The 114,744-nt window shown below is 37.0% G+C and overlaps 3 protein-coding genes across 4 annotated transcripts in view; 2 read left to right on the forward strand and 1 right to left on the reverse strand.

Moving 5' to 3' along the window:
• Positions 1 to 15,304: 15,304 nt before the first annotated feature.
• On the forward strand, positions 15,305 to 68,131 carry Smp_170930 (putative intermediate filament proteins; the record flags this gene model as incomplete). The annotated part of the gene is made up of 12 exons (XM_018795319.1): positions 15,305 to 15,478; positions 35,510 to 35,718; positions 38,431 to 38,617; positions 44,401 to 44,658; positions 49,038 to 49,163; positions 51,314 to 51,702; positions 52,620 to 52,699; positions 56,534 to 56,566; positions 59,028 to 59,143; positions 65,402 to 65,509; positions 67,480 to 67,596; positions 68,099 to 68,131. The coding sequence occupies 12 exons, from the start codon at positions 15,305 to 15,307 to the stop codon at positions 68,129 to 68,131; spliced, it is 1,830 nt and encodes a 609-aa protein (XP_018649644.1).
• A 4,301-nt stretch (positions 68,132 to 72,432) lies between these two features.
• Smp_170940 (hypothetical protein) lies at positions 72,433 to 89,536 on the reverse strand (the record flags this gene model as incomplete). The annotated part of the gene is made up of 6 exons (XM_018795321.1): positions 72,433 to 72,810; positions 74,827 to 75,108; positions 78,553 to 78,753; positions 87,361 to 87,564; positions 89,370 to 89,429; positions 89,477 to 89,536. 6 exons carry the CDS (start codon positions 89,534 to 89,536, stop codon positions 72,781 to 72,783), a joined length of 837 nt encoding a protein of 278 aa, XP_018649645.1. The 3' UTR covers positions 72,433 to 72,780.
• A 13,085-nt stretch (positions 89,537 to 102,621) lies between these two features.
• The window catches only part of Smp_089460.1 (family C2 unassigned peptidase (C02 family)), a gene marked incomplete at both ends in the record, with an annotated part of 77,421 nt that continues 65,298 nt past the window's right edge, over positions 102,622 to 114,744 (forward strand). The window contains 2 exons of one of the 2 annotated variants that reach the window (XM_018795323.1): positions 102,622 to 102,763; positions 105,227 to 105,559. In XM_018795323.1, the coding sequence (XP_018649646.1) occupies positions 102,647 to 102,763; positions 105,227 to 105,559 (450 nt within the window). The remainder of the gene's footprint in view (positions 102,764 to 105,226; positions 105,560 to 114,744) is intronic. The other variant, XM_018795322.1, reaches the window with a different exon arrangement.

Genomic DNA, 114,744 nt, shown 5'->3' on the forward strand with positions numbered 1-114,744 from the left:
GTTATGATTGTCAGGTCCTACTTAGTTTTGATTGAATTCAATCGATCAAGTTACGATGTAGCTCCTAGTTTAAGTTACTCGATATCGTGTACACTATATTGAAATGTTAAGCAGTTAGTGAAAGATTCAATAAGTGTTCTATTAGGTTTCTCAGGAATTTAGTCTATATCTAATCTGACATAATATGTTTTGGAACGCTATTTCTTTTTAGATAATTCAAGCCACTAATTGTTTGGGGCCTTTGTGTATAGTCTCAAATGTTTCATGTTTTCTAATGTAGTCTGTTTAATGAGATTAATACAGTCTCCATCATTGTAAGCAAAGATGGGTAGTGGCTAGCATTGGAATCCAGTTTGACGCGCGTTTCGTCCTATTTGCGACTTGTCAGCTGGATGTACCTGCATCTGAGAGTTGATATTCACTCTGGGACTCGAACCCAGTATCTTTCCCTTCAAACGCCATCACGTTATCCACTCGGCCACTGAGTCCTGGCTATATCGAGGCAATACGCACAGTATGCACATATAGCAATTAGAGACTGACCAGTTGCAGTCCTAACACATCGATGGGAAGATTCAAACAAACAATATTAAATGAATTTAGTCTCCATCGTTGTTTAATAAAAATAAATCATGTTTGTTTAAAAGTTTACGCCAAAAGATAACAAAGCCTGTGCTTATTAAAACCAAAGTCTAAATAGAGAGAGAGAGGACTACAAAAACTAACTTGCAAGGTTACCTTCAGTTGACTAGTCTCAAACAAAACAAAACCCTTTACTTTGATTCCACTGCTAGCCACAACTGAAGTGTACTTAAGACTACAAGAAAACATGCAATCTTATCTCTCCTGGCCGTTCTTTTTACTTAATTTGATTATAGTTAGATAAATCAAGCATGGTTGTGTAATGAGGAAATCATACATAATTCTATGTCATTAAATATTAAACTTTTGCTTATAGTGTTATACTACTTATTAAGGAAGTTTAAGTAGCTTAAAAGAAGAAGCAAAAATTAGGTATTTGGAGTTTTTTTTAGCTAATGATTGTTCACCATAGGACTATGATATAGCTACGAATATGAATTTTACACAGTTAATACAGACGTCTTTTTAGGTCGACGAGGCAAAAGATAAGAAAGAACAAACACTTTGGAATAAGTTAGAATGGAGGTAATGGGGTATCTTTGGCTTACCATGTCATGATTAAATTTACATCATTTTCATTCTAAATGCTCAAGTTAGGGTTGAGTCTAATTACAACAACAACTTCAACAGAATGTAGTGAAACTATCCTATCTTGCTTATGAATTATTCTGAAAGACATGAAAAAGAATTCAATGACGCAAATGATATAAATCACAAATCATACCATTAGACTGGTTCCAGGATAACTTTTTATACGACAGTGGGCTATGGGTATCAATATCAGTGTACTGGAGAACTAAATACACACAATTACTCTTCCAGAGCCATTAACTTTATTGAGGAATAATGTATTTGGTTGTTTGGACCATTAAAAAGTTGAATGAATGTTTAAATCATTATCAGAAGGGGTTTTTGTGGAGATTTAGTATTTTCATAGTTGAAAGCGTAAGTCAATTGAAGCTAGACCACCAGGAAAAACCTGAAAGCGCTAGACAACCGTTTCGTCCTATTATGGGACTCCTCAGCTGTGCACATCCACGACCTCGCCTCGCGAGATTAGAATTAAATGTAGTCAACCAAAAATGTTGCTAAAATCACTCTGGTTTTAAAATTAATCAGTCCTCTAAAATATACTTAATGTAATATTAATACGACTACTAGAAGGGCGCCCAAATGCTCTAGTATGGCCGAGGGTGGGGAATGTAAGCTCTATCTCTCCAAATTCTCTCATATACTCACGTATATACAGCCATTGTCACACAAGTCCTACTCACTGCTTTTTCAAGGCATTACTGTGGTTTAAAAAATTGAGAGGATGAAAAGCAAATGTCTGGTGCTTTAACCGGGTCAGTGGACAAGGGGGGTCCACTCAGAGGAGTTGGAAAGCTCTGATTCCAAACCAGTGGTGCACAAGAGTTTCAGGATCCTGACGGAACAAATGGCATGTGAACCTATTGTTGCTCACCGGCCACCATTTGACTGTATCTCCTGACGTTGCTTCACTGCCTTGTGGATTAGACCTTTAGGTTAAAGGCTGGGGAGTGACGCCCTGAAAAAACTATCTGTTTTGGTCTGGGCACAAGGGAAGTATCCCAGCCCACACACAAATCAAATGACTTGTATGGTGCATATTTATTCGATGCCCCTTTATACCAATATTTATTTGTTCAAATAATAATATTAATACTAGAAGAGTATCTACTTCTCATCATGTTCCACCTATTATGACCTTAATAGGCTTTTTTTTAAACCAGTTATTGTTTAGTTGTATATGACCTTATGACAATGAATAATTGTCTGAATCCCAATTACGTTTCTTTAAAAGGAAGATTTCAACTTATAAGATTAATAGAAAATAGGTGAAAGAAATGCGGTTTAAGGTGAACAAAGGTTTACAGAATCTAGTGATTATGTTGTGAAGGAGAACACAAATGAGGACAATCGGATGTATTTGAATACCACAAATACACATCTTAGTGAAATCTGAGAACCATACAGTAAATAGAGATGGATAGTGGCTAGCAGTGGAATCCAGGACGCGCGTTTCGTCCTATTTAAGACTCGTCAGCTGGATGTACCTGCATCTCAGAGTTGATGTTCACTCTGGGACCATGCTTGTGAATTAAGGTATATCGAGGCAATACGCACAGTATGCACATATGCCAATTAGAGACTGACCAGTTGCAGTCCTAAACACATCGATGGGAAGATCCAAACAAACAATACTAAGTGAATTCATACAGTAAATAGTTCATTTGCAAAATGTCAATCAATCGTTCCAGACTTCATTGTTCCTTCATTTCCACGGCAGTCATTTTTTGTCCTCGTTCTCTTTCCTTCGATCTTCTTAACCTCCTGTCGCCAGACATTTCACTTTCGATTGATGTAACATACTACGACTTATATCTGTCGACATCAGTAGCACACACCACAACTGAAGCATAACATACGTTTAGAGTATTCGCCTCATATTTTCTCGCAAAATATAGGGGAGAGACAATTGCCTAAAATGATGTATCCAGTCCTTTGCATGATTACTGATAAATTTAAATTCTCTTTTAATAGTTGAGATCATAAGTCAATTGAATCCAGACCACCATAGAAACTCCGAAAACACTGGACGGTTGTTTCGTCCTATTATGGGGCTCTTCAGCAGTGGGCATACACGATTCCGCCTCGCGAGATTCTTACCCAGGACCTACCGGTCTCGCGGTTAATCTTTAGACCACTGAGATGGCCGGCATCCAACGGTATTGATTTCTAATTTCAATCAATCCACCAAATTGAACAACCATCCACCATTGTCTTCAGTGAATTACTATCTCACAACAGACACAGTTGAACTCCATTGGTTACTGTTTCTCACTAGAACTCCAGGAAATACCTCTTGAAGTCAGTCACTAGTATTGGTCTAACTTCAATTTACTCATGATCTCAACTATTAAAAATTTTCTCCTTTTTTTCATTCATTGTAACATTGTATACTTCTATCAAAAATGAATTTACACATTAACACCGTTGGATGCTGGCCTACTCAGTGGTCTATCAGTTAAGTGCTCTGGCGTGAGACTGGTAGGTCCAGGGTTCGAATCTCGCGAGTGCGGGATCGTGAATGCGCACTACCACTGAGGAGTCCCATAATAGGATGAAACGGCCGTCTAGTGCTTCCAGGTTTTCCATGGTAATCTACCTTCAATTGACTCATGATTTCAACTATGAAAAATGAATTTCTTCAATGCTCTCTCAACTTGTTTTAAAAGTATGTATGATTTAACTGAATGAACGATTCATCATAGAATCTATCCATTTTCTATGGTTAGTTTTAAGGTTATGATCAAAGTTAGATAGAGATTCATGATCATTAGATTGAACACTATGCTTTAAAAAACTACTTTACTATAGAATTTAATTAATTAATTAATGACCTTATACTGATTATGTAATACAACTACGCGTTACTATTTAACATTCTAATGACATCATCTTATTGTAACCTTAATTTTTTCTAATGAGTTGCCATGGTTACTTTAATCATTAAAAATATTCCCTAGATCATATAACTTACTTAGTTAAGATTTTTTTCTGTTCAGCGTGTTTGTTTTAGCGAGTTAGTTTTCTATGGGATACGGTCGCTAACCTTATGCTCAACCCCCCCCTTTATCTGAGCTTGGGACCGGTAGTTATATTATTTATTTATTTGAACACATAAACATTGGTACAAAGAGGCACCAGATATATATGCGCCTCACAAATATCATTTGATTAGTGTGAGAGATATGATACTGACCAAGGGCCCAAACCGAAACAGGTGGTTTTCTTAGGGGGCCACAACCAGAGCCTTTGATCTAACCCACAAGGTAGTGGAGCATCGTGAGGAGATGCAGTCTCATGATAGCCGGTGATCAATGATTGATTCATACGCCAATTGTCCCCTCAAGATACCGAAGCCTATGTGCACCATTGGTTTGAAATAAGGGTTTTCTAACTCCCCTAGGTGGACTAGCCGTGCCCACCTACCTGGTCAAAGCGCCGGATATTCGGTTTTCATCCTCTTAATTTCGTAAAAAACAGTAATGCTACGAGAAGGCAGTGAGTAGGACTTGTGTGGCAGAAGCTATATACACGTTGCCATATGAGAGCCTTTGGAGTGGGAGAGCGGACTCTCTCCACTCTCAGCCGTACCAGGGCATTTGGGGGCCCGAAACCGATAGTAGCCCCCGGAGGAGCTACAGGCGGAGTTTAGATCATATAAACCCTATCTTAATTATTTGACAAAACTATGTAGTTAATTTTAGGCACATAAATGATCATATTAATAAATTCACTTGGTATTGTTTGTTTGAATCTTCCTTATTGATGTTTAGGACTGCAATCGATCAATCTCTTATTGGTATATGTGCATCCTGTGCGTATTACCTCGATATAGCCTGAATTCACAAGCAAATAGGAGGAAACTGGATTCCATTGATAGCCACTATCCATCTTTGCTTACCATGCTTGTGAATTAAGACTATATCCAGGCCATATGCACAGTATGCACATATGGCTAATAAGAGACTGATCAATTACAGTCTTAAACATCAATGGGATGATTCAAATAAACAACACAAAGTGAATTTCAACTCCACATCATTGCACAAGCAAGTGACTATCAGGACTCAGTTGTTGAGTGGATGGCGCGATAATGTTTGAAGCGAACGGTACTGGATTTGAGTCCCAGAGTGAACATCAACTCTAAGATGTAGGTACATCGAGTTGACGAGTACCAAATAGGATGAAACGCTCGTCAAACTGGATTCCACTGCTAGCCAATATCCATCTTTGCCTATGATCATATTAATAGTTTTATAGATGTATAAATTTCTAGTATATTTATTATGTAACCATCAGTAGAATACAGGAAGCGCATTTGTTTCTACATAAAACTTATCAAGTGTTTGTAATCAGCAATACAAGTCATAAATTCACCCTAAAACATACAGATTATATCTTCAATGTTAGTATAACATTAGTATTTTAATCTTGTAAAGGAACTAATTAAAAATGAATGTTTTGATTGACATGTTGTGTTTGCTACTTATATCGACAGATATAAGTAGTATATAACACGGATTAGAAATGGAATAACTGGCAACAAAAGGTCGTGGATTGGTTGAGGTTAGACATTAACATAGTTGGATGCCGGCCGGCTCAGTGGTCTATCGGTTAAGTGCTCTGGCACGAGACTGGTAGGTCGTGGGTTCGAATCGTTCGAGGCGGGATCGTTTATGCGCACTGCCACTGAGGAGTCCTACAATAGGACGAAACGGTCATCCAGTGCCTCCAGGTTTTCGATAGTAGTCTAGCTTCAATTGACTCATGATCTCAACTATATCAATGGAAGAGAATAGGAAATTAAACAGAAAGTAATTATAATAATAACAGGAATGAAGGAATGATGAAGCATGCAAGAGACAGTTGATGGACGATGTGCAAATAAAGTATTTAATGTATGGTTTTCACATTTTACCAAAGTACACTGTAAATCGGTTATCACTGTCAGTCGATGGAATGCTGTCCGAATGGAAGCCGGTCAAAAGTGATTTAACCCAAGGCACAATCGTGGGCCCTTTACTTTTCCTTCTGTATGTTAATGAATTACCCCTATCACTTAAGTCGTCGACATTATTGTTTGCGGATGCTGTCAAAATCTGGAGAACAATAAGAATTGAGGCTGATCGTTGTCATCTCCAAGCTGACTTAGATGAATTAGTTAGATGGGCCCATGATTGGGGCTTGGAAGTTAATTCCAGGAAGAGCGTGCTCATGCACATCGGGCACGGTAATAGTTACCATTACACCATTGATGGTACATCTCTTCCATGCGATCAAGAGCATAAAGACTTAGGAGTAATAATAAGTCACGACTTAAAAACAACTACGCACTGCAACGCGGCTGCTTCTAAAGGTTATCGTGTGTTATGGTCACTTCGGCGAGCATTTGAATGCTTTGACGAGGAGATGTTTCGAATTTATATCTCACCTATGTAAGGCCACACTTAGAGTACTGTATCCAAGCAGCTACCCGATATCTGATAAAGGATACTAACTCACTTGAGCGTGTCCAGCGTGTGGGGACAAAATTAGTGAAGGGTCTTTCTAAACCCCCTTACGATGAGCATTTGAAACGTCTAAACCTTTTCCCTTGTCTTATCGTAGGACGCGAGGTGACTTTATACTGGCATTTCGTATCTTTAATTATGATTTTGGTGTTAATATTTCCTATCTTTTTGCTCCCTCTAGCACTGATAATCTCCGAGGTCATTACAAGAAGGTTCACAAACCGCGATCTAATAAACTAAAGGTGGTGTCTCGTTTTTGTCATCGAGTGGTCAATGACTGGAACGCATTACCTGAACAAGTGGTATCAGTCCCATCAGTGAACATTTTCAAGAAGAAGCTGGACCTTCACTGGAAGACAATCTGTCAGGATTAACACAGGTTCATCAACCTACTATCCTTATTACTGAAGATTGAAGACTGTCAAACCCTTAATCACTTGATCATATCGCAAGTCACAATTATAGGAATGTGTAAAGTCTATTCTATGGATAATATGTATTTCAAAAAAATACCAAAAAAACTCAGATCACCATGGTAACTTGAAGGGGACGCTTTATTGGGAAGTATTTATTACTTCTTGTTTCTCATCAATCTGATCAATAAGAATAATAATGCCGATTATCGATTTCTCTAGGTGATCCAAACCAGTTGAGTACACCTAATCAATCTTCAATCTCTAGTAAAGAATATACTACTAATCAAGCAATTTAGTTTCTATGTTTGATTGAAATTAATTAAGAAATCACTGAAAATCAGAAGGCAATGAATAGTTAAACTGTTCTATCTTGAAAATCTTTGGCAACCTGTGGTGTGGTCTACTTATATCCATATAAGTAGTATATGGTGAGGGTCAGATATAGAATGTATTTTAGCAGAAGATCGATAAGGAATGAACAGGAATGAAGCGCAATCGGTACGAAAATGCATGAACAATGAGATCAGAGAAGACGGACTGATGTTTGCAGAAGGAATGGTCAAGATTGAGACACTTGATCGATAGTTTGCAAATTAACTATTTGCTGTATGGTTGTCAGATTTTAGTGAGATGGTCTCTAATTGTCGTGTCAAATACATTCGATTGTCCCCACTCGTAATCTTGTTCACTACAAGCCGATAATCATAGTATCACATGGCAACAAGTTTAAAGTATTTAGGTCTAAAGATAAGTATTATGTCTCTGAAATTCAAAGTTAAAGTGAACGAGAATACATGTGGAGACAATCGAATGTATCTCAATACGAAGTTACAGAATCTCTTAGTAAAATCTGAGAACCATACAGTAAATACTCCATTTGAAAAATGTCAATCAATCGTCGCAGACTTCATTGTCCTTTCGTTTCTACACCAATCATTCACTGTTCTCGTTCTCTTTTCTTTGATCTTCTTAACCTTCTTCTGCCACCATGTCTTTCACATTCGATTGATGATATATACTACTTATATTTGTTGACATCAGTAGCATACACCATAATACCATGGTTAATATTTGTCTGACTCTCAATTCATTAATCAATGTTTCACATAAGAATATTGAGAATTTATCTTAAAACGAATCATTAATAGTTCATTATAGAATGGACTTTTTTTACAATTGTATTATGGTAAAGATGGATAGTGGCTAGCATTGGAATCAAGGACGCTCATTTCTTCCTATTTGGGACTCGTCAACTGGATGTAACTGCATCTCAGTGTTGATGTTCACTCTGAGACTCAAACCCAGTACCGTTCTCTTCAAACGCCATCTCGTTATCCACTCAGTTACTGAGTCCTGATAGCTACTTTCTTGTGTAATGGGATGAAGTTTAAATTGACTTGGTATTGTTGATTTGAATCTTCCCATTGATGTTTAAGACTGCAATTGATAAGTCTCTTATTGGCCATATGTGCTTAATGCTAGCCACTATCCATCTTTGCTCATAATGCTTGTGAATCGAGGCTATATCTAGATAGCAGGAACAAGTCGTCCAGGTATTCAAACAGGCCCCGTTATATGTCAATATTGGCTATGAAGTTGAAATATTCCACTTTGATTAGTCTTGTTTTCTTTTCTTCCAATAAACTGTTCATCATTTATCAAAAAAAGGTTTTATGGAGATTTTAGTAATTTTATAGTTGAAATCATGAGTCAATTGAAGCTAGACCACTTTGGAAAACCTGGAATCACTGGACGACCGTTTCATCCTATTGTGGGATTCCTCAGTGGCAGTGCACATCCACAATCCCTCTTTGCAAGATTCCAACCCACGACCTATCAGTTTCGCGCACGAACTCTTGACCTCTAGACTACTGCGTCGACTGACATTCAACGATGTTAATGTTTATCTTCTGTAAATTATTATTATTATTCATTGAATCAATTTTGTTATCTTCATTGAATCTGAACTTTCAGACAGGCGTATTCAATCATCATCATCATCCCTTTTTTTGTTTAAATTATTTATGACTCATTATCATTATTGTCCTGAAATTTTATTCAATTAATAAACAAAAATTTTCTTTTTAAAGAAAATGAAATACGCCCAAATTTAACCAAGTTTCCCGGGTTTTTTGGTTAATACATAAAAACACAAACATAAGCTGTATAGGCCCACATCAGATATGGTCAACATGTTCCATATTTTCATAGTTGAAATCATGAGTCAATTGAAGCTAGACCACCATGGAAAACCTGGAATCACTGGACGGCCGTTTCATTCTATTATGGGACTCCTTAGTGTCAATGCGCATCCACGATCCCGCCCTCGCGAGATTTGAACGGTTGCTCAAACATCGTGGATTGGTTGAGGTTAAACATTAACACCGTTGGATGCCGGCTCAGTGGTCTATTGGTTAAATGCTCTGGTGCAAAAACTGGTAGATCCTGGGTTCGAACATACAATTGGACGAAACAGTCATCCAGTACTTCCAGGTTCCTCATGGTGGTCTAGCTTCAATCGACTAATGATTTCAACTATGAAAATACTGAAATATCTACAAAAAAACCCTTCTGTTCAATATTTATTGTATTACTACTATAATCAGAAGGGGTTTTTGTGGAGATCTTAACAATTTCATAGTTGAATTCATGAGTCGATTGAAGGTAGACTACCATAGAAAACCTGGAAGTACTGGACGACCGTTTCGTCCCATTATGGGATTCCTCAGTAGTGAGCATCCGTGATCCTGCCTCGTTAGATTCGAACCCAGGACCTATCAATTGACTCATAAATTCAACTATAAAATTACTTTGAGATAGTCGAGAAGATTTGTAGCTCAGGTGGATGATTCTGATGGACTTTTGTTCTCTGAGCTGGATGGTTTGGTCGTGGAGCTTTCATTGTCCTTCTGAACGACATCGTCAGCACAAACTTCGGGTAGAATTGAAATGTTCGAATTTCTCGACATTTGGTTCACAGCTTGTCCTATGCACCTCGATGTTGATTGGTTCTTGTTGACTTTAAATCTGTCATTGTTTACTTCTTTGTTTTGGTTGTATCTCCCATTGGTTTGATTTTTGTTCCTATGCTTCTGAATTATTTTCCTGATTTGTTGATAAATTGGATTGATTTCAATGTGCTTGTTTATTGCTGATTGATCTGAGTGCCAAGCTTCCTAAAATTTCTCTGGTATTTTTGGAGTTGGCTCTATCCAAGATCTACACAATTTTCCAGTCGATTGTGTGTCCTCAGTTGTCCAGGCGCATTGATATGAATGAAGATATGTCATGGCGTTTGACTGCTAACTGATGTTCATGCAAGCGAAGATGAAGGGGGCGTCCGCTTTGTCCGATGTAGTGTTTGTCACAGTTGGCACAATTTATTTTGTAAATGATGTTTGGTTTTTCTTCTTTTTCCATTTCATCCTCTGGTTTACTTACTTACTTACTTACGCCTGTTACTCCCAATGGAGCATAGGCCGCCGACCAGCTTTCTCCAACCCACTCTGTCCTGGGCCTTCTTTTCTAGTTCTTTCCAGTTCTTGTTCATTCTTCTCATGTCTGTCTCTATTTCTCGGCGTAATGTGTTCTTTGGTCTTCCTCTTCTCCTTCGACCTTCAGGATTCCATGTGAGGGCTTGTCTTGTGACACAATTGGGTGATTTCCTCAAAGTGTGCCCAATCCACTTCCAGTGCTTCTTCCTGATTTCTTCCTCCACTGGAATCTGGTTTGTTGTCTCCCACAGTAACTTGCTGCTGATAGTGTCTGGCCATCGGATCCGAAGTATCTTGCGTAGACAGCTGTTAATAAACACTTGTATCTTCTGGATAATGGCTTTCGTAGTTCTCCACGTCTCCGCCCCATACAGAAGAACTCTCTTGACATTTGTATTGAAAATTCTAACCTTGGTGTTGGTTGACAATTGTTTTGAGCTCCAGATGTTTTTCAGCTGTAGGTATGCTGCTCTTGCTTTGCCGATCCGCGCCCTCACATCTGCATCTGATCCACCGTGTTCATCAATGATGCTGCCCAGATATGTAAAGATTTCCACATCCTCCAAAGCTTCTCCGTCAAGTGTAATTGGATTGGTGCATATTGTATTGTATCGGAGAGTCTTGCTTTTCCCTTTGTTTATATTGAGACCTACTGCTGCTGAGGCTGCTGCTACACTGGTCGTTTTCTCCTGCATTTGTTGTTGCGTTTGTGATAGAAGAGCCAGATCATCCGCGAAGTCTAAATCGTCAAGCTGCATCCTGCCTGTCCACTGTATCCCGTGCATTCCTCCAGATGTTGACGTCTTCACGATCCAGTCGATCACCAGGAGAAAGAGAAAGGGTGAGAGTAGGCAACCTTGCCTAACACCGGTCTTTACCTCGAACGAGTCGGTGAGTTGTCCTCCGTGGACGATTTGGCAGTTTAGTCCATCATAGGAGTTCCGTATGATGTTGACTATCTTCTCAGGCACGCCGTAGTGTCGAAGAAGCTTCCATAGTGTCGTCCTGTCCACGCTATCAAATGCCTTCTCGTAGTCGATGAAGTTGATGTAGAGTGATGAATTCCATTCGATTGATTGTTCCACAATGATACGTAGAGTTGCGATTTGATCTGTGCACGATCTATCCTTACGAAATCCAGCTTGTTGATCTCGAAGTTGAGCGTCCACGGAATCCTTCATCCTGTTTAACAATACTCTGTTGAAGACTTTTCCTGGTATTGAGAGGAGAGTGATGCCCCTGTAGCTGTCGCACTTGCTCAGATCGCCTTTCTTTGGTATCTTGATGAGAAGTCCTTCTTTCCAGTCTGTTGGTACATGTTCTTCGTCCCAAATCTTACTGAAGAGGATGTGGAGTATCTTGGCAGTTGCTGTTACATTTGCTTTCAGTGCCTCCGCCGGGATGTTGTCTGGTCCCGCTGCTTTGCCACTCTTGATTTGTCTAATGGCCATGCTGATCTCTTCAATTGTTGGTGGGCCAATATCGATTGGGAGGTCTGTGGGTGCTGCTTCGATGTTGGGTGGGTTCAGTGGAGCTGGTCGATTCAAGAGTTCTTTGAAGTGTTCTACCCACCTGTTTCGTTGTTCTTCAATATCGTTGATTACTTTGCCTTCCTTGTTTTTCACTGGTCTTTCTGGCTTACGGTAATTTCCAGCAAGTTTCTTTGTTGTATCATACAGTTGTCTCATGTTTCCCTCTCTTGCAGCCTTTTCCGCTGTCATCGCTAAATCTTCCACATATTTACGTTTGTCGGTCCTGATGCTCCTCTTCACTTGCTTGTTTGCCTCTGTGTATTCGGCTTGTGCCTTGGCTTTTTCTGCTCTTGTTCGGCTGATATTGATTGCTGCCTTCTTGTTCCTCCTTGCTTCAATTTTATCCAGTGTACCAACAGTGATCCATTCCTTGTGATGGTGCTTCTTTTGGCCCAGAACCTCCTGACATGTTGAAACGATTGCCTCCTTGATACCTTTCCAGCTGCTCTCTATGGTGGTTCCCTCTCCATTGAGTAGGTCATGAAAGGCCTCGAACCTGTTGCTGAGGGCTATGTTAAATTCGTTGAGTTTGTCAGCATCCCGAAGAAAGGCCGTGTTAAACTTTTGTGATGTTGTCCGCGCCATTGTCCAGTGCTTCTTGAGTTTTAGTTTCATCTTGGCGACCAGCAAATGGTGATCGGATGCTATATCAGCTCCTCTTCTGGTTCTCACATCCTCCATCGTCCTCCTGAACTTTTTGTTGATGCAGACATGGTCGATTTGATTTTGTGTAGTGTGATCCGGTGAAATCCAAGTGGCTTTGTGTATGTTTTTGTGTGGGAATATGGTGCCACCTATGACCAGTTTATTGAAGGCACATAGGTTTGCAAATCTTTCACCGTTTTCGTTCCTTCCTCCCAGTCCATGTTGTCCCATGACGTCTTCGTATCCAGTGTTGTCCTTTCCAACCTTGGCATTGAAATCTCCCATTAGAATGGTCAGGTCCTTGGTTGGGCACTTCTCGAAGATTGACTGCAGCCTATCGTAGAATTGGTTTTTAGCGTCTTCATCGTAGTCGTTGGTCGGCGCATAGCATTGGATGATGTTCATTGTAATGCCCTCTCTCTTTGTTTTGAAGGAGGCTTTGATGATCCTCGGTCCATGAGATTCCCATCCTATAAGTGCATTTTGTGCTTTTCTAGACAGCATCAGTGCCACTCCTTGTGTATGTGGGGCATTTTCTTCTTCATGACCGGAGTATAACAGAAGTTCCCCTGAAGACAGTCGTTGTTGTCCAACCTGCGTCCAATGTGTTTCACTGATTCCAAGCACTTCCAGGTTGTATTTCCTCATTTCCGCAGAAATTTGGAAGACTCTGCCGGTCTCCCACATTGTCCGGACATTCCATGTACCTATAAAAATTGTCGCTCTGGTTGTAAGAAGGTGCATCGGCCTCATGACTTCCGAAGGAACTCGGCTTTCATCATGAGACGTCATTTTTCCTTCTACTCCCAGGGCAGAGTTTGAATGGTTTGAATGATTTTTTCTGGTTAGCGTTTTTTTAGCGAGTTGATTTTCTACGGGATGGGGTCGCTAACCCCATGCCCAACCCTCCTCCTTTACCCGGGCTTGGGACCGGCAGTAGCCCCTGGAGGAGCTACAGGCGGAGTTATCCTCTGGTTTGCATAAGATTAAATAGAGGGATTTTGTTGGTTTGTGAGCAACACCTATTTCGAAGTTTTTCAGCAGTCTCTTTGTCGTTTCCGATATACCTTTTATGTGTGGTAAGGTGATCCTTTTGTTGATTTCTATACTTCGTTTTTGATGATGGGTGCGGCTGGTATTTTTTGATGAAATTGATTGGGTAGCCGTTCTTTTGAAGGATGATTTTCAGATATTTTTCTTCATTTTTCCGCGCTGTAATTGTGTTGTAGCGGGTCCTCGCCCTTTTGACCAAAGTTTGTACACAGTTAATTTTTTGAGCTCTTGGATTATTGCTATTGTAGTTGAGAATTTGATCAGTGTGGGTCGGCTTCCTGTACACTTGTGTCTCCAGCTTACTGACACAGGTAAACCAGGTCTGTTGTGAGATAGTAACTCACTAAAGACAACGGTGGATGTATCATTCAGTTAGGTGGATTTGTTGAAGCTAGACATGTTACGTCTGGCCGATTGTGAACGCTATATTCGCTTCCCTAAGCTAGTTCCGTACCCCTGAGCTAGAACTATACACCGACTTGAAGACCAGAGAAAAGGCACAAAGTGTGTGGGAAGCACTTTACTACAGGGTTCATTCATGTACAGAAAATATAGGGATTTTATAGTAATTTAAGAGTCCTTGAGTTTTACTGAAAGTTCTAGAACACTGCTAAACATAGTAGCAGTGTATAAATCAGCCAATCAGGATCTCCACATGTGACTTTTCCATTTTCGTTATTTTAGTAACATAACTTCACATAACTTCTAATTAATCGCTGATTAGTTAAAATGCTCCTTGATGACTCCTGAGCTTGTTATGTCGCTTGCGAGAAAAATGCAGGGTCATCCCAACAGACATTAACACAGTTGGATGTCGTCCAACTCAGTGGTCTACTGGTTAAGCGTTCACTAGAGAAACTGATAGGTCCTAGGTTGGAATCTTGCAAGGCGGGATCGTAAATGCACACTGATGAGGAGTCCCACAATAGGACAAAACGACCGTCCAGTGATTCCGGGTTTTCCATGATGATCTAGCTTCAATTGATTCATGATCTCAACTATAAAACTACTACAATTACTATACAATCATTTCATTTGTCAATATACAATATTGACCTGAACCAATAAAATATTTAATTAAAATAAAACTAATTATCCATTGGATTTAAAATATTCAATCTTTTTTTTTAAAAAAATTTAAAGAAAATAATCAATAAATCAATTTATTATCAACCAATCCGTGAGTAGATCATGTGGTCAACTTTGACCTTGAGATGAGTTAATCCCATAAAAGAGAATAGAATTTGATATTTACTCAGTTGAATATTGAATCTTTTAAATTTTTTTTAAAAATTTAAATGATTCTAGAAACATGTGGATATTCGAATTTTAAATAAAAAAGAAAAAAAATTCTTTTTGGGTTGCTAAGATACAGTTTACATTATATACTTGATACCTATATATTATTATCATTATCCATTATGTCACAAGAAGTTTGGCGATCTAAAACTGAAAGTCTTAGTTCATTAGATCGTTTAGCTAGAAATACATTAACAATGGATTTACCAGAAGCAAGAAATTGTCGTGAAGCACGTGAACAAAGTCGTAAAGAAATGCATGTATTAAATGAGAAATTAGCATCACAACTTGAAAAGGTAACTTTATTTATATAAATATTATTATTGTTATTTATTTAAACACATAAATATTAATACAAAGGGGTACCAGATACATACTTCACTCCATTTGTGTGAGGGCTGTGATACTGCCTAGGTGCCCAAACCGAAGCAAGTGGTTTCCTTAGGGGGCCACACCCGGAACCTTTGACTTAAAGATCTGATCCCTAAGGTAGTGGAGCAACGTGAGGAGATACAGTCCCATGGTAGTCGGTGATCAACGATTGATTCATATGCCATTTGTTCCCTCAGGATCCTGGAACCCGTGTGGATCATTGGTTTGGAATGAAGGTTTTCCAACTCCCCTAGGTGGAGTTTCCGTGTCCACCGATCCTCTGGATGCCGGCTAAGTGGTCTATCGGTTAAGTGCTCTGGCGCAAGGCTGGTAGGTCCTGGGTTGGTATCTCGTGAGGCGAGGTCGAGGATGCGCACTGCCACCGAGGAGTCCAACAATAGGACGATACGGCCGTCCAATGTTTCCAGGTTTTCCATGATGGTCTAGCTTCAATTGACTCATGATCTTAACCATGTATATTTATATGTTTTCATAATTTAAATAAAGTGTCTTGGTGACTTTCATATCACTATGCAATCCGGTCATTTCATGTGGTTGAGAACTATAATGGTAGTTTATTTCAGTTCTAAATAATTCCAATTTTAAGTTAGCGAGCTTATTCTATGAAATGAAAGATCTGTTTAAAGGCTCTCATAGACTCGTTGACTTGTTGACTTGCACACTCATTCATTGACTTGATCACTCGTTTGCTTTACGGCACTACTCTTCCATTGCTTGCTTAACGTACCTGTAATTTGGGATATCTCTGTGTGGTTCAATAATAAACGCAATCAACCATTTGTATTCGCCTTTTGATTTATACACTGTTAAGGCGTTATCTAGTAACGGTTATCAGGACGAAAAGCATGCGAAGTTTAAGGATAATATTGAATATCGACCACCACAGATCCATTCAATCATGATACAATATAGACCTATTAACTGGATTCTGTCCAATAAAATCTGATCTTAGTTGTCATTTAGTTATCGGTTTGTTTAATCTAAACTAGGTACCAAGATCATAGTTTGAGGAAAATAGTCTTAGGTTCCAGTAATTCAGGATTTTGATTTGCACATTGTAAATGGAGCATAATTATGCCCGTAAATGAACTTTATTCTAATAATCAAAGAGTGTCTAGATTATTACTTAAGTTCTCTAATTTAACAATATTGATTCATATGGATCTATGTATCAAAGTTGTGATCTCATAGAATAAAAATAGACTGAAGATATTTTCTGAAAAAAGTTTTACACTGTTTACCTGCGATGTTTTATGGTGTAGGAGTAGGTTGGAAGAAAACTAGGGGCGGCAAGACCAAAACGTGGCACAAATCCATGAAGTCACTGACAAGTGGACTGAGTCATGTCGGTAGGTAAGTGTAGACTACCTGATTGGGATTCGCGAGATGATAACAACCGATGGTTAGAGACTTTGAATGACATGGCTCAAAATCGTTTGGAATGGCAAAGGTTCATTCAAAGTTCGTGTTCTCCCCAAATTCTAATCTTCTGATTTCCTCATGTCTCTATCTTTTTCTCTTTCCAAATTTATTTCACTGCATTATACTCCTTCAATAACATCTTCAAACCCTAATCTTTCACATAATGCTTATACTCGTACTACTTCTACCACTATGGGATTTGAATCGACAACTGGATCTCTGTGTTAATGTGGCATGGCAACTTGAACTAATGTACGTACGTACGTACGAAGTTCTACGTTGTGACTGACTAACTGACTGACATCTAAAATAAGTGAACCTTTTACTATGTTATCGGTATTTGTTATTTAATTTCAAGTCATTAAACTTTAAGTTAAAAGAGATTTTAACTGTCTATTCAATCTGGGAGTAATTCCCTGAGAATCCAAGTTTTAACCACAAGTTGGATGTTTTTTTAATGATTTATTTCAGTTTTATTCTTAACCTACTATTCAAGGAATCCAATAAAGGTATAGAGAAAATTTATAAGCAAAGATGGATAGTGGCTAGCAGTGGGATTCAGTTTGACGCGTGTTTCGTCCTATTTGGGACTCGTCAGCTGAATGTACCTGCATTTCAGAGTTGATTTTCATTCCGGGACTCGAACCCAGTACCGTTCGCTTCAAATGCCATGTTTTTATCCACTAAGCTACTAAGTGAATTTAAACTTCACCCCATTGCACAAGAAAGTGGCTATCAGGACTCAGTAGCTGAGTTGATAACGTGATGGCGTTTGAAGCGATAGGTACTGGGTTCGAGTCCAAAAGTGGAACATCAACTCTGAGATGCAGGTGCATTCAGCTGACGAGTTCCAAGTAGGACAAAACAGGCGTCAACGTCGATTCCAATGTTAGTCCACTATCCATCTTTGCTTATAATGCTTGTGAATTAAGGCTGTATTGAGGCAATACACACAGTATACACACATGCCAATAAGAGAGACTGACCAGTTGCAGTCCTAAACATCAATAAGGAAGGTTCAAACAAAAAATACCAAGTGAATATAGAGAAACTGTTTATCTTCTCCTAAGAAACATAATTAGAACGATAAGGTTGGAAAGTTTACCTTTGTCTATGAATAAAGACACTTTCTAAGTGTTTAGCTAGTTTGTTTCTAGTAGTTTTAATCTCTTTACTTTATTATGAATCCATCATGTAACAAAAAGGAGTGTTCATCTGATGATTCTTTCAGATAATACATTTGATAAGTTTTGTAACAGAAATAAGTCGACGTTGAAAGTTTTGGCATGAGTTACATGAATCCAGTTATTATTTGTCTATGTCTAAAAAATGAGTCATTTATGGGTTGTGTTCTTTACAAATTGACCTCAATTGGGTACCTTTGGAAACCAGATAACACTGGACAGATGTTACGCCCTAATGTAAAAATCCTTTCTATTACATATCCTTAACCCCAACATAGATCAAAACCAGCATTCACCGTAAGATTTAGTAGTCCTGGTTTCTAACGTTTTGAATAGGGCTTACAGAGAGATAGAAACCAGCAGTTGGTTAGGTAGTGCAAGTGATGTGACTCAAGATCAGTTTCAGTGTTGACTAAAATTTCGGCGTTTTTTAAATTTATTCTTCCACCTTTGTATTTCTATTCCGTTATGATACTTTATCATATGAAACGAATAAGTTTTGTGCAAAATTTTGCATTTGTCAGTCGTTATGTCTGTTGAGACGTACACGCTTTTGTACTCAACTTCTAGTCATATCTGTGATTTTGCTTTCCAAAACAAGCCAACCATTCAGGTGGAGCGGTTCAAATGGGATTCGGATGGCTTTCATTTGAGTCTCTTAAATCTCTGTGCTAATAGATGATAATCTTTAGTCGTGATGAGCTTTAAAGATATGAGCTTGACATCGTATAAAAAATGTAGGATTATTGATTCATTTTAGTAAAGGTAATTTTCTAAGAGGTGCCAGTATAACTTAACACGCCCCTAAAATTAAAAGCATTCATTATATCATAGAAATGGGCTACCTTACAGAAAGTTTCTACGGATATTTGTTAGTTTAAACACATAAACATTGATACAAGGAGGCATCAAATAGATATGTGCCGCATAAATAGTCCGATTTATGTGAGGGCTGGGATACTACCTGGAAGCCCAAACCGAAACAGGTGGTTTTCTTAGGGGCCACACCCTGAACCTTTGATCCAAAGGTCTAATCCATAAGGCAGTGGAGAAACGTTAAGAGATGCAGTCCCATGGTAGCCGGTGATCAACATTAGGTTCATACGCCATTCGTTTCATCAGGATCCTGGAACCCATGTACACCATTGGTTTGGAATGAGGGTTTTCCAACTCCCTTAAGTAGATCCTCCGTATCCACTAATCCTGTTAAAGCGTCAGACGTTCACTTTCTATCCTCTCAATTTTATAGACAACAGTAATGCCTTGAGAAGTCAGTGAGTAAGACTTCTGTGGTAGTGCTTGTATGCACGTGGCTACGTGAGAGCATTGGGAGAGAGAGAGAGGGAGCTGACTCTCCACACTCTCGTCTGTACCAGGGCATTTTGAGGGCTACGGTTATTATCTACGGATATTTATTATGATCAACCTAACTGTACTTTTATTCATTCTATTTTGATATAAGTCTGCTCATAATAGCGAAATTTCATTAATATTCAATGTTTGCATATTGAGATAACAATAGGATTCTTGTTATAAGCTATTCAGTGTAAAGATCTTAAGATTTTATTTCTAGGAGAAGAAAAGTGTCATAATTTAATGAAGTATGTTAGTAAATGGATATCATTTCTACAGGTTTCATTGATTTTGATGAGTTATATAATAATGATCTAGTCTCTTGGCAAATATTTCACTTATTCTACCATTCATATAAAACAAGTAACTAAGATCATTCAAATCAGAAAGTTGAATTACTTAGATACAGTTTAAAACTGTTCAATTGAATAATCTTATAATAAGACATTAACACCATTGGATGCCGGCTCAGTGGTCTATCGGTTAAGTGCTCTGGCACGAGACTGGTAGGTCCTGGGTTCGAATCTCGCGAGTGCGGGATCGTGGATGCGCACCGATGAGGAGTCCCACAATAGGACGAAACGGCCGTCCCGGTGCATCCAGGTTTTCCATCGTGGTCTAGCTTCAACTGAGTCATGATCTCAACTCTATGAAAAATCTTATAATGTATTGTGACATATAATTTTCAAATCATTTACATTTGTATAATAAACCTTACATATAACATTTTAAACAATAACGAATAATCTATAGCACATTATATTTTGATGTTCATTTGGGAGCAGGAGCGATCTGAAACAACTACACAACAGTCAGGACTGATAAGTGTCTCTGAAGAGAGAACACGGTGTACTGACACAACAGATATATTTTTTTAAATTGAAAGACGCGGTTTGGGTACAAACTTACTTACTTATTTACTTACGCCTGTCACTCTCAATGGAGCATAGGCCACCGACCAGCATTCTCCAACCCACTCTGTCCTCAGCCTTCCTTTATAGTTCTATCCAGTTTTTGTTCATTCTTCTCATGTCTGTCTCCATTTCTCGGCGTAATGTATTCTTTGGTCTTCTTCTTCTCCTTTGACCTTCAGGATTCCATGTGAGGGCTTGTGTTGTGACAAAGGTGGTTGATTTCCTCAATGTATGTCCTATCCACTTCCAGTAATTCTTCCTGATTTCTTCCTCCACTGAAATGTGGTTTATTCTCTCCCACAGTAACTTGTTTCTGAAAGTGTCTGTTCAACGGATCCGAAGTATTTTGCGTAGACAACTGTTAATAAACACTTGTATCTTCTGGATGATGGCTTTCGTAGTTTTCCTCGTCTCCTCCTCATACAATAGAACTGTCATGACATTTGTATTGAACATTCTGACATTGATGTTGGTCGGCAGTTGTTTTGAGTTCCAGATGTTCTTCAGTTGTTCATTTATTTATTTGAACACATAAATATTGGTACAAGAAAGCACCAGATATATATGCGCCGCACAAATCTCATTTGATTTATGTGAGGGCTGTGATACTGCCCACGTGCCCACACTGATTTTGGTGGTTTTCTTTGGAGGCCACACCCGGAGCCTTTGACCTAAAGGTCTAATCCACAAGGGAGTGGAGCATTGTGAGGAGATGCATTCCCATGGTACTGGAGCCCGTGTACACTATTGATTTGTAATCAGGGTTTTCCAACTCCCCTAGGTGGACTTTCCGTGTCCACCAACCCGATTAAAGCACCGGACATTCGTTTTTCATCCTCTCAATTTCGTAAATAACAGTAATGTCACGAGAAGGCAGTGAGTAGGACTTGTGTGGCAGAGACTATATACGCGTGGGCATGTGAGAGCATTTGGAGAGGGAGAGCTAACTCTTCCCACTCTCAGCCGTACCAGGGCATTTGGGGGTTAGCCGTGGCACCCGATAGTTCTAGTACAAAAAAGAGAAAGTTATTATAAAATAGTTTTACTCATTGTTCTGCAAGGTTCCGATCGCATGCAGTGGCATTTACTCTTTTTGTTGCCATGCAATAAGAAAAAAAAACAAACTTGCAATTAGTAACGTTACTAGTAATGATTTTTAATACCATTACAAATCAATTCAATCTCTTATCATTATTGATTATTTAAATAAATAAATAAATTTTTTTTTCCTTTTTATTTATTTATTAAATTTTCCATAAATAAAACTTTTAAATTATTGATTATTAATTGTAACCGATAGAAATCCAACCAACCAACCCACTAACCTTTTTTTTCTATTGGGAAATCATAAAGATTTTACAATGTTAATCCATGAATAATTTAGTTAAGGGTAAATATAGTATACTGATCATATATATGTATATTGTATAGAAAAGGGCTACTGTTGTTCCTTAAGTACAATGAAAGGGGGGTTGGGGTTGGGGCGGGGGTTGGAGGTAGAAATACTAACACTAAGGGGAAATTCTTTCAAGGAAATTTTTAACTTAACTACTATCTATTATAGATCTTAATAAATCAATAAGTATGTATTTTTCAATTTACATTTTCTGTTAATCCAATAAGAGTTAAGTTACTAGTGTCATTATTGACAAGTTGATAAGAGAAATACATTTTATTTGAGTAAGATTTTTAACATTAGGAGTTAGACAACTTGAATAGTAGCCTGGTTCAAGTGTAGTGAATGAGAACGCAGATGAGGATAATTGAATGTATGTAAATACCACAACTACACAATAACATAGTAAAATCTGAAAATCATATAGTAAATAAGCTTTATATGTAATGATGGATAGTGGCTAGTAGTGGAATCCAGTTTGACGCCCGTTTCATCCTATTTGGGAATCGTCAACCGGATTTACGTACATCCCGGAGTTGATGTTCACTTTGGGACTTGAACCCAGTATCGTTCGGCGTTCAAACGCCATCGCGTTATCCACTTAGCTACGAAACGCGCGTCAAACCGGATTCCACTACTAGCCACTATCCACCAATGCATATAAAGCTTGTGACTTCAGGCAATATCGAGGCAGTCCGCACAGGATGTACATATGCCAACAAGAGACTGATCAATTACAGTCCTAAATAACAATGGAAAGATACAAGTAAACAACACTAGGTGAACAAATAGTAAATAGTTCATTTGCAAAATGTCAATCAATTGTCTCAGATTAAATTGTTCCTTTATTTCCACATCAATCATTCTCTGTTCTCGCTTTCTTTTCTTTGATCTTTTTAACCTTCTGCCTCTAGACACTTCACTTTCGATTGATAATACATACTACTTATATCTGTTGACATCAGTAGCATACAACACACAAGTAGTTATAATAAAGTTAACTGAAAATTGAGCTGTTGAAAACTCACTTTATCTGAAATTTTACAGCTGAACTTTTTATCCATCTATCAGTATTAATATTCTCACCAACTGATAAGTAGGTAGAATGGTCCTTACTACTAGTTGAATTCTAGCGGTTTTGGCTTCTAATTTAAGTGAGCATCCCCTGTCGTACACATTTCTTGATGATAGTGTTTAGAAATATGACTCCAACTATGTAATTATTGGTGAGACTAACATCAGTCTATTCATCTAAGGTGTTTTTTGATCCTTCTCTTTTCCTTTGACCTTGAGGATTCCAAATGAGGCCTTGTCATGTGACCCAGTTGAGTGCTTTCCTCAATGTATGTCCTATCCACTCTCAATGAGGTCAAACTATTATAATCTAATAGATCGTTTTCATTACTAAATGAGATCAGTATATAAATAATCGTTTCATATAATGTAGGAACTCCTCAAAACCATAAAGGAATAGAATATCTCATATGTAATTGAACCTATTATGTTTGATTTTCATAGTGAATATGATATATTTCATCTACTAAGTTCGAATCCTATACCCTACATTTTTCGATTTTATTCACTTCTCGATAAAGTGTAATCATCCGTCTAACTTGATAATATTTCAAGTTTACATATAACACCAATCCTGAGATGATACACCACACTGAGGATGCTTATCATTTAATGGTATTGCTTTGTGGCTAACTAATTTCAGATCACGCTTCTCAGCAACAGTTATTCTAGTAAACGAGAATGTGCAAAATATAGTGTTGATCAATATCTTCACCTGTTTAAATCGACTCATAGTATGTTTCAAAGTGTGTTAACTCATTCACTTATTATTGATTGGTCTGATGATTTCCATTCATTTTAATAATGATTCCAAATGAATGACAGAATAAGTTTAGTTACAAATATTCAGCTATCGAATGATTGCTGATAACTAATAACTGTCTTTACTTACATAAGCCTTTTACCCCTCTTCGAGGAGCATAGGCCACTTACCAGCATTCTCCATCCAACTCTGTCCTCAGCCTTCCTTTCCAGTTCTTCCCAGTTGTTATTCATCCTTTCCATATCTGCTTCTATTCCCCGACGTAATGTGTTCTTTGGCCTTCCTCTTTTCCGCTTCGCTTCCGGATTCCAAGTTAGGGATTGCCTTGTAATGCACATTGGTGATTTCCTTAATGTATGTCCGATCCACTTCCAACGTCTTTTCCTAATTTCCTCTTCTTTAAATATATCGAAATGTCTAATTAGTATGCATTTTGAATCTTTTGCAAGATATACATAACTGCGGCTTCTCTAGTTCAGTGGTTGCATCTTTGGGTTGTTGCACTGAGTAGTGCTGAGGTTTTCCAATGGTTACATATAATATCATGAAAGGTACTATCTAGCACCAAGTATTTACACTTGATCTTGGATATTAAAAGACTTGACTGAAAGGTTTTTTGAGGATTCTATCTAGTGTAGGAAGTTTATTGAGATTACTTAGTTTTGTAGTTTTACATCATTCATTGACTTCAGTTAGACAAGCACTGAAAACCAGGAAACATTGCACACCCATCTCGTCTTATTATGTGACTTCTTGATAGTGCTCATCTACGATCTCACCAAGGACTCAACTTTTTATCTATAGGTGGTTTTTATCACGGTTGGGCATTATTGGGAACCAAAGACTTTTTTCCTAATCATGAAAACAAGTTATATTTCCACAGGATAATCAAGTTGCTTATCTTAGTAGCTACATTGTAAACTTGATGAATCTAGTTGAATTATCTTTAGATGACTGAAAATATGACACTGGTTACTTGTTAATTCAATATATTTTCAACAAACACCACTCCATTGACTTAAAATATGGTACTACCATCATCGGTCTATAGAAATGAATGCTTCTCTAAGTCATTTTAAAACTGGAACCCCTAATAACACTCAAATTTAAAAGAGTTGAGTACATACTTACTTACTTAAATTACTTATGCCTGTTACTCCCAATGGAGCATAGGCCACCGATCAGCATTCTCCAACCCACTCTGTCCTAGGCCTTCCTTTCTAATTCTATCCAGTTGAGTACATATAGGTTCATTTAATATTTTTTTTGAGTTTAAACATTCAGCCAATGATATTGATTTTCGATAAGAAGTTTTGAGTTATTCAAAAATACAACCGATAGAAGTCCTGTCTTTATGAAACTTTCTTATACTACTTACTGTCAATTATACTGGAAATCGATAAGACGTTGCTATTAGTACAAAAGTATACATTGAAAATAACTTCAGAATAAATTAAATGAATAGATAAGTAATTTAATAGTTGGATTCATGAGTCGATTAAATCTAGGTCACCATAGAAAACCTGGAAACACTGGATGGCCGAATCATCCTAGTATGGAACTCCTCAGTAGTGCACATCCACGATCCTTCACCAAAGGGGTTTGAACCCATAACCTTCAGTCTCACGCGCAAACTCTTAACCTCCACACCACTGAGCCGGACGGCATCCAACTGTGTTAATGTCTAACTTCAACCAATCCACAATTTCGTGGATTTGAATTTCGCAGGGCGGGATCGTGGATGCTCACTGCTGAGGAATATCATACTAGGACAAAACAGCTGTTCAGTGCTTCCAGGATTTCCATGGTGGTCTAGCTTTAATTGACTCATGAATGCTTATTGTATATACTGATCTAAATTGGTTTAGTAAATTATTTACTCAATGCCAATTTCTTGCTACTTTCCATTCAATGAATGTAATATCAATTATTAGTTATAACAAATAATCATAAATTCGAACTAATTAGACAATTTTATTTTCATACAAAACATATCAAAAATATAAGCAAAAATGGATAGTGACTAGCAGTGGAATCCAGTTTGACGCGCGTTTCATTCTATTTGGGACTCGTCAGCTGTGTGTACCTACATCTCAAAGTTGATGTTCACTCTGGGACTCGAATCCAGTAACTTTCGCTTCAAACGCCATCACGTTATCCACTCACCTACCGAGTCTTGATAGCCACTTTCTTGTGCAATGCGGTGAAGTTTAAATTCACTTGGTATTGTTTGTGTTGAACCTTCTCATTAACGTTAAGGACTGCAATTGATCAATCTGTTATTCGCTATATGTGCATACTGTGCGTATTGCTTCGATATAACCTTAATTCACAAGCATTATAAGCAAAGATGGATAGCTCAATCATTAAAATTTTCAGCAGTACACATCCACAATCCCATCTCACGAGATTTCAACCTAGGATCTTTAGTCTTGCGAGCGAGCGCCTAACCACTAGACCACTGAGTTGGACGATATCTAACTATGTTAATGTCTAACTTCAACCAATCCACCATTGTCTTTAGTGAGTTCCTATCTCATAACAGACCTGGTTTAACTCTACCGATCACTACTTTTCACTAGAATCCTAGGAAATACCTCTTGAAGCCAGTCACTAGTGAGCATATGTTGATTATTATCAGAAGTGGTTTTTATGAATATTATAGTAATTTCAATAGTCCAGAACATGAGCTAATTGAAGCTAGACTACCATAGAAAACCTGAAAGCACCTTACAGTCATTTTGTCCTAGTATGGTACTCCACAACAGTGCGCATCCATGATCCCGCCTCGCGAGATTCCAACCCACGACCTATCAGTCTTGCGCGCGAGCACTTAACCTCTAGACAACCTAGTCGCCCGGCATCCAACTATGTCAATGTCTAACTTTAACCAATCAACCAAATTGAGCAACCATCTACCATTGTCTTTAGTGAGTTCCTATCTCATAACAGACCTTGTTGAATTCCACTGGTCACTTTTTCTTACTAGAACTCCAAGAAATACCTCTTGAAGTCAGTTACTAATGAGCATATGATTATAGATCAGAATAGGGTTTTGTGGAGAATTTAGTATTTTCATAGTTAAAATCATGAGTCAATTGAAGCTAGACCATCATGGAAAAACCTGGAAGCACAGGACGGCCATTTCGTCCTATTATGGAGCTCCTCAGCAGTGAGCATCCATGATCCCGCCTCGAGCATATATTTTCAATTGTTGCACAAAGATAAACTAAATATATATATGTTTATCTCATTAATAAGGTCAATATTTTGCACTTGAATAATAATATAAAAAAACAAACAAACATAAACTATCTAACTATTAAGACATTCATTTGTACTATTAAATGATACAGTAAATATATTAATCATTATAAGTTAGTTATTATTATAAAAATACTTTTAAAAATAAACAAAAAAAGAAAAAAAGTAAAAAAAGAAAAAGAAAAAGAAAAAAGAAGAAAAAAAGAAAAAACTAAGATTAAATATGAATAAAAAACAATAAGATAAACAAAATTCCAATGATAAAAGAAAAGAAAAAAATTTTTTTTAAAAAAACAAACAAAAAAACGAACAAGATTTTAATTAAACATTTTAAAAACAAATTTGAATAGATATTTACATTAGTATTATTGAGAATCAGTATATATCAACAATCTTTTAATCATGACTAAACTAAAAAAAATACAATTCTATATTTAGATGGGGATTTGTGGACATTTCAATATTTTTCAAAGTTGAAATCATGAGTCAATTGAAGCTAGACCATCATGGAAAAACCTGGAAGCACTGGACGACCATTTCGTCCTATTATGGGACTCCTCAGCAGTGCGCATCCACGAACCCACTCTCGCGGGATTCGAATCCAGGACCTACCAGTATCGAGCCGAAGCCCTTAACCGATAGACCACTGAGCTGGCATCCAACGGTGTTAATGTCTAACTTCAACTGATCCACGAAGTTGAGCAACCATTCACCAATTGTCTTCAGTGAGTTGATACCTCACAACAGACGTGGTTGAACTCCACTGGTCACTATATTTAACTGAATTTAATAGTCGATTAAAGCTTCAAGAGGTATTTTCTTGAAGTTGTAGTGAGAAGCTGTGACCAATAAAGTTCAACAGTGTCTGTTTTGAGATAGGAACACATTGAAGACAATGATGGATAGTGAGGCAATTTGGTGGATTGGTTTGACGTTAGACATTAATATAGTTGAATACCGTTGTAGTATCAGTTCATATGTTAAGCCTATATACTTTATTCTAGTTACTGGCCAAGCCAATTCACCTATAATATTATGAGTCATATTTTGATCTTGTTAATTATTCGCTTATTAACCTTGACTATATTTTTATATGAGCGCATGTGTATGCACATTTCGTATCTTATTCATCATCTGTCTGTCATTCATTTTTATCTGACTATAAATGTTGATTAACGCTTGCTTAAAAGGAGTTGGCTTCCCCGCTATCTCCAATACGCATTGTTTTCGCTTCGCTTTTGAGTTGGCTTACCAGCCATCTTCAATACGCATTATTTAGCTTCGCTCTCTCGAGTTGGCTTACCAGCCATCTCCAATACGTGTCATGTATGCTTCGCTCGCTAACATTTGCTCATGTGCTCATAACCTTCTGGTCTGCATCATTCATCAATAAAAATGTAGTTACCGCTTCCCTTTGCTTTCTGATATTATGCGCCGTTAAGACTGGTACTATAACGGTTATTGAGGTGAACTATGAACGAAGTACGGCCACTACACCGTCCAACTCAGTGGTCTAGAAATTAAACAATCGCTCTCGAAACTGAAGGTCATGAGTTCGAATCCCTTTGGTACGGGATTGTTGGTGTGCACTACTGAGGAGTCTCATATTAGGATGAGTCGTTCGTTCAGTGTTCCCAGGTTTTCTATGGTGTTCTAGATTGAATCGACTTATGAATTCAATTATTAAGTTATTAAAATTTCTATAAATTCCCTTTATGATGACGATTCTATATCTTTTTAATTATAATAAATTTGTATCTAGAAAGAAGATTTGATTGAGTAAATAACTTTTTAAGTTATTAGTTGTTTGTTACCCATAGATGTAATACATGAAAAGTATATATTAATTAATAATTCACTGAATAGATATTTTCAGTAGGATGGGATCTAAAGATATATTGGAACAGGTTCAGAAAGCTCGACTAATGTTTACCAATTTGTGTCATTTGTAGCCTAGGCAACATGTCCATCTACTAACTAAGAGGAGGATATAATGAACAGCCGTTCGCTCAGTTCTACTTTGTGTCTGAGACGTATAGCCTGTTCAATCAGGGAATATTCATTGGTTACTAGTATTTGAACTGCTACCCTTGTATGTCGGAACGATCGAGTTAGTAATGCTCAGATTAGGTTCATAGTACTAGGATGATAAATCGGTTGATGAGTAGTGAATCTTTATCCACTGAGTTTGTTAGAACATATATTACGTACGCATAACCAATACTTCGACTCGGAATATTCATCGGTGTGGGAACATTTAGGAAGAAAGCTACGAAAAGTCAAGCTAAAATATGTTACCAGTCTCCGAATCCACCAACTATTTTATTAAATCATGTAGGTCACTACAAACTACCTGGCTTAGGTCTTCTCGATTATCGTGACCGATTATTTATGTATTTATTTAAACATAAATATTGGTACAAGGAAGGACCAGATACATATGCGCCATACAAATCTCATTCGATTTGCTTGAGGGCTGTGATACTGCCCAGGTGCCCTAACTGAAGCAGGTGGTTTTCTTAGGGGGCCACACCCGGAACCTTTGACTTAAAGATCTGATCCACAAGGCAGTGGAGCATCGTGAGGAGATGCAGTTCCATGGTAGCCGGTGACCAATAACTGGTTCATTCGCCATTTGTTCCTTCAGGATACTGGAGCCCATGCGGATGATTGGTTTGGAATCAGGGTTTTCCAACTCCCCTAGGTGGACTCGCCTTGTCCACCAACCCGGTTAAAGCGCCGGACATTCGCTTTTCGTCCTCTCAATTTCGTGAACAACAGTAATGTCACGAGAAGGCAGTGAGTAGGACTTGTGTGGCAGAGGCTATATAGGTGTGGCCATGTGAGAGCATTTCGAGAGGGAGAGCAGACTCTCCCCACTCTCGGCCGTACCAGGGCATTTGGGGGCATCGTGACCGATAATTACAGATGTTGGATGACATTATTCAGAATCGGCTTTAATCGTGCGGACTCATTCGCTTTCTATCTTGTCCTAGATCTTAAGTCTCGAAACCATTTTACACCTTTCATTCTGCAAATTTATTATTTTTCTTAAATCAAATTCTTCATACTCAGTAAATTTTTTCTTTTTTACTACCACTGAAACTTCTACTACTGTCATGAATTTTATTTTAGTGATTCTATCTAGTGCTAATATGATGTAGTAATTTGAACCGATGCTCATATGTGGCAGGCTATACTTTACTTATGAGTAACTAACCCATAGAAGAATTGCCATCGAAATTGTTGTATAATAAATTATTAGCTATTTGTATACAAAGCGAACAAAAATAACTACAAAGTCTTTTCATGTGAATAATAATTTTTTGTTAGAACGATTGTTCAGAAATGGCTTGTAGCAGCCAAGCGTTCATAGCGATGTCACTTTTTGATCCTTCGATGTCGACTCTTTTTTCTTTTGATGTGGGTTTGTTCTCTGAGCTGGATGGTTTGGTCGTGGAGCTTTCATCGTCCTTCTGAACGACATCATCAGCATAAACTTCGGGTAGAAGTGAAGTGTTTGAATTTTTCCACATGTGATTCACAGCTTGTCCTGTGCACAGGTGCACAGCTCAGAGAACAAACCCACATCAAAATCACCCACTTGAGCTACAAATCTTCTCCACCATGTCGACTCTGACTATCATTGTGAAGCAGAATTCATCAAGCGTTGGATTGTTCACCCACTAATAGGGAACGTGAGCTATGTTTAGACCGTCGTGAGACAGGTTAGTTTTACCCTACTAATGAGTACATCAATGAAGTACAATCTGGCCGTTGCTATGGTAATCCTGTTTAGTACGAAAGGAACCGCAGGTTCAGATAATTGGTATATGTGCCTGGTCGAAAGGCCAATGGTGCGATAGTTAAAAAGTAGTAGTCACTGATGAAACAGACTACAATATTACATCAAATAATCTACACTATAAGTTATCTAATGAAATGACATTTTTTCAAAAGAAACATTTGTTTACAATGCTTGTGAATTAAGGCTATATCGAAGCAATACGCACAGTATGCACACATATCAATTAGAGACTGACCAGTTGCAGTCCTAAACATCAATGGGAAGATTCAAACAAACAATACTAAGTAAATTTAAACTTCATCCCATTGCACAAGCAAGTGGCTATCAGGAATCAGTGACCGAGTGGATAACACGATGGCGTTTGAAGCGAAACGTACTGGGTTCGAGTCCCAGAGTGAATATCAACAAATCTGATATACAGGCACATCCAACTGACGAGTCCCAAATAGGATGAAACGCGCGTCAAACTGGATTGCACTGCTAGCCACTATCCATCTTTACTTACAATTGTTTAGTTGAGTTTATGAATTTCAATAACCACTGATTAATTTTCAGTGTATAACAGAATAGTAGATGAGGGAAATACATGACTTAATTACTGGATGACAATTATTGCTAAATGTTATTCCTCATTATCAATCAGTTTGCGAGTTAGGTAACAAAATATAATCTATGCATAAACTGACTAGGACGTGGTATTGTAGTGAACAAGAACACAAGTGGGGGCAATCAAATGCATTTAAACACACATTACAAACTATCCTACTAAGATCTGATAACCATACAGTAGTAAACAGTTAATTTGTAAACTTTCAATCCATTGTCTCAATCTTAACTGTTCCTTCTGTAAATATCATCAATCCATCTTCTCTGATTTCATTGTTTATGCATTTTCATACCGATTGCGCTTCATTCCTGTTCGTTCCTTATCGATATTCTGCCAAAACTACATTCTATGTCTGACCATCAACATATGCTACTTATATGAATATAAGTAGACCACACCACAGTATGTTGTATTCAGTGTTAAGTATTATGAGGTGAATACTACATGAAATATATATATATATATATTGTTTTCGTTTGAATGATATATATTGTTTTCGTTTGAATGATTTTTCCTACCGTGATTATGTTTTTCATAGAAAGTCAATTTTTAAAATACTTTTTATTTTCGATCTTTGTCAGAAAATAGAATTTCCCAATTGAAATCTATCATAGATCAATATTATATTTTGCTAATTGCTAAGTCATTATAGGCGTTTTTGGAGATTGTAGTATTTTTAAAGTTGAATTCGTGAGTCGTTCAAAGTTAGATTACTATTGAAAATGTGAAGCACTGGACGGCCGTCTCGTTCTAGAATGGGATCCCTCAGCACTGCGAATCCACGATCCCTCACCAAAGGGACTCGAACGCAGGAACCCTAATTTCTCGTGCGAAGGCTTAACCTCATAGACTACTGAGCTGACATACAGTGGTGTTAAAGTCTAACTTTAATAGGTTTATAGCCTTGTGCAACCCTCCATCCATTGTCTAAGGTGAATAAATATCTCAAACTCGACACAGACTGAACTCCACTGGTCATAGCTTCTCACTAGAACTTCAAGAAAATCCATCTTGAAGCTAGTCACTAATGAGCACATGACTAATATCACAATGAGAATTTGTAGAGATTGTAGTATTTTCAAAGTTGAATTCACTAGTCGATCGAATTGATAATTCACTTAATAAAACAATAATTAGTAGATTTATTTATAACTATATTGAATTTCATCATTTTGAGTATTTTAATGTAACGTATTCTTTAATGTTGAAATCAGTGGTAACTTTGTTCTCTTTTTTGAATGCGACAGATTGATGTTTACATTGATGTATCACACACACAGAGACACGATTTTCTGTTCATACCCAGATTCCAATTTATTGATAATAAACGAGTTTTATAGACTATAATTAACAGTATTTTAAAATAAATGATTTATCAGCAATCAGTAGAATGTGTGACAAATTTGCTTTATGACAGTGAAACATGGCGGGTAAGGGTAGAGGATATTGGTAGACTACTAGTATTCGATCATTAGTGTTGTCGAAGCATTGCTCATATATCCTGGGATCACCGAGTAAGTAATGCGGTCGTTAGGAAACGAGTACTAGGTAAGGATAGTAGATGGATTGATGAAGTATTGAAACTTCATCAGTTGAGATGGCTCGGATACGTGTTACGTATGCCCAACCACTGACTTCCTCGATGTGTGATGTTTTATGTTGTAGGAGTAGCTTGGAAGAAAGCTAAGGGAGACCAGACCAAAACGTGGCACAAATCCATGAAGTCAGTGACAAGTGGACTGAGCCATACTGGTAGGTGTAGACTACCTGGTTGGGATCCACGAGATGATTGCAACCGATGGTTATTTATTTATTTGAACACATAAATATTGGTACAAAGTGGCACCAGATACATATGCGCCGCACAAATCTCATTTGATTTGTGTGATGGCTGAGATACTGCCCAGGTTGTTTTCTTAGGTGGACACACCCGGAGCCTTTGATCTAAAGATCTAATCCACAAGGCAGTGGAGCATCGTGAAGAGATGCAGTCCCACGGTAGTCGGTGACCAACGGTTGATTCATTCGCCATTTGTTCCCTTAGGATGCTGAAGCCCATGTGCACCATTGGTTTGGAATGTGGGTTTTCCAATTCCCCAAGTTGGACCTTCAGTGTCCACCAACGCTGTTGAAGTGACTGACATTCGCTTTTTGTCCTCTGAATTTCGTAAACCAGTAATGTCACGAGAAGGCAGTGAGTAGGACTTCCCTGGAAGAGGCTATATACGTAACCAATGCTTAGAGACTTTGAATGACATGGCTTAAAATCGTTTGCAATGTCGAAGGTGTATCTACTGTTTGTGTTCTTCCAAATTCTAATCTTCTGAATTCTTCATATCCCTTTTTTCTCTTTTCAAATTTATTTCACTGGATTATACTCCTTGAATAATATCTTCAAACCCAATCTTTCACATTACTGCTTATACTCTTACTGTTTCTACGACTATGGGATTTGAATCGATAATTTTACCTCGGTGGTCATGTGGTATGTCAACTTGAACTGATGTATGTACGTATAAAGTTCTACGTTGTGACTGACTGAATGTGTGATAAATTACAATCTCATAGCTAGATAATAATTGTAAAACTAAGAAACAATGAATAGCTAATCCCGTTAACGGACATTATGATATCACATAAAATCAAATCGTTTATATTCATTTAAAGTTTTTTACCAAAAAAGATTTTTTAAATAGTTTTATGAATTCACTAAGTAACTAACTAACTCAATTAGAATAGGTAAATTGTTACTTAAGTAAACTGTTAATTTGATACTTAATTGATGAATGATTATTGATGATTGAGATCATGTTTCTCTACCCTTTTTTTTAGTGTTGATCGAATTCTATGATTCAATTTTCAATGTTACTACTAGTCTATATGTGTATAGTTTGTCGATGTATTGAGTAATTAAAGAGAACTTTAACAACTTGGTTAGTAGAATTCGATCAACACTAAAAAAAATTAGATAAAAAAGATGCTGATTATGACTTAGGGATCAATCAGTTATAAATATTGAAGTCCTGAAGAAGATTACCTATGGACGAAATAGCTTAGTTGTAAAGTCTGTGACTGTAAATCTCTGTGGTGAGGATTCAAACCGTACTGGGAGCGTCGATTCCCACAAAATTTAAGGCGGGCTTCCTGACAGTGCTTTTTGCTGACAACCTTTAACTTTATTTCGTACATATGTTGAGTAAAATTCATAAATTAAGCTAAATGTTGATGCTTAGAAAAGTAAATGAATGAATCGGTGACATTTAAGTTGAATTGATAAGTTTGGTATAATACAGATCACATTGGTATATTTACTACAATGAGTACAACTTTTGGACATAAGATATAATAAAAGGAGTAAATACGACTGAATCATTTGAATTCACTTAATATTGTTTGTTTGAATCTTCCTATTGATGTTTAGGACTACAACTGGTCAGTCTCTTATTAGCATAGGTCCATCCTGTGCGGATTGCCTCGATATTGTTTTAATTCACAAGCATTATAAGCAAAGATGGATAGTAGCTAGCTGTGAAATCCAGTTCGATGCTCGTTTCGTCCTATTTGGGACTCGTCAGTTGGATGTACCTGCATCTCAAACAAACAATACTAAGTGAATTTAAACTTCACCCCATTGCATAAGCAAGTGTCTATCAAGACTCAGTAGGTGAGTGGATAACGCGATTGCGTTACTAACTTACTTACGCCTGTTAATCCTCGTGGAGGAGCATAGGCCGCTCACCAGCATTCTCCATCCAACCCTGTCCTGAGCAATCCTTTCCAGTTCTTCCCACTTAACATTCATCCTTTCCATATCTGCTTCTATTTCCCGACGTAATGTGTTTTTCGGTCTTCCTCTTTTCCGCTTCCCTTCCGGATTTCCAGTTAGCGATTGCCTCATGATGCAGTTTGATGATTTCCTCAATGTATGTCCGATCCACTTCCAACGTCTTTTCCTAATTTCCTCTTCAGCTAGAGAAGCTGGTTTGTCCTCTCCTATAAAACGCTGTTGCTGATAGTATCCAGCCAGTGAATGTTGAGCAGTTAAGTAGGATCATATAAATAATATGTAACTCATCGCAGTGAGTAGCATAAACATGTACTTAGTTACTAAGTTATTATCATAATTTTTTTCCCAAAAAATTTTTTTAGATGCGTATTTTATCAGAACAAAATAAAAAATTAATGAATGATAATGGATCAATTAATCGATTATCTAAAGAAACTGAAAAAATTCGTTCAATGTATAATACAGAATTAAAACAATTAAGACATTTAGTTGATGAATGTGAACGTGAAAAAGCGGATAGTTTAGCTAAAATAGCACATTTACAACAAACTATAAGAAATAAACAAGATCAGTAAGTATGGTAGTTGTTTTTAATTTTGTTTTTATTGTATTATGGTATATGCTATTGATATTGAGAGATATAAGTAGTATTGTAGTGAAGAAGAATATGAGTGGGGACAATAGATACGGGATTGAATCCGTCAAGGAGCACCAGTTCCCCAAAGAATACAGGTACACCTTGCTGAAGAGTGCCAAGTAGCACGAAAAATCCGGGTCCAAGGTTTCCTGTTGACTACATCCAACCACCATCTTATCACAATGGAATGTACTTTGACACGAAATATACAGACTATCTCACTAAAATCTGATAAACATACAGTAGTAAATAGTTAGTTTGTAAACTATCAATCAATTGTCTCAATCTTGACTGTTCCTTCTGAAAATATCAGTCTATGGTCTCCGATTATTATTGTTCATGTATTTTCACACCAATTGCGTTCCGTTTCCGTTATTTCGTTATCGATCTTCTAGTGAAATACATTCTCTGTCTGATCATGATTATATACTACTTATATGGATGTAAATAACCCACATCACAATATTTATCATCAATCAAAAATGAAGTACCTGAAGGCAGAAGGTTAAGAAGATCGAAGAAAAGAGGAGAAGAACAGAGAATAATTGGTGTGAGAATGAAAGAACAATAATGTCTGAGATAATTGGTTGACATTTTGCAGTAGGAACAGTCAAGTTTGATATTATGGATTGATATTTTTTCAAATGAACTATTTACTGTATGTAAGCAAAGATGAATGGTGGCTAGCAAAGGAATCCAGGATGCGTGTTTCGTCCTATTTCGGGATTGCTATCCATACTATCCATCTTTGCTTATAAAGCTTATGACTTCAGGCAACATCGAGGCAATCCGCACAGGATGCACATATGTCAACAAAAGACTGATCAATTGCAATCCTAAATAACAATGGGAAGATACAAGTAAACATCAACAAGTGAATATTTACTGTATGGTTTTCAGATTTTACTAAGATGTTGTGTATTTGTGGGGGGTGTGTGTATCATATAGTTACTTGATCATTCCTTGTGTTTTACATGAACTACCTTTTTAGGGAGCCATTATAATACCAATAATAATAGTAATAGTTATTATTATTATTATTATTATAAGGCAGTTGTGTACATATACAGTTCAATATTTACTCATATTGTCTATGATTTATCATACTTGATTTTGATAGTTTCATTAATGTAATTCAAAGGGACAGTTTTAGTTTTTTTCATTCAGCTCAAATAGTTGAATCAATTCTTGGTAGATCTTGTGGCCTAGTGGATACCCTGTGTAATCTATAACGTGATAATACCGCCAATTAGCGAGCAGTGAATTATTGATCGGACCAGTGACACACGAAACCTGTACGAGCAGTCTAGATTATATATTGGTCATGCTATCTGCTTAGCTCAGCCACTTAAGTCCAGAACAGCCTCTGCGGTAGGAATGAATCGTTATATTTCAAACATAGTGAGTTTATATAGTAAACAAACAGACCACATAGTACCATAAAATAAGAAATAACATTTGTACAAGTTGCAGCCAAATGTGGCTGTGAATAGGGGAGATAGTAAATGATAGACTAGGGATAACTCAAGAATGGTAGATCGTATAATAATAGTCTATGGTTCAGAATAAAGCTCATGATAACGGGAACATGAATATGAATAGTTTAGTTAGTTAACAATTATATGATAAGAAATATATGCATAGTATTGGTTCATAAATAGATCTCAAAGTTACCATTCATTATTCTTATAGGGATATAACAATTCTCTTGATAATTGTATACAATCTATGGGTAATTTGGTTAATATTCGTTATATGGAATCGATTTTTGTGGCGAATAATACCAAAAAATGACTTATTGATGTTTATTTTGTTTCTTCATGTCCCCTTACAAATACTGTTGTTAGTATTATGGTGTGGTCTACTTATATCCACATAAGTAGTATATGGTGAGGGTCAAGCATATAATGTACTCTGGCAGAAGATTGACAAGAAACGAACAGGAATGAAGCGCAATTGGTAGGAAAATGTATGAATAATGAAATCAGAGAAGACGGACTGATATTTGCAGAAGGAGCAGTTAAGATTGAGACAAATGAACTGTTTACTGTATGGTAAGCAAAGATGGATAGTGACTAGCAGTAGAATCCAAGACGCGCGTTTCGTCCTATTTGGGACTCGTCAGCTGAATGTACCTGCATTTCAGAGTTGATGTTCACTCTGGGTCTCGAACCCAGTAGTGTTCGCTTCAAACACCATCGTGTTATCCACTGACCAGTTGCAGTCCTAAAAATATCAATGGGAAGATTCAAACATACAATACTAAGTGTTTACTGTATAGTTGTCAGATTTTAGTGAGACAATCTGTAATTTGTGTTTAGTTACATTCGATTTTCCCCACTCGTGTTCTTGTCCATTACAGTATTACTAGTTTTGACTTAATAATGTTAGTGAAAAGTTCCGTTTTCCACTTTAAACACAACAAAAATCAGGCAATATTTTCATAAGCTTTTTGATTCTTATTCATAATGAGAATTATGCTGAAAGCTTACAATAGCTCTTAGTTAGTTGACCGGTTTGTTTAGCGAATAGTAGAATGATCCTTTAAGTGTTTCTTGTCGATCACCTCTAAGCATCTAATATCTTAAAACAGTAGTATATTTCATATATACTACTTAATATTTTATACTATTTGTTCATATATAGAATTAATCAATTAAATCAAAATAATCAACGTTTAGCAAAACAACTTGATGATGCTTTAAAAGAATCTAGTATTAAAGATGCTGATAAACTTCAATTAGAACGTCATATTAAACAAGCCGAAGAAGAAGTACATCGATGGCGTACAACAGCTGAACAACAAAAACAAGCTAATAGTCAATTGCATAAAGTAAGTTAAAGATTTAAAAACAGATAAGTAAATTTTTATCAGTATGGTTTTTGTGAATATTATAGTTATTTTAATAGTTGGAATCATTAGTCAATTGAAGATAGACCATCATGGAAAACTTGGAAGCACTGGAAGGTCGTTTCGTCTTATTGTGGGACTCTACAGCAGTGTACATCCACGATCCCGCACCAAAATGATTCAAACCCAGGACCTATCAGTCTCGCGTCACAGCACTTAACCACTAGACCACTGAGCTAACATCCAATGAAGTTAGTGTTTTAAATGGTAATCTAGCTTCTATAGACTTCTGAATTCAACTTTAAAAATACTACAATCTCCACAAACCTCCATTCTAATAATAATATATATGGATTATAAGAAAGTCTTATTGCATGATTTAAACATAATCTCCTAGTTTTTTAACAGTCATTATCTTCAAAGAAGCGAGTTTTATATAAGTCCAGGTGTTACAACTATGTTTTATATTTATTAAATATTGAATGCGAAAAATTCCACTGCAATCGTCTCTTGTTTCTTCAAAGTGTGGACAAAGAGAAAAATACGACTAGCTAACACGATTAGTAATGATCTTGATAACCTGAACACGTAACTATAGGGACTACTGGACAACTGTTTGAGACCGATCACAAATGGAATTTTTGAGAGTAGTTCTTGATGTTTTATTTACGTAATCTTAAAATCTTACAGTTGATGATGAAGATTTATGGGGCAGATACAGATGTACTATTTTAAAGATTAAGATTTCCCAACCCCCTCCTTTTGTTGTGTAAAGGCAGCATCGTTGAAGATTCTGGCTATATAAGAGAAGCAGGATTTCTTTTTTTAACTATAAATTTGTTGCTTTTTATCTTACAATTCCCTAAATGAACTATCTGGCATGGTAGGACTTAAAGAAATATTTTACCTAACACAACTTGATTAAGTTATCATGATAGGCAATCGTGATCACCACTTTTAGGTGGAAACTACTCTCAGGCTGATGTGTCAATTTTTGCGATAACAGAGAAATATCAGTTCCAGTTATTGTTATCATAAATTGTTGAATATGACATTGTTGTATTAGACGGCTTATATAGTGAAGGAGAACACAAATGAGGACAATTGAATGTATTTCAATACAAAAATTATAGAACATCTTAGTAGAATCTGAGAATCAAAATGTCAACCATTCATCTCAGATTTCATTGTTCTTTGATTTCCACATCAATCATTCTTTTATATATAAACTTTCGTTTAAATTAGAGTGAATAGTTTCACAGTATTTGAGCGCTGAGTTAATGTAAGACATTAAATAAGAATAACATATATTTGTAAAACCTCAACGAATGAATTTGAAGTAAATCCAACGTTTTGCCTGCCAATCTGATCCAAGTTTTTTTTCAAGGAATCATAATCATATGCTCACTAGTGACTGACTTCAAGATATATGTCGTAGAGTTCTAGTGAGAAGCAGTGACAAGTGGAGTTCAACCACGTCTGTTGTGAGATAACAACTCACTGAAGACAATTGGTGAACGGTTGCTCAAACTTCGTAGATTGATTGAAGTTAGAAGGCTCAGTGGTCTATCGGTTAAGGGCTCCGGCTCTAGACCGGTAAATCCTGGGTTCGAAACTCACGAGTGTGGGATGGTGGGTGCCCACTACCACTGAGGAGTCCCATAATAGGACGAGACTGTCGTCCAGTGCTTCCAGGTTTTCCATGGTGGTCTAGCTTCAATTGACTCATGATTTCAACTACCTCTTCAATAATTTATTCTAATACTAACCTTAATACTAATAAAAATCTATTAAAAGTACTATTCTATATTGCATAGATTAATTATTTTAAATCATAAAGATAGATCTTTATAAAAGTCATTCATTACCTTTTTTAAAAAAAAAACGTTTTGGCGCGAAATTTTGTTTTATTGGATAATTCATTCATTCATCCGTTCATCAATCAATCAATCATATGATTATGCGTTACATTTTATATTGTACTTTTATATTTTGGATTATAATAGAATATGTCAAAGTTTATTATATAATCATTTATCTATTTTACGTTATTGTTCTATTTCTCATGCTCACACACACACACACTTGCACACTCTCTCACACACACACACACACTTGAAGACACACACACACGCACACTTTCTTTTTGTTTGTTTATTTCAAATATGAATCTCATTGACCGTTAAAAAAAAGAAAAACCCGAAGAAACAGCTGATGTCATTTTCAGAAATCAAATTTATTCATCATCTGATATTGTTTCTCTTTTTTTTGTATTTTTTATTTCTAACTCTTAAATCTAATTGAGAATAGTATTAAAATTATTTTAATTTTATACTTCTATATTTGTGAATTTCGAAGAATTATATAGTATGGAAAACTTGGAAACATTGGACGGTTATTTCGTCCTATTGTGGGATTCCTCAGTGGTAGTGCGCATACACGATCCCGCCTCGTGAAATTCGAAATCAGTATCTATCAGTCTCGTGCGTGAGCATTTAACCGATAGACCACTGAGTCGGCTGGTATCCAATGGTGTTATTGTTTAACTTCAATCAATCTAGCTTCAATTGACTCATGATATTTACCATAGAAAATTACTAAAATTTTCACAAGACCCCCTTCTGATAATTACATAGTAGTTAGCTGTAAAATCAAAGTTGTTATTGACTTGTATCTTACCACTGTTATTAAAACTGTAATTGGCATATGTGCATCCTATGAGGTCTTCCTCGATATTGTCATAAGCTTTATAAGCAAAGATGGATAGTGGCTAGAAGTGGAATCCAGTTTGACGCGTATTTCATCCTATTTAGGATTCGTCAGCTGGAATGTACCTGCATCTCAGAGTTGATGTTCACTCTGGGACTCGTACCCAGTACGGTTCGCTTTATACGCCATTGCGTTATCCACTCGGCCACTGAGTCCTGATAGCCACTTGCTTGTGCGATGGGGTGAAGTTTAGATTCAACTTAGTATTGTTTGTTTGAATCTTCCCATCGATTTGTTAGGACTGCAACTGGTCAGTCTCTAATTGGCATATGTGCATACTGTGCGTATTACCTCGATATAGCCTTAATTCATAAGCATTATAAAGAAAGATGGATAGTGGCTAGCAGTGGAATCCAGTTTGACGCGCGTCTCGTCCATTCTTAAAATAGTAGTCATTTATGTACAGTATACAAGATGATCGATGAGTAATAGTGAACCATTATGAGATGGCAGTTATAATGTTAACGAATAATACCTTGTAATGTTGTATAATAAATACACAAAAAATAACAGTCATGAAGTGTTAATCAGTATGTAACTATATAGACTCTCACGGTGAATAACTGTTAAGCCATACAATTCTACAACTTCATTATTGTTTATGGTTAAATTTATATTGATGATGAATCAACAACTGCATGTCATTCAGACAACAGTTGAATTCATAAGTCAATTAAAGTCAGACTACCATGGAAAACTTGGAATTCCTGGACAGCTTTTTTTATCCTAGACAAGAACCTAGTGGGACAAAATTTCTAAAATCTAATTAGTCTTAACTATTAATGACATAAAATAAGAGATTATTTATATGAAAACATTTAGGGTATAGTAAATTGAATATAGTATTGTGATGTATGCTACTGATGTCGACAGATATAAGTAGTATGTATCATCAATCGACAGTGAAATACCTGGAGGCAGAAGAAGGTTATGAAGATCAAAGAAAGGAAAAGGAGAACAAAGAATGATTGGTGTGGAAATGAAGGAATAATGAAGTCTGAGACAATTGATTGACAATTTTCAGTATGAGCAGTCAAGTTTGATACAATTGATTGACATTTTGTAAATAGAGTATTTACTGTATGAATTCACTTGGTATTGTTCGGTTGAATCTTCCTATTGATGTTAAGAACTGCAATTGATCAGTCTCTTGTTGGCATATGTGCATAATGCTTTTGAACTAAGGCTTTATCGAGGCAATACGCACAATATGCACATATGCCAATAAGAGACTGACTAATTGCAGTCCTAAACAATAATGGGAAGATTCAAACAAACAATATCAAGTGAATTTAAACTTCACCCTATTGCACAAGCAAGTGGCTATCAGGACTCAGTAGGTGAGTGGATAACGAGATGGCGTTTGAAGCGAGCGGCACTGGGTTCGAGTCCCAGAATGATTATCAACTCTGAGATGCAAGTACATCCAGTTGACGAGTCTCAAATAGGACGAAACGCGCGTCCTAGATTCCATTGCTAGCCACTATCCATCTTTGCTTATTTTAATTGCTGTATGGTTTTCAGATTTTACTAAGATGTTGTGTAGTTGTGATGTACAAATATATTAGATTGTTCCCACATGTGTTCGTGTTGACTACAGTATAATCTACAATATAACACTGTTATATTTTAGTTTAAGTTAACCGGTAGACCAGTTTCAAAATTTATAATAGAACAACTGATGATATAGAATCGTAATCTTAGTTAAATGTTCATATGACCACATCATTCATTCACTGATATTACATGCAAATCAAAAAACCACAAATATTATACATAATTAAAATATGTGTAAACCTTCGACATAAGTAGTATATAGGTGTTGTTCTTTACGGCCCCCAAATGCCCTGGTACGACCGAGAGTGAGGAGAGTTCGCTCTCCCTCTCCAAATGCTCTCACATGACTACGTGTATATAGCCTCTGCCACACAAGTCCTACTCACTGCCTTCTCACAGCATTACTGTTGTTTACGAAATTGAGAAGACGAAAAGCGAATGTCTGGCGCTTTAACTGGGTTAGTGGACACGGAGAGTCCACCTAGGAGAGTTGGAAAACCCTCATTCCAAACCAATGGTGTACATGGGCTCCAGTATCCTGAGGTAACAAATGACGTATCAATCAATCGTTGGTCACCAGCCACCATGGAACTGCATCTCCTCACGATGCTCTACTGCCTTGTGGATCAGACGTTTAGGTCAAAGGCTCGGGGTGTGGCCCCCTAACTAAACCACTTGCTTTAGTTTGGGCACCTGGGCAGTATCACAGTCCTCACACAAATCAAATGAGATTTGTGTGACGCATATATATCTGGTGCCCGTTTGTACCAATATTTATGTGTGACACGAAAGCTATTCTTATACCAGTCATTATTTGCTGAAATGTGAAACAAATGAAATGAATAGTTAAGTACTTAATTGATATTATCCATATTGAATTTAGGACCAAAGTTAATGATAAATAAAGCTGTTGTATGAAGGAGGTTTAGGGAGTTTGTCAAATGTTACAGTTTATATCATGGATTAACCTAATTTAGATAATCGTTAAAATCCCGGAAACAACAACACGAACTAATTAACTCAAGAAATGTAAACAATAATATGCCTATTCAGTCGTCTAAAGTTCAAGCTTCTCGTTCGAGATCTGAAGGCACTAGATCAGATCCCCAATGGGTTTGTAGATGCATATAGTTGAGTTCAGTACTAGAAGAAAGAACAACTATCTGATATATTCTCATTTCCAACTTTTGTTTAACTGAAGTCTATCAGTGATGTAGACTGTATGGTAAACAAAAAGTTTCTTTAGAGATTTTCATTATCTTGGTCTGATATCATCTGGGAGATCATTGAAAACGAATGTTTCAACTAAGTCTTGAAGTCTTCAGCAATTGGTATTCCCATACAACCTATGTGTCATTATACCGATTTGTATGTCAACCATATCATAATTATAATATCTTATCTATTTTGTGTTTTTTTCTCTCTCACTACATTCATAGAACTTAGATGAAGAAACAGCTAGTCGTATGACATGTCAATCAGAAATGCAAACATTAAAAGAAGAAATGGAATTTTATCGTCGTGTACATCAACAAGAAATTGAAGAATTACGTTCAATGAATAATAATGTTAATGATGATCAAGATGTTGAACATTGGCGTCAATTAATGCAAAAAACAATTCGTGATATTAAATTAGAATATGATAATCGATTAGATCGTATTCGTGAAGAGATGGAACAAAGTTATTTAACAAGAGTAAGTATGTGTATGATTCTATGATGTTGCAGAAGCTAACATCAAATGGGGTATTTTATGCTGATTTGAAACTTCTAGGAATTAAAGCAGATGACAAGTATTTGTAATGTATTACGGCGGTAATTTTTAGTTGTGAACTGAACATAACTGAGCGACCGTTGAGGACCGAAGGAGATTCAACAATTTTTTTCTTTTTGTCACTGTTCACTAGTAGTGACCGATGACCCCATAGAAGGTCCTCAATAGAAGATCCAAATTTTGGTAGCATGCATGTAATACTATTAAGGCACTGAGGGCGAGACTATAATTTATGGAAAAGCCAATCAGAAGCGTTTGAGAGATTTCAAAGTCACAGCACCGATTTCAGTACCTGATGCTCATGTACGATGGTTTACACAGAAATTTAGGGAAGACTTGACAATTAGGCGGCTAAAACAAATGAGACTAATAAGAAGTTCCTTTATTTGTGATTGTGGTGATTAAGTGACTTGTAGACATTGTGCAGACTGCCGTGATATTGTTCTTCGATGTAATATATGTTGGAGGAAGACGTCTGCTAGAATAGGAACCTTTATCGCTCGATCCAGATTGAGACTAAGGCATATTATAACAATTGCCGCGAACTGTATGATAAAAGCACCAGTAACATTGGCTGCAATTATCGCAGATGTTACTGAAGCTTCGGCTGTTCAGTGGTATGAGTATTGTAGGGATATATCCATAATAAAAATGATAAACTTACACAACCGGAGTACATACAAACAATAATGAAGCTATGTGGTCGAGGCTGAGAGGGTTTTTGTGACCTTATCATGGCTCCAGAGACCAACTATTATGGAGCCATATGGATGAGTTCGTCTACCTTATGCGCTACGATTTTAAAACCTTTGAACGTTTTTCTAACCTTGACAATTTTTTGGTCCATGTAAAAGACGTGTACTTACTCTAATTCTTTGGTGTTGTATAATATATTTTTACTCTATGCTGACTGTTTACCGATTGGCTAACATTTCTCAAGGTCACTTAAGATTCGCTCAAACGTCGTCTATAAATTATAGTCTCGCCGGCACTGAGTTTTAATTCAACGGTCCACAATTTAAACTTTAGATAATGTCATGAATATAGGTTTAACTGTGTTAAATGTGAGCTCTGAGAAGACTGAGGGTCAAGACTATCTGTTATTAAGTAATTACTTCACTGCTTCTTCCAGCTGTTCAATACTCCAGTTGCTTTGTAGAGTTCTATTAAGAGAAAACGAAGACTAAGGAAGATGAAATACCATGCCTTAAAAACGAAATGGGCAAATGACAGCACGTCTCCCATGATCAATCTGTTATGTAGTGTAGTGACAAACTAATGTGGGTTGGAGACATATTTCTTTACATCACTCGTATTGATAAAACGGGCAACAATTAAAATTGTGAACTATAACTAAGCTATTTCAACTGAAGTCTCATGATGAAGTCTTCAAAAGGCTTGGTTAAAGAAAGAATGAATTCGACATATTGTCATCAATTTCAAGTCATATTATACAACTACCATATGCAGTTCAAGTGAGATTTCTGTATCTTCTCACACAGTTTGATCAAAGCAATGGAACCAGTAGTGTGAGTGAAAAAGCATAATTTAATCAAATTACTGCTTTAAGTAGATAAACCACTACGTTTACCACCATGAATATATCCAATCGCTATTTGTCGTTATCACCTAACCTAAGCGGAAAAGTTATGTCAATGTTCACTGTTTTGCTCAACTATTCACCCTACATTAAAATGATAGAGGAGGTTTACAGCTAAAGTGGATACGTTTGGTGGAGATCACATTGTTGTTCTGTACAACAAAATCATCAGCTCTCATTGAATGTGGACGATTATATTGTCTGAAACGGCACTGAAAGCTTTAAAACTAAATCATTTAGCTTGGAGAATACCACTTAATAAATGTAGGCCTGCTACTTCTCCTGGATCATAGACTGCCGACTAAAAATCTCCAATAAACTCTATCCAGGGTTCTCCTTTTCAGTTGTTGCCAAGTGGTACTCATGGTCTTAATATCTACCTCCAATTTCCAGACCGGTATATTCTTTGATTTGCCTCTCTTCTTCTTGCCTTTAATATCCCAAGTTGGGGCTTGCTCTTTGATGAAGCTTGGTGATTTCGGTAAAGTTTCATATCTAGCTCTAGCATTGTTTCCTAACTATCACTGAAACTGGCAACTGCTTTGTTTACTGCCACACTAGTTGATTGCTGATGGTCTCTGATGAACAGATCTGGAGTATCTTGCGTAAATATTTGTTTATGGATATTTGTACTTTTTTGATGATGATCAACTGAGAACTAGCAAGATCCATGTTTAAAAATAATGTCATCAAATATCAATAGAAAACTTTTATTCGACTAAGAGTAATTCGTTTATATTTTTGTGAAATGAATACATTTTGAGATTTACTACAAAGATAATGATATTGCTCACCGACACAACTATACATCAACACGTGGATGACGATGATGATGATGATGATGATGATAAAGATAATGATATTGCTCACCGACACAACTATACATCAACACGTGGATGACGATGATGATGATGATGATGATGATGATGATGATGATGATGATAATGATGATGATGATGATGATAATGATGATGATGATGATGATGATAAGAACAACTATTTACTTTAAATTCACTTAGTATTGTTTGTTTCAATCTTCCTATTGATGTTTAGGACTGCAACTGGTCAGTCTCTAATTGGCATATATGCGTACTGTGCATACTGAAATGCACGTACATCCAGCTGATGAGTCCCAAATAGGATGGAACGTACATCAAACTCCACTGCTTGTCACTATCCATCTTTGCTTATCTATTTACCTTATTTTCAATCATAAAAAATTACATTTATTTGAATTTTTTTCTAATCTCAATAGTACTTTTATCTAATGTACTCATTTTTATTGATTTTTTAAATCATATGACTTGTTGAACAACGGTATTATGTAATCATCATGTATACTGTATTACATATTTATATTGTACTTTTGATATAATCAATATCCATGGGTCTTCTTCCTTATTATAAGTGTGAATAATAGAATTGATTAGAAAATTTCTCTAAATATCTCTATAGAATTTCAATAGGAATGGATCTGAAGGGGTTTTGTGGAGATTTCAGTATTTTCATAGTTGAAATCATGAGTCAGTTGAAGCTAGAACACCATGGAAAACCTGGAAGCACTGGACGGCCGTTTCATCCTATTATGGGACTCATCAGAAGTGCGCATCCACGATCCTGCACTCGCGAGATTCGAACCCATGACCTACCAGTCTCTCTCCGGAGCACTCAACCGATAAGTCACTGAGCCTGCATCTAATGGGAAGCAGTGACCAGTGGAGTTCAAGCAAGTCTGTTGTAGAGATATCAACTCACTAAAGACAATTGGTAAACACTTGCTCAAACTTCGTGGATTGGTTGACGTTATACATTAACACTGTTGGATGCCGGCCGGCTCAGTGGTCTATAGGTTGAGTGCTCCAGCGCGAGACTGGTAGGTCCTGGGTTCGAATCATGCTAGGTGGGATCGTGGATGCGCACTGCTGAGGAGTCCCATGATAGGACGGAACGGCCTTTCAGTGCTTCCAGGTTTCGCATAGTGGTCTACCTTCAATCGACTCATGATTTCTATTAAAACATGGATCTATTATTATGATGACAATCATAATACATGTAAAACTATAAGATCCATTAATCTCCATGATCCATCTATACTACTAGTAGTAAAAATGTGCTAACTAGTGACTAATTTCAAGAGGTTAACTCGGGAGTATGAGTCAGTTACTTATCAATGGCATCAGACAATAGCTACACAACATCGGTAATTCATTAAGGTTAAGAAGTTGAGGGTCTTGAGTTCAATTTCTAATCGTATTGTAGAAACCAATCTATTATGAGTTCTATACAAGAGAACGAAACAACTTTCCAGTGTTTCTTCATCTACAAGTAATTTTCTGACTTGGGTTAGTTGTTGTTGTGTTTTGCTGCATCACTGATAATCTGAATTTATCTTCCTGTATCAAGACACTCTGGTTGTTTTTTCTTAAGTATTGTTAAGTAGTAGGAGGTAGTCGGTATGATACCCCGCTTGAACTAGGTTCCAAGTTAGTTTTAACTTTTCAATAAGGCTTAATTACAATCTAGAAGGAACTGATGATCGTTATGTGATTCAAAACGGTATAACCCAGTTTCATGGTCTAAGATGTTTCCTTTTGAGCAGTTCTAGTCATGATTATCCTAATATGTCATGTACAATTGATTGTTCACAGAGTAGTAACCATCTTCTTTATCAACTTATTTGTTTTTGTTTAATATATTTTAGTTGGATGAATTAAATAGACAAGATTCATCACAACGTAATGAATTTAATAGATTACAAGAAGAAAATTCAAAACTTAAAAGTGCTTTAGAAGGTACAAGAGGTCGTGATGATCAATTACGTGCAAGAGTAAGTCTACTATAATTAATTTCTAAATGGTACCTTTTTTGTGTTAAATGTACTTCTATAAAGAGAAGTATGTATGGTATTTTTTTCTTGTTGAATAGTTTCATGAAGCTGGACAAAAAAACATCCGCTATCACATATATATATATATATATATATATATATACATAAGGTTGTTTAAGGGCATCTTTATTTTATGACTGACATGTGATGATCAACTAAGTTGTTCATTAGAATGAATACCAGTAGATAATTGAAGTACATTTTTCTAGAGTGCTTAATAGACTTCATTCATTTGAGTAATAAGGAGATTTTATGTGTGGTAGATGTGAATTGACAGATATTTCTGTTTTGATAGGTCCAATAGTCAAGTAGGTTTAGTATTCTGATATAGATTTCATTCTATTTTGTTTATTTTACTTCTAAGGTCATACTTTATTATTTGAAGTTATGGATACTGGGTTATAGTTTCGGTGTAAATGAAAGCCGATAGTATCTAGTTTACTTACTTACTTACGCCTGTTACTCTCAATGGAGCATAGGCCACCGACCAGCATTCTCCAACCCACTCTGTCCTCAGCCTTCCTTTATAGTTCCATCCAGTTTTTGTTCATTCTTCTCATGTCTGTCTCCATTTCTCGGCGTAATGTGTTCTTTGGTGTTCCTCTTCTCCTTTGATCTTCAGGATTCCATGTGAGGGCTTGTCTTGTGACACAGTTGGGTGATTTCCTCAATGTATGTCCTATCCACTTCCAGTGCTTCTTCCAGATTTCTTCCTCTATTGGAATCTGGTTTGTTGTCTCCCACAGTAGATTGTTGCTGATACTGTCTGGTCAACGGATCCGAAGTATCTTGCATAGACAACTGTTAATAAACACTTATATCTTCTGGTTGATGGCTTTCGTAGTTCTCCACGTCTCCGCTTCGTACAGTGGAACTGTTTTGATATTTGTATTGAAAATTCTGACTTTGGTGTTAGTTGACAATTGTTTTGAGTTCCAAATGTTCTTCAATTGTAAATATGTTGCTCTTGCTTTACCTATCCGTGCCCTCACATCTGCATGAGATCCACCGTGTTCATCTAGTTTGGTTCAAACAATATCATCTATATTAGGTCACTGTTCGAGAATTTAAATTTCAAGAGATCAGTCAATAATTTTCATTAGATGAATAATTAAAATTCATATAGATATAATGTAGTTAACAAGATCTTGTTAATGTTAATGTCTAACTTCAACCAATCCAGGAAGTTGAGCAACCATTTCACCAATGTCTTCAGTGAGTTGATATCTCACAACAGACCTGGTTGAACTCCACTGGTTACTGCTTCTCACTAGAACTCCAGGAAATACCTCATGGAGCCATTCACTAGTGAGCATATGATAAGTGGGTTGTTTGTGCAGATTTTTAGTAATCTTTTATATATAGTTGAAGTCATGATTCAACTGAAGCTAGACCATCATGGAAAACCTGGAAACACTGGATGGCCGTTTCGTCCTATTGTGGGACTCCTCAGTGGCAGTGCACATCCACGACCCCGCCTCGCAAGATTCGAACCCATAACCTATCAGTCTCGCGTGCGAGCACTTAATCGAAGCAGTAACCAGGTCTGTTGGAAGATATCAACTCACTGAAGACATTGGCGAAATGGTTGGTCAACTTCGTGGATTGGTTCAAAGTTGAATATAAATTCATCATTTATTCTTGTTATCAAATTTAACTTCCCCCTTTTCCTGTTTAAGGATTTTATGCGTTTGAACCTTGTATAAGAGTGTTAATCAATTAGTCAATTGTTGTAATGAACAAGAACACGGGTGGGGACAATCAAATGTATTTAAGCACAAATTACAGACTATCTCACTAAAATCTGATAACCATACAGTAAACACTTAGTTTGCAATTTTGACCATTCCTTCTACAAATATCAGTCCATATTCTCTGATTTCATCGTTCATTCATTTTCATATCGATTGCGCCTTGTTTTGGATCTTTCCTTATCGATCTTCTGCCAAAATACATTCTATGTCTGACCCTCATCATAAACTACTTATATGGATATAAGTAGACTACACCACTATAATATTTACATCTTTTATAATCTATATTATCGATATAAATAAACAATATTTCCCAATTTTTCTCATATTTTTTAGTGTGATCAATTAGAACGTTCTTTAAATGAATCCGTTGAAGAATCAAGAAATTTACGTAATCAATTAAATAAACTAATCACTGAATCAGAACATGAAAAACAGTCAGCTGAAGAAGCATTAACAAGACTTCATAAAGAATTATCTTCATTAACTGATGCAAAATTAAATTTAGAAGCTGAAATAGCTGCATATAGTCGATTATTAGAAGCACAAGATTCTTTAATATCAAATACAAAATCTCATACAAATGATAAACAAAATCCACATCAATCACATCATTCGAATCGATCAGGATCAGGAAATTATCGTCCACGTAATGAATTAAATATACATGTACCATCTTATACAACAGGATCATCACAACATCAAAAACAATCTCATAATAATGTGTAAGTCATTTGAAACAGTTTTGTATGATCAATTACGTCATACATACATATACATATACATATACATGCTATGAACTTGTTACTTACTTACTTACTTACTTACGCCTGTTAATCCTAATGGAGTGCTTATTCTTTATCCACGTCTATCATTGAATATTGAAGAATATGAGTTATAAATGAGGTTAGAGGTATGAGGGCGGTTATCACTTCCCGGTTGCCCACATCGTGGAACGGTTCTTCTGGAGGTACCTGAAAAGGAAATTAGATTAGAAGTGGTCTTAATGACCTGAGAGCGTGACCGCAGTGCCCAAGGGACAACTGCTTGAGGTCAGTCACACACGACCTTTTTGTGGGTAATTTTTGTGTTAGCTCCGTTATTCAAAGGACCTTACCGCCGGAGACGGATATCCATAGAATAAGGCGAGGTGTGCATTTTTAGGGTCAACCTTTTCTAACCCCACCCCTCGTTGTAGGAAGGCAGCATCGCTGTTATGCTGGTTGTCTGAAGGAAACACCATACTGCTGTCACACCTCTGTACAGTAAGCTGTACGACTTCGACTTCGGACCTTGGGTTTGCTGTGTTTAGTCTCACCGCTCTTCAAACGACCTGTCTGGCATGGTAGGACCTTGAGGAACGATTGTTCCAGTCATCACGGTAGGTAAGCCCGACCACCACGTCAAGATAGCAGCAACGGTAGGCAACGAATATGTTATCCAGTCTTTAATTCATTATAGATGTTTAACTATTAGGAGACTTGATAAATATCAGATTTCATATTAGTTCATACATTTAGTCAAGATACTGATCAGATTGACTGTGTTTATGATTTTTTTTTGTTCTTGGTTGAAACACTATCATTATTAACTTTTGCGACAATGTCAATTATCAATTATTTATAATTTTATGTATATTTAGTTCTGGAAGATGGGTAGAAAGAGAAGAACCTAGCGGTCAATCAACTAGATCACATCATTTTGTTGAACGATCTATTGAAGGTAAGTAAATAAAATGAACTTTTTTTGGAAAAAACTTACTTATTTACGCGTGTTACTCCCAATGGAGCATAAGCCGCTGACCAGTATTCTCCAACCCACTCTGTCCTTGGCCTTCCTTTCTAGTTCTATCCAGTTGTTGTTCACTCACCGCCTTCTCGTGGCATTACTGTTGTTTAAGAAATCGAGAGGACGAAAAAAGAATGTCCGGTGCTCTAACCGGGTCAGTGGACACGGAAACTCAACCTAGGGGAGTTGGAAAACCCTCATTCCAAACCAATAGTGTACATGGGCTCCAGTATCCTGAGGGAACAAGTGGAGTATGAATCAATCGTTGATGACTGGCTACCATGGGACTGCATATCCTCATGATGCTCCACTGCCTTGTGGATCAGACCTTTAGGTCAAAGGCTCCGGGTGTGGCCCCTTAGGAAAACCACCTGCTTTGGTCTGGGCACCCGGACAGTATCATAGCCATCACACAATTAAATGAAATGACAATTTTTTGTGTGGTGCATATATATCTGGTGACCCTTTGTACCAATATTTATGTGTTCAAATAATAAATAAATAAATTTGTCTCCATTTCTCATCGTATTGTGTTCTTTGGTCTTCTTTTTCTCCTTTGGCCTCAAGGATTCCATGTGTGGCCTTGTCATGTGACTCAGTTGGCAGCTTTCCTCAATGTATATCCTTACCACTTCCAGCGCTTCTTCCTAATTTCTTCCTCCGCTGGATGGAATCTAGTTTGTTTTCTCCCATTTAAAAAGAAAGGATATCAATAAATAAACAATGAAATAATCAATTATTTTGATTACTTCTTTTCATGTACAAAATTCAACTGGTTAACCCACATAAATAGGTGTAGATGAACACAATTAGTAATGATGACGTATCATTATAGGTAAACAATAGAAAGAAGCAAAAATATCACATCCTTACCATTACTCTTATTATTATCATTCATATTCTTCTTTTGTCCTAAAGTGAGTATTGGGTGTAACCTACGAAACAAGAATTTTAGCTAAAAAAAAAATATATCTGGATAATATATCTACTTAAATCATGAGTATACTACTTACTGACATAGATCCACGTGTCCACATACACATACACACATACACAATGTTTAAACCTTTGTTTATATCTTTGTTGTCAACATAATCTTTTCAACACTATTCCCCCGTTTTTTTTTCTTTTTCTATACCATATTCTTTTCGCAAAATTTCTTTGTGTTTATTATGAACACTTCTCTCTGTTTTTTTTTCACCGACTAGTTACTAAAAATTTTATTCTTTTCATGAAAGAGTAACTTAATAAAAAAAACCTGTAATTTAGGGGGAAAGAAGAAAAAAAGGGGAGGGAGAAGAAAAAGGAAAGATTAGATACAAAGAACAACGCCTATTTTAAAAAAAAAGCAACTTGATTTATCAGAATAAGTAAATCATAAAAATGATTAAATATTATTATTATTAGTAGTAGTGTAGTGTGGTCTACTTATATCCATATAAGTAGTATATGGTGATGGTCAGATATAGAATGTATTTTGGTAGAAGATCGATAAGGAAAGAACTTAAATGAAGCGCAATTGGTAGGAAAATGCATGAACAATGAAATTAGAGAAGATGGATTGATATTTACTACTGAAGGAATAGTTAAGACTGAGACAATGGATTGATAGTTTACAAATTAACTGTTTACTACTGTATGGTAATCAGATTTTAGTAAGATAGTTTGTAATTTGTGCTTAAATACATTCGATTTTCACCAACTAGTGTTTTGTTCAATACAATAAAAGTATACAATGTCCCAGTGAATGAAAAAAAAGATCATGAGTCAATTGAAGCTAGACCAATACTAGTGACTAGCTTCAAGAGGTATTTTCTTGGAGTTCTAGTGAGAAACAGTGACCAATGGAGTTCAACCAGGTCTGTTGTGAAATAGTAACTCACTAAAGACAATGGTGGACAGTAATGCTATTTGGTGGATTGGTTGAAGTTAGACATTAACACCGTTAGAGATCCTCCAACTCAGTGGTCTAGAGATTAAGTGCTCGCGCACGAGACTGATAAGCCGTGAGTTGGAATCTAACGAGGTGGGATCGTGGATGCGCACCGCTGAGGAGCCCCACAATAGGACGAAACGACCGTCCAGTGCTTCCAGGTTTTTCATGGTGATCTAGCTTTAATTGACTCATGATTTCAACTTTATAAAATTCTTTAAGAATTTATTTGTTTAATGATCAATTATAATGAATTAGTACATTTTTAAGTTTTTCAAACAGTTATTCTTTTGATATTACCTTTATTCATATATAACTTTAAATAAGGAATCTTCAGTTAGTTTGTTTAAGTATACTGATGGCCATATTACATTAATGATAACGTTTTTATAATTCATTTGTGAAATATATGTTCTTTGAGCTTGAACTTTCAGCTATGAAAGATTAGCTCCAAAATGCTCTGGTACGACCAAAGGTGGGGAGAGTTCGCTCTCCACCTTGAATGCTCCCACATGACCACGTGTATACAGCCACTATTAAAGAAGTCCTACTCATTATCTTCTCGGACCAGGGGTGTTGTTGAGATAACGAAAAGCGAAAGTTCGGTAATTTACCCGGGTCGCTGGATATGGAGGATCCATCTAGGAAAGATGGGAAACCGTGATTCCAAACCAATAGTGTACAAGGGCTCCAGGATCTTGAGGGAACAAATGACGTATGAACCAATTATTGGTCATCTGCTACTGCGGAACTGCACCACTAACGTTGTTCCATTGCCTTGTGGATTAGACCTTCAGGTCAAAGAATCGGGGTGCGTTCCTTTAAGAAAACCGCGTGCTTCGGTCTGGACACCCATGCACTATCACATCCCACACACAAATCGAATGACTTGAGTATCGCATATGTATTCAGTGCCCCTTTGTACGAATATTAATATGTCCATACAAATAAATAAATATCAAAGATCGAAGCAGATGATAATGATGATGATGTATGATTCAGATCAGGAATCTAGTTTTCTTTAAATGGGTAGAATTAACGTAGAATTAAACTCTTGCCCATGAACTGAAGCCGGACTTACAACTTCTCTTAGTACCTACAGGATAGTAGGATTTGTCTCATGAGCTGACATGAACAGTTCAATGAAGATCATCCTAGTCCAATACTTCTACCGAAAATATCAGGTTGAAAATATTAACCATGGTGGATACCTGGGTGCATCTATTTTTATGTGTATGCCATGGTATACACAGGTTCTGAATCTGTGTGTTTCAGGTGTGCATAAAGTATATATTTGCTAAAACTTCAACAGCGATAACAAAACAAATATGAGAGTAGAGACTATCGTACCCCCTTAATCATGTTACTCATCCTTGTATATATATTAGGGAATTCATAGGTCTCCAACTTATGTACTTTAAGTGTGCATGTAATACATACCTTCTAAATAAAAGGCTAGGTGTCAATCAAACCCATTTACCAACCAATCAGGAAAATTATATAGAAACATAGGAACAAAAATCAAACCAATGAGAGATACAACCAAAACAAAGAAATAAACAATGACAGATTTAAGGTCAATAAGAACCAATCAACATCGAGGTGCAGAGGACAAGCTGTGAATCACATGTGGAGAAATTCAAACACTTCACTTCTACCCGAAGTTTGTGCTGATGATGTCGTTCAGAAGGACGATGAAAGCTCCACGACCAAACCATCCAGCTCAGAGAATAAAACTCCATCAGAATCATCCATCTGAGCTACAAATCTTCTCCACCATCTTAGGCTAGGAGTCCATCTAGCCCTCGCGAGATTATCAAATCCTAGCAAAGCACTTGTATCTATGTGTATGCTAAGAATTCATAGGTCTCTGATTTGTGTATTTTCGGTGTGTATGCAACTCAAAATTACAAATTTAAAAAATGTCAGTGAATTGTTCATTTTGATCTGACAACAAAAGATTCCTCACTGAAAAATTATGTTTGGCCCCGGTATGTGTCCAGCTAAAGTAAATAAACAGTATCCGGATAATTCATTTAGTATTGTTTGTTTGAATCTTCCTATTGATGTTTTTAGGACTGCAACTGGTTAGTCTCTAATTAGTATATGTGCATACTGTGCGTATTGCCTCGATATAGCCTAAATTCACAAGCATGGTAAGCAGAGATGGATAGTGGCCAGCAGTGGAATCCAGGATGCACGTTTCGTCCTATTCGGGACTCGTCAGCTGATAAGTTAATCAGCTTCCAGCAAAGCTTTACCAACCTTCAAGGCTGGAAGGAAATGAGAAGGAAGTTAGGTAATAACAAAAATTGTGTATCATTATGAAAATAAACATTTACATGTTGAAATTGAACTTCAAAAATTTCTTTTCTTCTATAATCTTTTCCAGGTAATCATCATTTATCTTGTAGTTACTCTGATCGTAAGTTTGATTGTATCATTCTTAATTTCTGTTACAAACCATTAAAGTGAATAGATAGGTATTCGAATGCAATACAATGATAGTATTTCCTAACTATAGTTGATTGATAATGTAGTGTGAGTATAATCACTTATTTTCGTACACATTTAAGTTGATCTTACCAGTCAAGTTTTCTTATTATCAATTTTTTAATGAATCTGATATACTACTAGTTAGTAGATTGAGTTTCAATACATAAGAAGCTAATTGAATTTGGAAGACATCTGTATGACATAGAATAAGGCTTACTTACTTACTTACTTACTTACTTACTTACTTACTTACTCCTGTTACTCTCAATGGAGCATAGGCTGCCAACCAGCATTCTCTAACTCACTCTGTCCTCGGTCTTCCTTTCTAGTTGCATCCAGTTGTTGTTCATTCTTCTCATGTCTGTCTCCATTTCTCGCCGTAATGTATTCTTTGGTCTTCCTCTTCTCCTTTGATCTTCAGGATTTCATGTGAGGGCTTCTCTTGTGACACAATGTGTTGATTTCCTCAATGTGTCTCCTATCCACTTCCAGTGCTTCTTCCTGATTTCTTCCTCCATTGGAATCTGGTTTGTTGTCTCCCACAGTAGATTGTTGCTGATAGTGTCTGTTTAACGGATCCGAAGTATTTTGCGTAGACAACTGTTAATAAACACTTATATCTTCTGGAAGATGGCTTTCGATAGAATAAGGCCAAGAGAAAATAAAAAGAATTAGAAAATATTACTGTTCAGTTGTTCTGTGATTCAGAAATTCTTCTCTCGCATTTATCTTCTCTAGTGTTGAATGACACCAGATTATTGATACTTTGTTTCAAAGACGATTGCTTGAATTATAGAACTTTCAGTCGATAATTCATTGTTAACATACGGACTCTAATATATACAGGTCATCGTTTTGAAATTCTCAGTCAATTGAGGATCGTGCGTATTCGAGAAAAGTTTTGAAGAAAAGACTCAAATGATCTAAAACTTCGGCCCCTTATTCTTTTTAAACCTATTTAGATTGATATCATATGCCATAAAAAAAACAGTCATCCGATATACAAAAAGTATATTTTGAATGGTGCATAGAAGATTAGATGTATTGTAGTTATTAGTGTCGCTATATTATAGGCCTCAACATACACAAAGGAAAAAAGTAAGATTCTCAAATACGAAACGGAAAACACCATCTCGTTCACACTTGATGGCGAAACTTTGGAAGAGGTGAAAACATTCACATACCTGGGTAATCTCATTGATAAACAAGGAAGATCGGATCCAGATGTAAAGGTGAGGATTGGCAAAGCAAGGACAGCATTTCTACAATTGAAGAACATATGGAACTCAAAACAACTCTCAACTAATTTCAAGGTCAGAATCTTTAATACGAACGTCAAGACAGTCCTACTGTACGGAGCTGAAATGTGGAGAACTACTACATCCATCGTCAAGAAGGTACGAGTATTTATAAATAGTTGTCTTCACAAAGTACTTAACATTCACTGACTGGATACTATCAGCAACACCGTTTTATGGGAGAGGACAAACCAGCTTCCAGCTGAAAGGGAAACTAGGAAAAGACGTTGGAAGTGGATCGGACATATATTGAGGAAATCACCAAACTGTATCACGAGGCAATCGTTAACTTGGAATCCGGAAGGGAAGCGGAAAAGAGGAAGGCCAAAGAACACGTTACGCCGGGAGATTGAAGCAGATATGAAAAGGGTGAATATTAACTGGAAAGAACTGGAAAGGATTGCTCAGGACAGAGTTGGATATAGAATGCTGGTGTGCGGCCTATGCTCCTCGACGAGGGGTAACAGGCGTAAGTAACTGTCGTTACATTCCTAAATTTTTGCACAAAATCTTTATTATTTTTTATTTTTCCCAGTTGATAAACAACAAAATTCAATGAGTCATAGTGAAACATTTACTCGTGGACATTTAGTTATTAATGATTGTGCAAAGAATGGATCTTATATTGAAATATTAAATAAAGGAAATACGGTGAGTAGATAATTAAACTGTTATATAACAATTTTTAGTGTGTTTCATCTCATATGAGACTCATCAGTTGCATGAACCTGATATCTTTTAGTATTCATATCCATACAGAGACTTGTAACAATAATTCATCACTTCCAAAAGACAATGATTTATCTATTGAGCTACTGAACTTGGATATTCGCTAACTTATTGGACAGATATAAAGTTATCAGTAGGGAGTATGTGGTTTCCTAATGTTTACGTTGATTGGTATATGTGGGTAGGTGTAGACTACCTGGTTGGGATTCGTGAGATGATAGCAATCGATGGTTAGAGACCTTGAATGACATGGCTCAAAATCGTTTGCAATAGCGAAAGTGCATCCACTCTTTGTGTTCTACCAGATCCTAATCTTCTGAATTCTTCATGTCCCTTTCTTCTCTTTTCAAATTTATTTCATTGGATTATACTCCTTGAATAACATCTTCAAACCCTAATCTTTCCGATTACTGCTTATATTCTTACTACTTCTACCACTATGGGTTTTGAATCGACAACTCCATCTCTGTGTTAATGTAGTATGGCAAATGGAACTGATGTACGTACATACGAAGTTCTACGTTGTAACTGACTGACTGATTGGTTTATGTAATATAGATGTCGTTTTCTTTCTTACTTTCTAGGAAATAGTTGATTGAAAGAGGTTTGTAGTATATATTGTAAAACAATAATACTGAGACAAAGATCTAAGGGTTTAGATAGAATGTAGGATGAATCCTTGTAGTATAATGTTAGACAGTGAGCAGTGTATCTACTGTAATTCTAAGTTTCATACAGGTCTATACTCATGTATATTCTTTGAAGATGTCATTGACAGTTCATCAATAACTTATTGTGTGAATGTGAATGATAGTAATTAAGTAGTAAAGCCAATATAGTCATATTGTATTGAACGAGAACACCAGTGTAGGATAACCAAATGTATTTGAATACAAAATTACAGAACCTCTTAATAGAATCTGAGAACTATACAGTAAATACTTCATACTGAAAACTGTTCATCAGTCTTCTCAGACGTCATTGTTCCTTCATTTCTATATCAATCACTCTTAGTTCTCGTTAACTCTTTTCGATCTTCTCACTCTTCTGCCTCTAGGCATTCCACTTTTGATTCGTGATACATACTACTTATATCTGTCCACATCAGTAGCACATAACACAATATCTCTTTAGCTTAAATATCATACTTTACCTATGTATAATCCGTTTTACTGTGATTCAGTTTTTAAATATTCCTATTGAGATTCATTGGAACTGACTGGTACAAAAGAATCAATCAATTTACAATGATTGTATATTGGTTATGATTGATCAATAGTAATATTACTCAAGAAATGGAACGAACTCATATAAGAAATAGATATATTTCAATGATTGAAGATTGCGTAGACACAAAGATAAAAGGAGATATGAGGTGTAGGTGTGTACAAAACTAATTGATTATAATAAATTTTTACTGAGAATCAGTAAAATGTGATACATTACCTCGGCCCCCAAATGCCCTGGTACGGCTGAGAGTGGGGAGAGTGCGCTCTCCCTCTCGAAATACTCTCACATAGCCACGCGTAACATCGCCTCTATCAGAGAAGTCCTACTCACTACCTTCTCGTGACATTACTGTTGTTTACGAAATTGAGAGGAAAAACACGAATGTCCGGAGCTTTAACCGGGTTGATGGACACGAAAGTTTCATCTAGGGGAGTTGGAAAACCCTCATTCCAAACCAATGTTGCACAATGGGCTCCAATATTCTGAGGGAACAAATGGCGTATGAACTAATTGTTGGTCACCGGCTACAATGGGACTGCATCTCCTTACGATGCTCCAATGCCTTGTGGATCAGATCTTTAGGTCGAAGGCTCCGGGTATGGCCCCTAAGAAAACCATCCGCTTCGGTTTGGGCACCTGGACAGTATCATAGCCCTCACACAAATTTCATTTGATTTGTGTGGCGCATATGTATCTGGTGCCCCTTCGAACCAATATTTATGTGTTTAAATAAATAAATAAACAAATAGATACATTGCCTCTCTAGATTTACTTCTACTCTTCTCTTATTCACACATATGAAATCATCAAGTATATTTATTAGTTTAAAGGTACATTTTCACCAAGCAAGTGATTAGGTTGTATTCATCACAGATTGGTCACAGTTGAGGGGCCACTAAAAACTAGGGGTCAATGAACAACTATTACGTCTCTTCAACTAAACTATAATTATTGTATTCATCATTATTAAGTCATTTATTCGGTACAGATTGATGTACTTTACTTTAAGCCATACTTTAAATGTAATGACTAGTAATGCTACTCAATTGAATTGAGTTCAACTTAGCGGATAAAGTCGAACACCTAAAACCACTGAGCTATCGCATCTCATGGCTGTACAATTCAATAATTTTTTCACTGACAAACTACGTACCGTATGTGCCATAAGTAAAAGGAAAATAAGTAGTTGATCCACCATTAAATAGTAATCACTTTAGAAAGGTCAAGCATGGGAAAAATGATTTATGAACCAAGCAAAAGATTACAGCAAGAACAAAGATTCTAGCAGAATGAAGAGAACTATATGTTGTACAATAAAAATATAAATAATAATTCTTTGTAAGATGAGGACTGCGATCGATTAGTCCTAGCCACAAGCTAGTGGCTATCCGACCTCAGTAGCTATGGGAGTAAGGTGATAGCATTTAAAGCTAACGGTAATGGGTCCCAGTTCTGAAATGATCGTCAACCGTAAAATACAGGCACATCCAGTAGACAAGTCTTAAATGAGACGAAATGCAAGTCCTGGATTCTTTTACTAGTCACCATCCATCTATACTTATAATACTTCCTAAGATAGTTTCAAAAATTAAACAATATTTACTCGATTCCATAAGCTTTACATAATTTAGTAGTATGTTTATACATAAGATAGTTGTTCATACTATTTTAGAGCACTATTAGTCTGAATGTCATTTGTTTTGTGAACAAAATGCATTTGTACAATAAATTTATTATGAGTAAAACAAAGCACAGCGATACTACCCATTACTCAGGGTCTGGAAAGTTGGAAAAATGAAAATTTCGAAAATGCGATAAAAATGATCTTGGTGGTCTTGTATTAGTATTCTGACACAAGACAATGGGTTTTAAGCGTTCTTAGGCCCTAATACTCCAGGATGGGTTGTTTCGCTTACTACCCTATATATGTGTGTAGTATACAGTATAATCGATATGGCCATGTAGAGCTGAAGGTCTTATGTGAGACTGGAAGTTTGCCATTGAAATTGTAGGTGGTTCGGCATTGCTTTGGCAAGTTTTGCTGGCTGTCCATGTGAAAAGTTGGTTGGCAGGTTAACCGATTTCATTCATACTGGTGGTTGCTTCTCAGTGTTCTCAAGGGCCTAGGTCATTGGAGCATTGTAAGGCATATCGCCATTGCCAATATTAATGGGTTTGGCTGTCGTGTAAGCGGAATGGGTCAACTTTGGCCTGTTCGTGCCGGGCATAATTGATTTACGCGATCACTGATCGGAATATTTATACACGGGATGTAAATGTGTATATGAATGGTGCGAATGGTCCACCAGGGTGTTTGGTACCTGAGTGGTTGCGTCACAGCATTGGGCTGTGCTGTTCGGATTGTAGCGTTGAAGCCTATATAGTGTCTGGTTCTCCTATAGGGCGGGATTGAGCTGTACTGCTTGGGTTAGGCCTGGACAGTGTTTGGTTCTCCTGAAAACCAGTGCAAAAGTACCCTGGCCCATAAGGTTATATTATATAACTTATATATAAAACAAAGCACATCACTTTAAGTTATTTTAGTAGTATAACCATTCCATAGTACTTTCTTTTACCATTTTCTTGTCTCCTCATAATTCAATATCACTGAGAAATCTCATCATTTCGCTTTTTTGTAGTTTCACTAATATAACATGGTGCTTATTCTGACTTTTTCCTTTCCGTAATCAACCTTATGCTACTTACTAATATTCAGTAACTAATTGATTGTTAATCAATTTTCAAGCATATGATAATCATTCATTGATGTATAGTAGTTCTAAGCATTTACATCCTCGGTCCCGGTTGATAGTGTCGTAGTTTCTCAATGCTGAAGAGTCCAATACCAAGAAGAAACAATTATTTGGTGCTTCTTGGTTTTCAATAGACATTTTTAGGCTGGTTGATCATATAAATCACATTCGATAATCTTCACAAACCTCTGTACTGAAAATTTGTTTATTTATAACGATTTACATATATTCTGTTCTTAGTCTCATTTAGATTATTGACTACCAGTATTGTATTAACTTAGCTAATGAGTGTTGCCTTAGTACTATTTTCCATAGTATATAAATAGATGCTTTCGCTCTCTAGTATCCGTGACATGCATACATAGAGTGCACAAACCGAAGGCTAAACTCTCCATAGTATACATATAAGTATAGATAGAAGTCACTCTATATCGTAGCCTCGCTGTTACTAAACACTGAATGTATAAAAAGTAATGAAATCAGTTCGATTATAAGTCATCATTTGACGATATGCTCTCATCACACTCACATCATAAGCAAGTTTAATGTCGTCCCACATATACTGCTTACGGAACAATTTATTATCTTTGCTCTTGCTCACCCCTCTCAAACCCTATGGGCTTTCCCAGGTTGAATTTGGTCAGGAAAGAAAAGGTAACATTCCTCTAGTACAACCTTTCACGCATGTCTGACATGACTGATGGTTTAAAATATTTTGATCACTCTCAGGTATGCTACCGTAATATGTTCATAAGATAATGAGACTAGTCACGTTATATCAGATCCAGGATTCACGACCCAGATTAGAGAATCATATTAAAACTAGATAATACTTTATTCAACACAATTACAAGCAGTCACACTCAGTGAGTCTGTATTAGAAATCAATAACAGGAAGGGAAATCAGATATTTAATAGTCAGTAAGCTAAATGGCTGTTTGTCCCAGCTGTACGACAATTCATATTTTACTTTCAATATCAATACAAAGAATATACTACCTTCTACTAATTAGATTTTAAGATAGAGTGGAAGATTAGCCCAATTTCCACCTGTTTAAGTAAAGTAGATGGTTAGCCTGATTTCTACTTAGCCACCCTCATTAGCTCATGAACAAGATCCATTAACTACAGGACACCACTTAGAGTTCAGTCCGGTCTTTCCCATTTTTTAGTTGACTATGATCATACAATTATAAAAGATTTATCTCAGTGTAATCCACTAAACAAAATAGGATCTTAAAATATCTTTTGCCGTAAATTCCAATCAGCCAGAGAAGAGAACTGGACAGATATTTTGTCTTACTTTGCAACTTCTCAATAGTACAGACTCTCACCCTTACACAGAATTCAATCCAAAGTATTCAGATCTAATAACAAGCTTATTATCATTTAGTTCATGAGTTTGAAAGTAATTGTTTTTAGAATGTAGTTTCAATGGGTTTGTAGTCACATCCAACAATCACACAAATATCATCATCTATGGTGAATTGATCTAACTGAATTAATTGTATACAATACAACTTTAAACTTTGAAACATTAAGATATATATCTGAAAGCAAGTTCAGTCAGTCAGTCAGCTACAACGTAGGACCAGGCACATATATGCATCGGTCCAAGTTGCCATACCTTAATCATTAGCACAACAAGATGAACACCGGATTCATAGAAATAGTTAATTTAGTGGTGGTAGTGTATAAAAGATAGGTTGTATATAAGAATATAGTATAGGAAGGAAGAGAGATATGATGCAATTTTAATCTTAAGGTTTAAGGGAAGATCAAGAGTGTATACACCTATGCCATTGTGATTGATTCTGAGCCATGTCACATAGAGTCTCCAACCATTGGTTACGACAGTCGCGCGAACTCCAACCAAGTAGTCTGCATCTACCAACATGACTCATACTAGAAGTTAGTGACTTCAATGACTGATGCCATGTTTTGGTTTGGCCACCCCTAACTCTCTTTCAACCATCCCCTACACTAGTCAGCATAGCTCGTCGTGGTAATCGGTGTTCAGGCATACGTAATAAGTGGTCTAACCATCCCAGTCTATGTGGAGAGTTGTGCATCATTTTGAAAGTAAGTTTCAACATGAGGTTGTTTTTCATGTAGTTCTTTAAGAAAGCAATGGGAGATTAGTAATTGAACTATATTAATAATATGTGAATAGTAATAATTTCTAACTGATATTTAGGAAGAATCACTATTCGGTTGGTGTCTTATTCGGAATATTGACCAAGGAAGGCAAATAATTCGATATACATTTCCTAATCATACTTTATCACCTCATTCAACTGTTAAAGTAAGTGTAATATTGTTTGAATAAGTCGATAACTATAAGAATCATTGAGTGAAATTCATTTTGTATTGTTTGTTCGAGTCCCGGAGCATACAGACACTGTTATAGAAGTCCTATTAACTACCTTCTCGTGACATTACTGTTGTTTATGAAATGGAGAGTGCGAAAAACGAATCTTTGGTGCTTTAACCGGGTTGGTGGGTATGGGGGATTCACTTAAGGGGGTTGGAAAACCCTCGTTTCAAACCAGTGGTGCAAATGAGCTCCAGGATTCTGAAGAAATAAATGGGGTATGAACCAATTATTGGTCACCGACTACCATGAGACTTCATCTCATGACGTTGCTCCACTGATTTGTGGGTTAAACCTTCAGGTCAAAGGCTCGGAGTGTGTTTCCATAAGAAAACCAGCTACTTCGGTTTGGACACCCGGATGTTATAAACGTTAGTTTCATTAATAGAAATGATTCTATCGCTTTCCCTTTTGAAATGTTCTTATATGATCACGTGCATACAACCACTGTCAGGGACGTCCTACTCACTGTCTTCTTGTGGCGTTACTGTTGTTTGTGAATTTGAGAGGACGAAAAGGGAATGTCCGGTGCTTTAACCGGGTTGGTGGACACGGCTGGTCCACCTAGGGGAGTTGGAAAACCCTCATTCCAAACCAATGGTGCACATGGGCTCCAGTATCCTGAAGGAACGAATGGCGTATGAACCAACTGTTGGTCACCGGCTACTATGGGACTGCATCTCCTCACGATGCTCCACTGCCTTTTGGACTAGACCTTTAGGTCAAAGGCTCGAGGTGTGGCCCCCTAAGAAAACCACCTGCTTCATTCTGGGAACCTGGGCAGTATCACAGCCCTCACACAAATGGAATGAGACTTGTGAGGCGCATATTTATCTGGTGTTTCCTTGTACCAATATTTATGTGTTTAAATAAAATAATAATAAATCCTTATTATTGATTGGCTGTTGTTGGATTGTGTCGGATTTTGGTGTGGAAATATATTTACATTCTAGTTAAGTTAATCATGTGTTCTTGATCTAAGTGGTGTTGAAGTCCTGTAGAGTAGACTTACTTACTTACTGCATCACGAGGTAAGCCCTAAGTTGGAATCCTGAGGAGAAAAGAGGAAGGCCAAAGAGTACATTACGCCGGGAGATTGAAGCAGATATGAAAAGGATGAATGTTAACTGGAAAGGATTGCCTAGTACAGAGTTGAATGGAGACTAATGATGGGTAGCCTATACTCCTCAACGAGGGGTAACAGGCGTAAGTGAGTAAGTGAGTCTCAAAACTCTTGAACTCGATATTTGAAGATATTAGATAACAGGTTTTTCTAAAAATTTATTTAAGATGAATATATTTATTGGTTTCCCTTGAATTTTGAGGATTTGTGAAGATTATAGTATTTTCATAATTGAACTCATGAATCAATCTAAGCTAGATCACTATTGAAAAATCTGGAACTCTCAATCTGCAAAATTAATCAAAATCATGTACTCACTACTGATTAGCTTCAAGATGAATTTCTTGGAGTTCTGACGAGAAAAAACCATGATGAAGTTCAGTCCATGTTGAGTGTGTGTAAGTTATCCACCTCAGGATGAAGGGTTCCACAAGATCATGGATTGATTGAAGTTAGATATTAACAGTATTGGATGACAGCTAAATGGTCTAGAAGATTAAGCGTTCATACGCGAAACCGCGAAACCCAAGGTTCTATGTCCGAGTCTCACGTGTGGGATCGTGCGTAAGCACTGGTGAGGAGTCTCATATTAGGACAAGACGGCCGTTCAATGCTTTCAGGTTATTAATGGTAGTCTAGCTTACATTGACTCGTGAATCCAACATTCACTAATCATTACTGTATAATAACGTATAATTAATAGTATCTGTTATTATGATCTTTATTTAATGATTATTTAAGCATAAATAATCTTATCCTTTAAAAATAAACATTTCAGATATGGGCAGGTAAACCAACTACACGTAATTCTAATATAAATGATATTGAAGCACCATATTCAACTTGGGGTACTGGTTCATATATACAAACAAGTCTTTATAATCCAGATGGTTTAGTAAGTTTTCTTTTTTGGAATAGTTACATATTACCTTCTTTATTATGATTATGAAAAAAGAACACTTACACTTTCATATGGTGATTAAGATGATCATTGATAGATGTTGAATGGTCAATAGTGACTGACTTCGAAAGGTAAATACAGGAGTTCTAGTGAGAAGCAGTGACCAGTTGGAGTTCAAACCACGTCTGTTGTGAGATATCAACTCACTGAAGACAATTGGTGAATGGTTGCTCAACTTCGTGGATTGGTTGAAGTTAGACATTAACACCATTGGATGCCGGCTCAGTGATCTATCGGTTAAGTGGCATGAGACTGGTAGGTCCTAGGTTCGAATCTTGTGAAGTGGGATCGTAAATGCGCACTGCCACCAAAGAATCCCACAATAAGACGAAACGGCTGTTCAGTACTTCCACGTTTTCTATGATGATCTAGCTTCAATTGATTCTTGATTTCAACTATATAATATTCTTATTTATTTATCTTTTTAATTTTATAGGAAAAAGCAACTCATATTCAAAAATTACAATGAAATCATTTACCCCAAACTATGATCATCCATAAAAGAAAAACAAACGATGACAACCATCATGAATAACTTATTATGTACTGTACTCCCTTTTTATCCTTTTTTTGGTTTTTAAATTGTACTGCACATATCACATATTGTTTTTTTTTTACTGCTTAGTATAATACAATTATATTTTTAATTTTTTTTTTGAGGGGGGGGAAGGGAAGTTGTTTAAATTATCCAACATTAATCAGTAGTTTGTAAGTAGTCTAGATTATTTTTCTCATTTTTTTTAAAAAAAATTTGTAGCCTTTACAATATGAATGATGTGTTTTGTTTGTTTATTTTTTCAGTTCCTAAACTGAATTAACACCTCTTTTTTTAAAATTTTTATTGTAAGCTGAAGTTTATGCACATATTGTACAGTTTTCTGTTTGTTTTCTTTTTTAATTTTTCACTTTTAATATACACTGCTATATATATATTAGTCTTCGATCTTGATGGTAGTAGTTAATGAAGTAGGGATTCTTATGTTGATTTGTTCTCTGAGCTGGATGGTTTGGTCGTGGAGCTCTCATCGTCCTTCTGAACGACATCATCAGCACAAACTTCGGGTAGAAGTGATGTGTTTGAATTTCTCCACATGTGATTCACAGCTTGTCCTCTGCACCTCGATGTTGATTGGTTCTTATTGACCTTAAATCTGTCATTGTTTATTTCTTTGTTTTGGTTGTATCTCTTATTGGTTTGATTTTTGTTCCTATGTTCCTGCATAATTTTCTTGATTGGTTGATAGATTGGATTGATTTCAATATGTTTGTTTATTGCTGATTGACCTGAGTGCCAAGCTTCTAAAAATTCTCTGGTATTTTTGGAATTGTCTCTGTCCAAAATCTGCACATTTTCCCAGTCGAATGTATGTCCGTAGTTGTCCACGTGTATTGATATGAGTGAAGAAATGTCGTGGCGTTTGACTGCTAATTGGTGTTCATGTAGGCGAAGATGAAGGGGGCGTCCGCTTTGTCCAATATAGTGTTTGTTGCAGTTGGTACAATTTATCTTGTAGATGATGTTTGTTTTGTCCTCTTTTGCCATTTCATCTTTTGGTTTGCATAAGATTGAGTGGAGGGACTTTGTTGGTTTGTGGGCTACACCTATTCCGAAGGTTTTCAGCAGCCTTGTTGTCGTTTCCGATATGCCCTTTATGTATGGTAGGGTGATCCTTTTGTTGATTTTTATACTTGATTTCGTTTCTGATGGTTTGTGCGACTGGTATTTTTTGATGAAATTGATTGGATAGCCGTTCTTTTGAAGAATGGTTTTCAGGTGTTTTTCTTCATTTTTTCGTGCTGTGATTGTATTGCAGTGTGTTCTCGTCCTCTTGAACAAAGTTTGTACACAGTTGATTTTGTGAGTTCTTGGGTTGTTGCTATTGTAGTTGAGAATTTGATCGGTGTGGGTCGGCTTCCTGTGCACTTGAGTCTCTAGTTTTCCTGTGTCAGTTCTGGTGATTAATACATCTAAGAATGGTAACTTGTTGTCCGACTCTTGTTACATTGTGAACTTGATGTCGTTGAAGACGTTGTTGATCTGCTTGTAGGTGTTTTCTAGTTCCTCCTTTTTGACGATGACGAATGTGTCGTCTACATAACGAATCCAAATTTTTGGTTTGATCACTGGTAGAATTGTGGTTTCTAGTCGTTGCATTACTGCTTCCGCGATGAGTCCTGATATTGGTGATCCCATTGGTGTCCCTTTTTGTTTGTTTGTAGATTTTGTTATTGAATTGGAAATATGTTGTTAGACATAGATCTATGAGTTCAAGTAGGCTTTGACTTTGAAGTTTCGCACACACCATCAGAAACGAAATCAAGTATAAAAATCAACAAAAGGATCACCCTACCATACATAAAGGGCATATCGGAAACGACAACAAGGCTGCTGAAAACCTTCGGAATAGGTGTAGCCCACAAACCAACAAAGTCCCTCCACTCAATCTTATGCAAACCAAAAGATGAAATGGCAAAAGAGGACAAAACAAACATCATCTACAAGATAAATTGTACCAACTGCAACAAACACTATATTGGACAAAGCGGACGCCCCCTTCATCTTCGCCTACATGAACACCAATTAGCAGTCAAACGCCACGACATTTCTTCACTCATATCAATACACGTGGACAACTACGGACATACATTCGACTGGGAAAATGTGCAGATTTTGGACAGAGACAATTCCAAAAATACCAGAGAATTTTTAGAAGCTTGGCACTCAGGTCAATCAGCAATAAACAAACATATTGAAATCAATCCAATCTATCAACCAATCAAGAAAATTATGCAGGAACATAGGAACAAAAATCAAACCAATAAGAGATACAACCAAAACAAAGAAATAAACAATGACAGATTTAAGGTCAATAAGAACCAATCAACATCGAGGTGCAGAGGACAAGCTGTGAATCACATGTGGAGAAATTCAAACACTTCACTTCTACCCGAAGTTTGTGCTGATGATGTCGTTCAGAAGGACGATGAAAGCTCCACGACCAAACCATCCAGCTCAGAGAACAAACCAACATAAAAATCACCCACCTGAGCTACAAATCTTCTCCACCATCTCGAAGTAGGGATTCTGTATAATTTAACTTTAAAATGGATACTCTACTAACTAACTGGTAAGTAGATTGATTGAACAATCTCAAATGATACATTGTGAAGATTATCCAATGTGGTATTACTTGTTTAGGCCTGTTATCCTTTATGGATGAAGATAGGTTGATCATCAGTATTCTCTATTCTGGGCAATCGTTTCCACTTGAGTCCATTTGCCCCCAAAAGCCCTGGTACGGCCGAGAGTGGGGAGTCCGCTCTTTCTCTCGAAATACTCTCACATGGCTACGCGTATATACCCTCTGCCACACAAGTCCTACTCATTGCATTCTCTTGACATTACTGTTTATGAAATTGAGAGGACGAAAAGCAAATGTTCGGAGCTTTAACCGCACCGGTGCGTCCACCTAGGGGAGTTGGAAAACCTTCATTCGAAACCAATGATGCACATGGGCTCCAGTATCCTGAGGGAACAAATGCAGTATAAATCAATCGTTGGTCACCGGCCACCATGGGACTGCATCTCCTCACGATGCTTCATTGCATTGTGGATCAGACCTTTAGGTCAAAGGCTCGGGGAGGGCCCTAAGAAAACCACCTGCTTCAGTTTGGGCATCTGGGCAGTATTACAGCACTCACACAAATCAAATAAGATTCGTGTGGCGCATACATATCTGGTGCTCCATTGTACCAATATTTATGTGTTCAAATAAATAAACTGGTGTCCTTTTCATGTCTACTTCCAACTCTCGGAGTAGCGTGTTTTTTGACCTTCTCCATTTGTTTCTCTTCAGGATTACAAGTTATCGCTTGACTCATATATATACAAAAATGATTCATAAGGAACATAACTGGAATAACTATCAAATTCACTTAGTATTACTTGTTTGAATCTTCCCATTGATGTTTAGGACTGCAACTGTTCAGTTTCTTACTGGTATATGTGCGTATTGTCTTGATATTGTCTTAATTAACAAGCATTGTAAGCAAAGATGGATAGTGGATAGCAGTGGAATCCAGGACAAGGCACGTTTCGTCCTATTTGGGACTCGTCACTAGCTGTATGTACCTGCATCTCAGAGTTGATGTTCACTATGGGACTCGAACCCAGTACCTTTCGCTTCAAACGCCATCGCGTTATCCACTTAGCTACTGAGTCCTGATAGCTACTTGATTGTGCAATGGGGTGAAGTTTAAATTCACTTAGTATTGTTTGTTTGAATCTTCCCATTGATGTTTAGGACTATCCTTATTTATATGACCATTGATTGTTTACATTATTATCTTAAATATTTCTTAATGTTTACACGTATTGTCTACATTTTGGATCAATGAACTAAACCAATGAGTTGTAACTCTGTCAAATATCATCAATATACTGTTCTAATCCTTGGAATTTGATCTAAAAAACAAATCATTTTTAGTCAATATAAACTCAATTATAAAAGTTAGATATTAACGCCGTTGGATGCCGGATGGCTCACGCGAGAGGTCCTGTGTTCAAATCTCTCTAGATGAGATCGTGGATGCTCACTTCTGAGGAGTCCCACAATAGGGCGAAACGGCCGTCCAGTACTTTCACGTTTTCCATGATGATCTAGCTTCACCTAACTCATGATCCCTTCTGATACTTGACTATCATTGAAGAAAACATAATCATAGAAAACTGAAGAATTTTTGTTTGAAAAAAAAAGAAAATTATTTTTCACAATGATTATTTTTAACTTATTAAAACAATACAAAAAAGAAAATTATTACATAATCATTATTGAATAGTGAAGAATAGAAGAGAAGTTTTGTAGCATCCACACACACACACACACACACATACATACATTGACTATTTTAGATGAACCATAGAAATAAAAGATAAATAATAAAAAAAACAAAATATTGAAATCTGATTATGTTTATGATGAATTACATAGATTATTAAGATTAATGAAGGGCAGAAGAAGAAGGAGAAGAAGGGGGGGAGAAGAAGAAGAAGGAGAAGAAGAAGAAGAAGAAGAAGAAGAAGAAGGGGGAGAAGAAGAAGATATATATATATACAGATCATTTCTTCAATATATTAAATAATGTATTCTATAAATAGAAAAAAAAGAAAAGAGTAAAATAGATTAATCATTAGATTATCTAAGCATCAAAGATTCATTCATATGGAACTTAAAACGACTTTACAGATAGATAGAATTCTATGATACTACGAATACAATAACCTTCTATTAGCCCCAAAATGCCTTGATACGGCCGAAAGTGGAGAGAGTTCGCTCTCCTTCTCGAAATACTCTCACATAGCCACGTGCATACAATTACTGCCAGGGAAGTCCTACTCACTGCCTTCTCGTGACATTACTGTTGTTTACGAAATTGAGAGGACAATAAGCGAATGTCCGGCGCTTTAACCGAGTAAGTGGACATGGAAAGTCCTCACCTAGAGAAGTTAGAAAACCCTGATTCCAAACCAATGGTGCACATGGGCTCCGGTATCCTGAGGAAAACAATGGCGTATGAACCAATTGTTGATCACTAGCTACCATGGGACTGCATCTCATCACGATGCTCCAATGCCTTGTGGATAAGATCTTTAGGTCAAAGGCTCTGGGTGTGGCCGCCTAAATGTAATATGTTCACCACAAGAACTAAAAAAATTCTGTCTTTGACTATATATATATAATTGGAGATGGAGGAATGGGTTGTTTCACACAACTTGATTAGCTTTCTTCTAATTAATTGATTCATACAATGACGGTTCTCCCTGTATAGAATTAGTTATATGACTAAATTATTGAAACAAACTGTTGGGGTGATCCTGAAAATTTTTTTCAATAGACATCATGACAAGCTCAGGAAACATTAAGAAGTATTTTATTCAATCAGCGTTTGATTAGAAGTTTTGCTACAAACATCACAAAAGTGAAAAGTCACATGTAGACTTTCTCATTGCCTGATTATTATACTGCTACTATGTTTAGTAGTATTCTAGAATTCTCAGGAAAACCCAAAGACTTCTAAAATACTATAAAAACCATATATTTTCTGTACATAAATGAACCTTTAGAGTAAAGCGGCTTCTCGCATACTTTATGCTTATTCTCTCGTGTTCAAGCTGCTGTATAGATGTAGCTTGGGGAGTACGAGAATAGACAATCAGTCAGCTACAACGTAGGACTAGGCACATATATGCATCGGTCCAAGCTGTCATACCTCACTCATTAGCATAACAAGATGAACACCGAATTCATACAAGTAGTTAATTTAGTGGTGGTAATATATAAGAGAAAGGTTGTATATAAGGATACAGTATAGGAAGACAGATATGAAGCAATTTTAATCTCAAGGTTTAAGGGAAGATAAGGAGTGTATACACCTACACCAGTGTGATCGATTCTGAGCCATGTCACACACAGTCTCCAACCATTGGTTACGATAATCACGCGGACCCCAACCAGGTAGTCTGCATCTACCAACATGGCTCAGAATAGAAGTTAGTGACTTTAAGGTCTGATACCAGTTTTTGGTTTGGCCAACCCTAACTTTCTTCCAACCATCCCCAATGCTAGTCAGCATTGCGCGTCGTGGTAATCGGTGTTCAGGCATACGTAACACGTGGCCTAACCATCTCATTCGATGAAGATTCATCACCTCATCAACTGATTTACCATCATTCCCTAATAACCTGTATCTAACCTCACTATTACTTACCTGATGATCCCATCAGATGTGAGCGATATTTCTAAAACATCTATGGTCAAATACGAGTAACTTACAAGTATCTTCTACTCTTAATGATCACGTTTCGTAGCCAGGTTACGAGAATACCTTAGCAACTGAGTATAGCGTTCAAGTTAACAAGCTTACTTACTTATTGACGCCTGTTACCCTCAATACTCCGCCTGTAGCTCCTCCAAGGGCTACTACCGGTTCCAAGCCCGGATGAAGGAGGAGGGGGTTGTGCATGGGGTTAACGAACCCATCCCATAGAAAACTAACTCGCTAAGAAAATGTTAATCAGAAAAAATTATTCAAATTAACAAGATTTATCACAAAACCAACGACGACGACGACGGCAACGACAACATCAACAGTATCATCACTTACTTTTTTAACCTGATTATCATTTGTTAAACCATTCCATTGTGATTGTTCATTCATTAAATGATTATGATGTTTTGATAGTGAATGTAATTGAAGTGTTTGTAATTCATTAGTTAAATGATTTATATGTTTAGCCATTTCATTAATTTGTTTAATTGTATTGGCTTTCATTAATTCTAATTGTTGTTTTAATTGTTCATTAGATTGTTTTATTATATGATATTTAGATTGTTGTTTTTGATAGAAATATAATAATTGTATAATCCATGGGATAAGGGATTCGAGCTTAAGAAATTCAAAAGGAAAAACAAACACACACACATACAATACATATTTATGATTCTTATAGATTGAGAAAGTGATATGTCTTGTAGGTTTAACGCTTTATTCAGATCCTAAGCTATTCCGATAACCCCAGGGCTAGCACTACTCAGCAACTTGAAGACCAGAAAGAAGACACGAGTATCAGAGAAACACTTTATTGCAAGGATCATCTTTGTACAGAAAATCGTAGGTATTTATAGATGTTTGCTTAAGTTAAATCAACATCCTAATTCAGCCAATCTAATTAACGACATAAATTGCTACTGACCAATGGTAGCATGCCACGTTGGAACTCCAGAATGTTCTGTCATACTCTGATTGGTTGGGGCTCTTTTTGAGCCTCTGGAGGCTCCGTTGGAGTTCGCTGGAAGCCGACTTAACAGAAAGTAAATAATCAAGATGCATAGGAGAAGCACTGGATGGCCGTTTCGTCCTATTGTGGGATTCCTCAGTGGTAGTGCGCATCCAGCTATTCCATGGAGGTCTAACTTCAATGGACTCATGATTTCAACTATATAAACTAAATTTATTTGTTAAACAAGGATTAGTGGAGTTAATCTGTGTCAGCTAGAGAGAAACAGAGATCTACCTTAAACAATGGAAGATAGTCGCGCAATTCTGTGAATAGGTTGAAGTTGGACATTAATACCGTTAGATGCCGACTTAGTAGTCTAAAGGTTAGGCATACACGCGCGAGAACAATAGGTACTGGGTTCGACACCGTGTGTAGGATCAAGGATGCGCACTGCTGAGGAGTTGCATACTACGGTGAAACAGTCACCCAATGCTTTCAGGTTTTCAATAGTGACCTAACATCAATCAATTCATGATCGTTAGCATGATAATTTAACAAGACTAGACCTTTATAAGGTGTGTTAGTGTTTGTGTACAAGTGGATAATATTCACTATTGTAATTGGTTACTTTATATGGTCATTATTATTGATCATTAAACTGAAGGTCTGCCTTATATTATTATCAATAATGAATATAAGTAGTACTGTTAACACAATCTATAAACATATAAATTAACATAATTTTTGCATAAAAATGTTGTCTACGATAAACAATCAATGATTGTTTCCTTGTCAATAAATTCAGTGTTATAATAATTCACATGACTCCGCCTGTAGCTCCTCCGGAGGCTACTGCCGGTTTCAAGCCCGGATAAAAGAGGAGGGCTGGGCATGGGGTTAGCGATGATTATGTAAAGGAAGAAAACTGTTTGAATTTCATCTATCAAGGAATACGTCTAAATCCTACTGAAAACTATTAATCTTAGCTTTAAACAGTCGGATAGCACTGTAACTATCCACTTCACATAACAAAAAAAAGTAGATGAGTCTACAATTTGTCACTGATTAACAATAATTTATCGATTACACTGATGGATTCCTAAGTAAGATACTTCTGACCCGTTGATCAGACACTATCAGCGACATTCTACTGTGGGAGAGAATAAACTAGATTCCAAGTGAAGGAAGAAATCAGGAAGAAGAGCTGAAAGTGGATAGGATATACATTGATGAAAGCACCCAACTGCATCACAAGGCAAGCCCTCACTTGGAATCCTCAAGGCCAAAGGAAAAGAGGAAGACCAAAGAACACATTACGCCGAGAAATAGAGACAGACATGAGAAGAATGAACAACACTTGGATAGACTTAAAAGCGAAGGTCCAGAACAGAGTGGGTTGGAGAATGCTGGTCGATGCCCTATGCTCCATTTGGGGTAGCAAGCGTAAGTAAGTAAGTAAGTACTGCTAGATTCATGTTTTTTCTTACGATTTATCATCGTCTAGTAAGTCTCTAACTTGATTTCATATTCCATACTATTCATCATCCTTCAATGTAGAATTCTCTGTTTTAATGAATATGTTTATTATTCCTACCAATTATGTTTTACATTTCGTCAATTTCATTTTCGGCTTTGCTATTGGTATGATGTTCCTTGATCTTGACTGAGTGAAATAGGTCAAACTAGTCATTCACTGCACAATATAGACTAGCTATACAACCAACAAAGTTGTTGAAGTAACGTTTGTAATACATAAGCTTTGAGTATACGCTTATTGAAGAGGGAAAATATGGGGAAACAAACAAGACAGAGAGATTTCTAGTAAAGGTTCATTGTGACTAGCAGTGAGTTTTAGAACTAAGTTCTCGTCTAACTTAGGACTTGTAAGATAAATATACCTAGATCTCAGTGCTGATTTTCTTCCTGAGACTCGAATCCAGAATATAACAATAACAGGAACGGAACAATAACGGGGCGGATTTGCATGTATAAAGCAAACAATTCTCTTTGAACCTAGCACATAACAATACTGTCATGCATTGTCCCATCGCTCTTAGCAGATCAAGCAACCCGAAAGTCATGAGAATACCATCAGGGCATACGACAGGCTAGGTACCCAGTACATTGATAGTACAAAAATCAACAGCAAATATAATTGTTACCTCAGAATGTAATATCTCACTGAACCATGGAATAACAGAGCATAAAGATACTCTTATGATTGGGAAGAATCATATTTTTAGGTAAAATATCTTATTTTTCATATACATTCTTCAGCAACTTCAGATTACAATGAAATGAATAAATAGTCTGCGTTATTCAACAACAGAGGAGATCGCTCAATAATGTTATTCTGACCAAGTAGCTGGCATGAATGAACATATGGATTATAACAATCTCTACTATACTAACCAATGACTTAAAATATTGACTTTTACGTCAGCTGATTTCTAATGAATAATTCATTACACTCACAGACATAGTTTTCTGATGGCAGAAATTTCTCATAATGAAATAATTATAATTATCTAACCTGGACAATTATTTGTTGGTACAAAGGAGCACCGAATACATATGCGAAACACAAAAGTCATTTGATCTGTGTAAGGACTGTGATACTGAACGGGTGCCCAGACTAAAACAGGTGGGGGGGCCACATTCGGTGACATCGACCTGAAGGTCTAATCCACAAGGCAGTGGAGCTACGTCAGGAGGTGCAGTCCCATGATAACCGGTAACCAACAATACGTTCATACTACATTTATTCCCTTAGGACCCTGTAACCTATATGTACCATTGGTTTTGAATCAGGATTTTCTAACTCCCTTAGATGGATCCTCCATATCCACTAACCCGGTTAAAGCGCTGGACATTCGCTTTGTCCTCTCAATTTCATAAACAGTAATGCCACGAGAAGGTAGTGAGTAGGACTTCCCTGACAATGGTTATATACATGTGGCCATGTGACAGTATTTCGAGAGGGATAGTGAACTCTTCACATCCTCGGCTATATCAGGACATTTGAGGGCAATCTGAACAATTACAAAAGCATACAATTTTCACAAGCGTATTTTAGTAATAATTTCATAAAGACAAGAGGACCAACTTACTTCATCTTGTAAGAAATTAGCTCTTGAAGCATAATAAATTGATTCTTCAATAGCTGTATGTAAACGTTTCATTATTACTTTATGTGCATTAGAATTTTCATCAGATTTTTCATTACTACTATTAGATAATTGATCAGGATCATTTGAATTGCTTGCTTGACTACTATGAGCCATAAGTTTAGAGTCATCTTTTGTTTCTGACTGTTTTGATAATAACAAGAATAAATAAATAAACTGAATATATGTATATTATACAAAAAATTATTACTTATTTAAGGTAGGATTGTTGTATTCGATCATAGGTGTCTTCGAAGCATTGCTCGTATATCCTGGGATCACCGGGTAAGTAATCCAGTTGTTAGGAAACGGGTATTAGGTAAGGATGGCAAATCGGTTGATGAAGTAAAGAAACTCCATCTGTTGAGGTGGCTGGGACATGTGTTACGTATGCCAAACCATCGAATGCCCCAATGTGCTATGTTTTATGGTGTAGGAGTAGGTTGGAAGAAAACTAGGGGCGGCAAGACCAAAACGTGGCAAAAATCCATGAAGTCACTGACAAGTGGACTAAGCCATGTTGATAAGTGTAGACTACCTAGTTCGGATGTGCGAGATGATAACAACAGATGGTTAGAGACCTTGAATGACATGGCTCAAAATCGTTTGCAATGGCGAAGGTGCATCCATTCTTTGTGTTCTACCAAATTCTGATCTTCTAAATTCTTTATGTCTCTATCTTTTTTCTCTTTCCAAACTTATTTCATTGGATTATACTCCTTCAATAACATCTTCGAACCGTAATCTTTCCCATTACTACTTATACTCTTACTACTTCTACCACCATGTGATTTGAATCGACTTCATCTCTGTGCTAATGTGGTACGGCAACTCGAAATGCTGTACGTGCGTACGAAGTTCTACGTTGTGACTGACTGACTGAGGATTGTTGTAGAGGGTAGTTATTACAAAAAAACTAGGAAATCGAAGGACAACAGATGTACACAATTATTATATTATAACTGTTCGTAGTGTTTGAATGTAGTAACAGTGAGCCAATTGGGAACTATTAGATGGAACAATAGTTTTTAGGGTCCTACCATATCAGATAAGTCTGTTGGGGAGTAAGACTGTGAGCAGCAAATCTAAAGTTCGAGGGTGAAGTTCTACTGCTGACTGTACTGGTAAGTAACGGGTGGTTTACTCAGATAATCAGTATTTATAGCGATGCTACCATACCAAAAAGGAGACAAAAGCTAAACAAGAATGGTCCTAAAAGAACGAGGCGATATATTACTTCATGGATTTCTGTTGCTGGTGAATAAATTCTGAAGAGCATGAATCTAACACATGATAAGCTTCTCACAGAAAGGAAAGCGTGTGATTATTATAATTTATTTGAACACATAAATATTGGTACAAACGGGCACCGAATACATATGCGCCACACAAATCTCATTTGATTTGTGTGAGGGCTGTGATGATACTGCACAGGTGCCCAAACAAAAACAGGTGGTTTTCTTAGGGGACCACACCCGGAGCCTTTGACCTAAAGGTCTGATCCACAAGGCAGTGAGGCATCGTAAGGATATGCAGTACCATGGTAGCCGGTCACCAACGATTGATTCATACGCCACTTGTTCCCTCAGGATACTGGAGTCCATGTGCACCATTGGTTTGCAATCAGGGTTTTCCAACTCCAACTAATCATGTCCACAAACCCGGTTAAAGTGCCAAGCCTTCGCTTTTCGTCCTGTGATTGATCACAAGCAGTTATACTAGAAACTCTATTGTCACGTTATCAGTTAATTAAAATTATGCGTGATTCAATTTCTTTTTCAGGTTCCTCAATAGAAAGTGTTAGTGGGACATAGATTGAATTAAAGCATGTTTCATGTATGATTGTATTGCCGCACGCTGATTGGATAAGAATTAGCCAATCAGCGCTAGCCGATGCTTGGAGAAGACTCTAGAATCTATTCATGTAAAAACTATAAATATACTAACGTATTCCTTAATGCGCTTCTTACTTCCATCTATCCTTGTTATTCGGGATATAAATTCTTCCCTGTTCAATCGTGTTCTGATTTGGGGACTTGTCCAAGAATACTAAGCAATAGTCAGTCAGTCACAACGTAGAACTTCGTATGTACGTACATCAGTTCGAGTTGCTATACCACATTGGCACAGAGATGAAGTTGTCGATTCAAATCCCATAGTGGTAGAACTAGTAAGAGTATAAGCAGTAGTCTGAAAGATTAGGGTTTCAAGATGTTATTCAAGGAGTATAATCCAATGAAATAAATTTGGAAAGAGAAAAAAGATAGGGACATGAGGAATTCAGAAGATTAGAATTTGGTAGAACACAAAGAGTGGTTCGTCACGATAGGCAAGCCCGACTACCACGTCAAGGTAGCAGCAACGGTCGGGAATAGATAGGTTGTAATAAGGAGAAGTTATAACAGTTATAACAGAAAGTAATATTTTTTCACAATGTGCACAACTAAGAAATAGCACCTAACGACAAGCTACTAAAAACACTAGTGATCACATAGTCATCATTGACTAATTGATTAACACTCTTATACAAGGTTCGAAAGCACAAAATCCTTAAATAGGAAAAGAGGGAAGTCAAATTTTGATATAAAGAATAAATGATTAATCATATTCAAATTTGAAGTAATCCATGAAGTTGAGCAACCGTTTCACCAATGTCTTCAGTGAGTTAATATCTCCCAGAAGACCTGGTTGAACTCCACTGGTTACTGCTTCGGTTAAGTGGTCGCGCACGAGACTGGTAGGTCCTGGGTTGGAATCTCGCGATGCGGGATCGTGGATGTGCACTGCCACGGAGGAGTCTTACAATAGGACGAAACGGCGATCCAATACTTCCAGGTTTTCCATAGTAGTCTAGCTTCAATTGACCCACTTATCATATGCTCACTAGTGACTGGCTCCATGAGGTATTTCCTGGAGTTCTAGTGAGAAGCAGTAACCAGTGGAGTTCAACCACGTCTGTTGGGAGATATCAACTCACTGAAGGCATTGGTGAAATGGTTCCTCAACTTCATGGATTGGTTTAAGTTAGACATTAACACCGTTGGATACTGGCCAGCTCAGTGGTCTATCGGTTAAGCGCTCGCGCGCGAGACTGATAGGTCATGGGTTCGAATCTCACAAGGCAGGATCGTAGGACCGTAGATGTGCACTGCCATAGAGGAGTCCCACAATAGGACGAAACGACCATCCAGTGCTTCCAAGTTTTCCATGATGGTATTGACTCATGATTTCAACTATATATATATATATATATATCAAAAAATTACTAAAAATCACCACAAACAAACTCACTTTTAATCGACGTTTATGTTCTAATTGATATTGTAATGTAATTTCACATAATTGACTTTCTAATTGTGTAATACGATTCATAAGAATATGATCTAATTTATCTTTATCTATGATTGATATATTTTGATTTGTTTTCATTGAATTGATCCAATTATTTAATAATTGTACAAATTGTTTAATTAATTCCTCTTCCATGTCTTGAACTGATTTCCAATCTTGATCCGAAGAAGATGAAAGATTCATGGGAGTACTAGTAGTAGAAGTCGTACTAGTAGTAGGAGTAGTAGTAGTAGTAGTACTAGTAGTAGAAGTCGTACTAGTAGTAGGAGTAGTAGTAGTACTTGTAGTAGAAGTAGTACTAGTAGTAGGAGTAATAGTAGGAGTACTTGTAGTAGAAGTAGTACTAGTAGTAGGAGTAGTACTAGTAGTAGGAGTAGTAGTAGTAGTAGTAGTAGTAGTAGTAGTAGTAGTAGTAGAAGTAGTACTAGTAGTAGAAGTCGTAGCAATAGATATTGTTGATTTTGTTGTTGTCAATGTATCCTCCAATAGAAGTGATGATGAAGATGATGGTAATGTTGAAGATGATAATGATGATAATAAAGATTTGGATGAGTTATTATGAGTATCTACAGCAACATCATGACAATTGTCGGAAGGAGATGATAAAATTGAATTTGTTGAATAATCATTCGTTGTAATAGAAAATGAATTGTGTTTTGTAATGTAAATAGGTTTATAAGTAGTATCGGATAGTTTTGTTTGATTGAAATCATTATTTATTTCCTATTAAATTAAAAGAATAAGTTGGTATATATGAGTATTGGTAGATAATGATTAAAAAAATAGCTTCATTTAACGTTCAGAATAGGTCTACCATGCAAACAGTCGGTTAACAACTATTAGTATACGAAGCCATCAGCTTATGAGTTTATTAAAGAAACTAAGTATGTAAATTCAGTGATTCACTATATCATCAGATTATTACTTACTTAATTGCTTACGCCTGTTACCCCTCATCGAGGAGCATAGGCCGCACACCAGCATTCTCCATCCAACTCTGTCCTGAGCAATCCTTTCCAGTTCTTTCCAGTTAACATTCATCCTTTTCATATCTGCTTCTATTCCCCGACGTAATGTGTTCTTTGACCTTCTTCTTTTCCGCTTCCCTTCACCATTCCAAGTTAGGGATTGCCTTGTAATGCACATTGATGATTTCCGAAATGTATGTCCTATCCACTTCAAACGTCTTTTCCAAATTTCCTCTTCAGCTGGAAGCTGGTTTATCCTCTCCCATAAAACGCTGTTGCCGATAGTATCCGGCCAATGGGTGTTGAGTATTTTGCGTAGACAACTGTTTATAAATACTTGTACCTTCCTGATGATGGTCGTACTAGTTCTCCACGTTTCACCTCCATACAGTAGGACTGTCTTGACGTTCGTATTGAAGATTCCCACATTGAAATTAGTTGACAGTTGTTTTGAGTTCCATATGTTCTTAAATTGTAGAAACGCTGCCTTTGCTTTGCCATTCCTCGCCTTTACATCTGCATCCGATCCTCCTTGTTTATCAACGATGTTTTCCACCATCAGATAATGATGAATACATATTGCTTACTTACTTATTTACGCCTGTTACTCTCAATGGAGAATAGGCCGCCGAGCAGCATTCTCTTACTCACTCTGTCCTAGGCCCTCCTTTCCAGTTCCATCCAATTATTGTTTGTTCTTTTCATATCTGTCTCCATTTCTCGGAGTAATGTGTTCTTTGGTCTACCTCTCCTCCTTTGACCTTCAGGATTCCAAGTGAGGGCTTGTCTTGTGACACAGTTGGGTGATTTCCTCAAAGTGTGTCCTATCCACTTCCAGCGCTTCTTCCTGATTTCTTCCTCCGCTGAAATCTAGTTTGTTCTCTCCCACAGTAGGTTGTTGCTGATAGTGTCTGTCCAACGTATCCGAAGTATTTTGCGTAGACAACTGTTAATAAACACTTGTATCTTCTGGATAATGGCTTTCGTAGTTCTTCAGGTTTCCACCCCATACAGTAGAACTGTCTCGATATTTGCACTGAAAATTCTGATCTTGGTGTTGGTTGACAGTTGTTTTGAATTCTTGATGTTCTTCAATTGTAGATATGTCGTTTTCGCTTTGCCGATCCGCGCATTCACATCTTCATCAGACCCACCGTGTTCATCAATGATGCTGCCCAGATATGTAACGGTTTTCACATCCTCTAAAGCCTATCCGTCAAATGTGATTTGATTGGTGTATGTTGTGTTGTATCGGAGAATCTTGTTTTACCCTTTGTTTATATTGAGACCTACTGCTGCTGAGGCTGCTGCTACACTGGTCGTTTTACCCTGCATTTGTTGTTGCGTGTATGATGAAAGAGCCAGATCATCTGCGAAGTCTAAATCGTCCAACTGCATTTTACTTGTCCACTGTATCCCGTGCCTTCCTCCAGATGTTGACGTCTTCATAATCCACTCGATCACCAGAAGAAACAGAAAGCGTGAGTGAGCAACCTTACCTGACACTGGTCTTTATTTCGAACAAGTCTGTGAGCTATCCTCCATGCACGATTTTGCAGTTTAATCCATCATAAGAATTCCGTATGATGTTGACTATCTTCTCAGGCACGCCGTAGTGTCGAAGAAGCCTCCATAGTGTTCTCCTATCCACACTATCAAATGCTTTCTCGTAGTCAGTGAAGTTGATGTAGAGTAATTAATTCTATTCAATTGATTGTTCTACAATGATTCGTAGTGTTGCGATATGGTCAGTACACGATCGATCCTTACGGAATCCAGCCTGTTAATCTCGAAGCCGAGCGTCGACGAAGTCCTGAACACATATTTCTGGAAGTGGTTAAGTAGCAGTTGCGATAATTATTCCCACAAATGATGATCAACTGTATCAGAAAGTTTGGTGTTTGGCTATTATCATCGTTTACTATCATTATTTTGAGCAGCTAAATGCGCATATGATAAAACTGTTTAAAAAAATCAAGAAAAAACTCCTTCACTTAAACTATAACAGACAACTAATTAGTGACTTACTTCAAGATACTTCTGACGTTCTAATGAGAAGTCGCAACTGTCGACGTTGAGAAATGGCTGGAGTGGAACAGTTATCAACTAATAGCAAACTGGTAGTAAAAATAGTCTACATTTAAGGTAGTATAGTATATCTCTTAACTAGAAATGGTAAAACAGTATACTGAGTACTTAGTTTTAGTACCAAAATTTCAATTATTTGTACATCATGATGTCATCAATTTTTCAAAGACAACGATGATCGACCATACAGAGCTGTTGAATATACTCAGCTTGAATATATAGAGCAGAACATTTCTCACCAACATATTATGAATCCGACTTTTTATAACCAGATTGACATCATGACGGTACCAAATCTGAATAAGATTGGTTAAAGTCCTTCTGACTTTCATGCAATTGTGATAATTAATCAAGAAAATGTAAGAGAAATTTCCAGCTTACAAATTTTTCTTGGAATCTAGTTTAGATCATGAATCAATTGAAGCTCGATTACCATGGAAAACCTGGAAGCACTGGACGGCCGCTTCGTTCAAATATGGGACTCCTCTGTGGCAGGGTGCATCCACGATCCCACCTCGTGAGACTCGAACCCAGAACCTATCAGTTTCGCGAGCTAGCTTCAATTGACTCATGATCTCAACTATTAAAATTACTAATAATATCCACAAAACCCCCTTCTGTTATTAATCACATAACTGTCAATAATCATCAACCTACACAAACACTTAGAAAGGATACCTAAAAATAGTAAGAAGTCACATTTGATTAAGTTATCGATTTGAAGGAACGTTCAATGATGAGAATTGATTAGTTGACAAGCTGTGAATCACATGAGGAAAAACTCAAACACTTCACTTTTACCCAAAGTTTGTGTTGATGATGTCGTTCAGAAGGACGATGAAAGCTCCACGACCAAACCATCCATCCAGCTCAGAGAACAAACCCACATCAAAATTAGTTGACACGTGAAAGTAATTTAAGAATTTTAGCAATATAAATGGTTCACGTTTCAGATCATTGATTGGTATGAGTTAGGTAAATATTGAAAAACGGGAAATACTAGATGGTTGTTTCGTCCAACAGTCTGCATCCACGACCCATCAGGGATAGAACTCAAGATCCTTAGGGCCTATGGAGAGCATTTAACCTTCAAACCATTGAGTTCAGTGAGATCTAATGGTTTACATTTATAAATTTAATCAATGAACGATGTTACCCTATAACAAATCAACAGAATGCCGAAGGATAAATGGAATAGGATAATACGATTTGGCTGAATGATCAATACTCACGGGATCAAACTATTGATTCAACTCTCTTAATGGACTAATATCTAAGAAAGGATCAGTAACCAAAAGAATACGGTTTTCTTATCTAATAAAATAACATGCTTACACACAAATTATAGATAGAAAAATTATTTACTTAAACACATAAATATTGGTACAAAGGAACACCAGATACATATGCGTCAAATGAGATTTGTGTGAGGGCTGTGATACTGCCCGGGTGCCAAAACTGAAGCAGGTGGTTTTCTTAGGTCATATCAGGAACCCTCGACGTAGTAGTCTGATCCACAAGGCAGTGGAGCATCTTAAGGAGATGCAGTCCTATCGTAGCCGGTGACCAACGATTAATTCATACGCCATTTGTTCCCTTAGGATATTGGAGACCATTGTGCACCATTGGTTTGGAATCAGGGTTTTCTAACTCCCCTAGGTGAACTTTCCGTGTCCACCAACCCGGTTAAAGCGCTGGACATTCTTTTTTCGTCCTCTCAATTTCGTAAACAACAGTAATGTCACGAGAAGGTAGTGAGTAGGACTTCCCTGACAGTGGTTGTATGCACGTGGTCATGTGAGAGCATTTCAAGAGGGAGAGCGGACTATCCCCACTCTCAACCGTACCAGAGCATGACTGGAGAACATCAGTTTTGTAAGTCACTTGTTTTTCAATGAATTAAAACCTCACTATTAAGATACATTCTTGCCGTCCAACAGTATTTTTTTCAACACATAAATATTGGTACAAACGGGCACCAGATATATATGCGCCACACAAATCTCATTTGATTAGTGTGAGAGTTGTGATACTGCACAGGTGGTTTTCTTAGAGGGACACACCCCAAGCCTTTAATCTAGAGGGTCTGATCCACAAGACAGTGGAGCAGCGTGAGGAGATGCAGCCCCATGGTAGCCGGTGACCAACGATTGATTTATACTGCATTTGTTCCCTCAGGATACTGGAGCCAGCCTATGTGCACCATTGGTTTGGAATGAAGGATTTCCAACTCCCCTAGGTGGACTTTCCGTGTCCATCCAACAGTCCCTTTATATGAATAATGAGTTAGTTTCACATATTTAAACCAAAAATATGGGGGAAAAACACCCTACATAATACTAACCTGAGTAGTGATAGATTTCTTTGCGACAGTATCGGTAGGGCAAGACAATTGACTTGAATTATCATTTAATAGTAATGATAATTTAGTTGAATTTTCATAAGTAATTCCGTTAATAGGAATAATAGGATTATTTAATGATTGTTTTAATTGTTCAATTTCTTGTTTTAATTTTTCAATATGTAAATTTTTTTGTAAGATTTCTTCCTATATGGAGAAAGTAAAGAATGAGTAGTGAATTAATGTGAAATACATAATATATAAATATAATGGAGAATAACATTCTCGAGATATATCCGACGAAGATTTGTTAGCGGAAGAGCCTCGGTTATAGATTGTATCCTAGTGTAACCGAAGATTTATGATTAAATCATTTCGTGATACGCTAGGGAGGTCTAGAGATATATAGTGTCTCTGTAGAAGGTAGATAACTCATATGCGATTTCAAAGTCAGACCGCAAGGTTGTAGTACTTCGAATATTAGGTTTTTTAGTGGTCTGGGATATGACTCCAGTTAGATCGTGATCTAGAAGTTAAGCGTTTGCGCGCAAGACTGAGAGGTCCTGGATTCAAATCTCGTGAGGCAGGATCGTGGATGAGTAATGCCGAGGAGTCTCACAATAGGACGAAATGGCCTTCCAGTGCTTCCAGGTTTTCCATGGTGGTCTAACATCAATCGATTCATGATTTCAATTATAAAATTACTAAAATCTCCACAAAACCCCCTTCTGATAAATGATCGTTGTCGAAATATACATCCTAACTATTCTCGTATATTTTCATCTACTTCAATCGCGGAATTAAATAAGCGAAATACGAAAATGAATTTCGAATGCGTATATTTCATACACTCATTGATCTAGACAAACAATCAGAGGGAAGAAGCGAAGCGAGATGGCGCACAGTGGAGAAGGCGTATGAGTCAACTCAGTTTAGTCAAGCATTAGTCGACATTTATAGTCACACAAAAATAAGCCACAGACATGTGGTGAATGGGACAAGAAGAACACACATATACGCTTACATAAAAACAGTCAAGATTGACGAGTGAATAATTAACAAGGTCAAAATGTGACGAATAGAGTATGTTCGGCACTTTAACCGGGTTGGTGGATATGGAGGATCCACCTAAGGGAGTCGAAAAATCTTGATTCAAAACCAATGGTACATATACGTTCCAGGATCCTAAGGAAACAAATGGCGTATGAACGTGTTGTTGATCACCGACTACCGAGGAATTGTATCTCCTAACGTCGCTCCATTGCCTTGTGGATTAGACCTTCAGGTGGAAAGCTCTAGATGTGGCCCCCTAAGAAAACCACCTGATTCGGTTTGGGCACCCGGGCAGTATCACAGCCCTCAAACAAATCAATGATAACTGCTACTGGCCTCATTATTATTGTGCGGCGCATATGTATTTGGTGCCTCCTTGTACCAATGTTTGCGTTTAAACAAATAACAAAGATATCCATTTAAAACTAAGGGATGCTGGACAGCTATTTTATCCTATTATGGGACTCCTTGACAGGCTGCACCTGCGACCTCACCAGAGCTCGAACCCAGGACCTTCATGTCCAGTGACAGATGCTTGATTGTAAGACATTCTAAGAAGTAACTTCAGGAGTTTTTATAAGATATTATGAACAGCGAAGTTCAAGTATGTCAAGTTTGAAGCAGTTGCCCACCAGTGGGATTAGGAGGTTGTCCAAAATTAGGAACTTATTAAGACTAGACACGTGAACCAGTGAATGCCGGATGTGTCCTAAATACTAAGCGCTCGTCGCGGGACATGGACGTCCTAGGTTTGATCATTGATAGGATCATGAGTGGGGATTGTCAAGAAGTTTTATATAGGGATGAAACAGCTGTCCAGCGCTTACTGGTTCTGAGTGGTTGTCTTAGACCAGTCCATTATCTGAACTCTTAATTGGAACATCTTAATAACTTCAAAGATACAAAATATTACATAAATAATAGCATTGAAGGGGGAAAAATAACATGCAAATACCTACATGTAATTGTTGGTTTAACTCATTTTCATTGTCTTTCAATGTTTTATACTTTGTACGAAGCTATAAAGTAGACAATTTAGTGTAAACAATGTGAAAAACAAACAAACCTTTTTGAATTCCACACATAATCGTTCATATTTACTTTTTAACTGTTGATGATCAACCATCATTCATTTTTACTTTCATATAAGATTATTGTATAAATAAACATATATATGGGTATATGTATGAATACATCATTGTGAACACGGGTAATGTTATCAGTTATTTGAAATAACCTAAATGCCAAGAAAAAGTATTATGTTCTTTGTTACTATCAGAAGAATATAGACATGTTAAAAGTTATGTACAAACAAATTATTGAGAAAGTGTGGAGAACAAACTAAATAAACTCAATATTTCGTTTATACTATGAAATGTACTAGATTTATAAATTGTCTGTGAGTTACATTACAGTTTAGAGATATGAACGAATAATGGCCGAGAGTGAGGAGAGTCCGCTCTCCCTCTTGAAATGCTCTCACATAGCCACGTGCATACAACCACTGTCAGGGAAGTCCTACTCACTGCCTTCTCGTAGCATTACTGTTGTTTTTGAAATTGAAAGGACAAAAAGCGAATGGCCGGTGCCTTAACCAGGTTGGTGGACACGAAAAGTCCACCCAGGGGAGTTGGAAAATCCCCATTTCAAACCAATGGTGCACATGGGCTCCAGGATCCTGAGGAACAAATGGCGTATGAACCTATTATTGGTCACCGGCTACCATGGGACTGCATCTCCTTACGATGCTCCTGCACTGCCTTGTGGATCAGACCTTTAGGTCAGAGGCTTCGGGTGTGGCCCCCTAAGAAAACCACCTGATTCGGTCTGGGCACGCGCGCAGTATTATCACAGCCCTCACACAAATTAAATGAGATTTGTGCGGCGCATATGTATCTGGGGCTTCCTTGTACCAATATTTATGTATTTAAATAAATAAATAACGATGACCTGAAAATTAGCCGATTCAACAGTCTAAATATCTTTAGAGAACGAATGTAGGTTAACATTTTATACTGCCTACGGCAGTTCAATTAATTTATTTAGGGTAGGCTGCTACAAAACATATATATATATATATATTTATATATATATATATATATAACAAACGAAGTGTCTGACTAGTTGTTCCCGAACAAAAAAACGTGAGCTTAAGTTTTATGATAATAGGCACATGTCAGTAAGGCATACCTTCAATCTTGAGGGAATTTATGTTCCCCGTACGATCCCCAATCTTGTTTCCCGTCAACTACTTCTAACCACCAAACATTTGTTAGTTTATTACATACAGAATAAGTTGTAATGACACAACGTTTGATATAAACTAAACGCCTCAACAGTGCGCATCCATGATCCCACACGCAGGTCTCGGACCCAGGACCTATCAGTCTCGCGCGCGAGCGCTTAACCACTAGACCACTGAGCCAGCATCCCACGGTATTAATGTCTAACTTCAACCAATTCATGAAATTGAGCAACCATTCACTAATGTCTTCAGTGAGTTGATATCTCCCAACAGATCTGGTTGAACTCCAGGTTTTCCACGGTAGTCTAGCTTTGATTGACTTATGATTTCAACTATAAAAAATTACTAACATCTCCACAAAACCCCCTTCCGATAAACTAAATGGTTTGTGAAAATAATTAGTATAAAGCTGAAACATCATTGGTTAGTTTAACATCAGTTATTGTAGACTGTCATAGTGGTGATTTTCTATGATAATTTAGGTAATCAATTTTAGGGTATCAGTCATAATTAATGTAAGACCTAGCACAAATATGTATCCAATTACAATCACATACGACAATTGGTACAGAGGTAAAACTGACAACAAGCATCGAAAAATAGTACTTCTGTTGATGGTGAAAAAGGGAAGCAAACGCAAAAGTATGGTTCAAAAACAAGAGAAATCGGGAAATAAAAAGTATCGGAATGTTGAAACTTAAAACCAAGGGGAATATAAATAGCAAATGAATGTGCGCCACTCCAAATAATCTAGAGTCGTCGCCTAACGTTTTTACCCACTGATCATGTTTACGGAATGGACCCTAACTAGGTAATGTACACCAACGAACGTGGCTAAGATGAACTGTCTACATTATTTATTTATTTGAACACATAAGTATTGGCACAAAGTGGCACCAGCTACATATGCGCCACACAAATCTCATTTGATTTGTGTGATGGACTGTGAGTGACCGTGGACTGATGCCACGTTTTGCATTGAATATCCTTAAGCTTTTTACAACCTCTTCTGACTTCATTTAACACCATCAGGGTACGCAATGACCAAGCATAGGCCTCAAGCACTTCATTTAAAAAAGATTAGTATCTTTATTAGGCAACTTCCGATTTACACCTGGCTATGTCAAACCTCGATATTGTTGAAGCGATTATTCCACCATACATAAGGAATGCTTCGAAGGTACGTATCATCAGGTACTGGCAAGCTATGAATATTATCTACCTTCAAATATAATTTAAACAGAGTAGGTTGCTGTCTAATATACTCGCACTTTAAATGGAACATGGACGGTTTATCTATATCATATGTAGCACCAAAAGTTGACAAAATCCAACTGAGATTTCTGAAACTGAAGAAATTTCAACAGAAACTAGAGCAACAGAAGTGATGAGATTTTCAGGATGTGAAGCGGGAAATTCGTTCGACTAATTCACTCCTTATCATTAGTTTATGTAATGATGCAGGCCGTTCCTAAAGAACTTACAATTCAGGGAGTGAAAAACGGAGCCAAAACATGATTGCACTGTTGTTAAAGGTGATCAGAAGACTACATTTTGTTATTTTTTACCAAATAAAACTAAGTAGTTTGAGTACTCTATCACAGTACCTATGTACATCAGCGACTGAATTATTAAAAGATCTTTATTTCATTCATTTATATATGTAGCAACATAAAACTTGCTGCCCTTAAATATACTTGGTTTAGGCCTAGTATGTGGACCTACACTTTCCACTTACGTAAAGACATGGTATATTTCCTCCTCTCTGACCATTGCTAACTGACTACAAGACTTTCCCAGACAAGGAAATATAAGTTCTACTAGTATGTGATTTCAAAATTATGATGACCGTATTACAGTACAAAGGCTGAACACGAAGACAGCAAGACATCAAATAATTTCGACTGAAAACCCACTGGTCATTAATCAATGGGAAGATAACAAAAGTACATACAGAATAAAGCAGACGCTCCAACACAATTAACAGTTTATGTTTAAATTTGCAGAAGAAGAACAGAAATGGCCAACAAAACACATTCGGGCGCTGATATATTTGTTCATTATTTCTAATGATAAAACATTGTGTGCTAATAATAAAACAGCTAAGTTCGCAAGCAGAAACAATAAAGTTTGACATGTTAACATTCCCCATATAAACAATTAACAAGTAAGTTCTAGGGCACTTAAAACCAAAAACCAAACCATAGTACTTCACTTCCTTAATACGGTTGATCGCTTATTAAACCTGGAAATAACAGACAAGAGGTTTTAAGGCAATATGGTTAGTATTTAAATTTTACCCATATAATTATATCTCATCATGATAGATCTAGATCGATTCACTTAAGAATCAGAACTATGGTACTTTTAAGTAAGAACAAGAATAATACCCGATGGTTCAGGAGTCAGGACCGACCACAATTTAGCTATAGAGTATCTTCAGAGGATACAATGAGGTGGATCAGAGTGAAAATCGAGTCAGGATTAATAGCTAATAGATTATATAGGGATTTTAGCTACTTTCATCATTGTTGCTAGAATATAATTGCTAAGTGAAACCACTTTATGAATTTAAAATCGAGTATGGAATGAGATTTGTATTTCAATCGTTCCAATTCGTAAAGGTGTACGAATCATGGTGGTATGTCACTTTACGTCGAGTGTGTGAGGCCAAGATCTGACTCCAATGAGGTCGTATGAATGATTATTGTCAAAATACACATCTTGTCTATCCTCGTATGTAATACATGACTTCAAATGGTTGACTTAATCCGCGGAATTAAATAAGTCATGCATTATTAACGTATGTATACATACGAGGATAGACAAGATGTATATTTTGACAACAATCATTCATACGATTTCATTGGAGTCAGATCTTAGCCCCTCAAAAATGGTGGGCCGCATTTCGAACATGCACCATTTCTCGAGAAATGTAGATCTACAAGTGTAGATTTACGAGACTAAGGATTATTTTCCAAAAATGCACCCAGAATTAGTGCATTTTGTCTTAAGCTTCGGTGATATCTAACCGTTATAAATAAGAGGGGTAATCATATGTTGAAACCGATAGAATATAATATACATGCAGTCGCCCTATTGAGTAACGCAACTTCCAAACTATGCGCAGAATCTCAAGTATCTCTAATGCTTTTGTGACGAGTCTATAAAAGCCAATCAATCTCTTTGTGCTCGCTTCTTGTTATTTCGGTACTGTTTCAGGTATTCGATAATGTCTTATAGGTGGTAGTCTAACCGCACGATGGCTCTAATTCTAGTAACTTTTGTATTTATTCGTGGATTTGTATATCTTGTAGTTTGAGTGAGTGTATTTTTTCTGAGAACATTAGGGTTCTTCGGTATTAGCAACTACCACATTACTAAGCAAGAGGTTGGTTGGTTGCAATGTGAAAATAATAAAGCGATTATTCAAGAGCTAAGAGAAGACGATTGTTTCAACAACCAAATAAGTTGATTAATTAATTGATAATGTTTAAGAAGACGGAATTGAATGAATGGGAAGGGGAATGGCGATGATAATGATTGAGACGAGAAGTATTTACTGATATGTGGTAATGATAACCGTGGTAATTTATGATACATGCATCAGACACAGCTGGTCCAAGAGGATGATAGTAATCTATAGGTGAGTACGTATTTGTCAAGTCTCCTGTAGCTGCAAATAATTCCCCAAAATCAATAGCTTTGTAAATGTTCGACATTGGATGCTGACCACACTAGTTTTAGTGGACTCATTTAGCTGAAGGCGCTCGGTCATGCATTCGCACCAGATCACGTTACAGAACGGCGTGGGAAACATCTACGATCGTTAGCCAGATTAGATCAGTCACTTCTTGATGTATTGATAACCCATCAAATACATCTTCCAACCTCCTCGCTTCTGACTTCTGATTTTAACTGGGTGGGCGCAATTCAATTATAGAAGGTGTTACTGTTAAAGAGTTGCCAAACTACGATACTGGTGGTATCTTCACTCCTCTCAAAGTTATCCACTGATGGGGCTGTGATAACTTTGTCTGGAAGAGCATTCGTGGAGTTTGGTGATAATATTCTGGTAAAATACTCGAGTTTGATAACTTGTCATGTCTAAAATGTCATATGTCATTGTCAGGTCAACTCTTATTCCTCAGTAGCTCTGGGAGAACAATTTCGATTTTCGTAGTCTACCTTAGTAAAGCTTGTGTTTTAGCTCTATCATTCAGTTGGTTTCCTGTCTCTGTACTTGAACAAGTATAAACATAAAGGTCGAATCCACAAGGCAGTGGAGCAACGTAAGGAGATGCAGTCACATGGTAGCCGGTAGTCAACAGTTGGTTTATACGCCATTTGTTACACCTACAAGGGTATGTAACGGTTCAGACACGTATGAAGCACAACGTCATATAACAGTGAAACGATTCATTGACTTACATGAAGACGTGTGAACTTTGATTGTGTACACTTGATCATTTTCATGAAGCCGAAATAACGCACCGGTAATCCCTTCGACATCCAACTTCACCCAACTTATGTGTTCTGGTAATTTTTTGCATCATCGGGTGAAGATAACAGTATTGTGAGGGATAAAAAATATTCGTTTGATGCCAGTATCTGATACCATAACAACTGATGTGTACGTTAAGCAAGTACATGTCCTATTTATTTTTTATGTATTCTGCCCATGTATAACCTCAATACACTCACTGATACACAGATACTCGCTTGTCTTCCCTATGTACTTGCCATCTGTACGCTCCTGGATTTTACCAATCTTTAACAATAAACTATCTCTATTACAGATGTTCGGGCTTTTGAATAATCTCGAGTAAATCCATTATTCTATTAGGAGATTTGACCTGCGTTATATATTTAGTTAACGGAACACTATTTATTCTCCAGAGTCAAATATAGAGGAATTAACCCTCTACAAACGGCTTTGCATACTGTGATAATGATTATGAATAAATGATTATTCTTTGAGTGTTGACTGCTTTTTGCAACTTGTAGCAATATATTTAGATAGACAAGTGTTGCTGGTGGACGTGTTTATGACAGTTTCATCTTCACTCTCCTCGGGTTTCGTGATGAGTGTAACATGTAATTCTCGTAGTGTACCCTAAAGATACTACATTAGCGCTGTTCCAATCATCTTATTTAGTGTACAGCTTGGTTGAATATCTCTTGTCAACGTAATTTTATAGGTCTATGACAACTTTGGTTTATTGGTTAGTTCACGTGTAGTAACTAAGTATATGTCAAGACAAAAGGCCTCAAGTATTCATTCACTTCCTTATCTCATATAGGGATTTAATTTCCTATTATCTTATATTGAACGATGGAAAGCCTTGTGTGTTTGAACACTGTGAGCTACCACGAGCCAAATAAAGACTTTTCCGCTACTAGTTTGGTTTCTTTTATCAATAGAACGAGCAATGCCTACAGACACGAAAAGTCTCCCATCAATAACGCAATACATAATGCAAATCTGTTCAACACCTAGACACTGTTAGTGCATAAAATACAGCTGACGTAATTGCCTCACATATTTTATTAGTTCTTACCCCAAGTTAAATTCACGAGATAGTATGGAGAGAAGATCACAGGCTATCTGTTATGTCTTGTAAGTTGAACGCTTTGTTCAGATCCTAAGCTATTTCGATAACCCCAGGGCTAGCACTACTCAGCGACGTGAACACCAGTAAGAAGACACGAGTATGAGAGAAACACTTTACTGCAAGGTTCGATTATGTACAGAAAATACAGGGATTTTATAGTAGTTAAGAGACCTTGAGTTTCCATAGTAACAGTGTGTTAAACAGCCAATCAGGATCTCGTTATTTTAGTAACATAGCTTCTAATTAATCGCCGATTGGTTGGGGCTCTTTATGAGCCTCTGGAGGCTCTGATAGAGTTCACTTCACCTGTGGACCATCCTCACACCTCACCCCTTTAAAGTCTGTTGTATAAGACCTTTTTCTCGGATCCACCTGGAATTGAGTTACCGCGATTCTCTTGCGACTCATTACTCTCGAAGGTTGTGTCGCTTTGCCCTTGCGCATTTTATCTTTTCTACCTTCACACGCCTGAGTGCTTTTTGGAGATGCATCCATGAGCAAATGCAATGAGAGCCGGCTTTTTGGCATCAATGTTCTGCCATCCCTTCGAATTTGATTGATGTGTCTTATACAAGTTCCGACACTTCTTCGGATTAGATACAATACACTTCCGATTCGACGTTCTATAATATCTGGTTCCCACCTTCTTTCACCTTGATACGATTTAACGAGTACCCTTCCACCTACCTTGAAGCTACGAGTGACCATATGATTTCCATTCGTGGGTTTACTTGTCTTTCTAGGTGGCAACATACTGCTAAAGACTGTTCGGATTTTCCTTCCGAACATACACTCGGCTGGTGACTTACCTTCGGTTACTGCCGGATTGGGGGTGACTCTGTAAGACATAAGGAACTTGCCGATTACTTGTTCTGGGATGGCCTCTCCTCCCCCTTTGACTAGAGATCGTTTTATAGTATCCACGAATCTTTCTGCTTAGCCATTCGACTGAGGATAGTACGGGGGAGACTGTAGATGTGATATGCCATTTTCAATGCAAAACCGTTTAAAGACAGATGACATGAACTGGGTGCCATTGTCAGTCACTAAGATCTCAGGAACCCCAAAACAAGCGAACAAACCTGTTAATTTTCTTATAGTACTCTCTGACGTCATTCTCGGCATGTCGTACACTTCTGGCCATTCCGTGAAGGCGTCGACAACAACCAAGTAATTTCTGCCTTGTATTGGGCCGGCGAAATCAGCGTGTATTCTTTGTCAGGGACCGTCTGATTTTGGCCATGGTTGCGGTTCAGCTTTATTTGGGTTATTTGCGGCCTCTAAACAGGACGAACAGCTGTGACACTTTTGCTCTATATCATAGTCCATTGATGGCCAGTATGCATAGCTTCGAGCTAACGACTTCATTCTTCTTACCCCCGGGTGTCCGCTGTGGAACTGCTTAAGGACTTGGTTTCGAAGATTTCTGGGGATGACGATACGGTGGCCAAACATGATGCAGGATTCTACAACTGTCAATGAGTCTCGTTGACGGAAAAATTGCAAGAGTTCTCCATGTAGTCTAGACGAAGGCCACTTGTTGAGTATGCAGCGGCGAACAAACTTCAACATGTTATCTTTCTCACTAGCTCCTTTAATAGCTTCGAATGTGACTGGAAGTCCGGAAACTGCGTCTGCTAATACTGTGTGAACCTCGGCCTCAACATCTACGGCAGCCACAAGCACCTCCTCTTCTTGTTTTGTACGGGAACTAATTAGTCTTGAAAGGGCATCTGCCTATCCAAAATCCGTTGTTAGTTGGTACTTTATCTTGAAATCATAGCCCAGCAGTGTGGTTGCCCATCTCTGTAGACGGTTTGCTGTATATACAGGTATACCTTTCTTGGATCCAAAAATTGTCAACAGCGGTTTATGGTCTGTTAGTAAGGTAAATTGTCTGTCAAATAGCATCTTGTGGAACTTCTTTACAGCGAATATAATAGAGAGGGCCTCTTTTTCTATCTGACTATAGTTTCTTTCTGTCATAGTCAGCGACCGTACAGCGTGGGCGATTGCCTTCTCAGACCCGTCTGAGTAGGTATGTGAGATCACTGAGCCGATTTCGTAGCTGGACGCATCTGCTGCGACTATAATAGGGAGATCTGGATCATAGTGTGTGAGTAGAAGGTTTGATGACAGGAGATGTTTTAGTTTTACGAAAGCTTCTTGGCACTCAGATGACCAGAACCATTTGGTATCTTTTTTCAGCAACCCATTAAGAGGAGCACGAAGGCGATGCAGTTCTGGAAGAAAAACTCCATAATGACTAATCATTCCCAAGGAAGCGTAAAGTTGGCACATCAGTTGGTGGAGGCATGGACTTGATAGCCTCAACGTTTTCAGGATCAGGTTTTCTTCCGTTTTTATCAATTATGAATCCAAAGTACCGTACTTGCTGCATATAGACGTCACACTTTTCCACTCGGAGGCGAAAACCATAATCGGCCATGCGTTCTAGTACCTGGTCCAGTTTCTTCTGCAGGTCCATTTTATCTACTGCTATAATTATGATGTCGTCTAAGTAAGCTGCTGCCCCTGGAATACCTTGTAACATGGTATCCATAATTTGCTGAAAAATAGAAGGCGCAGTCTTCACCCCAAAGGGCAGTCGGTTATACCGGAACAGACCTTTGTGTGTGTTGATCGTTAAAAGATCTTTGCTTTCATCAGATACCGGAATTTGTAGATATGCGTCTGATAAGTCCAATTTCGCAAAACATCTGTCACCGTTCAGCTTAGCGAAAAGATCTTCTGGTAAGGGCAACGGATACTGATGGGACTCTAGAGCTTCATTTAATCCTGTGGAGTAGTCTGCACATAGACGGACACTTCCATTCGACTTCTTGACCACCACTATCGGTGCAGCCCAGTTCGAGAAGTTCACAGGCTCGATAACACCCATTTGCTGAAGTCGTTGTAACTCCTGTTCAACTATTGGAAGAGCAGCATAGGGCACAGGTCTTTTAGGTCGAAAAATGGGAGTAGCTGCAGGATTTAGAGTTAGCACTGCTTTAGCCTTCGTGCATTCGCCTAATCCTTCTTTAAACACGCCTTGGTGTTTTTGTAGCATGGCATTTTTCTGACTCCACTCTGAGGTGTTGTAAGTTGTGATTCGTTTGCAGATACTGGTAATAGAGTGGTCTGCTAGGTCAAGTGTTTCTATAAGATCTAACCCCATTAAGTCGAGTGCTGGCTTCTTTGTAAGATATACTGTTGCACTTGTTGTTACCGCACCTTTAGACAATGCAAGGTATTTCTCCAACAATGTTTAACTTTCCACCTGATGCACTGTGTGCTATTTATGATGTTCGATGCACCGTGGGTCGCCCAATCTTCTTCCAAGTTTCTGGACTTATTGAAGTAATACCAGAAGCCGTATCAAGCTGAAGTCGAGTGTGGTGTTTATTAATATTCAAGGTTACGTACTTTCTCTGGCGACAACTTCGAGATTTGTTATGTGATGCCAAAATTCTTTTCGTTAATGCCCCAGACCTGTGTTTCTTGAAGTAAGATTTTGCAAAATGTCGTCTATAGTTTCTTTTTCTGCATCTGGTTTCTATATGGCCCTTTCGATGACATTTACTGCAACAATGTTCTTTATACGGGCAAAACCTCTTATAGTGCCAGCCTCCACATGCCTAGCATGGAGATGATGGTTTGTCGCCGTTATTACGATAATTAGGTGTGCTGGAACCTTGCAAGGATTTTCTCTTGACTGCATTGACATTATGGAAACAGTTACCGTTTTCTACCATTGAGGTATCATGCTTCAAGTTCACTAACCTTTGGCACTCGGTAGTTACTTCCTGTAGGGTCATGTTAGGGCAGTGTTCAAATTTACTTAGGATTCTGGTCCGGATATCAGCATCATCAGGTGAACGCAGGCTGCAGATAAATACTAAACATTTAAACTGGTCCTCAGACATGGACGACAATTCGAACCTCTCACATTCACGGTTCACAGTTCCTGCATGTTTCACCCAATCATCTCCAGGTTCTTTCGTTAACTTAAAGCACTGATAACGGATGTTAAATAGAGATGATTGTTCTCCGAAGATTTAAGACAGGGTTTTGACTGTTTCATCAAAACTAAAATCTCGTGGGTTCTTCGGAAGAATGAAGTTGCTGTAGCGTTCATGTTCCACAGTCCCAAGTTTTCTCAGAAGTATTCTGACTTTCGAAGCGTCATCCAGGTTGCGAAGATCAACATAAAACAAATCTTCGTACTTCTTAAACCACGACTCAAAAGTTATACCTGCTACACCATCAAACTTAAATTCATGTATGGCATTAATGACTGAATCAGTATGTGATACTTGTGATTCACTAGAAGCAGGGTTTCTCTCGGACAGGCAGAATTTCTGCATCAGGGTTTCCATGATTCTAATTTGGGACTCTTCAAACCTCTTTTCTTGACGCAGCATATAGGCTTCTAATTGCTCCAGAGAAATATTCATTGTCATTTTTCCGTCGCTACTGATATGTCTTGTAAGTTGATTGTAGTTTTTCCCCGTCGCCACTGTTATGTCTTGTAAGTTGAACGCTTTGTTCAGATCCTAAGCTATTTCGATAACCCCAGGGCTAGCACTACTCAGCGACGTGAACACCAGTAAGAAGACACGAGTATGAGAGAAACACTTTACTGCAAGGTTCGATTATGTACAGAAAATACAGGGATTTTATAGTAGTTAAGAGACCTTGAGTTTCCATAGTAACAGTGTGTTAAACAGCCAATCAGGATCTCGTTATTTTAGTAACATAGCTTCTAATTAATCGCCGATTGGTTGGGGCTCTTTATGAGCCTCTGGAGGCTCTGATAGAGTTCACTTCACCTGTGGACCATCCTCACACTATGTTTAAATAGTATACTGTTTTGAACGAATTTCACATGGGTTATGTGTTCAGTATACCAAGTAATAGGGAATGAATATAAGTGTTGAAACCAACAAAAGAAACCAGAATTTGTATGCTTCATTACTGAACATTAGTTTACTACATGTAAAATAAGTTGTAGGGTAATACATTCAGTTTCCTTAATATATCAATTTTTCCAGCTGAAAAGTTAACAAGTGTGGGACTTGATTTCATGGTATCTCTTGATCAGGGATAAAAATGACTAACCTATAACTAGATGGACTAAATGTTTAAGCATCTAAGTTACGGAGCTAAAATTAGTCAACCTTGTCTCGAATATTTATTGAATTTATTTTAACTGAATGTTAACACCACTATACGTCCACGACTGATACTAGTTGTCACAGCAACTCAGACTTCAGTACTGTGTACTATACACTACATTTTGCCTTGCTAATTGAAGTAAAGGGACTGGTTAGTTAGTTGGAGCTATTACGATATCAAATTCATCATCATTAATAAAAAATAAATCTGGCCTTTGACCATAACCTACTTAAAGTGATTGTAATTTGAAACCAACTTTTATCCTGAAAACAAATGATAGGAATGTAATGAAATCCTCTGAACATAGTTCACACCGCGTAACTGATTGTATACATACCAGTCGTTGACGTCGATAGTGCATATGCATTGACATTAATAGACATTGCAGGCTTTCACTTGTGAACGTAACGTCCAGAGTGTGTTCACTATCAGTTCACATACTGAAGAACATATATTCTCAGTAAATTATGCATCTTCGCGTCTCACTATGTCTGAAATTCATTTAACCGTATGCTATGCATCTGAAAGAAGCCGGAAGTCACTCATGCGTGACTCTCATTCGATTATTAATTAGTTGCTTTACAAAACGAGATTTTTCGTTGATAAGGTAGGTTTGCTGTGATTATAAAGTGTAAAAACATATGCATCTACATCTGAGACTCTATATCACCTCTCAATTTCATTACTACACTTAGTTTGAAATCAAAGGTTAAGTTATGTTTCATATGGTGAATTGATGATGAATTGGGCTAAATTAGCTATTCATCAGGAAATCGTTTCACTGAAAATCCTGTTATTCTACCATTTCGTTCAGTATTTCGGCACTGAATGAGTTCTAACAGATGTCTTGACCGTGAAAAATAATATACCCGAGAGTAACTTAACGTGGCCGCTTATTTCTAGTGTTTTCGTAGTACGGGGATAAAGTTTTGAATTCACGGGAACACTAGGTGGTGATCTGTAACTCATACATGTATTTAGGGTGTTAAAGTCGATTTGTAAATTCACATGAGAATGGGAAATCATTTTATGGTGAATCCCTATTTAGTTGTATGCCGTAAAAAATATAAAAATTATTAGGCCTTCATTTCTCCTATTTGGTATCTTAAAATGAAGTAATTACACTTTTCGTTTTACTTCACCACTTCAGTTCGTACTGTAAGCGCGTAATATATACCTTCTTTGATTTGTCAACAAGATGTCGTTGTTTTCCACTCCTGCTTTAAACAACTATGTCTCTAGCGCCACAACCTTTATCAAGAAATCTATAGAGACAAAAGTGTTTGATGATGCTGGATCAAAGGGTGCCTTTATCGTAAGTACCTACAGATGTTAGTATGATATGATAATGTATATATGTCGTTTGGATATAATTAACAGGTCATATATGAAAGTTAATTTTTTATTTAACTAGTAATTTTGAGCCTCTCGGTAACCATCATTTTTGTGGCAGAATGTGTTTATGGTACATGCTTAAGCTGCAGGTAGTTGATCAAATATGTCATGAAAACCACGTTTGCTATTGCAAAACCATTGATACGGAGATTTCACAGCGTTCCTTACAAACGTGTAGAGGAATCATTCAATATTAGTGATTTGGTGCACAGAATCATCAGATTCATATTTTCGGAACTGTGCTTCGACGGTAGTAGGATGACACCTCATGTTGACTCATTTCTAGTAAGCTTGTGTTTGTTATTAACTTTTCCTCAAATTAACCAGTTGAAAGTAAAAATCCCACTTACGGTTGTAGATTCTAAGTGTTAATCATTTGGTTCACTAAGCGTCTAATATGATAGATATAACCCAAGATAATGTGTATCCGAACTAATCACGTAATGAGGATCTCACTGCTATCTGCAGACGTAGATAACAAATGTATTAGGATTCTGCTATCGCAGCAGCTTTTAAGTGTGAACAATAAATGAGTGCAGCAGTGTATTTATGAGCGGAAATCATTATCATGCGAGCAGAGAACAACACGGTAACGGAAGATTAAGGTTCATTTTAAGCAGTTATTATGCAATCACTTATATTGTTCGCACAAGTTATATGGAGCTATGAAAATGAGAACGACAATAAAGGTTGCCAACAAAATAAGATCATGTTACTTGTCTCCACAGTCATAACAGTACTTCAAATTTATTAGCATTTGAGATATTGTTTTGTTTCGGAAATAACTGGAGCGTCCAGTTATTTCTAGTCAATTTTTAGCATTTCAAAAGAAGTCGATATGAAAAAAAATCCAAGCAACCAATGGGGATCTCTTTGGAAATAAGTGTGGCGATCTAGCTCTAAATCTTCCATCTCAATAAGCAGATTTATATAATTATATATTATTTAGTTGAACACCAACTGTTAGGCTTTATCATGTATTAAGTCACCAGAGCTCACGTCAGAGAAATTTCATATTAAAGTGAAATATTTATTCTGTATTTTTTCAGTATTTTGCCAGCTAACTGACATATCAATTCATGACCAAACTCATTTGTGATGTGATGAATGTTACTTACTTTAACCTTTCTAGTTTTAAACTCTGAATTTAAAATCATTATGTCTCACTCTAATCAATTTTTCGTCAGTGAAATAACTCTCAGGTGAACAATACAATCATATTTTGGTCTCAGTTATTTCCCTTCTTTGGTTCTGGGGTTATCAAATGTTGACAAAAATTATGGTTGATTTTATTCGACGATCACTAACATTATTATATATAAATGTAGAACGCAACTGTTTAAGTAATTGCGAATTGATAATGAGTAAAAAATAAATTTGTTGATATGCACGACAAATTTGTATTTTCACTAAGTATTAGCTAGTATTCATAAGAAACCAGGTTTGTCAGTAATAGTGAACTCTTCATAAAAACTAGGAAAGTAATGAATTTTTATGTAGAGTAAAGTCTGAAAACTCGAGGCAACACGATAATGTATTCTGATCTAGGATAACAACATTTATTGTTAAACCTTTGATAAATAAGAGATATCTGCGATCTTGCTGAAATATATCCTTATTTAAGGACTTGAAGTCAGGTTATTTAAGACAATATTTGTAAAATTATTAAGATTCCGAGTTATTTGGGTTGTACATGACTATGTTCAGAAGGGGACTAGTTTTATCGTTTCAGTTATGTTACTTTAAATGCGTTATGATGAATCAAATAGTCTCTAAAGGAAAAAACCCTTCAACCAATCTGATCGGTTACTTTAAGAGGAGTTAAGTATGTTTCCTCCTATGGGTGAGTTGACTTGTACTTGAATCTGTTCCAAAATCACTAAGTTACTTTCTCAAACTTCAGTGAGACGAAAAAGGTTTCTATCTTATTGACTAACAGTATTATTTTCTGAATTCATATAATGTGATTATCTTAGCACAAAATGGAGATTTAATGTTCAAAACCAATATGTGAAGTGATCAAGTCCTTGTGGTGATCATTTTAAAATAAATATTAGTGTATTTAGTTGTTAGGATAAATGATGCTAAAATGCATGAAGATTTTTCAGCAACCCTCTACTAATTACACTGTGAATTGCCCTTGCTCTTAGTGGTTAATCCACTTGACTCTCAGTAACATTATGTTTAGTTTATACCTCGCCTAACCCACTTTGGCTTGTGGACAACTGAATAATATCACTAGTCTTCATACACAAAAATAAGTAGATAAACTTATGTTTAGTAGATGAGATAATATTAAGACTGTTAAAGGCAAAAATTAAACTATGCAATTATAGGACAAATTAAATGGATAATTTTCTTTCTTTTCACCGTTTATATTAAGGGAATGAATGCACCGTTGATTGGACGTTATGGTTTAACGATCAGTTCAGGTGGTACAATCAATCTTGGCCGTTTCAAAGATCCACGTGCAACTCTTCGTGATGCGCGTGATAATAAAGTGGTTGTACCACCGGATTATGGTAATACGGCAACCAAGCCTATACCAGCTACGAGAGGTGGTGATGTATCCTCTGCATCATTATCGTATGACCAGTTAAAAAAACAACTGCTTCAAAGTGGTAAATTATTCGAAGATCCCGAGTTTCCACCCAATGATAAAAGTTTATACTTCAGTCAAAGACCGCCAAAACAAATTCAATGGTTACGTCCTCATGTGAGTTGCAACTCTTTGTTTCTATAATCAATTAAATTTGGTTGTGTTTCATTCATTCATTTGAAGGCTCATGTATATTCTCATATTTATTTACATTCACTTATCCGCGAAACGGCTATATACACTATTCATCCACTAAATACTGTTATGATTGACGTGTAACAAACAACATGTTTCTATCTTGTTTGTATGAAATCACTGCTATTATGATATGATTAATTACTTCTGCTATTCAAACATTTTAACCTGTATAGGTTATTTATTTTCGAGTGGGCAGGTTTTATGAGGTTGTTAAAGGATACGAACTCAATTTATTACCAGTTGCAGTTTGTCTGGTTGGTTCTGCAGAGATTTTGTTTAGCTTAAAAGTCATTTACTTCATAAAAACTGATATCAGCTTTATAAATATTCAGGACATCAAGGAGTTTACTGCCCATTTGAGTTTAACTGGTATTTTGGCTGATAGTGATTCTCAATAAACCATCTATTTTCCTGAATCCAACAATCGTATTGAACAATTAACATAAAATAACCTGTCCAAGTAGTTGAGTGAGTGTTTATTCAATTTAAACAATGGTTACCGGCTAATATAAGGAAAATAAAGGGGTTCAATGGATAAATTAATGAATAATAATAAACTCATTCGGCTCAAAAGATTTAGGCAGAATGTTGAAGTTCCATTGATAATGATAAAGTATATGCTATCAGGGAATTCAACCTGCCGATCAGTATCTGTATGAAATAAACTGTGGTCAGTTTACTTTTAGTTTGTCTCTAAACACTCTGTACAAAAAGCACCGTATACTAATGTTGAATCATCTATCATGTTGGTTTATTCCATATTTTCGCTCCATTTGCTTTGATCAGTAATGAGATTTAGGCTCATTATTAATCCATTGAATAAACTTATTTTTCAACTGACTAGAGTGGTACAAAACAAAATCGCTGTTAGGCAAAGCTATCAGACAAGTGACGATAGTACCGCCTATAAAATATACTTGGTAAATCTCTAAAACCGGTAGGATGGGGATTAAATTTCAAAATCTTTTGAGAATTTATTGGTTGATATTGAGTTGTTAATATTCATTGCTAGCATCTGTCTTTAACTTCAGTGCCGCCATGTTGGATGTGTTTGCTATTACTTCGTTCTTATCTAAGAGTAACAAGCTTAGATACATATCTGAGGCCTCATTTTTTCAGATCTTAGCAGTTCTATCAACTTTTCTAAGTTTAAATGTATTCGAAGTCCATAATTTCTCATAAAAGCTATCATCAATTCCTTTTGAGCAGCAAATAGGAGTATTAAAATGAATGACATATTACTGTTTTACGATCGAAACTTCCAAATAAAATCACTGGGATTGTAGGCCAGTATCCATCACACTATTTAGTCTCTACAGTAAGTTAAAACTGGGGAGCTCCTGGCCACTGTATTAAATAGTGTGTAGCAAAGGTATACCGACAGGCATCATTTGTAAGAGAGAAAAAATATTTGCCAAAGTAATCGTAAGTTATAAGCCTGCCAATTCACCCATGAGATTTGTGAAGTGACGTCTGAATTTTGATTGGTTAAAGTTAATTTATGATGATGATAATCGATCATTTGATCAATAAAGTGAAGCAGAATTTCCCTTCTTGCGAAACAATTCGAACTTACCAAATATTTGCACGTTTTAAGTCTTCATTTAAGATGTCGTCAGCTTGAAGGTTTATTAGTTTCATCTGAAAACCATGAAAGCTTATTTCAATGTAAAAAGTTGAAAAGTTACTAAGCTGTGGTATAAACGCTTTCGAATCTTCATAATGTTTTAGAAATTCATTCTTGAGCACTGGAATACAATAGCGTTATCTTTCAACAGGTCCTAGTTGGATATAATGTGTTCCTAGTGTCCCGAAAATGAGGACAACGGAGGTTTGTAAGTTGTATAAACAGCATAATGAGTTTGATTCCAACTATCATTTTCTACTCTTTTCTATTATAAAGAACCACGGTTTTCAGTCCATAAAGACATTGGCTGTTGACCTAGGTTATGCAGGTAGGTGCAGACTTCTTGGTTGGAGTCTGCGTGAATATCGTATATAGTGTTTGGAGACTTTGGGTGACATGCCTCAGAATCATTCACAAAGGCACAGTTGTATTTACCCTATCTTCTCTTTGGTCCTAAGTTTTTAAATTACCACTAATGCATATATTTTTTGTTTAGTCCTTTCGATACCTAATCTCTTCTACCAATACCACTTTTACTACCTCTACTACTCTAATATTAGCCATGGTAATTTCATCCCGCCGAGCTAGTAATGTGGGGTGATTTCGGCAGATGTACACATGTGACAGATTCTACGTTGCGTACGATAACCTGAAAATAACTCAAAGTAATCTCTCTTTTGTCTGCTTTCAAGCATGCTTCTAAATGATCTCAAGGGTCACATGAAATACTATGGTGAGATGTATTCTACCAGAAGACCATCGTTTACCCGTTTTCGGTGTAGTCGATATCAATAGACAGATATTAGGTGGTTAAAAGTAGTCAACAGGAAAATTTGAACCGAAATTTTGTTCTAGCTGATATTTGTAGAAAAGATGTTCGTGCGGCCTTTAGGAAACTGATGATCCATTTGGTATCCGAACACTTGTCACTCCGGTTCACAGTCTGAGGCACTAACCTTGTGCCATTTTGGTCGTGGCTGACGTCATTTAGGGGTGACTTATATACATAGGTTTGTCACTCCGTGGTGGCTACTGGTATATTTGTTTATTCCTTGGTGCTAATCGAATTTCATTCTGATCATGTACAACTTGCTGATGTGTACTGACTAGCATAAAAACCTAAATCTAGAGTGTTCTACTGACTATGTTCAACGGCCTAACATCAAAGCATAGTTAAGTTACATGGAGTTATGTTCCGTTGGAACTTGAAAAATAAACTCCGATCAGCAACAACAACAACAACAACTAAACAAACATAATATTAATCACTACTCAGTGATTAACCAACGCAAATCTCAGTCAATAGTTTATCTACTGTTTACTATCTATTTTCAACTTAATGAGACTGATAGATCCTGGGTTCGAATCTCACGAGGCGAGATCGTAGCTACACAATGCCACTTAGGAACCCCACAATAGGACAAAACGGCCGTATAGTGCTTCCAGGTTTTCCATTGTGGTTCATAATTTCAACTATATAAAATTAATGATCAATAGTTTTTCATAGGATAGATCGATAAACTAATTATCTGAAGCTTTACTTTAAATGATTTAAATGAACAAATACCTTCATTTAGAAAAGGGATAGATTGTAAAATGGTTAGTAATCATGGCAACTCTGTATCGTTTCATTCTATTCCCATACATCAATTTAATGTTGCTAATGTATCTAAATGATCTCAAGGATCACATGAAATACTATGGTGAGATGTATTCTACCAAAAGACCATCGTTTACCCGTTTCCGGTGTAATCGATATCAATAGACAGATATTAGGTGGTTAGAAGTAGTTGACAGGAAAATTTGAACCGAAATTTTGTGCTAGCTGATATTTGTAGGTTTTGAATTCTCATCTCGTGAACTGGAATCGTGGATGCGTACTGCCACTGAAGAGTCCCACAATAGGATGAAACGGCCGTATAGTGCTTCCAGGTTTTCCATCGTGGTATAACTTCAATTGGCTCATAATTTCAACTATATAAAATTAATGATCAATAGTTTTTCATAGGATGGATCAATAAATTAATTATCTGAAGCTTTACTTTAAATGATTTAAATGAACAAATACCTTCATTTAGAAAAGGGATAGATTGTAAAATGGTTAGTATGCATGGTAACTCTGTATCGTTTCATTCTATTCCCATACATCAATTTAATGTTGCTACTATATCTAAATAGTAATAATAATCATAATAATAATAGCGGGGTGGAATGAAAAATAAACACCCCCATTTTTATTGAATAGAACAGTACTAGATTTGGACAAATTAATGATTTGTCCATAGTTATGTATTCTTGTTTGTACTTGTACATGTTATATTTATTATAGTATTATATATTAAAGCTAACGAATTATGTTTCTTAGGTGTGCGCAACTTTTCTAAATAGATGGTATTAAGAGAGAAACAAGAGAGAATGATAATAGACTGGAAATATTTAATATAAATTATTGATTCATTCGGAATTTACGTGATTGGTTTCGTTTATTTTATGATATGGTTGTGAGGATAAAAAGTTCTTAGCCAGTTAGAAAATAGCCATTATAGATGAATAACTTGTAGAGAAATAAAACAAAACGTAGTTAGTATGCAAAGTTGGATAGTGCGTAGGATTGGAATCCCGTTTGACGCGCGTTTCGTCCTATTTAGGACTCGTCAGCTGGATATACCTGCATCTCAGAGTTGATGTTCACTCTGGAACTCGAACCCAGTTTCGTTCGCTTCAAACGCCATCGTGTTATCCACTCAGCTACTGAGTTCTGATAACCACTTGCTTGTGCAATGGGGTGAAGTTTAAATTCACTTAGTATTGTTTGATTGAATCTTCTCAACTGGTCAGTCTCAATGGGATTCAAACAAACGATACTAAGTGAATTAAAACGTGATTAGATTTTGTATCTTTTAAGAATCTGTTCAAGGTACCTACAGATTATACTGTCTACGGGAGAAAACGTCATAGAATATAAATTCATCCTTATGGATACAAATTATCCGTCTCCTCAAACCTTGGTAAGAACCCAAATAAATTTTTAAGAGTGCACACAATATTTTGGTTAAGATTAGGATTCAAGAATTACTCTCGGAATTTTCATCATGAACTGACATCATCTGTAATGCAACAGTACTTTACAGTGCTTCACTGAAGAATCTGATTATTTTTTTTATAAAATATATTGCCAACAGGTTTGTGTTTAGTTCAGAGTTAAGGTTTAAGGATTAGGAATTAGAGACAGTGTAGACTTGTTTGTTGTAAACAATCTAATAAGAGAGTATTTAGCATTTCAAGCGTTCAATACTATCATTTTTATAGTTGAAATCATAAGTCAATTGAAGCTAGACCATCATGGAAAACCTGGAAGCACTGGGACGGCCGTTTCGTCCTATTGTGGGACTCCTCAGTGGCAGTGCACATCCACGTTCTCGCCTCGCGAGATTCGAACTTCGTGAATCGGTTGAAGCTAGACATTAACACCGTTGGATACCGGCCAGCTCAGTGGTCTAGTGGTTAAGTGCTCATGCGCGAGACTGATAGTTCGTGGATTCGGATCTCACGAGGCGGGACCATGAGTGAGCACTGCTGAAGAGCTCCACAATAGGACGAAACGACCGTCCAGTGCTTCCAGGTTTTCCATGGTGATCTAGCCTTAATTGACTCATGATTTCAACTTTAAATTTACTGAAATTTCCAAAAAAGCCCTTTCTGTTAACTATCATTTTTACTTTATTTTTGCAAAAAGTAAATTTTTCATTCACATTTTAAACGTTTTAAGCAGTATGCAAAGGTATTTCTTTTACTGACTTTTGTATATGATATTTGGATTTCAAGCAAAAGTCTAAGGATCTTATTCCCTATCCCAATCAACTCATTTAGGTGATATACTTTTACCTTAGATATTGTCATATCTCGAACTTGAATTTCTTAGTGTGTCGCGTAATACTTGAGCACTCGAAGGCAAGAAACCCCCAAGTCACAAATCAGAAGACAAGTAGAAGGAATGTTATTCCAAACAGTGTCGATTATGGTACAAAATGGTCTGGTATTTATAGTTTTTAGTAGAAACGAAATCATCATTATAGTTATCAAATCCGCACACAAGGAGTTATCAGCATTGTCCAATAGGGGAGCTACACGTAGTGATTCTAGAATATTCTTCCAAAAGCTGATTGGATGGAATATGTCCAGCTCCTTTTAGGCTTCTTAGAGCTTCTTCAACTACACCTGTGGACCATCCTAACCGATATTTTATTAAATTTGAAGAGAGATTACATGAACTGGCTTAGAATACTTTTTGTTTTTGGTTACAATCAGTTCGTAATAGAAATGAACATTAAAATGATTCTACTATAAGTAAGCAGATAAAACTTGAACTAAACTCTCATACTTAACAGCATGAGCTATTTTCAATAATGACATGACCAATACTGTAGAAATGATCTACACCATTCAGTCCAAAATAGGTGTCACACATATCAGTCAGTTGTAATGAAATTTTGTTAGTAAGGTTATATTAAAAGTAAACACAACCAGATAAGAGATGTATTCATTGTATACTCAGTTATATCTGTCCGATAATTTGTTGATTTCTGGCATGTACAACTTACTTACTTACGCCTGTTACCCCCCGCGGAGGAGCATAGGCCGCACACCAGCATTCTCCATCCAACCCTGTCATGGGCAATCCTTTCCAGTTCTTTCCAGTTAACATTCATCCTTTTCATATCTGCTTCTATTCCCCGACGTAATATGTTCTTTGGCCTTCCTCTTTTCCGCTTCCCTTCCGGATTTCAAGTTAGGGATTGTCTTGCAATGCACATCGGTGATTTGCTTAATGTATGTCCTATTCACTTCCAACTTCTTTTCCTGATTTCCTTTTCATCTGGAAGCTGGTTTGTCCTCTCCCATAAAACCCTGTAGCTGATAGTATCCGACCAATGGATGTTGAGTATTTTGCATAGACAGCTGTTTATAAATACTTGTACCCTCTTGACGATGGATGTAGTAGTTCTCCATGTTTCAGCTCTGTACAGTAGGACTGTCTTGACGTTCGTATTGAAGATTCTCACTTTGAAGTTAGTTGAGAGTTGTTTTGACTTCCATATGTTGTTCAATTGTAGAAATGCTGCCCTTGCTTTGCCAATCCTCGCCTTTACATCTGCATCCAATCTTTCTTGTTTATCAGTGATGCTTCCCAGGTACGTGAAGAGCTACAGGAGGAGTTGGCATGTACAAACTATTTGTTAAATTCATTATAATGACTACACATTAATATCAGCATTGGATAAGATTCAAATATTCTGTCAAATAAATCTTGAGTTTTGCGGGCGATTTTCAGTCGTACATCTCTCATTCTATGTGATATTATTAGCAGTATGAGTATCCATTTAACTTGACGAATAAAGAAACTAAGAAAATAGGTATACGCCATCAAGTCAGATAGGCCTGAGAAACATGTTTCAAAAAACATCACTAGAAGCTCTAAACTAATAATGATCTTGTTGATGTACGTTGCAGAGACATTTCGTACTAGGACAAATTAGATTAATTTTCAGTGGTTCTGTAACTGAAATCAGTCCTTGATGTAAATAAGAAAATTCTCTCTACACTAAACATTTGCCTCAAAGATTTGGACAATTGTTGTTCAGTACAATGGTGTCTTCCCAACGGTAGCTGCTACCTTGACGTGGTGGTCGGGCTTATCTATCGTGATGATCCAACTGAGCTATATTGGCTGAAACATATGTTACCGTACGTTCTACCATGCCAGGCAGGTCGATTGGAGAACGGTAAGACTAAAAGTAGCAACTTAAGGTCTGAGGGCGAAGTCGTACTGCTGACTGTAGAGGAGTGTGACAGCAGTAAGGTGTTTCCTTCAGAAAACCAGTATCTGCAGCGATGTTGCCTTCTCACAAGGAAAGGAGGGGTTAGAATAAGTCAACCCTAAGAATGTCACGCTTCATCTTACCTCATGGAATTTCGTCTCCGGCGGTAAGGCCCTTTGAAGAACGGAGCTAACACGTCAAAAACCTCGCACAAAAAGGCTGTGCGTGACCGTCCTCAAGCAGTTGTCCCTTGAACTCTGCGGTCGCGCTCCCAGGTCTTTATGACCAACATTAATCCAACTTCTTCTTCAGGTCCCTCAAGAAGTACCCTTCCACGATGTGGGCAGCCGGGAAGTGATATCAGCCCTCATACCCGTAACAGCACACGAGACTGACTATGGTGTCTCCCTTGGTTTCCATTTCCATAAATAATTTTGAAACCACATCAAGCTTCACTGACGATTAAGTAAAAAATGACTGGGTTAAAGTGAAACTTTGTATCTTAAAATTCATTCGAACTGAAGAATTTTTAAGTACAATATTCATTTATCTACCACTTACTTTTCAATACAGAAATTAGCCTATCCGATGAGACAGTCATTAAATCATCAGTTTATCTCCAAACATAGAGAATATGAGATCAATATACACTGGAAGTTGATCTTCATTTATCATCCTCTTATACAATGTATTTTCTTTTAAGGTAGGAAAACATCATAACTTCGTATCCCTTAGTTTAGTGATCACACTACATTTTATGTCAGTTAGCCAGTATAGCGTTGATCATCTATCTATCCACACTATCTATCTATCTATCTATCTATCTATCTATCTATCTATCTATCGCTTCTCGGCTCTCTGAGCTAAGATCATGTGTAGTATCTGTTCTTCGCAGTGTAATTTCTGCAACGGTCTCTAAACTGAGACCAATGAAATTACCTGTATTTTTCACCTCCGGACGGGTGCTGTGAGCTTGCTCAACCCCGTCCACGGGTCGGCCTCGTATTGCATTGCCTCGAGGATTGGCCCATTAATCAAACAATACAGTTGCCTTCAAGACTGAAGACTATCTATCTATCTATCTATCTATCCATCCACCCATCTCTCTCTCTCTATCCATCTAATATATCTAATCTAATCTAAGCGATCTATCTACCTATGTATCTGTATATGTATATAATTTTTAATGTAGTAGCGTTAGCAACATAAGCTTTTTGGTTCACAAGTTTACATATCATATAAAATATTGATTTTTGTTCTTTAAGTTTCAATTAATTCTTGTTTAGTGAATACTAAACAACTCGAAATCGGAGTTTCAAACTTTGTTCCGAATAATAAACCAAATTACACAACTATGTTTTTTCATTTAATTATTTTGTTTGTTCGATAGTTGTAATTATCATAATTATTATCAGAAGGGGGTTTTGTGGAGATTTTAATAATTCTATATAGTGTTGAGATCATGAGTCAATTGAAGTTAGATCATCATGGAAAACCTGGAGGCACTGGACGGCCGTTTCGTCCTATTGTGAGACTCTTCAACAGTGCGCATCCACGATCCCGACACACGAGATCCGAACCCAGGACCTACCAGTCTCGCGTCAGAGCACTTAACTGATAGACCATTGAGCCGGCATCCAACGGGTTAAGTGCGAGAC

The sequence above is a fragment of the Schistosoma mansoni genome, chromosome 2 (assembly GCF_000237925.1).
Source record: "Schistosoma mansoni strain Puerto Rico chromosome 2, complete genome".
In the NCBI taxonomy this organism is placed as follows: domain Eukaryota; kingdom Metazoa; phylum Platyhelminthes; class Trematoda; order Strigeidida; family Schistosomatidae; genus Schistosoma; species Schistosoma mansoni.